General features: G+C 40.8%; 1 protein-coding gene across 1 annotated transcript; it reads right to left on the reverse strand.

The window, feature by feature from the left end:
- Positions 1-41,455: 41,455 nt before the first annotated feature.
- On the reverse strand, positions 41,456-90,073 carry LOC119804383 (E3 ubiquitin-protein ligase RLIM-like). Its single transcript, XM_038315815.2, has 3 exons — positions 88,750-90,073; positions 61,602-61,822; positions 41,456-41,527 (listed from the first exon to the last, which is right to left on the reverse strand). Exons 1-3 carry the CDS (start codon positions 90,071-90,073, stop codon positions 41,456-41,458), a joined length of 1,617 nt encoding a protein of 538 aa, XP_038171743.2.
- Positions 90,074-124,794: the final 34,721 nt, after the last annotated feature.

Here is a 124,794-nt window from a genome sequence, read left to right on the forward strand (position 1 = left end):
TTAGTGGAGATCTTTTCCCATTCTGTAGGCTGTCTTTTTTTCTTATTGACCATGGCCTTTGCTTTACAGAAGCTTTTCAGTTTCAGGAGGTCCCATTTATTAATTTTTTCTCTCAGTGTCTGTGCTGCTGGGGTTATATTTAGGAAGTGGTTCCCTGAGGAAATGTGTTCAAGTGTAATTTTGACTTTCTCTCCTATAAGGTTCAATGTGGATGGCTTTATGTTGATGTCTTCGATCCATTTGGTCTTGAGTTTTGTGCATGGTGATAGATGTGTGGGTCTATTTTTATTTTTCTACATGTTGAAATCCAGTTATGCCAACACCACTTTTTCCATTTGATATTTTTTGCTTCTTTATCAAAGATCAGGTGTTCGAAGATGTGTGGATTGATATCCGGGTCTACTATTTGGTTCCATTGGTCCTCCTGCCTGTTCTTATGCCTGTACCAGGCTGTTTTCAGTACTGTGGCTTTGTAGTAATGTTTGAAGTCAGGGATTGTGATGCCTCCCCCGCCCCCCGAAGTTCTTTTATTATACAGGATTGTTTTGGCTATCCTGGGTTTTTCCTTTTCCAAATGAAGTTGAGTACAGTTCTTTCAATTTCTTTGCAGAATTTTGCGGGGATTTTGATGGGCATTGCATTGAATTTGTAGATTATTTTTGGTAAGATTGATTATTTTAAGTATGTTAATTCTGCCTACCCAAGAGCATGGGAAATCTTTCCACTTTTTGGTGTCTTCTTCAATTTCTTTCTTCAAAGATTTTAAGTTCTTGTCCTACAAGTCTTCCACTTGTTTGGTTAGAGTTACTCCAAGATATTTTATTCTATTTGTGCATATTGTGAAGGGTGTTGATTCTCTGATTTCTTCCCCAGCACTTTTATTACAGAAGGGCTATTGATTTTTTTTTGTTAAATTTGTATCCTGCTACATTGCTGAAAGTGTTTATGAGTTATAGAAGTTCCTGGTAGAATTTTTGGGATCACTTATGTAAACTATCATATCATCAGCAAACAGTGAGAGTTTGACTCCTTCTCCAATTTGTATCCCCTTGATCTCCCTTTGGTGTCTTGTTGCTCTAGCAAGGACCTCAAGTACTATATTGAATAGATATGTACAGAGTGCACAACCTTGTCGTTTTCCTGATTTCAGTGGAATGGCTGGGAGTTTCTCTCCATTTAGTTTGATGTTGGCTGTTAGCTTTTGTATATTGCCATAATTATGCTTAGGTATCCTTGTATCTCTGCTCCCTACAAAACCTTTATCATGAAGGGATTTTGTATTTTGTCAAATGCTCTTTTGGCATCTAATGAGATGATCATGTGGGTTTTTTATTTTTGAGCTTGTTTATATCATGGATTACATTGACAGATTTTCGTATGTTGAACCATCTCTGCATCTGTGGGATGAAGCTGACTTGGTCATGGTGAATGATGGTTCTGATGTGTTCTTGGATTTGATTTGCTAGTATGTTATTTAGTATTTTTGCATCAATATTCATGAGTGAGTTTGATCTGTCATTCTCTTTCTTAGTATTGTCTTTCTGTGGTTTGGGTATCAGGGTAATTGTAGCCTCATAAAAGGAGTTTGGCATTGTTTCTTCTGTTTCTATTGTGTGGGATAATTTAAGAAGAATTGGTATTAGTTCTTCTTTGAAAGTCTTGTAGAATTCTGAGCTGAAACTATCTGATCCTGGGCTTTTTTTGTTGGGAGACTTTTGATGACTGTTTCTATTTCTTCAGCAGTTATAGGTTTGTTTAATTTGGTTATCTGGTCTTGATTTAATTTTGGTAAGTGATATTTATCCAGAAAGTTGTCCATTTCCTTTCAGTTTTCCAATTTTGTGGAGTACAGGTTTTCAAAATATGACCTCCTTTGTATTTCCTCCATGTCTATTGTTATGTCCCCCTTTTTATTTCTGATTTTATTAATTTGGATATTCTCTCTTTGTCTTTTGGTTAGTTTGGATAAAGGTTTGTCTATTTTGTTGATTTTCTCAAAGAACCAATTCCCCGTCTCATTGATTTTTTATTTATTATGTATACAACATTCCTTCCCTGTATGCTTGCATGCCAGAAGAGGGCACCAGATCTCATTATAGATGGTTGTGAGCCACCATGTGGTTGCTGGGAATTGAACTCAGGACCTCTGGAAGAGCAGTCAGTGCTCTTAACCTCTGAGCCATCTCTCCAGGCCCTCATTGATTTTTTTGTATTGTTTTCTTTGATACCATTTTGTTGATTTCAGCTCTCAATTTGATTATTTCCTGTCGTCTAGTTCTCTTAGGTGAGTTTGCTTCTTTTTGTTCTAAAGTTTTCAAATATTCTGTTAATTCACTAGTATGGAATTTTTTCAGCTTCTTTATGTAGGCATTTCGTGCTATGAACTTTCCTTTTAACACTGCTTTCATTGTGTCCCATAAATTTGGGTATGTTGTGTGGTCACCTTCATTGAATTTTAGGAATTCTTTAATTTCCCCCTTTATTTCCTTCTTGACCCAATCTTACAGGTGTAAGATGGAATCTCAGAGTTGTTTTGATTTTCATTTATCTGATGACTAAGGATGTTGAACATATCCTTAAGTTTCTTTCAGCCGTTTTTGATTTCTCTGTTGAGTGTTCTATGTTTAGGTCTGTACTCCATTTTTTATTGGATTCTGTATTCTTTTGGTGTACAATTTCTTGAGTTTTTTTGTATATTTTGTAGATTAGACCTCTGTCTGATGTGGGCTGGTGAAGACCTTTTCTCATTCTGTAAGCTATCGTTTTGTCTTGTTGACCATGGCCTTTGTTTTACAGAAGCTTTTCAGTTTCAGGATGTCTCATTTATTAATTTTTTCTCTCAGTGTTTGTGCTGCTGGGGTCATATTTAGGAATAGTCTCCTGTGACAATGCATTCAAGTGTATTTCCTACTTTCTCTTCTATAAAGTTCAGTGTGGCTGGCTTTATGTTAATGTCTTCGATCCATTTGGACTTGAGTTTTGTGCATGGTGATAGATATGGGTTTATTTTCATTCTTCTACATGCTGAAATCCAGTTATGCCATCACCACTTTTTAAATATGCTTTGTTTTTTCCATTTGATATTTTTTTGCTTCTTTGTCAAAAATCAGGTGTTCAAAGATGTGTGGATTTATATCTGTATCTTCTATTCTGTTTCCATTGGGTCCTCCTGTCTGTTCTATTGCCAATACCAGGCTGTTTTCAGTACTGTAGCTTGGTAGTAGTGTTTGAAGTCAGCGATTGTGATGCTTCCAGGAATTCTTTTATTGTACAGGATTGTTTTGGCTATTCTGGGGTTTTTTTTTTTTTGATTTTCCATATGAAGTTGAGTATTGTTCTTTCAAGGTCTATGAAGAATTTTGCTGAAATTTTGCAGGGCATTGCATCGAATCTGTAAATCACAAAGTTTTAATAGCAGCTGCAAATGATTAATTGCAGTTAAATTAAAAAGCCTTATAACTTCTTACTGGTGATTCATGCAAAGTGTACAGCAAAATCCCAGGTGAAGTTGAAATGGGCTGTGCTACTCTAGATTTCCAAAGCCGAGGTATTGTTTCTATTGGTCATTTCTCTCAATTGTCAATGCAGCTATATTTGGCTTGTTGGTTTATATATATCAAAATCATGGGGATAAATAAAAGCCCAAACCTCTTAAGATGTTTACCCCACGTGCTTGTTATTCTAGTCCCGTTGTGATTGAGAACCCAAGCTCCAATTTCTTTCCACTTACATCGTAAGTAATTTTCCTTTTCCTTAGTTTCCTTGTCTCTTAGATGAAGTAGAATTTGTGGGAGATTTCAGTGCCTTTAACTGTGTAAGCACTCATTTATTTAGCCATTTACTAATGAGTATTTGTTTACTATCTTCCTTGTATAAAACAGGAAGATTTTAGGCACCACATAGCAATACAACAGAATAACATGGGTTACTTCTTTGATAAAAAAATATGGAGAAGCAAAGATGTATTTCTTCAATCTTTGACAAAATATGTATTAAACAAATACAACTAACAATACAGGATTGAAAAAGTTCAAGGAAGGAAAGCTTGGAGCTGTTCATATGTTTGTCTGGTTTGGGCTTTTTGTTGTTATTTTTTCCAGTTCTGAACATCAAACACAGGGCCTTGAACTATATTCCCAAGGCCTTGGTTTTTGTATGTGTCATTGTTGTTTGAGACAGACTTTTATATCTCCCCCACTGACTTCTGACTCCTTGTTACCTAGCTGAGCATGACCTTGAACTTCTCATCCTTCTGTTTCTACTGGCCAAGTACTGAGATTACAGAATTTTGACACCATGTCTGGTAATTAGGCAATGCTGGGAATGAAATGGGGCTTCCTATATCGTAGGCAAGCATTCTAATAACTGAGCTATATCCCGGTCTGTAACATGAGGCTGGGCACCATTCTGTAACATGAAGGGGCCTACTTGTTGTTGGGGTTTTTGTCTTGCCTGGTACCCCACACCTGTTTAGCCCTAAAGAAAATCACACATAGGTCTCTATAAATTATAAAGGTGATTGACCCATTAGCTCTAGCCTCTTACTGGCTAACTCTCACATCCTGATTAACCCATTTTTCTGATCTATTTTAGCCAAGTGGCTCAGTACCTTTTTCAGTGGAGCAGATTACATGCTGCTGCTTCGGTGGTCTAGGCAGGAGAGGGAGGAATCAGCTTCCTTTTTCCAGAATTCTCCTGTTCTCATTGAATCATTTCTACTTCCTGTCTAGTTTTCCTGCCTATGCTTCCTGCCTGGCCAATCAGCGTTTATTTAAAACATGATGACAGAATACAGACAATTCTTCCACACCACCAGTCCCTGTCTTGTTTTGTTAGTGGTATTGTTAATTTTTTATTAATTTTGTATTTGACAATTTCATACATATAGGTAAGTATATACTGATCATTCTCACCCCTGCACTCTTAAGTTTTTTAAATCTCGCTCTTATCCATGTTAACCCTCTTCATCACTCCTACTTTCATTTCCAGAATTGTGACTTTTGGTATGATTTTGTGACCCATTTAGGTTAACCAGGGCCATATGTGTGACCACTGAATTGGTGCTATTCATTGGAGACTAGTGGGGTCATTAGTAGGTACATAACTAAAGTAACAATTCTCCATCTCCTGGTAACAGCTGGTCTATCAGTGAGAAATAGGATCGCTAGAGCTCCTCTTCCACCCATGTAGCTCAATTAATAAAATCCCAGAGACAGATATTTGTGTTCAACCTGAAGATCAGAAAAGCAAAACAGCCAGCCACTGGTTGTTACCTCTACCTCAGTCCAAATGGACTCCTGGAATCCTCAGAATGAGACTCTATCTGAGAGCTGTGTCATCCCGTCTTATAGTCCTCTTTAGGTCTGGGATTAATGGCATGCACTGCTACTGCCCGGTATCTATGGCAAACTAGTGTGTGTACTGGGATAAAAGATGTGTGCTACCACTGCCTGGTCTGTAAGGCTGGCCAGTGGGCTGTTTTACTCTCTGATCATCAGGCAAAGCTATTATTTATTCAAATACAAATGAAGCATCACTACACACGCACGAGTTCCCTGTGGATAGTTCTTATGCAGACCTACTTCAGCTAGTCACAGCTGCGTTCTTATCAACTATTCCAGTGGGCAACTCAGAGGAGTGGCATGAGTTATTTAGTTATAAGGGAGGTGCTCTGGGACTTCATTGAGCAATAGTTTATCAGAAGATGCCCTATCCTGACACTGCAGATATGGAGAGCAATCCCTGCCTTCTAGAAGCAATTCCTTCCAGGCATGTATCAAGTAAAGTACATCTCCTCAATGTTTTAAAAAATTTATCTTACTTTTAAGTGTACACACACACACACACACACACAAAGAAGAGGGAGAGAGGAAGAGGAAGAGAAGGAAAGAGAGAGGGAGCAGGTGCCCACAGACTTGAAAAGCATTTGATTTCCCTGCAGCTGAAGTTACAGGTGGTTGTGAGCCACCTGATATGGGCACTTGGAATGGAATTTGGTCCTCTGCAAGAGCAGTATACACTAAACCACTGAGTCATCTCTCCAGCCCTAAAATACTTTTTAAACTTTATAAATTTCCTATCTTTAATTTGGTTACAAGATAGTATGTTTCCATATTCTGTTTTTGTACTCCTCATTTTGGCTAACTCTTCCTTCCCATTGTTCCTTTCCTTTGTCCAAACTCTCCCTGCTTCCTTCCCTGCCTATTTACTTACCAATTGCTATAAAGTGACACCATGACTAAGTCAACTTAGAGAAGAAAGAGCTTATTGGGAGATTACAGTTTCATAGACTTAGAGTCTGTGACCATCATGGCTGGAAGCATGGCAGCGGTCGGCAGGTATGGTGCTTGTAGTTGAGAGCTCATATTCTCATCTATAGGCAGAGAGAGAGCATGATTGGACCTCCCCAAGCACCACCACCAACTGGGGAACATGTATTCACAGACATGAGCCTTCAGGACAAATATCTGATTCAAAGCACCACAGATGGTTTTCTGGAAGTAACACCTCCTAAAATATAGGGAAATAATTGGAAGTGATGTTGGAAAAGTAAGCTGAAGACAAAAAAAACAGAAGCCTTGCCTGGAGTGATTGCACATACTTTCAATCCCAGCTCTTGGGAGGCATAAGTAGGTAAAATCTCTAAGTTCACAGACAGTTTGGTCTACCGAGTGAGCTCCAGGACAGCCAGAGCTGTGCAGAAGAACACTGTCATGGAAAACCAAATCAAACCAAACTAAACAGAAGCCTGTATTTGCAGTATTAAGGTCTTGGAATTTACATATCAGGCTCCAGGAAGCCATTGAAAACTTTGCAGGAGACTTTTTGCAGATATTTGTATTAGAAGTATCCAGTAGGATCATCTAGATAGCTCAATGGTGAAAAACACTTGCTGCCAGGCCTTATTATCTGAGTTGTATCTCTGAGATCTACATGTGTTACGGGAATTTTATTTATATCGTAGTCCATTGTCCAGTTGAATAGTGTTTGGTTTGAGAGGTGGAGTTCACATTCAGCTGGCCAGAATGGATCAGAGATTCCTTGGCAGACTCAGGATGAGAGAAATAGTAGCTCCTGGGAGAAGATGCAGGGCAGAAGGTTGTGATGCAAGGTACCTTTTGGAGTCATGAGGCAAACAATGGCGGGCATATCGCAGTTGTGATGACTGTCTCAGGTTCTAATACTTGTTCTCAAGTTTTAGTTTATAATACATGTTAAAAGTGCTGTGGGAAAATGTTCTTTACCCTGTCACTTGTATTTTAAATAAGCTCTGATTGGCTAGTAGCCAGGTAAGAAATATAGGTGGGACAACCAAGCAGTAAGTAGAGGCGGGGCAATGAGAATCCTGGAAAGTTGGAATAGTCAGCCTGAAGTCATCACCCAGACATAGAGGAAGCCAGACAGGGAGCAAGCAAATGTGACTGTCTTGCTAAAAAGGTACCAATCCACACGTCTAAAATAGACAAGAATTATGTTCTAATCTAAATTATAAGAGTTAATATGAAGCCTAAACTCATAGGCCAATCAGTTTACAATTAATGTGGACCTCTGTGTGTTTTCTTTGGGACTGAACAACTACAGGACGGGGTGGAACAGAAAACTCAGTCAACAGAAAAGAAATACCATCAGACATGGTTGAAAGAGAGAACCAACTCCTGCACATTGTCCTCTGACCTCTACACATGTGCTTTGTATGTGTGTATGTGTGCATACACAGACATTCACTTAGACACACATAAGTAAGTGAGTGTAAAGAAATCAGATTAGTAGCAGGAAGAATAACTTGGAGAGGATTTTTACTTCCCAGTTTAGTATTGCAATATTCCATATGAAAGAGAGGCCTGAGTCTATGAGGTAGCAATGGGGCTGAACAAGAATAGACAGTGAGTCGTACATGAAAGGTACTTAAAAAGGTAGGTGACAAGATTTAGTAACTGATTATGAGGGGAATGTGGGAGAAAGTTTGTTACTACATTGATAGTTGGGAGTGCTATTTATTATTACAGGAACACTAGAGAAATCAGGCTTGAAGGAAAAATTATGGGACACATTTTGTAAACATACTGAACACGCAGGGCCTCCTTCAAGTTCTCTTACATAAACAGCACCTGAATGAAAGGTGATCAACTTCCAAGTAGTTTAATGAGAAACTGAATAATCTTGCCCAACTAACACAATGGTGAATTGAGTTCTTATTAATTACATCACTTCTTAGCCAGAAGTCAAATGCACCTAGAAATGGTCATTAATTTAAAAACAATTTTAGAAACCAAAGCCTTTAATAGAACTGAAATGCATATAGGAGAAAAATATATTATCGTGACGTTATTAAGTGAACAATCTAGAGCTTTTTAGTGTTGTTGCCTGGAAAGATTTAGCCAGCATGTGGCTCAGCATTCATTATAAAACCTTTTCCTTCCAAATCCTTAGAACTCCCTGTTGTTGAAAAGGACTCAGGTTTAGTTTCCAGCACCTACATGCAGCTACAGACACTGGATCCAATCTTTCTTTCTGGTCACCATGGACATCAGGCACACATGTTCTGTTTGTATATACATGCAGACAAAACACTTTTATATGTAAAGTAAAATAAGTAATCTTAGAATTTTGAATTATATAAAATGTGGCCTTTGTGGCTGGCTTATTTGTGACTGGCTTATTTCGATTACCGTTTTAGTTTTGAAATTCATCCATGCTCTATTGGAGCGTCATTCTTTCTTTGTTGTTGAATATAATGCTCTATGAATGTATATACCATATATTGTTTATCTATTTATTTTCACCTTCTTTTTCAGCTATTGTGAATAATGCTGCTCCAAACACTCACAAACAGGTTTTTTTTTGTGTCTGAAAATATATTTTTTCATTTCTCTTGAAAATATATTCAGGGTTTACATTGCCCAGTCATATTGAGTCACTTTCACTTAGGACTTGAGTCAGAGGCTACTGCATCTGAGAAACCTTCCCTAATTGTGCCTATGATAATCACCTATATCCACCTTCCGTCTCTATTGATTTATTCCTTTTTGTTTCCTGCATGTCACTAACCAATGTCAAAAATAATCATGTCTTATTTGTTAGCTTGCAGATCTGCTTCTCTCCATCACAACATAAATTCCACAAATACAGGGACCTTACCAGTCTTGGTAACTGTTACATCTTTAATCCCTAGAACACTGATTACCAGATAGTAAAAAATTCAGTATTTACTGATGACATGAAAGAAACTCTGACAAAAAAAAACAGGTTCTTTTTCCCCCCTGACTTCAACGTTTATACCAAAGTATACTAATGGCTAATTTAGTATCTTTTGTTCACCTACTTACTCTTTGGGATAAGCAAACAAGTAGCCCAGCTACAGTCAAGCAGAAAGAGGCTGTAGCAAAGGTTGTGTAGCAAAGGTTGGCTTTCACTTTTCAGCTCCCTCCCAGTGCCCCCAGGTTCACCATAGGAACTGGAATCTGCAGCCAGTCCCCTAGGAATCTGGTCACAATTCCATGTAATTGCAGTGGACAAGCATGGTAAAGGAACTAAAAACCCATTGAGGAAAATGGGACTTGTGATGCTCCCCTTTGCAGAAGTGTAAATTGAGCCTTTCTCCTGTGAAGTGCTCTTGACAGCGACTGGATTTTGTTTTGTTTTCTTTTGTTTGTCAAGAAAAGGGTTTCTCGGTGTAGCCCCGACTGTCCTGGAACTCACACTGTAGACCAGGCTGGACTTAAACTCAGAGATGCACCTGCCTCTGCCCCTCGAGTGCTGGGATTAAAGGTATGTGCCACTGCCTGGCTGTGGATTTTCAATATTTGATTACATGCTCACATATTTCTAGCCTGGACACTTCATAAGTCATTATACCTCTTTTTGAAATGATACACAAATGTGCGATAGCTTGGTTTTGGCTCTGAAAAGAATGGTCATTTAAGTGAAGTTCACATGTTGAGATAAAGGAGCGGGGCATGGGTCGGAGAGGTTTTGCCTGTTCAGTAATAAAAGAATGTGATTGAAGCTTGTGTGCACAGTGTTGTCTTAACTCCTGGCATCAATTTGTCTTCATGCGTCCCTCTTTGAGAGGAGAGGCTTAAAATAAAGTAACAACAAGAAAAACAAATAAACAAAGGGGGACAGAGAAAGAAACCTGGATCTGATAGAGCTTATTCACATTTCATATGCATTATATTTTTCCTGATAACTGCATTCCATGGATGCCTTTCAAAACCTGTTATTGGGAATTGCTGGTTGACCATCTTAAGACTGTAAAACAACATTTTCTTCGTAGAGTCTTGGATGAATAGTAGAAGCTTGACAGGGGGAATTGGTGGGGACTTGAGATTCCTGTAGGTTGGCAACTCTCCCTATTCTAATGACCTCTTCTAAAACGCCAAGGAAATAGTTTCAAAACTCAACAGGAAAATTAATTTCTGGTATAAATACGTAGGAGAGTAGATAGAATGCTCATAGTCACTTATGTTCTGGTGTATGCCATGTTTCTAGCTTAAAATACAAAAGACCTTGGAGCAAAACATAACCATTTATCAGACATTGAAGAGCAGTACATGCTATTAATGGATACACAGGAATGAAAGTACAAAAATGTGCGTGGAATCTCAGAGGACCCCAGAGAGGTGTGGTTAGGAGAACATAGAGAAGTTTTCCTTTCTTATGTCAGTGTTTTGAGAGATGCTATGGACACATAACACATGCACCCACCATAAGAACAATTAAAAATGCATCTACATTGCTGGCACTGGTGCTGTAGAATTTGGAATTTTTTAATAAGTTGAGTGTTAGTTATAGCATCCCTACTTTTTAGATGCCAGTTATATTTAATTACAAATGTTAAATTACCAATCTTTTCAATTCTCTTCTCATTGGAAAAACCTCTGAGAATCTTATCAAACTAGAATTCTTGCACAAAATAAGTTACAATATGCTATTTGGCATTTAATATCATTTAAAAATGAATACAGTTTTATTTAGTGTGAGTGTGACTGTACGTGTGTGAGTATGAGTGTGTGTGAATGAATGTGAGTGAGTGAGTAACTGTGAGTGTACACGTACCACATGGATGTCAGAGGACAAAGTGGGATCCTTTTCCCATTCTCTCTTTCCACCATGTAGGTTCTGGGGATGAAAATCGAGTGCGTAGGCCTGGAAACAGGTGCTTTGATCTGCTCAGCTCTTTTGCTGGCCCTGGGTCATTTTAAAATTATTTGTACATAAAGAATGATGTTGCTTGGATCCCATTAAATGGAATTGAATGTGTACGAAGAAAATTGTATGTTTTATTACTCAGCCACCTCCTAGCCCATTTTTGAATTTTTGCAAAATTAGTATGAAGTCTCATATCTGTTACTGTAACTGTTCGCTAGATTCAGGAAATAACCAGGACAGCTTAAAGATAAACAATTATATTTTTAATTGTTATAAGGGGAAACTCATGCCAGAAGAAAGCAAAGTCCAAGTTCTGCTGTGTCCCATGGGAATCACCCAGAGATAGCAAGCACCTGGTCTGTCTCCAGGTAGCCATGCCTTAACTAGCTTCCACTTCTTAAAGGTTATTGGTTAACAGAGCTTCTGCCATTACCTCCCCATTTTGTCTAAACAAGATCGATCCAAACCCAATACAACTATATACAATAGGAGCAGGTACCAAATATAAAATTACAAACAGTATAAACAATATTAAGCAAGGAACATATAACAAAAGTTTTATTAAACATTCTATTTCAAGGAGTCTAAATTTTGCATTGGAATTAAGCTTGGCTATATCATGTGGAAGGTAAATTACAAAAATCTAAACTTCAACCCCATCAAAGATCTGACCAGGGAAACAATATTACTTGAGTAAGAAGGAAGTGCAGTCAAGCAACTTCCAAAATGTCCAACAAATGACAGAGACAACTGGCTTCCTGGGAAATCACCCCAAATCTCACTTGCAATGTTGAAGCAACCAATGTTGGCTAAGGCCTAAAATGACTGACAGACCATTTTCAAAGGCAAGAAACTTTTCAAAACAATCTTACACTGTCTTGGCAGGATTTGACAGTCCTTTTTTATCCATTTACAGATAGTATGTACCTTTGTCATTGGTTGAGGTATGGGCATTTGTTTGCCCAAAAGCCAGTTTTGCCAAGAAGAAAACCAGCTCAAGGTGGAATGTCTTCAGTGCTCAACATTGTCTTGGGGAAAGATCGGTGCTGCCAGGAGCAATTTTGTCTCATTTCAACAGAACTCAAAGTCATTTAAATGCCATTTTCTATAGTTCTTCGAAGTGACTGAAGATTATCTGTCTATGCAAAATATAATCTCTAGGTATCTAAAGAACCACATTAGTCTAACTATAAGTATGACAAACATAGATGACTATTGATCTTAATACCTACATAACTTAAAGACTAAGACAATAAACAACTGTGCAATAAATGAGGACAATCATCTCCAAAAGGGAACAATGTATAAGTATCTTGATCAGAGGTAGAAATGTACACTGCTATAGTGTAAATATATATCAATATATAAAAATGTTTTAAACAGGTAGAATAATGCATGCATGCAATATTCAATAATATTTAACTTTGTATCAATATACAAGATTCTATACCAATGTAAATGTCTATAAATAATAATTAACAAACCAATCTATTATCTGATCATCCAGTTTTCCCCACTTTTTTTTTACAAAATGATACCTAAGTATATAAAATTTTCCCCAACCCTCAAATGTATACCAATTATAATCAAACCCTAAATGATGTCCCTAACCCTAAGGACAACTTTGCTGTGAGAGGAAACCTTGTCTTCTAGAATTACAATTGGCACCTTCAACGTGGTCAACTAACTGAATGTAAAATCTGAGAGGACTTGAAAAGGAATTCTAGACAGAAATATAGAGTTTAGCACAGCTTTTTTTTTTGCTGTTTGCTGGCAGGGTGATACAGAGAGAATTTCCTGACTCAGCAGCTGCAGCAGGAAAAAGTGGCCATTTTAAAATGCCGACTTTCTGTGCTATGCTACTAGTGCCACTTCTGTGTCTTGTGGGAAACTGCATTTGGATGGGGATTGTGAGTAGATTTCTTCAGCTTGCTCCATGGCAACACTGAGCAGCTTTCTGCCTAGAGAAGTGGGGCAGTGTGCTTGGCTCTCAGAGGCTCTAGCAGCTCTGCCATGCTGGACTGTGCAGATAGCAGGCAGGAACTACCCTATTTACAATAATAACAGGACAGCTTAAGTTTTAGACTGGGCTGGCAAACAGATGTTACCATGTTACCCCTACTAATGGCACAACTTAAGTTTTTCTGAAGCACTTAGCATTTTAAGAAGTGCTCCTGGACAGTAAAGAATTATAGATTCACAAGAAATATATATAATAAGTAATCATCTATAATAGTCAAGTTTGTAGTCATGATTTTCTAGATGTGCATAGGTATATTTCAGATAGATAGGTATTCTTCATATCTTTGAAAGACTATAGAATATGGCATTTAAAATGTTTTAATAATTAGGGCTTTTCATGACAATGAGACACATCTGCTCCGGGCAGCATCGAGCTACTTCCTGAGGAAGATGGGCATCAAAGAGTCTCCTTATGAAGTTGGTTAGCTATTTGGGTAAGAAACTGCTCTTCCATGGACTGTTGCACAAACTGGACATGAAGAACCCACAGATAGATGACTTCTGAACTTACCTAAAGGTGAAATGTTTCTTCATGGTTCCTTCTTTATGAAAGAGTCTGCGAGATATACTGCAGGATACAGAAAAAAGTGACTGAACTGTCTTTGAATTTTCCTACATCACGGGAAAGTTTGCTGGATACTATGGGCCTGTAGACTGAAAATGGTTGTCCCAACGGTACAGAAGAATTTTAAATGACTGTCTAGGAAGCAAGATGTCTTTGTCAATTCAGAGTTTTGGAAGTTGCTTACAATGAATTTCCTGTTTACTTAGGTAATACTATATCTTTCTGGATTTTTTGGTGGAGTTGAAGAATTTATAATTATAGTTCTCCTTAGTTATGGTAAAAGATAAAGTAGATATAAATATTGTTACTGTAATTCTTGTTTGATAACTTTTTTATATGTAATTTTACTATGTTAAAGTTAAAGCCTTCCTTTTTGTTTAAACAGAAAAGGGAAAATGGTATAGGAGGTTCTTCAGTTAATGTGTTGCTTTCCTTTGTTAAATGAATAAAGAAACTGCTTTGGGCCTGATAGGGAAGAATTTAGGTAGGCAGAGAAGACAGAAATGAATGCTGGGAAGAAGGGCAGAGTGAGAGACACCATGGATATTCTGCCTGACACAGACACTGGTAAGAAGCTTACTGGTAAGCCACAGTTACGTGGCGATACACAGATTAATAGAAATGGGTTAAATTAAGATGTAAGAATTAGCCAAAAAGATACTAGAGCTAATGGACCTAGCAGTGTTTTAATGAATACAGTTTCTGTGTGATTGTTTCATGTGTTAGCTAGCTGGGTGGCCGGGACAAACAAGGGACCCTCTAGTTATAACATGTTACCACAGAATCCTGTCCCCTACTGATGGAGATGATGTCCAGATTAGGTTCTTTCATTGTTATGCATGCTGCCCTCTATTGGTGGACATCTCAATCTGCAAGTGGTCTGCTGCTCTGCTGCATTTGGTTCCTCTATCAATCTAAGTCATGCCCATTTATAAATAAGGTGTGCATGTGGAAATCCATTGTTCAAGCTTGTGTGCATTTTCTCATAAACATAACTACTGTTTCTTGTGGTGCTTTGGGTCCATGCATCAACATTCACAAAACCTACCCATATTTTATAGAAATTGCTATCAATTTTAATTGAGTAATTGACTCTAGGTGAAGGCACAGCAAAGACTAGCAATATCAGCCACAAGTGACTTCACTTTTCAGAAAGTCACTTGTGTGAGGAGTTCAGCTGTTATTGTGAATGACCATTAAATGCCATCTGCAGAAGATCATGCTGGAAAGACCTAGGACCACAACAAGGAAGCCGGCCTTGCCAGGGAGAGCTTTGACAAAGCTATTGAATAAGAGATGAACAGTGGCAGGGAGGTGAGATGGATAATGGCAGGGAATGGGACAGAGTGATTTGACGATAAACAACAGCTGAAGAAAGCAGAGATGTCAGAATGTGTTGTCATCTAGCAATGGTGTCTCTCCTTCCTGCTGGACAGGAGTCAAACTTTGAAATATCCCTCCTTGACATCCGAAACAGAGACAACTTGTTGGTAGTGCTTAGAACTGAACCATGCCTCTTCTAATTCAAATGGTGCAAGGTGAGTGTAAATATAGGGAGCCCAGTGTACTAAGGTTATAAATCACTGAGGAGACATTGCTGAGATATCAAATTGTCTGTGTATTGGTAGAGTCCCTGATGGGGACTTGGAAATAAGTGGGAAATTGGGACCATAGCCATCTTTCATTATCTCCCATTGTGCCCACTCTTCCCTTCTCTACCCCTGGCCAGCTGAAGTAAGAAGCTAGCATTGTAAAAGCTGGAGTGACGAGGGGGCACTCCAGAAGTGTCAGGATAGGCAAAGCAGACTAGCATCCTGTTTCTTCTTTCTCCCTCTTGGCCTGAGTACCTACACCAGGAAGGACGCTGGCAGTGATGATAAGTAGCCTTGGAAAGCAGTGGCTGAAAGAGAATTCCTTGCTGCTTTCTCAGACCTTACCAAGCTGCCTTTGTCATTCCTGGTACTGTTTAGCCCTGGGCCTACCATGAGAAACAAATGATAGGAAGTGTATATTATGCAGACCTACATACAGGATGATGGTTTCTAGGTGGTGGGCAGATGTGCTTATTCATGTACACATCAGTGAGTTAATCTGTCTAATTCTTTTCCATAGAGGGGGAGAAAAGTTGTCATCATTTGTAATATTCCCTATATGAATGCAGAGAGAACAACCCAGTGTTACCAGAGATGCCCACAAGGCATGAATTTCCAATTGAATTTGACAGTAACAATGTTAAGGATGAGATAGCCAGTTTTCACTGAGGAAATGTTTTATGGGAGGCACTGGACATTCTCTTCCTTCTGACTTTTCAGAACATCACAGATGCAATCTCTGAGGTCAAGCTGGCTGTCCCCTGAGGCTTGGCACCACACAACACGGAGTAGAAGCTCAACACATGCCGAAAATACACTTGAGGTGTTATGCTTCCTGCCTGCCCTGGGCTCATCTATGAAGTATTTGGTCCCTAACTGGTGCTACTTTAGGAAGTCTTATTCGGAAACTTCAGCGAATTGGGCCTAGTTTGGGGATATAGACCAGTGGGAATATTATTTTTAAGATTGGACTTGGTACCCAGTTCTCTTGCTTATTCGCTGTGCTTCCTGTGTGTTCAGCCCCTCCACTGATGTGGAAGAGTCTTCTGTTTGTGTTGATATCATTCGTTAATAAAGAAACTGCCTTGGCCCATTTAATAGGCCAGCCCTTAGGTGGGTGGAGTAGACAGAACAGGAAGAAGGAAGTGAGGTAGATGGCTCAGACAATTGCCCTGCCTCTCCTCTCTGGGACAGATGCGATGGAGCCAGCCACCAGGTCAGACATGCTGAATCTTTCCCGGTAAGACACCACTTGTGGTGTTACACAGATTATTAGATATGGGTAAGTCAAGATGTGAGTAAGAGGCTGAAACTAATGGGCCAGGCAGTGTTTAAATGAATACAGCTTGTGTGTTGTTATTTCGGGTGTAATGCTAGCCGTGTGGGAGCCACGTGGCAGGAACGCAGCCCGTCTGCTCCTCACTACACTCCCCATGCTCTGTCTCACCATAGGCCTGGAATCAAAGGACTCAAAGTCAAAACCAGAAGCTAAATCCACCTTTCCTCCTACCATAGTTCCTGCCAGATGTGCTGGTCACAGCAATACAAAAACCAACCCGTTAATTCATTGACCACTTGAGTGGCATTAGTAACTAACATTAATAAATGTCATTATATTCATACAATCCTTCCAACCATGCCCTATTATTATCTTTATCTCAGAAATAATGGAAATTGAGGTCCTGAAAGACTAAGGAATTTATGTAGCTTTTCCGAGCTTCTAAGACTCAGAACCTGAACTCAAAACCAATTGGCAATACCAGGTTTCTGTTTGGGAAGATAACAAACTCTAAAGGACAAAAGTGGTGACAGTTAAATGACATTGTGAATACACAATTCCACCAGACTATACCTCTCATATGGCTCAGATGATCAGTTTTATATGATGTACATGCTCCACACCATCCCCCACCTCCTCACCACACACAGCCTGAACTGTCAGAATCTGGCATTTCCACCATTGGGACCATAATAACTGATAATCAGATGTTGCTGCCCCTTTGTTTGTAAGCCCGTGAGCCTACAAGGAGCAGGGCTGGAGTCAAAGGACTCCAGATAGTACATCTCTTTCTTACCACTTCTGTTATCAGTTGGGTGTCTGGAATTTCTTGGGCTAAAAGGGGAACCTAGTCTCAGACAAACTCTGCCCAAGGGTTTGCATTACTTACAGACATAGGGCCTTATGATATTGATGTCTGACTTTGGGAGATGGTGGGCATAGGTTTGTTTGAGTCTCTCTCTGATGAAGAGGGCTGGAGAGTACTGGGTGGTTTCCTCATTCATAGTTGATCACTGAAGTAATACAGCTCCTGGTGGGGTGAGGACTTCTAAGAGGAAGCGAGACAGCTACCCTTAAAGGAACTTGAACAGGCCCCTGTGGAAAGGGGAAGGAAGATAAACCATATTGAGATAAACCATTTTGAGGAGATTGGCCGGTGTTTTCAACATCACAGAAAAGAAAAGCCCACCAAAATGAGCTTCATTGTGAAACCATTCACTCTTTACCCAAGTTTTTTTTTTTTTCAGGGGAAAGCAGGAAGTACCCACCAGCCTTTTTAGTCCTTCTACGACTTTTCATGATACTCAATTGGGGAAGAGAATTTAGCAAAAGCCAAGTCCCCAGATATTCCTTGACACTGTGACAAAAGTTGAAATAGGAGCAACACAAAAACTAACCCATTAATAATTGGCAAATTGATTGACATTAATAATGAACATGAATGAATCTCACTGTATACCTGCAATCCTTCCAGACAGGACATACACCCATTTTCCAGCCCATAGCCCTCTCCCCTTAAGTTCCCTCAACTTCTCAGTAGCCTTGTTCCAGAAGAGAGAAGTATGCCCAGCAAATGCTGCCCTCTGTTGGAAAAACAGGCCTCGTGTGAGGTGTGCAGCCATGCTAGTTTTCCGCTGAACCTTAGTACTATATAAAGCTGGTGTTAGATAATAATAAAATGGTGCAGGGTGCCAGGATGCCCTCCACAGTACATTTATTCTTACTAGGATTACAGAGCATCTCAGATATACAACACAGCACTGTAACTCAGAACTGAGACCATCTTTCAGGCTAGAGGAGCACAGAGTGCCATGCTGCTCTTCCCCTCACCATGGCTCTATAAATTGGCCTCAGACTCTGCAGAGAAACCCAAGTACAAAAGAACCCAGCTGGGGGTCCTGGATGCCCACGTCCCTGATCTCCCTCCCTCAGTTTTGCTTAAGGATCTTATTACCTTTCCCTTATGTCCTTTGACTCCTAACTGTCTCCACACATGGGCACAGGACTCCAGCCCCATCTCAGTCTACTGCTATAAACTAGGGCTGCACATCACCATGCAGAAATTAGCAAACCCAAATGCCACTCTGTTTGTTCAGGTAGTCACACATGGTCACCTTTTGCCCTTCTCCTTGGTTTTGGGCTGATGGCTCCATAGGGCTGAGAAGCCCAGAGACCCCGTTACTCATCCTGAAGCAATGCCTGGTGCATTGGAGATAAGCACGCAGACTACAAATATATTTCTTCAATCATCAACTCGACCTGTATCCTCACCTCCATCTTGGCTGCCTCCTATGAGATTAATAAAAGTACTCATCAAATTTAAATTGCTCAGATATAATTGAAACTGGAAACACTGAGTTCCACTCTGTCCTCTTGCTGGCATAACCTCAATACAGGGCTCCCTTTTGGAATCAAGACCATGGTACAATTATCCTGGAGCGATACAGACTTTGAGGGAGTTGTTTTGTTTTCTCCTAAAATGCTTTGTGAAATATTCTACTGGGTTTGGAGAGCTGGCTCAGCAACTAATAGTGCCTACTGCTTTTGCAAAGGAACCGAATTCAGTTCCAAGCACCCATGTCAGGCAGATCACAACCATTTGTAATTTTGGTTCCAGGGGATTTGAAGCCTTCTGGCCTCCAAGGACATCTGTACTCACCTGTAGTCAGAGGCATTAAAGCCTCTGGATTCCATGGGCACCGGCACTCCCATGCAAGCGCTTGCATGTGCACATGCGCATGCACACACACACACGCACACACACACACACACAAACACACACATACACACACACTTTTAAAAAACATATTTTTTTAAAAAAGGATAGACATGAGATATATATTAATCAAAGTCGAAAGAAACTGGGTTATTTTTGCCAGTAGAATGGCCTGATGACTGAGTGCTTCAACGGCCTGTGGGACTCAAGAGCAGCGATTCCCAGGTTCCCCAAGGCCAAGAGTCTCCTAGAAACTAACAAATTTCTCTGGAAGCCCAGAGCTGGCTCTTATCGCCAGGCCTCAGCATCAGCTACTCCAAAAACTCCAGAAGGCAGAATTTATGTAGTCGACTGCCCCCTGGTGTCCACAGCGCAGCAATGACAGGCAGGGCCTTAGCTATCTGTAAGCATTGCAGCAGCACTCAAGGATTTGAGGCCTGCAAAGATGTTTGGTTGACCTTGACATTCAGTCTGTGCTCTGCTCACCAGAATGCCACCACCTGGAAGTTGACTTTTTTTTCTAATTTATCTGAGAAAGTTTTCTAATTTTATTTTGGGGCCTTTTCGTAGCTTGAGATTTCTACTTTCTTGGTTTTTATTGTTAATTTTTTAAATTAGCATGCAAAGCATTAGGTTTCATTATAGTGTTTTCAAATATAATTTGTTTTTGTTGATACTCTTCCCGGCCTCCACTGTCCCATCCTCCACCCTCTTGTACCCTTTCACTTCCAAAAGCCTCCTTTCTGTGCTCACAGCACCTGTGTTCTATTGCCCTCTCCTCTTCGGCAATGTTGTGCCCAGATCAAGTTACCCCCAGAGAGAGAGACCACCAGAGAGGCCCAGACTGTGATAAGCAAGGTTTAATCAGCATAATACAAATATGTTTGGAACCCTTGTCTACTGACCCCCTTACAGTGAGGTAGAGGGAAGAGTTGTATCTCCTCTGTGGGGTAAAATTTTAAAGGCATAACTACAAAGAGGTTTTTTGAAGCTGCTTTGGCACAGGTGCAAGGTCTTTTGCTCTCTCCCATCCTGCTGTGTCAGCTAGTTTTTTGTTCTTAGAGCAAGGCCACTGTTCCAGAGTCAGGCCATCTTGATCAGCCTGTACCAGGTGGATGGCTGAGCTGAGCCAAGTGTGCTTGTGCTCAGAATCTCCCGGGTGGGAGAGGGGAAGGCCACTATCTTCCTGGGAAAACATTCTGCTAGGAAATTTCTTCTCACCCCTTTGAGAATAAGGGGTGAGGGTCCTACATTTCACACAATTCTTGGTCCTAAGGGTCAGGTCAATCATGAGCTGGCTTTGCTATCTTGGAACAAATTGTCGCTTACAATTACAGAGGCTTTTTGTGTTTCTTTTGACTTAGCAATTTAGCCAGGGATTATTGGACAATTTTAACTGCTTCCAGCTGACTTTGGGGCATCGTTGAAAAGGGTTAATGAAGGTGAAATGCTAGTCAAAAAGAGAAAATTTCAGGAACATTTGGTTTGTGGACTTTGTTGAAGACCCAGGGAGTATTCACATAGGCTAGACTGGTTCACATCAGTTTTTAGCAAATCCATAGTCCATAGTCATTTGGAACAGGTTGTAGCCAGCAATTAATGTTAGTTTGTGTTTGACAATCAAGAGCAAACCTTTCAAGACAAATTTAAACTAGGAACAGAAGTTAATACACTTGAAACTTTTAGGCCCATATTAAAATCCATATTATAGAAATAGAAAATACTAGATATCTATAAAACAGTAAAAATATACTCATACCTTTGAGTCACAGCAAAACCACAGAAAATCCTGAACTTGTAACCCAAACAATATGTAGCCATTGTTTTATTGTTTATTAGTACTATCTTAAATTACTTTGTAGACCCTTAATGTTTTTGAACTTTTATATCCTCAGACCTTTACATATAATGAGCTAAAAACCTGGCTATAGCTTTGTGGAAGGATCTGGATATTCTTTTTGCTCTTAAACTGATATTATAGCTGGCCTAGCCATTAATACAATCAGAGATCTTGGAAGGATAAATAAATTATACTTTAGTAGAGATAAAACAGAAAAATGAAGCTGGGCGGTGGTGGTGCACACCTGCCTCCCAGCACTTGGGAGGCAGAGGCAGGCGGATCTCTGTGAATTCGACGCCAGCCTGGTCTACTAAAGCTAGCTCTAGGACAGGCTCCAAAGCTACAGAGAAACCCTGTCTCGAAAAACCAAAAAAAAAAAAAAAACCAGAAAAATGACAAAGACCAGCCCATATACAGTCATACCCAGGTCACTATAGCATTGGAGGCAGAAGGATCAGAACAGCAGGCATTACAGACACATAAGGTGATTGGTTTCTATGGAAGAGGGACATGGAAAAGACTTGCCTTATTTTGTCTAGGCAAAAGTTATGCAATCAATTCTCCAAGGTCCTACTGTTTGTCCACAGTCTGGACCAGGCCCTGGTATCAGGTGTTGCACTGGGGTTCATCTCGCCCAGTGGTCAGCATCATCATTAACCAGGTGGAGACATCACGGTGTCCCATAGTCTTCTTTGGAGACCTTGGGTCACTGTTGGGATCTGGGGTTCTCTGTCTGATATAAACTTTTTAAACATTAGTTTAAGTGCCATTTTCTATTGATCTTTGAAGTGTTTAGGGTTGTCCAGGTATCTATGATTAGATAGACTTTATTATTTGTTTTTAAGCTTTAAAACATATACAGGGGACTAAATAAGGTTTATCCCTGTACTTATATCAGTACTTTGAGGATGACTGATTATTAATTTGTATTTTTAATTGGCCAAAACTATATACCATATTTTTGTCAGATTGAACCTTTAAAGTAATTATTTTAGCAAAGACAATGAGGCTAAAATCTAAACATTAAAAATATAACTGATGCTTCTGGTGACTTTTACCTGGCATTGCTGTTTTTGTTCTTGCAATTGTTTTTTCCCCTTTGGGGGTCTAGTCTCAGCTGTTTCCTGTGGTAACTGACATTCTTGTATATCAATAAAGAACAGAATAAAACAGTTTTAACATTATCTATATCAACAAGATATCCACATTTTGCAAACCCGAATCTAATGACCAGAGCTCAGAGAAAAATTACAAGCACAAAACTTATAATTACCAAAGGCTAATTTTTAAACAAAACTAGCATACATAATTTTCTTTTTTCTTATTTCTTTTTATTATTATTTATTAAAAATTTCCTCCTCCTCCCCTCCTCCCATTTCCCTCCCACTACCCCCAATCCTTCTCCCCCTTCTTCTCCAGTCCTAAGAGCAGTCAGGTTTTCCTGCCCTGTGGAAAGTCCAAGGTCCTCCCCCCTAAATCCAGGTCTAGGAAGGTGAGCATCCAAACAGACTAGGCTCCCACAAGGCCAGTACATGCAATAGAATCAAAACTCTGTGCCATTGTCCTTGGCTTCTCAGTCAGCCCTCATTGTCAGCCATGTTCAGAGAGTCCAGTTTGATCACATGCTCCATCAGTCCCAGTCCAGCTGAACTCAGTGAGCTTCCATTAGATCAGTCCCATTGTCTCACTGGGTGGATGCAACCCTTGCGGTCCTGACTTCCTTGCTCATGTTCTCCCTCATTCTGCTCCTCATTTGGACCTTGGTAGCTCAGTCTAGTGCTCCAATGTGGGTCTCTGTCTCTATCTCCATCCATCGCCAGATGAAGGTTCTATGGTGATATGAAAGATATTCATCAGTGTGGCTATAGGATAAGGCCAGTTCAGGCACCCTCTCCTCTGCTGTCCATGGAACTAGTTGGGGAAATCCCGTTGGACAACTGGGAACCCCTCTAGAGCCAAGAATCTAGCCAATCCTAAAGTGGCTCCCTTGGTTAGGATAACTTCTTCCCTGCTCCCATTTCCACCCTTCCTCCATCTCAATTATCCCATTCTCCCAAGATCTCCCCAATCCTCCCCTTTTCCCTTCTCTCTCCCCATCTCCCCTTCCCTGCAATTTACCCCCACTCTCCTGCTCCCAACTTTTGCCCGACGATCTTTTCAACTTCCAATATCCAGGAGGATAAACATATGATTTTCTTTGGGTTCGCCTTCATATTTATCTTCTCTAGGATCACGAATTATAGGCTCAATGTCCTTTGTTTATGGCTAGAAACTGCTTATGAGTGAGTACATACCATATTCCTCTTTTTGGGTCTGGGTTATCTCAGTAGAGTGTTTTCTATTTCCATCCATTTGCATGCAAAGTTCAACATATCATTCCTTTTTACCACTGAGTAGAACTCTAAAGTATATATGTGCCACACATTCTTTATCCATTCTTCTATTGAGGGGCACCTAGGTTGTTTCCAGGTTCTGGCTATTACAAATAGTGCTGCTATGAACATAGTTGAACAAATGCTTTTGTAGTATGATTGGGCATCTCTTAGGTATATTCCCAGAGTGAAATTGCTGGATTCTGAGGTAGGTTGACTCCCAGTTTCCTGAGAAACCACCACACTGATTTCCAAAGTGGTTGTACCAGTTTGCATTCCCACCAACAATAGATGAGTGTTCATCTTACTCCACAACCTCTCCAGAATAGGCTATCATTGGTGTTTTGATTTTGGCCATTCTGACGAGGGTAAGATGGTATTTCAAAGTTGTTTCGACTTGCATTTCCCTCATTATTAAGGAGGTTGAGCATGACCTTAAGTGTCTTTTGGCCATTTGAAATTCTTCTGTTGAGAATTCTCTGTTCAGTTCAGTACACAATTTTTTAATTGGGTTAATTAGAGTTCTAATGTCTAGTTTCTTGAGTTCTTTAAATATTTTGGAGATCAGACCTTTGTTGCGGCGTTGGTGAAGATCTTCTCCCAATCAGTAGGTTGCCCTTTTGTCTTAATGACAGTGTCCTTTGCTTTACAGAAGCTTCTCAGTTTCAGGAGGTCCCATTTATTCATTGTTGCTCTTATTGTCTGTGCTACTGGGGTTCTATGTAAGAATTGGTCTCCTGTGCCTATGTATTGCAGACTACTTCCCACTTTCTCTTTTACTTTTGAAACAAAACAAGCATACATAATTTTCTTAAGAAATAAACATGACCCTTTAAACATTTAGGCACAAAAAATTACAAACAATTTTTTTGGCATTTTACAACTTTAAGTCTGGCTCTCTCTCCATTTTTGCTTCATTGGTTTAGCCAGACACTTTTAGACAACCTTTTTTTTTTTATTTTAGTCTCCCGCCTTTTCTTGTTTTTTAGAAAATATAACAACATCCATCAAAACTTTTTTCTTTTCTCATTTTTTAGGCAATATGCAAACTTCCATCAAAGTCTTTTTTTGTGATTTTAATGCATCTTTGATATTTACTTTAAAATCAATTGTTTTTAAAGTTACAGGTTGGTATGATTTAAAACTTTTTATAAGTATTATCAAGACAGGAAAGTGTTAAGACAGGAACCTGCTGGCCAGCAGAAGAGACCTTGAGTGTTATCACAGTGAAGAACTTGGCTCAGAAAAGAAAAGAGGCACAGAGAGTGTCCTTGGCTGCCAATGTTTCTAAAAAAATTTTTTTGTTAACTTACTCTGACCAAGATCTCAGATTCTCTGTTTTACATTTGCCCAGTTTTTCAATTGCAAACAGTCATTTTCTGGCCACCTGCATGCAGGTCCCTCTCTCCTGCCTAAGGCAAAGACCCTCAAGATATAGAGACAGAACAAGGGAGAGGGGGCTGCCCTGTTTTGCTGCAGCCAGCCCCTCTCAGTCCTTAGCTCCACTGCCTGCCTTCTGAAGAGGTATCCCTCTGCTCCCAGTCAGTTACATGACACTTTGCCACCGGCTCCATCTCTGGCTTAGATACACCCAGGCAGTGTATTCTCTGCTACCAGACCTTGTTGGGGCAGCTGGCCCAATCCCTGCGTTCAGAGGCGTGGCTGCCCCAGGGGAGAAGGGTACCTTTAAAAAGAACCGGGTCCGGGAGGGAGGCCCTATTTTTTCCCGTATCACCCTCTGCTTCGCTGGACCCTTGGCTCTGTAAGTTCCCTTGTTCTCCTTTTATTAAAACTGATTTATTCTAAAAGGACTATTTTTGGTTATTTCCAAAATCCTCTGACTGCCGCTACACTTGGCGCCCTGCACGTGGGGCAGAATCCCAGGGGCAGTAGCCGCTGGGGACCACTCTTACCCCACAGTCTGCTGTGGTTGGCAGATTTCTACTCGCAATTCGCAGGCGGGCTGAACCAGCTTAATTCTAATTCAGGGGATTGAGCCTGGCCACGCACCTTTTTTTTTATTTCCATGTCTCCATACGGAGACCGCCCGTGGCCGAACCGCAGCCTCCTCTGCTGCCGCCTGCCAGGCCTGCCGCTTTGCTCCGCCCAGGAGCTGTTTGCCCGCCTTTGCTTAGGCTGAGAACGCAAGCCCGTTCAGAGCCCTGCCCCGTGGTATCATCACGTGCTGGTCCAGCGCCCTGTCCAGCCGCTTTCCCCTCCCCAACCCAGGGCGCCCTGATCTAGCGCTCAGCTGGGTCGCCTGCCAAACTGCTTGTGCAGCTCTTACAGAGATTCAACGTTGATTTTAAGCTAGCGGATCGTCCTGCCCGACCCTCCCTGTTGACGCCGTTTCTCCAGCTGCTGCGAGCTCTGCGCGCCCTGGTCCAGGACGCCATCTTTGGTTTCCTAAAAACACGTGAACCTAGGTGCACTGCGCCGTCTACTTGCAGACAATGGTAATTAAAGGTAATTTTTCATTTGATTGAAATTAAGTATTCAGATTGAAAATGTCTGATAATATCACTATTAAAGGATTCTATAATTTGTTTAATTACACGATGACTGAATTTTTGAGCGATACAGATGTGGTTTCCTTTGGCTGGATATTTATAGGGCTTGGTATCTTCTTTATTTTTATTTTTTTCATTACAACGTGGTTGGAAGATAGAAAAGTGATAGAGTCCTTACAGGCAGGAGTTAAAAAACAAACAAGGACATAACTGGTTTGGAAAACACCAATAAACAGTTTGGAGAGACGATTGCAGCTCTCAAGGAAAGGAATAGTAGAGTTTCCTCTGAGATGGCTTTGTCAATTGAGAAAAATATGCAAGAGTTTTGTAAACAGCTTGAAGCTCTCGAGGAGAAGTTTGAATCTCGTGAGGAAAGGAATAACAGATCTTTCCCTGAGATGGCTTTATCACTTGAGAGGAAAATGCAAGATATGGAGGCAGGAACAGCTGATTTGAATCATAAATTGCAATCCCTGTCGGTAGGAACTGAAACATTATCTGAGAAGATTCAAACCGTTGAATGTATTAACAAGACTTTATCAAAGGGCTATGAAAGATTACTGGACAGAATTTTGATACAAGATGGCACCATTCATGCCATAAAAATTCTGTCCAAGGATGAGACATTATCGGTGTTGGACAAACTTCATACCTTTGAATCCTCTATGAAAGCCTTGGAACATAATACTGGGCAAGAGATTGAGGCATTGCAGAAGGCAATGGTAAATAGATTTGAACAGATTGAGGAAATTATGGACTCTCATGAACAGGAGCAAATAGTACAAAAGAAAGTCCCAACCCCATCGATAAATAGAACTCTCCAGGATAGCTTTAACAGAACTCTGCCTATTTTCCCAGTGATAACCACAGAAAAGGTGACTGGTTCTAAAAACCCTAAGGTCACCAAGGAATATACATGGGAACCCATCCGTATGAATGATCTGAAAGAAATTAAACAAGCAGTTATGAATTTTGGGATACATAGCTCCTTTGTTAAGGAGATGCTAAAGTCTTGGTCCATAACCATGAACCCCACACCTAGAGACTGGCTGGACCTAGTGTCGGTGGTTCAAGAGAGCAGATCTCAATTAAGCTGGAAGTGTATGTTCAGACAAGAGGCTAGGCTTTTAGAACAGCAGGAAAGATCAAAGGGAGTTGACATCACCCTAGATCAAATTCTGGGTGAAGGACTTTATTCTGATCCTCTAGAACAAGCTAATTATGATGAACACACTTTATCCATATGTACTACCGCAGACTTGAAGGCTTGGGACAGGGTTCAAGACCCAAGACAGAGAACGGAATCATATATCAGAGTTAAACAGGGTCCGAGAGAACCATTTGTTGACTTTTTACATAGACTAACTAAAGCTGTACAAATAGGAATATCTGACCCAGAAGCAAGGCAGGTAATAATTGAGTCCTTGGCTTATGAGAATGCCAATGTAGAGTGCAAAAGGATTTTGACGCCTCTAAAGATCAGATCAGCACCTTTGGAGGAATGGGTCTTACAAACAATGAATATTGAATCGGCTGAGTTTCACACGGAGACCTGGGTAGAAGAAGCCATTGCCAACAGTAAAAGGAGACATCAAAATACCAAATGTTTTGATTGTGGCAGAATGGGACATATGAAACGGAATTGCAGGCAAAGGATTTACAGAAATAATAATAATAATGCCTCTTCCAGGAATAACAGGAATAGGAGGTGTAGTGAGAAGCGGCGGGGCTGTGTCCCGCCACCCGGCAGCCGGCTAGCTTTACACCCGAAATAATTACACGGAAACTGTATTCTTTTAAACACTGCCTGGCCCATTATCTGTAGCCTCTTATTGGCTAATTCTCACATCTTTCTTTAACCCATATTTAGTATTCTGGGTAGTACCACGAGGTGTGGCTTACCAGGAGAGATCTTAACCTGCGTCCATCTCGGAGAGGAGCAGCATGGAGACTCCAATGGCGACTGCCTGAAGCGTCTCCCCCACTCTACTTCCTTGTTCCCACAATTCTGTTCTGTCTACTCCACCTACCTAATTTTCTCTTAAAGGGCCAAGGCAGTTTTCTTTATTAATAATGAAAGTAACACATAAACACTCCTCCATCATTTCCCCTTTTTCTGTTTAAACAAAAAAGAAAGGCTTTAACTTTAACATAGTAAAATTACATGTAACAAAACAGTTATCAAGCAAGTATTACAGTTACAATATTTAAATCTATTTTATCTTTTATCATAACTAAGGAAAGCTATAACTATCTATTTATTCTTCAACTCCATCAAAGACTCCAGAAGGATATAATGCTACCTAAGTAAACAAGAAATAAGTAACTTATAAAACTCTAGAAGTGACAGAGACAACTCGCTGCCTGGACAGTCACCCAAAGTTCCTCTGTACTGTTGGGGCATCCATCTTCAGCCTACAGGCCCATAAGTATCCAGCAGACTTTTTCATGAAGCAGGAAATTCCAAAGACAGTTCAGTCACTTTCTGCTGTGTCCTGCAGAACGTCTCGCAGACTCTTTCATGAATCTGAACCCCGAAAGACCATCTCACCTTTAGGCAAGTTCAGCAGTCCTCTCTCTGTGGGTTCTTTGTGTCCAGTTTATGGAACAGTCCAGCCAAGAGCAGTTTCTTGCCCAAATGGCTAACAAACTCCATAAGTAGCCTCTTCGATGCCCATCTTCCTCTCGAAATAGATTGGTGCTGCCAGGAGCAGACGTGTCTCATTGTCATGAAAAACCCTAAGTTATTAAAACATTAAATGCCATATTCTGCAGTCTTTGAAAGATATGAAGAATGTTTATCTAACTGAAATATATCTCTACATATCTTGAATATCTAATAACTTGACTACAAGCTTAACTATTATCAATGATTATCCATTAACAACCTATATTTCCTAATTATACATTACAGTTTTTAAAATGAACTACAATCACAATAGCTTAATCAAGATCAGAAATACATATACATATAACAAAATTGACCTTAAAATCTATACCAATGCAAATTCATATCTATATCATCTCCCCCTTTAAATGTAAAAGAACATTTATAAGCAATATTTGGGAAAATGGGCGCAGTTATTTCTCTCCAAACTGCTTCCTGCTGAATGGGGGCGCTGTTATTTAGGTCTTTTATGGTATAACCTGTGTGCTAGGTTCCTCTCAGTTGGCAGTTGAGTGAAGTAATTTTTTGAAGATGTTCACAGCAACCTTTCAGGAGGGCGTGGTCTATCATACCATATTGGGATAGAAGCAATCCACAGAGTCTCGTCCTCTGTGAAAACAAAAGAAGAAACTCTTTTCCAAAGCATCATGTTCTTAGATCCAAATCCTGAAGTCATACCATTAAAATGTCCATTCTGGTCTAGACTGGCAGCCCATATAATGAAATGTCTCTCTGTACTTAGCTCCTTTACAGTCAAAAAAATCAAAGAAAACACAACAAAATACATAATCCAGACTCTCTGTGAATTTTCCATTTTTATGCGGCTTATTTTCATTCTATCACTTTACTTTATTCTGTCTCTTTAAAGACTTTAGCCTTTTTTTAGGCATTAACTTTATTTTTTATATTTTCTTCTCTCTCTCTCAAGCCTACATACATTCATCCAACACTGTGACTCATTTAAAAGTCTTTCATGTCTGAATCTGTCCTATTGTGAATCTGTAATTTTTTTACTGTCGAGAAACTTGTTTGATTTGAGCCTTTACATTGCTAGCGCTTAAGACTCTAAGCTGTGACAATTCCTAGGTCAAAAAACAGGTACTGTGAGCTTGCCACGCCCAGTCCAACTAGCTGAGCCGCTTGTGACTCTGAATCGGTTGCAGCTCTGAGCTGCAGAGCTGCGGGGCTGCTCTGGAGGTTGGCTCCACCTCTCTCCAATTTCAAATGGAGGATGGTACCATTTTCTACTAGCTCTGGGGCCGCCAGGTAGGAGCAGCACTCAGCACTTTAACTCTGAGACCTGAGCGTGCAGCACAAAAACTCTTTCATCCAAGTTACAGCCAAATCTGACATGCAGAGCACTGCGCAGTCTGAAAACACCTCTCTCTCTATGGCAGCAGGAATCCGCAAATGCTGTCCCGCTCGCCTAAGCCTATTCCGCCATCTGCCCAGGTGCAGGCAGGGAGCAGTGAGCCATTGGCATGGTCTCAGAGTAACTTTCTTCCGATACCAAGCGGGCAGGTTTTAAGTGGATTTAGTGACCACGTTGGGAGCGCCAATCTGTAGTGCGAAGCGGCGGGGCTGGTTCCCGCCCACCCGGCAGCCGGCTAGCTTTATTACCCCGAAATAATTACACGGAAACTGTAGTCTTTTAACAACTGCCTGGCCCATTATCGTAGCCTCTTATTGGCTAATTCTCACATCTTTCTTTAACCCATATTTAGTATTCTGGGTAGCACCACGAGGGTGTGGCTTACCAGGAGAGATCTTAACCTGCGTCCATCTCGAGAGGGAGCAGCATGGAGACTCCAATGGCGACTGCCTGAAGCGTCTCCCCACTCTACTTCCTTGTTCCCACAATTCTGTTCTGTCTACTCCACCTACCCCTAATGTCTCTTAAAGGGCCAAGGCAGTTTTCTTTATTAATAATGAAAGTAACACATAAACACTCCTCCATCAAGGAGGCCTTAGCCTTCAGGTTTATGTAGGAGATGTGGAAAAGGTAGACATTGGGACAGTGAATGCAGATCGTCAAGAGATAGGCAAGGAAATCCGCTGCAAGCGGGAAACGCCATGGGGGGCCTCTCGCAGGCCCCCATGGCGAATGTGGTCCAGTCATTTCCCATTACAATGGAGAACATGCCTTGTCAGGACAATTAGAAATCCCCATGTCTGATGTTAGAAGCAAAAATAGCCTGAAAGATGAATTACGTGTATTTTGGCAAACTTCTATAAGTGATCAAAGACCGAAGTTAAGAGTGTGTGTAAATGGCATTTTCATTACTGGCCTGCTGGACACAGGAGCGGATGTTAGTATCATTACTCCAGAATCTTGGCATCCGTATTGGCCACTACAGGATGTAAATGTTCAGCTCTTGGGAATTGGGACCCTATCTCGAGTAAGACAAAGCACGAGATGGGTTAAATGCATAGGACCAGAAGGACAAATAGGAAAATTAAGGCCATATGTAGCTAATATTGCAGTAAATTTATGGGGTCGTGACCTATTGCAGCAATGGAATACTCAAATTAACATTCCTGTTGCCTCTAGAGCATATATTTCTGAGGAAAACATCAAAAGGTATTACCGATGGCAAAAACCAGCCATTCGGGCTGTACAAGAACACAAACCAAAGGATGCCCCTCCAGAATCACCAACGGCCCTACCTCTAAAATGGTTGACTGAGAAACCGATATGGACAAAACAATGGCCTTTATCTGAGGAAAAGTTGCAAGCTTTAGAACAGCTAGTACAAGAGCAATTGAATGCTCAGCATATAGAAGAATCTACCAGCCCTTGGAATTCTCCTGTATTCGTGGTTAAGAAAAAATCTGGTAAATGGAGAATGGAGACAGATCTCAGAGCTATTAACAAGGTTATTCAGCCTATGGGCTCTCTGCAATCTGGACTTCCTCTGCCTTCTTTATTACCAAAAGGATGGCCTCTCATAGTTATTGATTTGAAGGACTGTTTCTTCACCATACCTTTACAAGAAAAAGATAGAGAAAAGTTTGCCTTCACCGTGCCTACTTATAATAACTCTCAACCTACCAAGAGATACCAGTGGACCGTCTTCCCACAGGGCATGTTGACCTCTCCCACCCTGTGCCAATACTTTGTAAATCAACCATTGCAAATAATACGCAAGATGTTTCCCAAGTCTATTATCTATCATTATATGGATGATATTTTATTGTCTGATTCAAACGTGGATACCTTAGAAAGACTGTTTGAAGAGGTGAAAATAGTTCTACCTAAATGGGGATTACAGATTACTCCTGAAAAAATTCAGAGAGGAGATTCTGTTGATTATCTAGGTTATAGAATAGGCTTGCAAAAAATTAAGACACAAAAGGCACAAATTAGGAGAGATCAACTACGGATTCTTAATGACTTTCAAAGGTTGTTGGGAGACATTTCCAGCCTTTGACCAGCTGTTGGGATAACACCTGATATGATAATTCACTTAAACAAAACCTTAGATGGGGAAAGAGACCTAAACAGTCCCAGAGAATTAACAGCTGAAGCAGAAAAAGAACTGACAATGGTTGAAGAAAGATTGCAGGAAGCACATGTGGATAGGGTGAATCCAGAACTCAGTTGTATTCTCGTCATATTGCCTTCAAATATTTCTCCTACAGGAATTTTAATGCAAAGAGATGATATTATCTTAGAGTGGATCTTTCTACCTCATAAGCCAAGTAAGAAAATAAAAACCTATGTGGAAAAGGTTTCTGAACTAATCATAAAAGGCAAATTGAGACTTCGTCAACTAGCAGGCATGGACCCAGCAGAAATCATAGTGCCTTTCACCACTGATGAGATACGAAAATTATGGGAAGATAATGAACCATGGCAAAGAGCTTGTGCTAACTTTTTAGGAGAAATTAATAACAACTATCCAAAAAGCAAAAGGCTTAACTTTATAAAGAGAACTTCTTGGATTCTTCCTCGAATAGTCCGTGATACTCCAATAACTGGAGCCCGCATGTTTTATACTGATGCTAATAAATCAGGGAAGGCAGGCTACAAATCAGAAGACTTGAGTAAGGTGGAACAAAGTCCTTATGATTCTGTCCAAAATGCAGAGTTATTTGCCATTCTTATGGTGCTAAGGGATTTTAAGGAACCTCTTAACATTATTACTGACTCACAATATGCAGAAAGAGTTATCTTACATATTGAAACTGCTGAATTCATACCTGATGATACTGAACTAACCTTATTGTTTATCCAGGTACAAGAAATGATCAGGAACAGACTTTGCCCTATGTATATAACACACGTCCGATCCCATACGGGTCTGCCAGGTCCTTTAGCACAAGGTAATGCAGATATTGATCAGTTATTGATTGGTAGTGTGCTGCAGGCTTCCGAATTTCATGAAAAGCATCATGTCAATAGCAAAGGCTTGAAGAAAGAGTTTTCTATTACATGGCAACAAGCTAAGGAGATTGTAAAGAAATGCCCTACTTGCTCTTTCTATAACCAAGCACCACTGCCTGTAGGGACTAACCCAACGGGCACTAAAAGGAATGAAATCTGGCAGATGGATGTGTTCCACTTCGCAGAATTTGGAAAATTAAAATATGTACACCATACCATTGACACTTATTCAGGATTCCAATGGGCAACTGCTTTAAGCTCAGAAAAGGCCGATTCAGTAATCACTCACTTGTTAGAAGTTATGGCCATCATGGGTATACCTGCACAAATAAAGACGGATAATGGTCCAGCTTATGTCTCTAGGAAAATGAAACGGTTTTTTGCTTATTACAACATTAAGCATGTTACAGGTATACCCTACAATCCTACAGGTCAAGCAGTCATTGAAAGATCAAATAGGACTATAAAGGATATGTTAAACAAACAAAAGGGGGTGGAAAATACCCCCCAGAAATAGATTACATAATGCTTTACTAACCTTGAATTTTCTCAACGCTAATGAGAAGGGGACTACGGCTGCAGAAAGACATTGGATAATGGAAAAGTCTGCTGAATTAAATCAACCAGTTTATTTCAAGGATGTGCTGACCTCACAATGGAAGCCAGGGGATGTGCTGCGTTGGGGAAGGGGTTTTGCTCTTGTCTCCACAGGAGAAGAAAAATCGTGGATACCATCAAAGTTAATAAAGGTTCGGTTTGAAGAGGAAAAGCCCCTTGGAAAAGAAAAATAACAATTCATGCACAAGGATGGTGAACATACTGATGGTAAGAGACCTATAGTTCGGGGGCAGGGTTCTTTTCTTATCTCCACAGGAAGACGCTCACCTTCAAAGGATCTGAGGGACCCTGGATATCTTGAATACTGATGGATGGAAACCAATTGCAACCCATCCATTAACATTGGGTAAGCTCCGTGATTATGAAAAACAATTTTTTGTATGTGTGTCAATATGCATTTCTTTATAAATATTTCGAGCTGGTTTCTTGGAGTTGGACTCTAGCCCAGTTCCCTCTTCCAAGTCCAAGCTTGGTTTATAAAAGATTGCTCAGGAGTTGCTGTCTCAGGTCAGGAGTCAATGTATTGAGACAGAATAATAATAACAATCAATGTTAATAATGGTACCAATATATGTTGCCTTCGTTGCCTTCCTCAGATCTATGGCTGTCTTTAATGCACCTTTCATTGAAAGATATGCAAGTAAAATGTCCTGTATGTGTCTTGTAGATATGCTTGCATTCTTCTTACTCGCAACAAACACCAATTGTTTCTTCACTAAGCTTTGCAGTTTCCAGATTGAAGACGGGGCCCCGCACAACATCAAACTCCAACTTGTTATTATGAAAGTCATGTTTTGTAGCGCTAATATTTGGCCTTTTTTTTGGTACAATTGCACAGAACACTTTTGAATAGTGCACATTTTTGACAACATTCTGGCCGGATTTTCCTCAAAATATTCAGAGCTAGACACATTTTCCTAGATGAAATGTTCCACCCTGGGTATTTTAACCATCATTTGCTTCTCACAGACCCCCTGAGAAGAAAAAGTTGCCCCTATGTCAGCTGGAAGCAATCTTAGATGACGACGCCCCCACTCCCAACAAGTTTACCCTCAGGTTTAGGGACACTAATTGGGTGGCTGGTATAGGGTTAAGGGGTTGTGGAAGGGCTTTATATGGACTCAAAGGTATAAACTATGTATATGTATATTTAATCTCAAAAAAGGGGGGAGGGATTAACTGGTATCTGAAGGAATAATTGATTTTTGTGAGTTATTGTTTTTTGAAAACTATATGAGTGTTGATTCTTGTATATTGATATATTGAACATTGTATGAGATGTATGATACTACCTCTGTTTGAAACAATTGTTATATTGACATTGTATACCATATGCAAATGTACATCTCTACCTCTGATATTATTTATGTAATGACATTGTTTACTATATTGGCAATGTACATTTCTACCTCAGATATTATTTATGTATGACCCTGTTTTACATTTGGAAATCATTGTCTTCATTTATTGCACAGTTGTCTATTCTATGAGTCATACAGTTAGATAAGTGTTGAGAATTATATGTTTGTCATATTTATATGTTAGGATATCAGGTTTTTTAGACACCATAGAGGTTGTATTTTATAGATAGCATATCTTCGACCTCTTTGAAGAGCTGTAGAACATGGCCTTTAATCTAACTTAGAGTTTTGTATTATGAGACACAATCACTCCTGGCAACAATGCTCTACTCCCGAGAGAACGTTGAGCACCAAAGACACTTCCACTGGGAGGTTTGTCTTCTTCTTGGCAGAACTGGCCTTTGGGAAAAGAAAAGCCCATACCTCCACTACTGACTAAGCTACAAAATATCCGTAAGTGGATAAAACAGAATTGTCTTATCTTGCCAAGACAGGATAGGATAGTTCTACTAAAGGTTCCTTGCCATTGTATAATGGTATGTCAGGTTATATCAGGCCTCAGCCAAAGTTGGTTGCCTCAACATTGCTAACAAGATTTCGTGTGTTTGCCCAGGTAGTCAATTGTCTCTGTCTTCTGTTGCACATTTTGGAAGTTTCTCGTTTGTGCTTCCTGGTTGCTTTGGTAATATTACTTCCCTTCTCAGATCTTTGATGGGGTTGAAGATTAGATAATTGTAGCTGCCTTCTACATTATTTAGATTTCCTAAAGTAGAATGATTAGTAAAATTTTTGTTATATGTTCCTCGCCTAATACTGTTTACTTCTTGTAATTTTATATGATCTATTCCCATTGTATATAGTTGTATTTGGTTTCTGAATCTGCCTTATTTAGACAAAAGGGGGAGATGTTGGGGCAGCTGGCCCAATCCCTGCATTCAGGGGCGTGGCTGCCCCCAGGGGAGAAGGGTACCTTTAAAAAGAACAGGGTCCGGGAGGGAGGCCCTGTTTTTTCCCAGCGTCACCCTCTGCTTCGCTGGACCCTTGGCTCTATAAGTTCCCTTATTCTCCTTTTATTAAAACTGATTTATTCTAAAAAGACTATTTTTGGTTATTTCCAAATTCCTCTGACCGCCGCTACAAGACCTGACTCAGGACCAGGGATACAGACCCTAGATGGGCCGCTCTCAAGTCATCTGCATTTCCACATTTAAGTTTTCTCCCATTTTTTCTCAGTCCTCATAAGTCCAGTCTCAAACATGATAAACAAAGAGACATGCTGCCTGTCATTTGTCATGAGCACTTATTCTCTCTTCTTGGGATCTTCTGAGTTTGTTTTTTATGTAGCCCAGGTTAGTCTCAAACCTCTTATCTGATTGCTTTGCTGGGATTATAGGCATGCAAGCTGTTTGAATATGCTTAACTCCACTTCAGCAGCTTATGTATTCCTTACCCTTCAGGTAGTACTTTAAATCTTACTTCATCTGGGAAGCTTCTTCTGATGTAGCTAGAGTAAATATTAACTCTTTATTTCAACAATTCCTTAACTGTACAACACATCAGTGGCAGAAATTAACCTAGCTTCCTTCATTTTCTTATTGAGCAAAGAAGAACATCACATTTCTCAGGTTCTACCACCATCGGATTGGCTTTTGGTCACTTTCAAGTCTTGGCTGTAATCTTCCTATGTAGTTTTCCATGAACTGCTCTTGCATGATAGTCCACAGAGTAGAGTGGGTCCAATTCAGGACTCTAAAGAGGTCATGGGATGGTGAATACATATGAGAGAAGAGCCTGTATCCTGAGTCATTGCTTGGATATCTTCCCAGAGGAGCTCCTTGACATCCATTGGCTTGTAGCATAATTAATGAGCACATTTATTTATGTGTATTTAGCCACTGATATTCAAGGATAGTTTCATCACAAATGCTAGAATTAATTACCTTGACTAACATTATTTGCTGTGTGTCATAGCAGTTAGTGATAGTGACTAAAATTGCCTATTTGCTTGTCTTAACTTATCACTAGAATGAAAACTCCATTAGAGTTGGGGATTTTGCCAGGATTATTGTTTCCTATATCTTCAGCATTGTATTACTTTCCTATTATGGTGATAAAAGACCATGACCAAGGAAACTTATAAGGAAAAGAATGTAATTGGGCTTGTGGTTTCAGAGGGTTAGAATCCATGATAGCAGAACAAAGTTGTAATGGCAGAACAGTGGAGAATTCACATCTTGATCCAAAAGTAGGAGGGAGACCCCTGAGAATGGCCTGAGTCTTTTGAAACCTCAATCCTCCCTCAGGTACATACCTCTTTCAAAAAGGCTGCACTTCTAAATTCTTCTCAAAGAGTTCCACCAACTGGAGACCAAGTATTCAACTGCCTGAGAATTATGGGGGATATCTCATTCAAGCAACCATATTCCACTCCCTGGCTGCCACAGCCTCATGGCATATCACAACATCAAAATGCATTCAGTACAACTTCCAAGTATCCATAGTCTTTCATTCTCAACACTGTTTAAAAGTTCAAAGTTTTATGAGATTCCAGATATTCTCTTATGTGTGACTGCCTGTGACACCATAACAGAAATTATAAACTTCCAGCATACAATGTCACAGCACATACATTTCCATTCCAACAGGGAGGAATCAGAACATAGTGCAGAAATACCAGAACAAAGCAAGACCAATACCCAGCAGAGCAAACTGCAAAATCTATAGCTCTGTATCTGGTGCCAAAGGGCTTAGATGTCTCCGGCCTTCCAGTTTTGCTGCCTACAACATACTTCTTTCTCTTGGGCTGTGTCCTAGTTAGGGTTATCATTGCTCGGATGAAACACCATGACCAAAAGCAAGTTGGAGAGGAAATGGTTTATTTGATTTATTCTTCCACAGCACTGTTCTAATATCATCAAAGGCAGTCAAGACAGAAACTCAAACAGGGCAGAAACCTGCATTCAAGAGCTATTGCAGAGGTAATGAATTTGTTGCATATTGGCTTGCTCCCTATGACTTTCTTAGCCTACTTTCTTTTCTTTTTTTCATAGGTTTTTATTGAGCTCTACATTTTTTTCTGCCCACCTTCCTGCCTCTCCCCTCCCCTTCAATCCTTCCCCAAGGTCCCCATGCACCCAATTTATTCAGGAGATCTTGTCCTTTTCTACTTCCCATGTAGATTAGATCTATGTATGTCTCTCTTAGTGTCCTCATTGTTGTCTAAGTTCTCTGGGGTTGTAATATGTGGGCTGATTTTCTTTGCTTTATGTTTAAAAGACACATAGGAGTGAGTATTTGTAATAATTGTCTTTCTGGAACTGGGTTACCTCACTTAAAATAATGTTTTCTAGCTCCATCCATTTTCCTGCAAAATTTAAGCTGTCACTCTTTTTTTCTGCTGTGTAGTACTCCATTGTGTAAATGTACCATAGTTTACTTATCCATTCCTCAGTTGAAGGGCATTTAGGTTGTTTCCAGGTTCTGTTTATGATAAACAAAGCTGCTATGAACATAGTTGAGCACATGTCCTTGTGGCACAATTGAGCATCCTTTGTATATATATATATATATCCAAAAGTGGTATTACTGGGTCTTGAGGAAGGTTGTTTCCTAATTTTCTGAGAAATTGCTACACTTACATCCAAAGGGTCTGTATCAGGTTGCATTCCCACCACCAATGCATAAGTGTTCCCTTTCCCCCACAACCTCTCCAGCATAAGTTGTAATCAGTGTTTTTGATCTTGGCCATTCTTACAGGCGTAGGATGGAATCTCAGAGTTGTTTTGATTTGCATTTCTCTAATGACTAAGTATTAAATCTAATGACTAAGTATAAACATTTCCTTAAGTTTCTTTCAGCTATTTTAGATTTCTCTGCTGAGAGTTCTCTGTTTAGGTCTGTACTCCATTTTTTATTGGATTATTTGTTATTTTGATGACAAATTTCTTTGTATATTTTGGAGATCATACCTCTAGCTGATGTGGGGTTAGTGAAGATCTTTTCCCATTCTGTATTAGCCTACTTTCTTATAGAATCTAGGACCAACAGCCCAGGGATGACAACATCCACAATGGACTGGGCCCTCCCCTATCAATCACTAATTAACAGAATGTTCTATAGGCTTGACCGCAGCTCAACCTTCTGGAGTTAATTTCCCAATTGATTTCCCCTCCTGTAACATGAGGGGCTATTTTTGGGCTCCATTCTGTAAAATGAAGGTTGGCTTGCTTTGTTGGGTTTTCTGTCCTGCCCAGTTCCCACAGCTGGCAAGTCCCCAAAAAATCACACAGAGGTCTCCATAACTTATAAACTGATTGGCCCATTAGCTCAGGCTTCTTATTAGCTCTTGTAGCTTATATTAACCCATTATTCTTATCTATGTTAGCCACATGGCTTGGTACCTCTTTAAGCGGGGCAGGTCACATCCTGCTTCTTCGGTGATCTGGGCAGGACTCAGAGAAACTGGGTTTCCTCCTTCCTAGAATTCTCTTGTACTCATTGTCCTGCCTCTGCTTCCTGTCTGGTTGACCCACCTATACTTCATGCCTGGCCAATCAGCGTTTATTTAAAACATGATTGACAGAATACAGACAAATCTCCCGTACCACTTCCCCCTCATATTTTTTTCTCAACAAAGGAAAATAGAGTCCGTAAGTGAGCCCTCCCTCTGGCAGGCCTCTGGCTTGGGGTGCCCTCCTTCCCTATGGCTGGAATATAGGAATGAGAAACTGGTGTAAGAGAAGTCAATGGGCTGGAGAGATTTAGGGCAGGATAAGGAATGCTGAGAGGAGTCACATCAGGTGACTTGCCATCAGGTACTTGCTGAAAGAGCCTAGGTCAGCATGTGCTTTAGTATATTAATGGGCAGCACATTTGTCCTGAGTTCCTTTTGTCAGGTCCAAAGCAAGTTTCATTGACATTTATGGCCCCAACTGTGAAGTCATCGTGAGTGGGAGCCAGGGAAAGAGGACAGTGGTATTTAGGAAGAACCTGACAACTGATTTAAATGTGGGAGCAGTGTTGCAACTGTCCTCTGAGTCATGGAACTGATATCTTGGATAGTTCAGCTGTACCCACCTGTCAAAATGATCATCTGAGCTGGGCCTGTTGACTATAACACTCCCTGATCAAGGGGTGGGGGTGGAGTCACAAGAGCCACACTTGAGTATCCAACTCCTTATCACTTGTGTACTCTGCCTTAATCAGACATGACTTCAAAGGGCAGCTAGAGTATATGGGAAGTGGTGGGGGCTCCATTTATGAGTCTATGGGAAAGCCTATATCTCCTGGGTAATGGTTTTCTAGGTGCAGTCTGTAATGGGGGCACCCACTCCTCTGTAAGTGAACCCTCACCTATGCTCTGTAAGGAAGCCTGATAAACTCATTGGTTCCCCTATAATACACTATGGTGGAAATGTACTTCTATTTGTCCATGGGACCTTAGGAGAAGGGGTAGACTTTTTTGATTATCTCTCCCCTCTGGGAAGGAATTTTAGTAACAGATGGAGTGGTGGATGGGAACTGGCCATACTGCAATGAGATAGAAGGGAAAGCATAGCCTGCTGTGCACGGTTGTTCCTTGTGGCTGGACATTGAAGAACATTAAGTCCACAGAAAGTAGTGCCGCAGAGGGATGCTGTGGAGGATGGCAAACTTCCCACTGTGACTCCATGGTGATTTACTGTGGGGATGCCTGCAATTGCTGAGGCATAGCTGAGAGTTGCTCAGAAATTGAGCATCCTGAAAGCCCAAGGTTTCTGGAGGCTTGGGGCAGGGAAAGCACGGAGCCAAAGCCTCTCACTTATGGTTACTACTCAAATCTTTGATCTCATCCTTAAAAATCTTACAGATTCACATTTAAGTCTTCAAGAAGTCCTTTCATTTGAATGCCCTCTGTGAGTCTCTTACACTCAACACTTGATGCGTGGGATTTTGTTCCTTTCTGCTCCTCTTTCACATGCAGGCAATGCCATAGCTAAGGGCCAGAGCTGAGGATCTTGGAAGAGCTGCCCCATGTTCTTATGGCCTACTTTTGCTTCTTTTGATTACCTGGTAGGCAATCTTCCAGCCTGCCTGCACACAGCCAGCTCTCTTTTCCTGCCCATTTGGCAAAGGATTCCTGCTCCCCAGTGAGTCACCACCCACTAAGAAACACCACATGTCTCTCTCTGTCAGCAGTCCTAACACAGTTTTATTTTAGAGGTGGGGAGATGGAAGAGGAGATGGGCATAAGGAATGGAACAAAGTGAGCACACCACAAATCAGAAAGGGTAGCTCTGATCTTCTATTTCCTGTTTGCCTGCACGAGTCTGTGATGTGTTAGGCAGCCTCCCATTTGGTGCTCAGTTTCATTTCCCTTGCTCTTTAATTTTTACTCAATCCCTTGTAGATTCAGCAGTTTGGGGTTTCTTATAATGGTTTGGTTCCATGGAGACTCCCAGAGCCACCTAAAAAGAGATACAAGACAGGGTTGTGAAAGTTCTCAGAGATGTAAGTAAGTGGAGTCTAAGCATAGGGTGTTAAAGATAATGTTGAAACAATATACAGGCCACTGAAGTTCCAAGGCAATATACAAAACACACAACACTTATGAGATAGAATGTGCAAAATCCATGACACTTATGAGACAAGACATTTTAGAACCTCGGTGATGTGGGATTCCCCTCTGTATTCTGGGTGGCCTGGAGACACATGAGCCACCTCCACTTATACCTGGGTCCTGATGAAGAGGAGGAGGATAACGTGGAGGTGGCAAGATGCTCGGCAGTTAAGACCATTTGTTGCTCTTACAGTGTCTTAGGGTTTCTATTGCTGCGATGAAGCATAATGACCAAAACCATTTTTTAGGAGTTAAGGGTTTTATTTGGCTTAACTTCAATGGCATTGTTCATCATTGAGTGAAGTCAGGATAGGAACTCATACAGGTCAGAAACCTGGAGGAGCACCTGATGCAGTGATCATGGAGGAGTGCTGTGTGCTGACTTGCTCCTCATGGCTTACTCAGTCTGCTTGCCTATAGAACTCAGGACGACCTGCCAGGGGTGGCGGCCCCACCCACAATGGTCCTGCCCCATCAGTCACTAACTAAGAAAATGTCTAAAAGCTTCCTACAGCCCAGACTTATGGAGTTTTCTCGTTTGTGCCTCCCTCCTCTCCTGTGACTCTAGCTTGTGTCAAGTTGGCATAAAAAGAGGCAGCACACAGACGACCCCAATTCATTTCCCAGCACCTGCATTGGGCAGCTCGCAACCAGCTGTGGCTCCAGTTCCAGGGAATCTGGCCCTCTCTTCTGGCTTCTGCAGACTCCAGGAATGGACAAAGTGCACTTATGTACAAGCAGGCAGACACTCATACACATGAAAAAATCATTGAAATAATAGTGAAGAAGGTATTATTAAGATTTATTAATTTATTCAAAAATTATTTCCATTTTTAGTGATTGTGAGTGTGTGTGTGTGTGTGTGTGTGTGTGTGTGTGTGTGTGTGTGTGTGTTGTATTCACATCAGTGAAGGTGCTTGCAGAGGCCTGGGATGTTGGATCCCACTGGAGCTGAAATTCCAGGTAGTTGTGTGTAACCTGATATGGGTGCTGGAACTTGAACTCAGAGCCTCTGGAAGAATGGTACAGTCTCTTAATGTCTGAGCCATTTGTCCAGCCACGAAATCATTCTTAAAACACTGATTTATCTGGGCAATGTTGGCACATGTCTTTAATTCCAGCACTCTAGTAGCAGAGGCAGGAGGATCTCTGTGAGTTCAAAACCAGTCTTTTCTACAAAGTGAGTTCCTGGATAACCAAAGCTTCACAGAGAAAGCCTGTCTCAAAAAACCAATAAACCAACCATCCATCCAAAGCAACTAACAAACAAAAAAGCTCACTGTCTTAAGATGCATGTACATATATGTGTTTAGTAAAATCCTCATCAGAACACAAGGAGGTATAGAGTGTTTTTAATGCCAAATCACAGAAGAAGAAAAAACACAAGGGTTTCTGGTAAAGTACTTGCCCCCAAAAGATCTATGCCAAGGGGATACAGAGCCAAAATTTGAGTCTAGGTATTTGAAATGGGGGTTCATGCTCTTAAACACTGTACTCCCCCTCAGAAAATGTATTCCTGTTTAAAAGATGTGTGGCCATTTTGATGTTCAATTGGAGAAAGTCTTTTGATGAGCAATCATTCTAACACAAGAAAGGAAAAATTAGGCAGGAAAGTATGAGATGTTGTCCATTGTCCTTACCTCTTAAATTTAAATGTAGGCACATGCCAAGCCTCGGCTATAACTGGCATAATCTGGTCTCCAGAAATCTTATCAGCTGGTCTCAGAGCTTTCAGAAAGTGCTTTGAGTGAAACCTCCAAGCTGCCTGCGTGTTTCTTTGTGTCTAAGGCTTAGACATATCACTTCAAGTTTCCTGGCCACCTGCCATTCTCTCTCACATAACAAGGTTTATGGGGCCATTTATGCTCTTGGAAGAAAGTTTACAAACTGTGAGCTTAGGAATGATGTGGCTTTGGGGGGAAGCGACAACAAATGTGGAAGAGACTCACAAATGAAAAGTGTAAGTGGTCAGAGCATTCTGTCTGGGCCATTTGACCCCTGACAGAGTAAGGAAGCGAGGAGTCTGTTGTCAAGCTCTTCTTCATGAACAAAAGCAGTCTAAGGTAGCTAGTCAGCCCGCCCCTGAAATGAGGCTTCCCGTTAGAAATCCTCCAAAATTGATTCCTGGATAAAATGACATGTGTACTCAGAATCATGGTGTAGACACAGAATATAATGAATCGCATGGACTTTGCTAGACCAGTCCAAGAAGTGTATTATGAAGTATTCTAATGGGCCAGGCAGTGTTTAAATCAATACAATTTGCGTGTTGTTTTTCCAGGTGTAAAGCTAGCTGTGCTGGACGAAAAGCAGGCCTGCTCACCTCATCACTACAGATGGTGCCCAACGTGGTAACTAACTCCATGTAAAACCTGAGAGACCTTAATTTTAAACACAGAAAAAAACAGAGTTTAAGACAGGCTTTTTTCTGTTTCCTAGGGCATGCTGTAGAGAGATTTCCTGATTCAGCAAAAGCAACAGGAAAAAACACCCCGCACCATTTTAAAACACGGCTTCTTGTGCCTTGCTGCTGGTGCAAACTCTGGCTATGGTGCATTTCTGGGCCCAGATGTTTGTGTGCCCACTCGGGGTCTGGAATAAAGTAGCTGAGACCATGCCCATGGCTCAGCTCTTTTTGCCTGTGTAGGCAGTGGGATCAGGTCTACTAGAAAGTGGCAGTTTTGAAATACATGTTTCTGGGCCGTGCCACCATCACCATCTCTGTCTGGCTCCTGCGGGAGAAAGTGCTTTTGAATGGAGCATTTGGAGTAAAGTGCTATGATTTGTTTGATGTCAACTAGACTAGCTGTGCGCCTAAAAAGGGGTCATTGTGTGCTGCGGCTCAGAGGCAGAAGCAGCTCTGCTATGCTAGCGGTGCAATGTGCAAGACTCAGAGGCACGAGTGGCTCCACCATGTTGGACTGTGTGGGGCAAGCCTGCAGTACCTGTTTTTGACCTAGGAATGTCACAGCTTCGATTCTTAAGCACTTGGCGATTTAAAAGCACAAAGCAAAAACAGACAATGCAATAGGACAGATTCAGACATAAAAGACCTCTCAATGGGTCATAGTGTTAGATAGATTTATATGTAGGCTTGGGAGAGAGAAGAAAAAGAATATAGAGAATGAAGTTAATGCCATAAAAAAGAGGGTGAAGTCTTTAAAGAGACAGAGTACAGATAATTATAGATTAAAAGAAATAAAGAAAAATAAGCCATGTAAAAATGGAAAATTCACAGAGAGTTTGGATTCTGTATATTGTGTTTTCTTGGAAGTTTTTTTTTACTGTGAATGAGCTAAATACAGAGAGACATTTCATTGTGTAGCCTGCTAAGCTGATCCAACATGTATGTTCTAAAGCCATCATGACTTCCAAATTTAGGTCTAAGGATATGATGCTTTGGAGAGGGTCTTCTTTTGTTTTCACAGAGGATGAGACCCTGTTGATTGCTTCTATCCCAATATGACAGATAGACCATGCCCTCCTGAAAGAGCGCCATGAACATCTTCAGAAAATTACTTCACTCAGCTGCCAACTGAGATGAAACTAGCAGACAGGTTATACCATGAAAGACCTAAATAACAGTGCCCCCATTCAGCACAAAGCAGTTTGAAGAGAAAAAACTGTGGCCATATTCCCAAATATTGTGTATAAATGTTCTTTTACATTTAAAGGGGGATATGATATAGATATGAATAATTTTCATTGGTATAAATCTTGACTTATTGATACAAATTTAAGGTCAATTTTGCTATATGTATATGTATTTCTGATATTGATTAAGGTTTTTGTGATTTTGTAGTTCATTTTAAAAATGTAATGTATAATTAGGAAATATAGGTTATTAATGTATAGCCATCAATAATAATCAAGCTTTTAGTCATGTTAGTTAGATTTTCTAGATATATAGAGATATATTTCAGTTAGATAGGCATTTTTCATATCTTTCAAAGACTACAGAATGTGGCATTTTATGTTTTAATAATTTAGGGCTTTTCATGACAATGAGACACGGCTGCTCCTGGCAGCACCAATCTACTTCCTGAGGAAGATGGGCATAGAAGAGGCTACTTATGGAGTTGGTTAGCCATTTGGGCAAGTAACTGCACTTGCCTGGACTGATGCATAAACTGGACATAAAGGAGCCACAGAGAGAGGACTGCTGAACTTGCCTTAAGGTGAGATGTTCCTTTGGGGTTCCTGATTTATGAAAGAGTCTGCGAGACATTCTGCAGGACACAGCAGAAAGTGATTAAACTGTCTTTGAAATTTCCTGCTTCATGGAAAAGTCTGCTGGATACTATAGGCCTGAAGGCCGAAGATGGATGCCCCAATGGTACAGAAAAACTTTGGGTGACTGTCCAGGCAGTAAGATGTCTCTGACATTTCTAGAGTTTGGAAGTTGCTTATTTCTTATTTGCTTAGGTAATATTATATCCTTTTGGAGTCTTTGATGGAGTTGAAGAATGGATAGTTAGTTTTCCTTAGTTACGATAAAAGATAAAATAGATATAAATATTGTAACTATAATTCTTGCTTGATAACTGCTTTGTTATATGTAATTTTACTATGTTAAAGTTAAAGCTTTACATTTTGGTTTAAACAGAAAAAGGGGGAATGGTGTAGGTAGGTCATCTGCATATGGAGAGCAGCCAGTGCTCTCAGTTGCCAAGCCATCTCTCCAAGTCCAATGTTTTACATTTTTATTGTTTTGTTTGTTTGTTTCATTGCTTTACAAATAATACCATTCAAAATTTCTACTTCCTCCCCTCCTCCCACTCCCCCACTCACCCTCACCCCTCTCCTTCCTACAACAATTGCTAATTGTTGTTTTACATTTTTAATTGTCTGGCTAGAGAGATTGCAGGTAATGGCATATGCTACTAAGTCTGAAAAGCTCCATTCATTTCCTGGGAGCTACTTGGTGGAAGTTGTCCTCAGACCTCCTCAAACTCAGAGTAGCAAGTGAATGTGTATACACACACAAAGAAAGAAGTGAATATGTGCACACACACAAAGAAAAAAGTGGAAAATATAATAAAATTTTAATTGTCTTCTTTTTGGTTGTTCAAGACAGGGTTTCTGTGTGTAGCTTTGCAGTCTGTCCTGGAACTTGCTCTGTAGAAGAGGCTGGCCTCAAACTCACAGAGATCTGCCTGCCTCTGCCTCCTGAGTGCTGGGATTAAAAGCATGTGCCACCATCGTCCCGCTTCATTATAATTGCAGGTACCTTTAACAAATATTTAGCTTAAAAGTTAGGTTTATTCCTAGGCAGTTAATTTTTAATTTATTTTGTTTGTCTAATTATGTATAATTATGTGTGTTTGTGTATAGCTGTGTTTATGAGAGTGCTCTGAATGGCCAGAAGATAGCTCTGGATCTCAGAAAGCTGGTGTTGCAGGAATTTGTGAGCTGCCCTAACTCTAATTTTCTGGAAGAGTAGCATGGTCTCTTATCACTGGTCCATCTCACTAGTCCAATCACCTAGGTGTTTTTATTTTGCAATTGCTAAAGAATTGTTTTATTTTCTCTTAGTAAGCTCAGGATTTATATAGAGAAAAAGTTAATTCTATAGGTTTATTTGCTTTTCTGCTACTGTGCTGAAAATGCTTATGAGATCTAAGAATCCTTTGAATCTTTCAAGTATAGTATCAGTGAGGTAATTTGACTACTTCTGTTTTCATTTGGCTTCTGTCTCTTGTCTTATTGCTTTGACTAAGATTTCAGCACTGCATTGAATAAGAGTGAAGAAAATGGATTTTTCAGCTTCTTATTCAAAATGAAATGCTTTCTATTTCCTCCCATTTAGTATAATGCTGGTGACAAGGTTGTCATACATGGTCTTCATTATGTTTCTGTGGTTGATCTTTATTGTCACCACAACTGGATTTGGTGCAGTCGAGTAGGGCATTTCTAGAGAGACAGCTCTCAGCGAATACACCTGGGGAATGTCGGTGGCACCAGTCAATGGGCTGGGCTCCCCGACTGAGCAAAGAGTTCAAAAGGAAAAAGCAAACTGAGCAGAGCATCATCCTTCTCTGCCTCGTTGCCACTGGCACAGTGTAAAAAGTTGTCTCAACAGCCTGCCACAAGAGCTGGAGCCACTGTCCCTACCATGCTATCCCAATATGACTGGCTGTATCTGCTCCAAAGCCTGCACAAAATATGCCCTTGTCTTCTGAAGGTACTTTGGTCTGGTATTTGGTCAGGACAATAAGAAAAGTAATAAATCCAGAAACTTGGTACCAGGGTTGGAATCAATAATGTTATAAACATGACCTTGCAGTCCATAGGCTTTGGAATTAAGTCATGGGAGGAAGGTAGAAGAGTTCCGAGTTGCAGGCTGGAGAAGTCCCAGTGTATATAAAGCTTAATGGGTAGGACATGGGAAGACCAACATGCCAATAGAAACGTTGACAGTGAAGTCTGTGCTCATGGGGTTCCAAGAGGGGAACAAGGACTCTACTGGGAACTAGTTTAGATGCCATTTGTCTTATATCCTCTCAGAGAATCTGGCTGCATTCTGTCTATATCCTGAGGAGCTGCAGGGACCTGAAATCAGAAGTGATGGACTAAGTCTGGCATAGGATCTCAACAAATTATACCAATTCCTCTGTTTAACAAATTTTTAAATCACATTTGTGTGTTATTTTTTTCTGGATCTCCCAACATTGGAGTCTGCTAGGAGCAAAGAGTGGTGTGTTTAAATAGAGTCCTCTTGCCTTGTTTACCATTTATGTTGCTGCTGATCCTGGACTGGATCACACACACCAACAGTGTGCAGGACATGGAAGCCACGCTTGCGGAGCACTTAGGGTCTTTAGACGGTTCTGATTGTTGCTCTCCAAAGTATTCTCTCTAAACCTTTGTAACAGGCAGAGAGCTCACATGTGAGGGTGTCTGCTTTTCCCCTTCAGTACAGTTCACTATGTTTATGATCAGTAACAGTGTTGTAATTGAGTTACCTAGTAAATGGTTCTTTTCAGAAAACTGTTTTTAAATGTACATTGCTGTATCATGCTTCACTTGGCAAGGTCAGAGGAAAGAGTATTTCTTAGTTACAGTTTAAATAAATAAAAACAGCTGTGACCTCAAAGAAAAACAGATAACTTACCTTGATACTTAGATCCATTGTCAAAGTTAATATCATTTGTTTCAGTGACTAAAGCTAAATAAGCTGTTTCCAGCAATGCCTGTATAGCAGTTTTGAGAACAACCAGGATACATATTAAGAATTCCAGGAGGCCAAGCTGTTTCTGGCTCGTGGATACATCTTGGAAAAACATTGTTCCTCTTTTCAGACCAAGTAACTTTCTAGTTACTCAGGAAGATTAAGAAGACATGGGACCTTTGTTGTATTACTTTAATCCTTTTTCCATTTCTCACTTTAAGACTCTGTACTGTGTTTCTCTAAATGTTCTCTCTGCATATTTGAAGGAACAAGTAGGCTGAGAGAATTCCTGGGGGGAAGCCATTACAGCTGCTGCCTCCTTCTGACCCTGACATTTCTTTCCAGGAAGGCATCCTCATGAATGGTCCCCTGAGAATTCTTGAAGCCAGCTTGCTTCCACACCTTGTATTACCATAAACTATGCATGTACCAGAAAATGCATTTCTTCAAACTTTATGCCTTCATGTCTGTGGACATTTATATATTAACCTGTTTAATCCAAAATTCATACCTCCAAAAAGCATCATGAAGAAGAGTCTACTGTCTCAGTCCTGATTAGGCCTGATCTTGCTTACTTTCTGGGATCAGGCATGTTTAATGTGATATGGATTAAATGAGAAAATTTCTAAATAGCTATACACTTGTCATTCCAAGACAACTATACATTATGATTTTCATTTTCATCTGTTCAAAAGGCCTGATGTGTTTCTTTCTCCTATGGGGCTGCAAGCTCATTGATGCTGTCTCCGATCCATAATACTGTAGAATTCGAGATGTTCCAACAAGTCCATTTTGGCTGCTGTTGTTATGTATTTCGGTTCAGAGACTCTAATGTTGAATAAGAAGCTGGTCTCAAATTTGCAGCAGTCCTCCAGACTCAGTCTCTCACAACCTGGAATTCAAGTTGTGGGCCATTCCCTCTAACTCCCTGTTCTGGTTCCTAAGGCTTAGCTCTGATTTCCAACTTTAATTTCCTGTTTGATTCACAACTGTCCTCCTCCTTATTCTCTCTCTGTGCTCTTTATATTACACACTTGGTGGTCTTTAGCATTGTGGCCTTGAAATCAAAGGACAAAAGAGCAAAACCAGTGGGGTAGTTTCCACCTCTTATCAAATTTGTAATGGAGCTGGCTACAGAGGGACACAGTGGAGAAAAATACCTCAAAATGTGGCCTGTCCCTTGTATTTCTCTGCTGCTTATTCCTCTGATGTCTGTGATTCTTTGTCTTCGACTCTGTGCCTTTTCTATTTGGTAGGTGGGGTAGGAGTGGAAAACCAAAGGTCCCTATCTCCACCAAGACTCTGGTTTCTATATCTTTTAGATAAGAATCTCAAGGAGCTGGCTGGAGAGATGGCTCATTGGTTAAGAGCACTGCCTGCTTTCCTAAAGGTCCTGAGTTCAATTCCCAGGAACCACATGGTGGCTCACAACCATCTGTAAGGAGATCTTGTGATCTTTTCTGGCCTGTCGGCATGCATGCAGGCAGAATACTACATGCACAGTAAATAAATCTTTAAAAAAATTAAAAAGAGGCCCTGCCACCACGTCTGCCCTAGTGTCTGAGGTGGCCTTGGAATACCAGGTATCTCTGTTTCAGTGCTGAGGAGTTTCATCCAGACTGGTGAGTTTGTGCTATCCCGGGGCAGACTGTCCCAGAAGAGAGCACAGCCCTCCACCCCAGCTCCTGCTGTAGGATTTCTGTGTTCCACTTGATCCGGCCCTGCCCCCAAGTCTGCCCTTGTGTCTGATGTAGCCTTGGAATACCAGGTATCCCTGTTTCAGTGCTGAGGAGTTTCATCCAGACAGGTGAGTGTGTGCTATCCCGGGGCAGACTGTCCCAGAAGAGAGCACAACCCCCCTACCCCAGCTCTTGCTGCAGGATTTCTGTTTTCTACTTGACCCTACCCTGCCCCCATGTCAGTCCTTGTGTCTGAGGTGCCCTTGGAATACCAGGTATCCCTGTTTCAGTGCTGAGGAGTTTCATCCAGACAGACAGGAACAGTTCCTGCTCCTGCACTGAGGAGATCCACCCAGAGAGTCAGTCACAGCAGACTGGACCAAGACACCAAGACTCTCCTGGCTCCATTTGAAGGAAGAGATGGGCAGATGCCAATGCAAGAATTCCTCCAACAACCTAAAAGGCAACACGAAATCAACAGAAACCAGGGATCACAAAACAAGAAGAATTGAACACCCTACTCCAGAAGAAGTAGAAGAAATGGACTTTAAATGGAACATTATGAAAATATTAGAGGACCTTAAACAAGAGGTGAAAAACTGCAATAAAGAAATAGAGATGACAAACAAAAAGGTTGAGGAAATGGATAAATATCTCAAAGATACCCAAGAAAAACAAGAAAAAGCAATCAGACAGGTAGGGAAAACAGCTCAAGACTTGAAAAATGAAATGGGGGTAATGAAGAAAACACAAACAGAGGGAAGGCTGGATATGGAAAATCTGGGTAAATGAACAGGAACTGCAGAGACAAGTATTACCAACAGAATATAAGAGATAGAAGAAAGAATCTCAGACATTGAAGATACTACAGAGGAAATAAACTAACTGATTAAAAAACAAAACAAATCCAACAAATTCTTAACACAAAACATCCAGGAAATATGGGACACTGTGAAAAGACCAAACCTAAGAATAATAGGAGTAGAAGAAGGAAAAGAGTTAAACTCAAAGGCCCAGAAAATATATTCAACAAAATTATAGAAGAAAACTTTCCCAACCTAAAGAAGGATATTCCTTTGAAGGTACAAGAAGCATACAGAACACCAAATAGACTGGATAAAAAAAAAACCAGCATCCCCTCGCCATATAATAATGAAAATACAAAACATACAGAATAAAGAACAAATATTAAGAGCTGCAAGGGGAAAAGGTCAAGTAACATATAAAGGGAAACCTATCACAATTACACCTGACTTCACAATGGAAACCATGAAAGCCAGAAGGTCTTGGATAGATGTACTGCAGACACTAAGAGACCATGGATGCAAGCCCAGACTACTATATCCAGCAAAGCTTGCATTCACCATCGATGGAGAATACAAGATATTCCAGGACAAAAGCAGATTTAAATAATACGTTGCCACAAACCCAGCCTTACAGAAAATACTAGAAGGAAAAATCACAAACCAAGGAAGCCAACAACACCCATAATAACATAAGCATCTGACAACCCTCCACCAGCACAACTCTAAGAAGGGAAACACACAAACTCTACCACAAGAAAAAAATAACAGGAGTTAACAACCACTGGACTTTAATATCGCTTAATATCAATGGACTCAATTCACCTATAAAAAGGCACAGGTTAAGAGAATGGATACAAAATCAGGACCCAGCATTCTGCTGTTTACAAGAAACACACCTCAAACTTAAGACAGACACTACCTCAGAGTAAAGGGTTGAGAAATGATGCGGCGGAGATTTGAAATAACCAAAAATAGTCCTTTAGAATAAATCAGTTTTAATAAAGGGAGAAAAATGGGATAAACTTACAGGAACCAAGAAGAAAAGGGAAAAGAGGGAGGGCCTACCCCAAACCCGGTTCTTTTAAAGGTATCCTCTGCCCCTGGGGCGGCCACACCCCTCAAACAAGGGAGTGGTCAGCCGCCCCAACAGAGTAAAGGTTTTCCAATCAAATGGACCAAAGAAACAAGTGGGTGTGGCTATACTAATATCTAATAAAATTGATTTCAAACAAAAATCAATCAGAAGAGATGGAGAAGGACACTTCATATTCATAACAGGAACAGTTCATCAGGAGGAAGTCTCTATCCTGAATATCTATGCCCCTAATATAAAAGTGCCCACTTATGTAAAAGAAACATTACTAGAACTCAAAGCATACATCAAACCACACACTCCAATAGTAGTGGATTTCAACACCCCACTCTCAATGGATAGGTCAACCAGAGAGAAACTTAACAGAGAAATAAGAGAACTATCAGATGTAATGAACCAAGTGGACATAACAGACATCTATAAAACATTCCACCCAAACAAAAAAATATACCTTCTTCTCAGCATCGCATGGAACCTTCTCAAAAATTGATCACATAATTGGTAACAAAGCAAACATCCATAGATACAAATAAATTGTAGTAACCACCTCCGTACTATCGGATCACCATAAAATAAAGCTAGAATTCAACAACAATTCTAACCCCAGAAAGCCTACAAACTCATGGAAACTGAACAGTCAACTACTGAACCACCCCTGGGTCAAGGAAGAAATAAAGGAAGAAATTAAAGTTTTCCTTGAATTCAATGAAAACAAAGACACATCATACCCAAACCTATGGGACACTATGAATGCAGTGCTAAGAGGAAAGTTCATAGCATTAAGTGCCCACATAAAGAAAATGGAGAAAGCACACATTAGAGAGTTAACAGCACACCTGAAATCTCTAGAAAAAAAAGAAGTAGATTCACCCAGGAGGAAATAATCAAACTGAGGGCTGAAACCAACAAAATAGAAACACAGAAAACAATCCACAGAATCAATGAAACAAAAAGCTGGTTCCTGGAGAAAATCAACAAGATTGACAAACCCCTAGCCAAACTAATCAAATGGCAGAGAGAACATACACAAATTAACAAGATCAGAAATGAAAAGGGGGACATAACCACAGACACAGAGGAAATTCAGAGAATTATTAGATCTTACTACAAAAGCCTGTATGCCACAAAATTGGAAAATCTGCAAAAAAATGGACACTTTTTAAGATAAGTACAATATACCAAAATTAAATCAAGACCAGGTGAACAGTTTAAATAGACATGTAAGTCGCGAGGAATTAGAAGCTGTCATCAGAAACCTCCCTACCAAAAAAAGCCCTGAACCAGATGGTTTCAATGCAGAATTCTAACAGAACTTCCAACGGGAGCTAATACCTATACTCCTTAATGTGTTTCACAAAATAGAAACAGAAGAGTCATTGCCAAATTCCTTTTATGAAGCTACAGTCACCCTGATACCAAAACCACACAAAGATTTAACTAAGAAAGAGAATTACAGACCAATCTCACTCATGAACATCGATGCAAAAATTCTCAATAAAATACTGGCAAAACGAATCCAAGAACACGTCAAAAATCATACATTATGATCAAGTATGCTTCATCCCAGAGGAGCAGGGCTGGTTCAACATACAAAAATCTATCAATGTAATCCATCATATAAATAAACTGAAGGAAAAAACCACATGATCATTTCATTAGATGCTGAAAAAGCATTTGACAGAATTCAACACCTCTTTATGTTAAAGGTCTTGGAGAGATTAAGGATACAAGGTTCATTCCTAAATATAATAAAAGCAATATACAGCAAGCCCACAGCTAACATTAAATTAAATGGAGAGAAACTCAAAGCCATCCCACTAAAATCAGGAACAAGACAAGGCTGTTCACTCTCTCCATACCTCTTCAATGTAGTGCTTGAAGTTCTAGCAATAGCAATAAGACAGCATAAGGGGATCAAGGAGTTTCAAATTGGAAAGGAAGAAGTCAAACTTTTGTTATTTGCAGATGACATGATAGTATACATAAGCGACCCCAAAAACTCTACCAAAGAACTCCTACAGCTGATAAACACCTTTAACAATGTGGCAGGATACAAGATCAACTCCAAAAAATCAGTTGCCCTCCTATACACAAAGGATAAAGAAGCAGAGAGAGAAATCAGAGAAACATCACCTTTCACGATAGCCACAAATAGTATAAAGTATCTTGGGGTAACTCTAACCAAGGAAGTGAAAGATCTATTTGACAAGAACTTTAAGTCTTTGAAGAAAGAAATTGAAGAGGATACCAGAAAATGGAAGGATCTCCCTTGCTCTTGGATTGGGAGGATCAATATAGTAAAAATGGCAATTCTACCAAAAGCAATCTATAGATTCAATGCAATCCCTATCAAAATCCCAACAAAATTCTCCACAGACCTTGAAAGAACAGTAATCAACTTTATATGAAAAAATGTAGTGATGGAGCTGCGAGTAGGCCTGCTTTTCATCCCACCCGGATCCCACATGGCTAGCTTTACCCGAAATAACAACACACAAATTGTATTCATTTAAACACTGCCTGGCCCATTAGTTTCAAACTCTTACATCTTGACTAACCCATATCTAATAATCTGTATAGCACCACGAAGTGGGGCCTTACCAGGAAGATTCTAGCGTACGTCCATCTTGGGCCGGAGCTTCACTGCGTCTGTCCCAGAGAGCAGAGGCATGGCGATTTATTAACTTCCCTTCCCAGCATTCTGTTCTGTCTACTCCACCCACCTAAGGGCTGGCCAATCAAATGGGCCAAGGCAGTTTCTTTATTAACCAATGAAATCAACACAAACAGAAAGACTCTCCCACATCAAAAAAACAAAAAACTCAGGATAGCCAAAATGACCCTGTACAACAAAAGTACTTCCAGAGGCATTACTATCCCTGACTTCAAACTCTATTACAGAGCTACAGTATTGAAAACAACTGGGTATTGGCACAAAAACAGGGATGTTGACCAATGGAATCAAATCAAAAACCCACAAACCTATGAACACCTTATTTTCATCAAAGGAGCTAAAAGTATACAGTGGAAGAAAGAAAGCATCTTTAACAAATGGTGCTGACAGCTGGGCGGTGGTGGCGCACGCCTTTAATCCCAGCACTCGGGAGGCAGAGGCAGGCAGATCTCTGTGAGTTCGAGACCAGCCTGGTCTACAAGAGCTAGTTCCAGGACAGGCTCCAAAGCCACAGAGAAACCCTGTCTCGAAAAACTAAAAAAACAAAAATGGTGCTGACATAACTGGATGTCAATCTGTAGAAGAATGAAAGTAGATCCATTTATATCACCATACACAAAACTCAAGTCCAAATGTATTAAAGACCTCAATATTAATCTGACCAAACTGAATCTGATGGAAGAGAAAAGGGAAGTAGTCTACAACACATGGGCACAGGAGACCACTTCTTACATAGAACCCCACTCCCAAAGACAATAAGAGCAACAATGAATAAATGGGACCTCCTGAAACTGAGAAGCTTCTGTAAAGCAAAGGACACTGTCATTAAGACAAAATGGCAACCTACTGACTGGGAAAAGATCTTCACCAACCCCACATAAGACAAAGTTCTAATCTTCAAAATATATAAAGAACTCAAGAAACTAGACTTTAAAATGCTAATTAACCCTATTAAAAAATGGGGCATTGAACTGAACAGAGAATTATCAACAGAAGAAGTTTTAATGGCCAAAGGACACTTAAGGTCATGCTCAACCTCCTTAGCTATTAGGGAAATGCAAATCAAAACAACTCTAAGATATCATCTTACACCTGTCAGAATGGCTAAATTCAAAAGTAACAATGATAGCTTATGCTAGAGAGGATGTGGAGTAAGGGGAACATTCATCCATTGTTGGTGGGAATGCAAACTTGTGCAACCACTTTGGAAATCAGTGTGGTGTTTTCTCAGGAAACTGGGAGTCAACCTACCTCAGGACCCAGCAATCCCACTCTTGGGAATATACCTAAGAGATGCCCATCATACTACAAAAGCATTTGTTCAACTATGTTCATAGCAGCACTATTTGTAATAGCCAGAACCTGGAAACAACCTAGGTGCCCCTCAATATAAGACTGGATAAAGAAGGTGTGGCACATATACACTTTAGAGTTCTACTCAGTGGTAAAAAACAATGACATCTTGAATTTTGCATGCAAATGGATGGAAATAGAAAACACTTTACTGAGTGAGGTAACCCAGACCCAAAAAGAGGAATATGGTATATACTTACTCATAAGTGTATTCTAGCCATAATTAAAGGACATAGAGCCTATAATTCATGGTCCTAGAGAAGCTAAATAAGAAGGTGAACCCAAAGAAAAACATATTGTTATGATCCTGGATATTGAAAATTCGCAATATTGCCAGGCAGCGGTTGGGAGCACTGGAGTGAGGGTGAGGTGGGGATAAGGAGAGATGGGGGGACAAAAGGGAGAAGGAGAGGATGGGGAGAACTTGAGGGAATGGGATGGTTAGGAAGGAGGAGGGGTGGGTGTAGGAGCAGGGAAGTATATATCTTAATTACAGGAGCCATTTTAGGGTTGGCAAGAGACTTGACTCTAGAAGGGTTCCTAGGTGTCCAAGGAGATGTCCCCAGCTTGTTCCTTGGGCAGCAGAGGAAAGGGTGCCTCAACTGGCCTTGTTCTATAGCAACACTGATGATTATCTTGCATATTACCATAGAACCTTCATCTGGTGATGGATGGAGATAGAGACAGAGACCCACATTGGAGCACTGGATTGAGCTCCCAAGGTCCTAATGAGGAGCAGAAGGAGGGCGAACATGAGCAAGGAAGTCAGGACCCCGAGGGGTGCGTTCACTCACTGAGACAGTGGGACAGATCTAATGGGAGATCACCAAGGCCAGTTGGAATGGGACTGATGGGGCATGTGATCAAACCAGACTCTTTGAATGTGGCTGATGGTGGAGGCTGACTAAGAAGCTAAGGACAATGGCACGGGACTTTGATTCTACTGCATGGACAGGCTCTGTGGGAGCCTTGTCAGTTTAGATGCTCACCTTCCTGAACCTGGGGGGAGTTGGGAGGACCTTGGACTTCCCATAGTGTAGGGAAACCTGACTGCTCTTTGGCCTGGAGAAGGAAGGAGTGGGGGGTGTGGGTGGAGGGGAGGGGAGGCAAGTGGGAGGAGGGGAGGGGAGGCAAGTGGGAGGAGGGGAGGAGATGGAAATTTTTAATAAAAATAAATAAATATTAATTAAAAAATAAAAATAAACTCAAGAATCATTTGCTTCTTTATCTGACAATCCCATCATTCCCTCCTTTCTAGAGTTCTCCACCCCCAAAGGGTAAATGGCCATTCTGCAGCACAGAACTCATGGCTGAGCATGTCTCTAATCACTGCACTGCTCCAACAGGGTGTCTGAGCTGCATTTCTCACTCCTGTCCTTTTCTAGGGCCTCTTTTCCAGTGGTGCCCTGAAGTAAACTCACCACAACTCATGGAAGCCACTTGAGAACATGTGAGAAAATACATTAGCATAATGTCACAATGGGTGTTTCAAACTGGCCACAGTGGACATGCTTTTACAACTGAGGTACTTCCGTTGAGTTGTTAGACAATTGCTAGGGCATCATGGCCTTCCTTTGGCAAAGAGAAGGGAGGTGGGGATAGAGATATTCTATTTTCCCCACCATTCCAATTCTCAATGGGCATCCTCTATTCTATTTTAATCCAATTTTGGTGTGTGGTTGGAGTAGAGGTGAAGGTAAGATCAGTTCAGTTGAAATGGAAATTCATGTAGCCCTTGGGGAGGTGTCCACATTGAGTAACCAGAGCTGTTAGACTGTTAATAATAACTATGTACTATTTTAGTGTGACAATATACCATGGGATTTATAATTAATGTTTCATTTTGGTCATATAGAGTGTTTTAAACTTTTCCCATGTTAAACAATGTTGTAAAGAACAAACTTATACATGCATGCTTGTGTTTGGTGAAGTAACTCCTCAATGAATGTTGAGAATAATAGTGATAAATATTATGATGCTGACTAGCTGATGACTAGGGTGATTCTTCAATATACCCTTTGACAGCCTCCTTGCCTATCAAGTTTAATGAAAGTAGGTAGACATGTATCCTTAAGACAAAGAATTGGAAGATTCCCATCTGGGGAACTTGATTGGCTTAGGAAAAATGACCTATAGATATTAAATTTTAGAGTCTTCCAAAGAAATGGCTAAGTAAGACGCACCAGTCAATAACTGCCCCAACACACACACACACACACACACACAGAGAGAGAGGAGAGAGAGAGAGAGAGAGAGAGAGTTTTCACTTTGAAATACAAATAAATTATTAAGAATAGTGATGCATTGGACAAAAACCTTTAGCAAAATAGATGAACACAGAAACAAGGAACTTGTAAGAAATAGAAATGAGACATGAATAACTTAGAGATCAATGTTCATAGCGAGACACATAGATATACTATTTCCATGAAATATATGCTGATCCTGGAAACAAAAATGATCATTCTACAAACAAGACCTTGTTCTGCAAAATTCAAACTATAAGAAAAAAGGATTTGTTTATTTGTTTGTTTTGCTTTATTTAAATTAGTAGAGGAAACATTTATATCAAATTCTCAGAATACAGTACAAAAAGGAGGAGAAGATATCAATATACGAGAGTTAGAAAGCCAAAAATGACCTATGAATTTCCATAATTAAAACATGATAAAACACAGGGAAATAATCAATGAGATAAAAAAGATTTCTCTCATAAAGGAAATGCTTCTACTTTGGCAGAACAGAGGACAAAGTTAAATTAAGGGAAAAAAATTAGGACCATGGAATTTAGGGGGATGTATCTGACCTGTTTATGATGGAGTCTTTAATTTGACTCCCTGGAACTCATAAGAATTTTTTGGGTTTGTGAAAACAGAAGTTTTAGACACATATATTGTATAATGACTATGATATATTTTTGTACAATACAGAAGTTTTAGACACATATATTGTATAATGACTGTGATATATTTTTGTACAATGAAAAGTAATTTTAAGGCCATGAAAGGCAGCATGAGAGAGAAATTTGATCTGAAATTTGTTTGGTGAGGTTGTTCTTTTAAACTGACAAAACCTCTCAGCTGTCAAACTGCATCAGAGATCTTTGAGAAGGATAAAATTTTACTTGAGTTACTGATTTAAAAATGACAGAGGACTTACTCTGTTGGTACCCAGAGCTACTCTTCAGGGTTCTCCATGGTCGCCAAAGGTCGAATTTACCTTTTGCTGTTTAGTGCTGGGCCTGGAAGGTTCCAGAAGATCCTGTGGGCTAAGAAATCTGTAGGAAGACAAACCTACCTTGACCTGAGCAGCTAGGCTATCAATTCTAGCAATTCTGTCCATGTCTGGAGATCTTTAGTTTAGATGAAAGGCAGTTTTTTCCAATGGTCAGTGCTTGGCAGTTGAAGTGATTTGCAGATGGACATTGTAGTTTGCCCATTTGTCTTCTGTCTTCTTTGAAGGAAGTAGAGTGCCACTGCTAGGAGCCTTCCTCTCTCTTTTTGTTATGAATTTTTTTAATAATTAAATATTTAAGTGTTGTATTCCCTAGATCTCTGAGCAGTTGAGGGCTTTTTATCAGATATAACTACATTACAGAATCTGCCTGGAGAGCTGGGTCTTAGATTGACTGTACTGGCTCTTAACAGGTAAGATTTACACTCATAAAAAGACAGAAAGAAGAAGAAAACTGTTTGCAATAGAAGGTTAATGACAGAACTGACAATAGTAGAGAACAGCTTAATTTATCTTAAATGAGAGTTAGATTAAATATAAAGTATTTTTGTAAGAGACTTAAAAGTACATACCAGTTAAAACATGAGATTTATTGTTTTTGTAGTCTAAAATGAGATGTAATGAACAATTATAACATTAAGCATAGGTGCATTTAAGTTACATGTATGTTCACACACAGAGAGAGTAAACAGGAATTGGGCAAAGTGGATGCTCTTGGTGGGCCCTACCAAAGGCATTCCACTGTGCAAAACACATGCAACAGAGTCAACAAGAGGAATTTAGTTAAAAAAATCATAAGTAAACCAGGGGACAAGACAGGGCATGCTTCAGTAAAGATGGGAGAACTTGGTCACCTGATCTGGCTCTCAGCCTAGATGGTGGAGGAGTCATCTGACCCCAGTCAAAATGGCAGCAGCCACATGTTGTATGGAAAAGCCACTCAGTTAAGATGGCGGTGAAGTCACCTGACTTCAATTAAGATGGTGGTAAGGTAACATGACCTTTGTCAAAATGGCAGCAGTTACATGTTGTATGAAAAAAGCCACAATTTTTGAGCTGTAGGAGTTTTAAGCTCAATAAGAGATGGAAAAGCCACAATTTTTTAGCTGCAGTGATTTTAAGCTTAATAGTAAGAGAGACCTAGAGCTGTGATCAGCCCTGTCACTGAGCCGCCATGCCACAAGTCACCATGCCAAAAGCCATGGCAGGGAGCAAAAGGCTGGGATTGAAAAAAGCTGCCTGGTGGATCTGACCAATCTTGTTGGCAGCGGTAATCATGGCAGGGTCCATTTGCCTGTGCACTGACAGTAGTTAGAAAGTTCCTACAGACAGTAGTCAGAAAGCTCCCATAAAAGTGGAGCTGGTGGAACACCAGCAGAGTGAGGGTAAGAGCTAAGGCCTAGGGTTTTGGGACCTCTAAAAGTCTTCTACCTCAGGCAGGACAGACCTGGATGGCTTGCTACTCACAGCTGAAATTGTGAACAGCAGCACAATGGTGACACCACAAGGCCTATAACGGGGACGTCTTCCCCTATAGGTGGGGTACAAATCAGTGCAAACACTGCAGGACCCGTGAGCCAGGCGTCACCTGACCACGGGTGGGTGCTATGGCCTGGATGAATCTGGTCAGAGTGACTCAAAAGCCAGAGAGGCCAGAGGCCACTCCAAGTAGCCTTTTATGGCAAGGGAAAAAAAGAAAAGAAAAGAAGTGAAAAGAGAGAGAAAGAAGGATCTGAGGGACCCTGGGCCCTCAGTCATGGGTGGATTGGACCCGGGGCCATTCCAAACACAATTTAAGCTGATGGAAGCAAAATGGGGGAAACTTACCGATTGAAGCTGGTTGTATGAGTATAAATCACATTGTAGAAATTTCGCTCAGGTATATGGAACACATGGTTGTGGAAAAAAATACCTGGTTCAGGATCCCGACCCTGGGAGAGAGGTTCAGGGCAGGAGAGTCTATCTGAATCATTGTACCAAATGTAATGGATTTGCAGCTGCCTGGCATGCAGGGGGCAGTGGGTCCCAAGAGCAGAGGGGGCAGCAGGTCCTGAGAGCAGCTAGTCCCGGGCAGGACAAATATAGAGAAATGACAGAATTTTCCTCCTAATGCCATCATGTAGAAGCAAAGTACTAGCATGAATATAAGCAAATTCATTTTTACTTGGCAAAACACAAGAATCTCAAACATCACAATAGAAAAGAAGTTTTTTCTATTGTATTATACCTCATACAAATTGTGTTTGACATTTTAATAAACATTCATCCTTCAAACAAAACACATTGGTAAGTCATATTTAAATGTACTTGACAAAATTATATTTGTTGTACATGCTCTTAACAGCATGCATTATTCAATGAGTGGACCAATGTGACTAGCCACCTACTGATCCTGTGAATGTGAGTTCCTTGTCATGATGGGCCATAGTTCCTGAGTGGACCAATGTGACTAGCCACCTACTGATCCCGTGACTGTGATTTCACTGCCATGATATGCTGTAGTTCCTGAGTAGACCAATGTGACTAGCTACCTGCTGATCCTGTGACTGTGATTTCCCTTCCATTCTAGAGGACAATGTCCCGTCTCCCAGTAAAGTTTGTCCTTGGGTTTAGGGACATTATTTAAGGGTTGATTATAATTATTATACAGTTGAGGGTTGGGGGGTTGGGAGAGGAATTTTATAAGCTCAGGGATCTTTTTGAAAAAAAAGAGGGATAAATGGATGATGCGATAATAGATTTGAAATTGTGAGTTACTGTTTTTAGACAAATATATTGGTATCGATTCTTGTATATTGACACAAAGTTAAATTATATTGACTATTGTATACATGCATGTTTCTACCTCTGTTTAAAACATTTTTATGTATTGATATATATTGTATTGATATATATATATATATATATATATATTTACCATATTGCAGTATACGTTTCTACCTCTGATTAAGATACTTAAATATTGTTTATGTATTGATATATATTTACAATATTGCATTGTATATTTGTTCATTGTTTATATTTGGAGATCATATTGTCCTCATTTATTGCACAGTTGTTTATTGTCTTAGTCTTTAAGTTAGGTACGTATTGAGAATTATATAGATCAATAGTCATCTAAGTTTGTCATTTATAATTAGACTAATCAGGTTCTTTAGATACATAGAGATTATATTCAGTATAGATAGATAATCTTCAACCTCTTCAAAGAGCTGTAGAAAACGACCTTTAATCTAACTCAGTTTCATGGTAGTGAGACACAATTGCTCCTGGAAACACCGATCTATTCCTGAAAGAATGTTGAGCACCAAAGACACTCCACCTGGAGCCTTTCTTCTTGGCAGAATTGGCCTTTGAGCAAAGAAATGCCCATACCTCATCCACTGACAGAGATACAGAGTATCCATAAATTGATAAAACAGGACTGTCATATCCTGCCAAGACAGGGTAAGACAGTTTTGAAAGTTTCTTGCCTTTAAAAATGGTATTTCAGTTATGTTAGGCCTTAGCCAAAGTTGGTTGCTTCAATGCTGCAAATGTGACTTTGGGTGATTGCCCAGGTAGCTAGTTGTCTCTGTGATTTGTTGCATGTTTTGGAAGTTGTTAAACTGCACTTCCTAATTACTCAGGTAACATTATTTCCCTTCTCAGATCTATGGGGATGAAGACTATATAAATGTAGCTACTTTCTTCTCATGACTTGGCCAAGTTATTTATTATACAAGACTTAAGCTAGTTGGACTAGGATATTTGTACTTATTGTATATAATTTCATAGTAGGTTTAGAACTCTCTTACTTAAACAAAAGGGGGAGGTGTTGCAGGAGCTCTTTCCCTCCTTCAGCCAATAGCCACTGAGATACCAGCCCAATGGGGCGTGGTCTCTCTTTATAAAAGCGGCCACTTCCCTCAGCTCACTCTCTGGCTTCTGGCTCCACTTCTGGCGACTGGGCTCTCTTCCTGATTGCTGTTGGCTGGGACGGTGATCTGTAAGTTTTTCTCCTTTAAATAAATAACTATTCTATTAATCATAATTCCAAACTGGTGTGAGATTGTTTGTGACTTACGCCTTCAGAGGTGTGTTTCTTATAAGCAGCAGAATGCTGGATCCTGCTTTCATATCCATTCTCTTAACCTGTGCCTTTTTATAGGTGAATTGAGACCATTGATATTAAGTGATATTAATGACTGGTGGTTGTTAACTCCTGTTATTATTTTTTTGGTGGTAGAGTTTGTGTGTTTCCCTTTTTTGGGTTGTGCTTGTGGAGGGTTATTAGATGTCTAAGTTACTGTGGGTGTTGTTGGGTTCCTTGGGTTGTGATTTTCCTTCTATTACTTTCTGTAAAGCTGGGTTTGTAACTATGTATTGTTTAAATTTATTTTTATCCTGGAATACCTTGTTTTCTCCATTGATGGCACACACTCACCAGTCTGGATTGATCTCAGCACAGGAACGGGGACCCTTGGTAGTCCAAGGATCGCACAGACAGAAGGGCAAACTTGGGAGGAGGGCAGGGTCATCTGGAAGAAAGAAGCTCACTTGAAGCTCTGTCTAAGGTTAAGTTCCTCAGACTGTTATGTTCTAATGGGTTCAGAGATACCAGAACTCAGCATACAGCTTCACTTTCTAATCTTCTGGAAAGTTTCACATTCTTTTCCATTTTGTAGGCTGTCATTTTGTCTTGTTGACCGTGTCTTTTGCTTTACAGAACATTTTCAGTTTCAAAGGTTCCATTTTATTAATTGATTCTCTCAGTGTCTGTGCTGCTGGGGTTATATTTAGGAAGTGGTTCCCTGTGCCAATGCATTCATGTGTACTTCCCACTTTCTCTTCTATAAGGTTCAGTGTGGATGGCTTTATGTTGAGGAGTTTGATCCATTTAGACTTGAGTTTTGTGCATGGTGATAGATATGGGAATATTTTCATTATTCTACATGTTGACATCCACTTATGCCAGCACCACTTGTTAAATATGCTTTCTCTTTTCCATTTGATATTTTTTGCTTCTTTATCAAAGATCAGGTGTTTGAAGGTGTGTGAATGGATATCTGGGTCTTCTATTTAGTTCCATTGGTTTTCCTGTTTGTTCTTATGCCAATACCAGGCTGTTTTCAGTACTGTAGCTCAGCAATAGAGTTTGAGGTCAGGGATTGTGATGCTTCCAAAATTTCTTTTATTGTACAGGATTTTTTTGTCTATCCTGGGTTTTTTGTTTTTCTATATGAAGTTTAGTGCCATTTTTTCTCAGTCTTCGAAGAATTTTGTGGGGATTTTGATGGGCATTGCATTGAATCTGTAGATTTCTTTTGGTAGGATTGCCATTTTTTACTATGTTAATTTTGCCTACCCAAGAACATGGGACAACTTTCCATTTTCTGGTGTCTTCTTCAATTTCTTTCTTCAAAGATTTAAAGTTCTTGTCATACAAGTCTTACACTTGTTTTGTTAGAGTTTCTCCAAGATATTTTATGCTATTTGTGACTATTGTGAAGGGTGTTGATTCTCTGATTTCTTCAACAGCCCTATTATCATCTTGTACAGGAGGGCTACTGATTTTTTTTAGTTAATCTTGTATCCTGCTACATTAATGAAAGTGTTTATGAGTTGTAGGAGTTCCTTGGTAGAATTTTTGGGATCACTTATGTAAAGTATCATATTATCAGCAAACAGAGTTTGACATCTTCTTCTCCAATTTGTATCCCTTGATTTCCTTTTGGTGTCTTATTGCTCTAGCTAGGACCTCAAGAATTATATTCAATAGATATGAAGAGAATGGACAGCCTTGTCTTGTTCCTGATTTCAGTGGAATCTTTAGGAGTTTTTTTCCATTTAGTTTGATGTTGCTTGTTGGCTTGCTGTATATATTGCCTTAATTATGTTTAGGTATGTTCTTTGTATCCCTGTTCTCTCCATGACCTTTATCATGAAGGGATGCTGTTTTGTTTAGTTTTGTTTTTGTCAAAACCTTTTTTGGCATCTACTGAGATAATCATGTGATTTTAAGTTTTCAGTTTGTTTATATGGTAGATTACGTTGACAGATTTTCCTATGTTGAACCATCCTTGCATCTCTGGGACGAAGTCAAGTTTATCATGGTGGATGATGGTTCTGATGTGTTCTTGGATTCAATTTGCCAGTATTTAAATAAATTTTTTGCATCAATGTTCATGTGTAAGATAGGTCTGTAATTCTCTTTCTTAGTAATATCTTTCTTTGTTTTGTGTATCAGGGTAATGGTAGCCTCATAAAAAGAGTTTGGTAATGTTCCTTCTGTTCCTATTCTGTGAAATAATTTGAGGAGTATTGGTATTAGTTCTTTTTTGAAAGTCTTGTAGAATTCTAAGATGAAACTATCTGGTCCTGGGCTTTCATTAGTTGGGATATTTTTGATGACTGTTTCTATTACTTTAGCAGTTATAGATCTGTTTAATTTGCTTTTCTGGTCTTGATTTAATTTTGGTAAGTGATATTTATCCAGAAAGTGGTCCATTTCCTTTAAGATATCCAATTTTGTGGAGTACAGGTTTTTAAAATATGACCTGATGATCCTCTGTATTTCTGCCATGTCTGTCTAAACAGTCACAAACTCCCATTTCTGGGTGAACATATTATGATAAATGGGGTGAAAGGTATGGATTAAAGGTGCCCTATGTGTTTCTCTGTGAGAAGTCAGCAGAAGTTGAACACCAGGCCTGATTGCTAACTGGCTCAGAGGATTGTGGCAAGCTTTTGTTTGGATATTAAAGCCAGTGGCATCCCAGAACTCTGTCTGTATTGGCTTTGCTCTTCTGGGCTCATGGCCTCACCATTTGGATATTTGGTGACTTTGAAAATATATGCCCAGGACATTAGCACTTCTGGAAAGAGTGGCACACCATAGCTGAAACAAGAAGAACATTGTCAGGAGCAGGCCAAAGGCATGAAAGAAGGGCAGCAAGGATTAGCAGCTGAAGCTCTCAGTAGCAGCAGCCTTCCAGGGTCGGATGAACAGTGGGCAGGTGGACAAAAGGGTTAGTAGAATGAATAGTCAAGGAGAGTCAGTGCTTTCACGGAACATGGAGAGGTTAAATGCTTGGTAAAGGTCATCTTAGCTAGAAACTGGGATATCCATTAGGATATCTGTGAGATTATGAAGGGGCAGATTGTGGCATGCCAGTTGGATTTGAATACTGACTCCAAACAATTATGCAAGCAAGTCAACAAATCACACAGCCAACCCGTGACCAGACAGGCCTGTAAACAAAAGTCCTATTGAATTTCACATTTCTGTATCTTTTCTTCAGCTGAACATTTCTATGAAACCTTGCCAAGATTTCTTCTTTTTGCCTAATTGTCATGTGACACATGTAACATTTTAAAAAATGTAGCTGCTATATTGGCCTGGAAACAAACGGGCAAAGAAGTTAAGAAAGCTCCTCCACCCATGAGGACAACCTTTGAGGCAAGTTGTGGGCTAGGCTCTAGAAAGTCTAGGACAATACTAGGCAAGATGTGGAAAATGCTTTAGTTCTTTGATCTTTAGCTCTGCGGTGCTGGGGATCAAACCCAGGGCCTTGTATGTACTAATCGAACACTCCCTTACAGAGATACAGCCACAACTCTGGTCCTTGGATTTCTATGCGGCCGTTTTGTGACATGTTCTCACAACTGGCTCTCGATGGTCTGTAGAGCAGGTTGACCTCAAGCTTTCAACAGTTCACCTGCCTCTGTCTCTCAAGTGCAGGGACTACACTCCTGTGCCTCTATGCCCAGTTTGGATCACAAATTTTTAATAGCAGCTTCAGGTTACTAACTGCAGTTGAATTATAAGGCCTTATAACCCTAACTGCTGATCCGTGCAAAGTAGACAGCAAAATCCCAAGGTGAAGATGAAATGATTGTGCTACTCTAGATTTCCAAAGCCGAGGAATTGCTTCTATTGGTCATTTCTCATGATTGTCAATTCAGCTCTATTTGACTTCTTCGGTCTATATAAGTCAAAATCAGGGATAAATAAAAGCCTAAACTTCTTAAGATGTTTACCCCAAGTGCTTGTTATTCTAGTCCCGTTGAGAGCCAGAACCCAAATTCCATCTTTTTTCTATTAACATAGTAAGTAATCTTTCTTTTCCTTAGTTTCCTTCTCTGTTAAATGAAGTAGAATTTGCAGGAGATTTCGGTGCCTTTAATTGTGTAACCATTCATTTATTTATCTATGCACTAATGAGTATTTGTTTACTATCTTCTGTGTATGAACAAAAGAAGGATTTAGGTACCACATGGCAATACAACAGAATAACAGGGGTTACTACTTTGATAAAAAATATGGAGAAGCAAAGATATATTTCTTCAATCTTTGACAAAATCTTCATTAAACAAGTACAACGAACAATACATGATTAAAAAGGTCAGGTAAGGAAAACTTTGAGTACATCCCATGTTCATCTTTTTGGGTCTGGGTTACCTCACTCAGAATAGTGTTTTCTATTTCCATCCATTTGCATGCAAAATTCAAGATGTCATTGTTTTTTACCACATTTATGCTAAAATGTATATATTCCATAATTTCTTCATCCATTCTTCCACTGAAGGGGATCTAGGTTGTTTCCAGGTTCTGGCTATTATAAATAATTCTGCTATGAACATAGTTGAACAAATGCTTTTATAGTATGATTCGGCATCTTTTGGGTATATTCCCAAGAGTGGAATTGCTGGGTCCTGGGGTAGGTTGATCCCTAATTTCCTGAGAAACCACCATACAGTTTTCCAAAGTGGTTGCACAAGTTTGCATTCCCACCAGCAATGGATGAGTGTACCCCTTACTCCACAACCTCTCCAGCAAAGGCTATCATTGGTGTTTTTGATTTTAGCCAATCTGAGAGGTGTAAGATGGTATCTCAAAGTTGTTTTGATTTGCATTTCCCTGGTCACTAAGGAGGTTGAGCATGACCTTAAGTTTCTTTTGGCCATTTGAACTTCTTCTGTTGAGACTTCTCTGTTCAGTTCAGTGCCCCATTTTTTTAATTGAGTTAATTAGCATTTTAAAGTCTAGTCTCTTGAGTTCCTTATATATTTTGGAGATCAGACCTTTTCTGTTGCGGGGTTGGTGAAGATCTTTTCCCAGTCAGTAGGCTGCCTTTTTGTCCTAGTGATAGTGTCCTTTGCTTTACAGAAGCTGCTCAACTTCAGGAGGTCTTCTTCTGGCTAATCCCTTATGGATCTTCTTTTACAAGTTCAATTCTCCCTGCTGGCCAGGTAGCTTGCAGACAAAGGGACTTCCTTGCTGCAGGCAGGATATTGAAACAATGGAACTCCCACCTGCCTGGGTGCACTCACTACCTGGTCCCAGTGCCCAAACAGGCTGAACTGGGGGATTTTATGGCCCCGAAGACTGTAAGATAAAGGGGGGTTCTGGGTGCAAGCTGGGAAGGGACAGGAAGAGAGAGGCAGTATCGGGGAGAATCGCCCTGAAGGAAGACCAGGAAGCGTGGGGGGTTGAAGAATGTCTCTTCTTATATCTTAATTTAACCCATTTATATTAATTTGTTTTGCCACATGACTGAGCTTATTGGCAAGATTCTAACCAGCGTCCATCTCAAGCAAAAGATCCATGGCTTCTCTCACTCTGCCCTTCTTCCCAGCATTAAGTTCTGTCTTCTCCACCTATCGAAGTTCTGCCCTATCAGCCCCAAAGCAGTTTCTTTATTCATTTAACCAATGAAAGCAACACATGAACAGAAGAACCTCCTACACCAATATAGGATATGAGCTATTGTGACTTTCCTCTTTAAGTACTAGTAGTTATGGAAGATCCTAAACTTTTTCTACTAAGCTCCTGGTTGATTGTTCAAACAAACCACATTCAAGGAGTTCTTAAGGTCTTGTCCAGTGGGGAAAGACTATTAGGTAAGTGACCCTGTGAAGGGGAAGCCCAGCCAATCACCTTGTTTGTAAGACATGTCCCCCTTAGGCTAATGTTTACTTATAAAATCTTGCAGGCTTGCAGCCCACCTGCTCTTTCTTTCCTGTACTCCTTGCTGGAACCTTGGATTTGTAAGTTCCCTTTTCTTTCCTTTATTAAAGCTGAATATTATATATATTAAAGTAGTCTGGTTAATCATAAAGGCAGATCAACCATGCAACTTCATTTTGGCATCCAACTTGGGGCATTTGGGAGCCTTTAGTTCCTGTGCTGCATGGCAGGGATTCGGCCTTGGGCTTTTGATTGCTTCAGCAGGTTGCCCCACATGCAATTTTGCCCTGCAGTTGCCTGCACGCTCCTGCACTCTATCTCTGTGCAGTTTCCCAGCCTAGCCTGCCCCAGCCCTGCTTATACAGAGCACAGGACGTGTGCCTGTGACTCAGCCCGAGCATGCTAACCCCTCAGGTGGCGCCTGTCCTGGCTGAGTTCAGCCTCTGCCCTGACCTGCCGGAGACAAGCAGTTACTGCCTGCGTCCAGGCGTTTGAGCTTGTGCAGCCGCCGCTGAACGAGTTTGACCCCTCTGCCATTACAGTGCATGCCTGACCAGCTTCCCGGCTTCCTCCTGCAGTACTGAGCACTATGCTTGGCACTCCCGCCAAGCAGTTACTGCCCACGCTGCAATCGTGGAAGTAAGGTGTGAGCAACCAAGCCAGAGCATGAGCGGGCAACGGGACCACCTGAGCGAGCGTGCTCCCGCAGCCACCTTATCCCCTCAGGTGGCGCCCTCCACCACCCAGCTATAACACAGACAGTGCATGGTTTGTGAGTTTCTATTTTTTAGAATTTCCTTTCCGGTTCTGACTTTTTCGGCCACGTGGATCCAGGTGTACCCTGGCGCCTACTGGTAGGCAATGGTCATTACAGGTAAAATTTCTTTCGATTAAAAAAATGTCTGACCATATCACCATTGAAGGCTTCTGCAGCCTATTTAATTATACTATGGTAGATATATTGCAGGATACATATGATATTCCCATAACTTGGATATTTAAAGGGCTTGCAGTTTTTCTCTTATTTGGTTTCTTCCTTACATAGTTTGATAATAGAGAAATGATAAAGTCCTTACAGAATGAAACCAGGATTCTTAGGGCAGAGGGTGAATGCTTAAGAGCAGAGGTTGAATTCTTAAGAGAGGGCACAACTGTTTTGAGTGACAACTTTAAGTCAGTTAAGGTATTTGCAAAAACAATTCAGATTGACACCAACCTCCTCAAGACAGAGTTTGAAGTTCTCAAGGAAGGGAATAGGTCTTTGTCTGATGTGACTCTGTCAATTGAGCAAAATTTAGAAAAGGTACAGTCTGATATTAAGGAGAGATTCACTGCTGCAGAGGAGGGAACAGCTGATTTGGATCATAAACTTCAGTCCCTGTCTGTAGGAATTGAAACATTATCAGAGAGAATTAAAACTGCTGAATGTGAAAATTGGATTTAGTCTAAAGGATATTACAGATTGGCTGACAGATTGTCAATACAAGAAGGCACAATTCATGCCATGAAAATTCTATCCAAGGATAAGATATTAACTCTACTGGACAAACTTCATATTTTGGAATCCTCCATGAAGGCCTTGGAGCATAATTCTGGACAGGAGATCCAGGCCTTACAGAAGGCAATGGTAAGCAGATTTGAAAAGATTGAGGAAATTATAGACTCTGATGAACAGGAGCAAACGGTAGAAAGGTGTAATTTCACTTCGTCAATGAGTAAAACTCTCTGGGATAATTTCCATAAAGTTCTACCTGTCTTTCCAATAATATCAGAAAAGGTGACTGGTTCCAAAAACCCTAGGGTTATCAAGGAATATACATTGGAACCCGTCCATATGAATTATCTCAAAGAAATTAAACAAGCCATTATGAATTTTGGGCTACATTCGTCCTTTGTTAGAGAGATGCTAAAAACTTGGTCTATAAGCAACAAGATTATGTCCCATGATTGGGTACAATTAGTATCAGCTGTTCTAGAGAGTGGATCGCAATTAAATTGGAAATGCATGTTCAGACAAAAGGATAGACTTTTAGAACAGCAGGAAAGAGCAAAGGGAATTGAGATTTCCCTAGATCAAATTATAGGTTAAGGACTTTTTTCTGATCTTCTAGAACAAGCTAATTATGATGAACACATCTTATCCATATGTACTACAGCAGCCTTAAAGGCTTGGGACAGGGTTCAAGACCCAAGACAGAGAATGGAATCATATATCAGAGTTAAACAGGATCAGAGAGAACCCTTTAGTGATTTTTTTTTACAAAGACTAACTAAAGCTGTACAAATAGGGATATCTGACCCAGATGCAAGGCATATAATAATTGAGTCTTTGGCTTATGAGAATGCCAATGTGGAGTGAAAAAGGATCCTGGGGCCTTTAAAGATCAGATCAGTGCCCTTGGATGAATGGGTCTTGCATACAATGAATGTTGATATGTTTGACTATGTCACTGAAGCATGGGTAGAAGAAGCAATTTCGAATGCAAAAAGGAGGCATCAAGTTACCAAAAGTTTTAATTGTGGCAAAATGGGACATATGAAAAGAAAGTGCAGACAACAGATTTCCAGAAATGATAATGATAATGATGATAATGATAATAATAATAATAATAATAATGCCTATTCTAGAAATAACAGACATAGGAGGTCTCAGCCTTCAGGTTTATGTAGGAGATGTAGAAAAGGCAGACACTGGACAAATGAGTGTAGGTCAACAAGAGATAGACAAGGCAACCCGTTCCCATTGAGAAACGCAATGGGGGGGGGCTCTCGCAGGTCCCCATGGCGAATTTGGTCCAGTCATTTCCGGTTACTGCAGAGAATATGCCTCATCAGGAAAATTAAAAAGCCCCATGCCTGCTGTTAAAAGCAAAAATGGCCTGAAAGATGAGTTACGTGTATTTTGACAGACTTCTATAAATGAACAAAGATCAAAGTTAAGAGTGTGTGTAAATGGTGTTTTTATTACTGGCCTACTGGACACAGGTGTGGATGTAAGTATCATTACTCCAGAATCTTGGCATCTGTATTGGCCTCTTCAGGACGTAAATGTTCAGTTCCTTGGAATTAGAACTCTCTCTTGAGTAAGGAAGAGCACAAGATGAGTTGAATGCATAGGGCCAGAAGGACAAATAGGAAAATTAAGGCCATATGAAGCCAATATTGTTGTGAAATTATGGGTCCTTGACCTATTGCAGCAATAGAATACCCAAATTAATATTCCTGCTGCTTCTAGAGCCTCTATTTCTGAGGAAAATATTAAAAGATATTACAGATGATGAAAACCAGCTGTTCGGGCTGTACAAAACACAAAGCAATTGATGCCCTTTCAGAGATACCAACAGCCCTGCCTCTAAAATGGTTGACTGAGAAACCAATATGGACAAAGCAATGGCCTTTAGCTGAGGAAAAGTTGCAGGCTTTAGAACAGCTGGTATAAAAGCAATAAGATGCTCAACATATAGAAAAATCTACCAGCCCTTGGAATTCTCCTGTATTGTGGTTAAGAAAAAAAATCTGGTAAATGGAGAATGGTGACAGATCTCAGGGCTGTCCACAAGGTTATTCAGCCTATGGGCTCTCTGCAATCTGGAATTCCTCTGCTCTCTTTATCATCAAAAGTTTGGCCTCTCATAGTTATTGACTTAAAGGATTGTTTCTTCACTATACCTTTACAAGAAAAAGAAAGAGAAAAGTTTGCCTTCACAGTGCCTACTTATAATAGCTCTCAACCTAGGGGTTCCCAGGATTCCAGGGAGATGCCCCCAGTTAGTTCCTTGGGCAGCTGAGGAGAGGGAGGCTGAAAAGGCCAGTTCCTATAGCCATACTGATGAATTTCTTGCATATCACCATAGAACCTCCACCTGACGATAGATGAAGAAAATGACAGAGCCCCACATTGGAGCACCGGACTGAGCTCCCAAGGTCCTGATGAGGAGCAGAAGGAGAGAGAACATGAGAAAGAAAGTCAGGACCATGAGGGAACCTCCAGCTGGCGACAGATGGGGAAGGTGACTGAGCCCCACATTGGAGCACTGGACTGAGCTCCCAAGGTCCTGATGAGGAGCATAAGGAGCGAGAACATGAGAGAGAAAGTCAGGAACGAGAGGGGTGCGTTCACTCATGGAGACGGTGGGACAGAACTAATGGGAGATCACCAACTCCAGTTGGAATGGGACTGATGGATCATGCGACCAAACCCGTCTCTCTGAATGTGGCCAACAGCGGGGGCTGACTGAGAAGCAAAGGACAATGGCTCTGGGCTCTGATTGTTCTTCATGGACGGGCTCTGTGGGAGCCTTCTCAGCTTGGTCGATCACCTTCCTGGACCTGGGGGGAGTTGGGAGGACCTTGGTCTTAGCATAGAGTGGGGAACCCTGATGGCTCCTTGGCCTTGAGAGGGAGGGAGGGGAGGTATGGGTGTAGGGGAGGGGAGGGAAGGGGGAGAAGGAGAGGAGGGAAGGGGGAGGAGGAGGGGAGGGAGGGGGGAGGAGAAGGGAAGGAGATGGAAATTTTTAAATATAAAAAAAATAAACCATGAGGAAAAAAAATAGCTCTCAACCTACAAGGAGATACCAGTGGACAGTCCTCTCACAGGGCATGTTGAATATTCCCTCCCTGTGCCAATACTTTGTAAATCCAAACATTGCAAATAATACGCAAGCAATTTCCCAAGTCTATAATTTATCATTACATGGATGATATTCTGTTATCTGATTCAAACATGGATACCTTAGAAAGACTGTTTGAAGAAGTAAAAATAGTTTTACCTAAATGGGGATTGCATATTGCTCCTGAAAAAATTCAGAGAGGAGATTCTGTTGGTTATCTAGGTTATAAAATAGGTTTGCAAAAAATTAAGACACAAAAGGCACAATTTAGGAGAGATCGGCTACAGACTCTCAATGACTTTCAAAGGTTGTTAGGAGACATTCCAGCTTACGACTGGCTGTTGGGATAACACCTGATATGATAATTCATTTAAATAAAACCTTGGATGCCGAAAAAGACTTAAACAGTCCCAGAGAATTACCAGCTGAAGCAGAAAAAGAACTGACAATGGTTGAAGAAAAATTACAGGAGGCATATGTGGATAGGGTGAATCCAGAACTCAGTTGTATTCTCGTCATATTGCCTTCAAAAATTTCTCCTACAGGAATTTTAATGCAAAGAGATGATATTATTTTAGAATGGATCTTTCTACCACATAAACCAAGTAAGAAAATAAAAACTTATGTGGAAAAAGTTTCTGAATGAATTATAAAAGGCAAATTGGCACTTCATCAACTAGCAGGCATAGACCCAGCAGAAATTATAGTGCTTTTCACTGCTGATGAGATAAAATATTATGGGAAGATAATGAACCAAAGGCAAAGAGCTTGTGCTAACTTTTTGGGAGAAATTAATAACAACTATCCAAAAAGCAAGAGGCTTAACTTTATAAAGAGAACTTCTTAGATTCTTCCTAGAATCATTTGTGATGCTCTAACAACGGGAGCCCATACATTTTATACTGATGCTAATAAATCAGGGAAGGCAGGTTTCAAATCAGAAGATTTGAGTAAGGTGGAACAAAGTCCTTGCGATTCTGTCCAGAAGACAGAATTATATGCCATTCTTATGGTACAAAGTGATTTTAAAGAAACTTTTCATTTAGTTACTGACTCACAATATGCAGAAAGAATTATCTTATGTATTCAAACTGCTGAATTTATACCTGATGATACAGAACTAACCTCATTGTTTATCCAGGTATAAGACATGCTCAGGAACAGGCTTTGCCCTATGTATATAACACACATCTGATCCCATATGGGTCTGCCAGGTTGTCTAGCACAAGGTAATGCAGATATTGATCAATTGTTGATTGGTAGTGTGCTGCAGGCTTCTGAATTTCATAAAAAAACATCATGTCAATAGCAAAGGCTTGAAGAAAGAGTTTTCTATTACATGGCAACAAGCGAAGGAGATTGTAAAGAGATGCCTTACTTGCTCTTTCTATAACCAAACACCACTGCCTGCAGGGGCTAATCCAAAGGGCACTCAAAGGAATGAAATCTGGCAGATGGATGTGTTCCACTTGGCAGAATTTGGCAAATTAAAATATGTACACCATACGATTGACACTTATTCAGGTTTCCAATGGGCAACTGCTTTAAGTTCAGAAAAGGCCGATTCAGTAATCACTCATTTATTAGAAATTATGCCCATCATGGGTATACCTACACAAATAAAGATGGATAATGGTCCAGCTTACGTCTCTAGGGAAATGAAACGGTTTTTTGCTTATTACAATATTAAGAATGTTACAGGTATACCATACAGTCCTACAGGTCAAGCAGTCATAGAAAGATCAAATAGAACTATAAAGGATATGTTATACAAACAGAAATGGGTGGAATATACCCCCAGAAATAGATTACATAATGCTTTATTAACCTTGAATTTTCTCAGTGCTAATGAGAAGGGGACAATGGCTGCAGAAAGACATTGGATAATGGAAAAGTCTGCTGAATTAAATCAACCAGTTTATTTCAAAGATGTGCTGACTTTGCAATGGAAGCCATGAGATGTGCTGCCTTGGGGAAGGGGTTTTGCTCTTGTCTCCACAGGAGAAGAAAAAATGTGGATACCGTCAAAATTAATAAAGGTTCGGTTTGAAGAGGAAAAGCCCCTTGGAAAAGGAAAATAACAATTCATACACAAGGATGATGATCATACTGATGGTAAGAAAAGCATATAGGTTGGGGGCAGGGTTCTTTTTTATCTCCACAGGAAAATACTCATCTTCAAAGAATTTAAGGAACCCTGGATATTTAAATACTCATGGATGGAAACTAGTTACGACCCACTAAGGATCAGCAATAACACTAAATAAGTTCCATGAGTATGAAAAACAATTTGTGTGTGTGTGTGTGTGTGTATGTGTGTGTGTCCATGTACATTTCTTTATAAATATTTAGAGCTGGTTTTGCAGTTGGACTCTGGCCCAGTCCCTCTTCTATTACAAGCCTGTTGATAAGAGGTATCTCAGAGTTTATGTCTCAGGTCAGGAGTCATGTTATGGGACAGAATAATAATAATGATAATAATAATATACTTGATAAACTTTCTTTGCCTTCCCTCATATCTGTGTCTGTCTTTAATACACCTTTCATTGAATATGTGTATATGTCTGGATATGTCTTTGTTGATAATGTTTACCTTTTCTGTAACAAACAACAAATTTTCCTTCAGTAATCTTTGAAGTTTCCAGGATGAAGATAGGGCCCCGCAACTTCAACTCCCCCTAGTTACTATGACATCATGTTTTAATAGCACTAAAATTAGATCTGTTTTTTGGTAGCAACTGCACAAGACACTTTTGAATGGTGCACATTTTTGACAACATTCTGGCCGGATCTCCTCAAAACATTCAGAGACTAGATACAATTTTCTTAGATCAAATGTTAACCTTGGTATTTTACCATCATTTGCTTTCACAGGACCCCCTGAGAAGAACATCACACCCATGTCAGCTGGAAGCAATCTTAGAGGATGATGCCCCCTCTCACAACAGAGTTTGCCCTCAGGTTTACAGATGCTAATTGGTGGTTGGTATAGGGTCGAGGGGATGGGGGAGGTATTATATCGACTCAGGGGTGTATATATTGAAAAAAGGAGGGATTAACTGGTTTGATTGGATGATTGATATTTGTGAGTTATTGTTTTTAGAAAACTGTATTGGTGCTGATTCTTGTATATTGATATATTGAACATTGTATGTGAGTTTAAAACAATTGTTATATTGAGATATTTACCATATTGCAATGCACATTTCTACCTCTGATATTATTTATGTAATGATATTGTTTACATTTGGAAATCATTGTCCTCATTTACTGCACAGTTGTTTATTCTCTTAGTCTTCAAGTTAGATAGGTATTGAGAATTATATGTTTGCCATATTTATATTTAGGATAATCAGGTTTTTAGATAAATAGAGGTTATATTTAGTATAGATAGTATAATCTTAGACCTCTTCGAAGAGCTGTAGAAAATGGCCTTTAATATAACCTAGAGCTTTGTACTTATGAGACACAATCACTCCTGGCAACACTGCTCTACTCCCTAGAGAATGTTGAGCACCAAAGGCACTCAACTTGGAGCTTGTCTTCTTCTTGTCAGAACTGGCCTTTGGGCAAAGAAAAGCCCATACCTCAACTACTGACAAAGATGCAGAATAACCATAAGTGGATAAAACAGGACTGTCTTATCTTGCCAAGACAGGGTAGGATAATTCTACTAAAGGTTACTTTCCTTTGAAAAATGGAATGTTGGTTCTGTTAGGCCTTAACCAAAGTTGTTTGCCTCAACATTGCAAATGAGACTTTGGGTGATTGCCCAGGTAGTCAGTTGTCTCTGTCATCTGTTACACATTTTGGAAGTTTCTCGTTTGTACTTCCTGGTTGCTTAAGTAATATTACTTCCCTTCTCAAATTTTTGATGGGGTTGAATATTAGATAATTGTAGCTACCCTTTACATTATTTAGACTCCTTGAAATAGAATGCTTAGTAAACTTTTGTTATACGTTCCTTGCTTAATATTGTTTGCTGCTTGTAATTTTATATTAATTATCTGTTCCCATTGTATATAGTTGTATTTGGTTTTGAATCTGTCTTATTTAGACAAAAGGGGGAGATGTTGGGGAAGCTGACCAATTTCTTGTCTGAGGGGCGTGACCCCTCCTGGGCACAAAATACCTTTAAAAGATCCGTGTTTTGTTTGTTTGCTCTCTTTGTTTTCCTGGGCTCCTCGCTGGAACCTTGGCTTTTGTAAGTTCCCTTTTCTTTCTTTTATTAAAGCTGAATATTATATATAAAGCTAGTCTGGCCAATCATAATTACCCTCAAAACCTTATTCCAGTAACATACTTAATCCATCAGCAAAGCCACACATCCCAAGTCTCCTAAAATGGTGCCATTAACTGGGACCAAATTATTCAAATGTCTGAGCCTATTGTGGACATCCCATTCTAATCACCAGAATACAATAGCTTCCTAAGGAAGACAATTTTTAATAAAATAAAATAAAATAAAATAAAACTTCTAAAAGTAAGTCCAGATTTCCAAACAAATAAATTTTTTGTTTGATTTGACTTTTTGCCTGTAGCCCCTTAAATTTTCTCAGTTGCATTTTGGGAGATCTATGATTTCTACCTTTTTTAGCACTCTTTTTTAAAGTTATGATAGGCAGAGGGAAATCACATTTCAGAAGGTAGAAATTTTAAATAGCAAAACCTATCTCCCAAATTATCGTAACAGAATTACTAAGCTCACAAGCTAAGGCTTTCTCAGATAGCCCCTACAACCAAAATATTTTTTCTTTGCAGTGCCCCACTAAAACCATCCATCTTCTTCTGTGCTGAGCACTTGATGGGTTCAGGGCATTACTTACTGGGACAATATACCATTGTGTTTACTTGTCAGATATGCTGAAGATCATGTTATTTGAGGTCTTGGGCAATGTGGCAGGTGTAGCGGAGATAGCGTAGGCAGAATTGTCCAACAAAGAGAAAGCAAAATCAGGCATGCCTGGGAGTATATCACAGAGCCAAACCAAGAAAGGTGAGGGCCTTTCTAGCAGCTCTGCAACCATAGAAACTGGTGTTATTTAGTCACATTTTCTTAAATACACTATTTAGTGATGATGTTAGTTAAAAGGCTGTGGGGAGGGAGACTCTCTGGAAGCCCAAGATCTGACTCCCTACCCTATGAGATAAGGCTGAATTGGTTTGAAAATATGGAGAAATGGAGTGGCCCTCAGTAAACTCACAGTTACTAAGAAGGAAAATTGAAAACGGAAGAAGTACAGAAATACATGAAGCAATATAAAGTAACAAAAAGTTTGATTATTCTTTCTGATTAATATTTAATAGAAGGTTTATTCCAACAATTACTTAAGCCACCAAGATGACAAATGTTCTTTCCATTTCCCGAGACCAGATGGTGCCTAGTGATACAAATGAGATTTGTGATTATCTTTCAATTAAAATGTATTTGCCTTGCTCTTTATAAAATCTTGCTCGAGCAGGCATTTAGAGTCACTCGAATTGTCTTTGCTTTAAAAGAAAACATGAACACAATTTGCTGCCTAATTAATATAGCTTTGAAGGACTTTCAACAGAAAATCACACTAGAAAATATTTTCTGGATCAAAGTAGGTACTGAAGCACCAGTGCCAATTGGCAGCTCAAGTGTTTTCAGCTTTGCTTGGTTCCTAATTGATCTGGCTTTGCCTTCTCTAAGATAATAAGCTCTGGGGCATTGTTGACTTGCTAAAAGGAGAGACTCCTGTGCTGTTATCTAGACAATAAACCTAATACAGCCACTATTTTCTCTCAGGGCTTTAAGAACCCCTCCATTTTGTGTGTGTGTGTGTGTGTGTGTGTGTGTGTGTGTGTGTGTGTGCCCATGCGAACATATGCCATCTGACCAGAGTTTTAAGGACAAGTGCAGCTAAAAGAAACCCTGAACCACAGTTTAGTGGACTGTCTCTTGCTTCAGATTTAGAACGTGCATACTTCATTATAGTTTTCAAAACCTCAGAAAGAAATGTGAGCAGAGTTAATATGTTTTGCCACCAGCAGGCACCAGATATACACGGAGAAACTGCAAGTATATCCAATCTATCCCAGGATAGTCATGAATATTGTCCACAAAGTTAGAGATGACATCATGTACAATGTTTGTACATGTATATATACTAATGTATGTATATATCATGAGTTTAATAATACATATTAACATGTGTACATTTGTATATTACCATATCAATATACACACTCATAAATATATATTATTAATTTGTACAATACACATGTATAAATGTATACACATGTTTGTATGTACATATATATTATATATATACACGCACACAGATAAAATTAAGGAATTTAAAAAAGCAGCTTTCCTTTTGCAAGTGTGATAAAAATACTAATATTTATTAATGTTGGGCTTCTTTTTATATTTTGTATTTTCTGGTTTGGATTATAACAAAGAGTTTGAATTTTATTGGGCATTTTTATACTAGTACCTCAGGTAGGAAGGAACTACTTTACTTCATAGAGAAGTAAGAAGAATAAGGACAACGATTCATCGCTCTCCTATGTTTACTGTGCACCAGACACTGTGCAATGTGACAAATTCCACGTCTCATTTAGCCCTCAGACAATATTTTTAGAAGGTCCCCACTATTTTTCTTTTACCATTTAACCAATAAAAATACTCAGACATAGCGGTTAGGTAGTGTGCCAAAGGAGATTGTAAGCGAGAGAAGAGACACCCCAAATAAGCATTATTTGTACAGAGTCTGGAGTTAAATGGGCTACCACATCACATTATAAAATTTCCCCATCCTACAAATTCTCTACTGCACTCAAGAATTAGAAAGATACAGGCGGTGGTGGTGCACACCTTTAGTCTCAGCACTTGGGAGAGAGGCGGGCAGATGTCTGTGACTTTGAGGCCAGCCTGGTCTACAGAGTGAGTGCTAGGACAGCCAAGAAACCCTGTCTTGAAACAACAACAACAACAAAACAAACAACAGAAAACAAAAGTGAAGAATCAGAAAGATGGCCTGGACTGTGCATGACTAGGCTTTAGATTACAATCAGACTGGTCCTATGCACGATTCTTGTTTGTAACTGCAGCTTGCAATTAAATGGGACAAAAAAAATCCAAATGAAGTAATAAAGCAGGACTTAAACTCTGGGTGGTTGATGATAGTGTATATTGGGAGTGTGTCTCTTTCCAGAGGTGTAAAAGTATACAGGAGGGGTGGCTTAAACTGTCTAAATTAGTCAGGGTTCTCTAGAGGAGAACTGAGAGAATGTACGTAGTACTGACTTACAGGCTATGGTTTAGCTAGTCCAACAAGTGCTGTCTTCTGACAGAAGTTCCAAGAGTCTAATAGTTGAGCCTACGAGGATAAATGTCTCAGCTGGTCTTTAGTATACATCAACATACCAAATAATTATGCTCCAATATCAGTGAAGGAAAGGCTCGGCAGCAGGATAGATAGGCTTGCTCGTGAGTGTGAGGGCCAGCAAGCAAAGGGCAAATGTTTCCTTCCCCCACGACCCTTATATATAGGCTGCCACCACATGGTGTGGCCCAGATTTAGGGTGGGTCTTCCTACCGCAAATATTCTGATTTAGAAAAATCACTCACAGGTGTGCGCAGCTGCTTGGGTTTTTAGTTCTTTCCAGATGGAAACAAGTTGAAATACAAGAATAGCTGTCACACTGTCATTTAGATTCTGATCAACAGTTCAGAAATACAGTCCCTCTGCCATCCGGGACATTCAGTCTTTAGTACTGGAAACAGAAGTATTGGCACCTTAGCAGAGCAGAAGACTCCATCCAGTGTGAGACACCAGGAACTTATGTACACCAAAACAAACAGACAAATAAAAACAAACCCATACCTTAGGGCCTGTTTCAATGATGGATTGAAATATCAGAGGGGAAAAGACAGGGACAGATGTCTTTCTTGACTACTAATGACAAAGGCTTACAAGAATAAAGGAAGTGACAATAAAACTCTGTTCTTAGTGTGACTGAAGATTGAAAGTGATTGTAATAACCCATAGTACCCAGGAGTTCTATACTGAAAAAAAGCAACTATCAACAACCCCCTTCCCTCAATCTTTAAGTCTTTTAAGTCACCATCATTATATTTTTGATTGTTTTTGTTTTTGCACTTAACCCTAAACTCCCAAAGTAGAGTTTATCTTGCTTGTTGTTACTTTACTGATTTACTTATTTTTGGTTTTTCTTTCTTTAAAATATTTATTTATTATGTATACAATATTCTGTCTGCATGCAAATGAATGGAAATAGAAAACCCTATACTGAGTGAGATAACCCAGACACAAAAAGACGAACATGGTATGTACTCAATCATTGAAAACATTTTTAATGTATTATATTTATTATAAAAGATCTGAAATAAATGTTAGATATACCTACATTGCATATTTTTTCATAGGAAGCACATGAAGCTTTTGAACAATAATCCTTTGAGAATGACTTGTCTAGGCCATTAGTTACTGCCACCATATCTGTAGCCATCACCATCCAGGCTGGTTACAAGTTCCTTGAATATTCCAAATAAGTGAGAACCCATCTTCTGGATTTCTGTGGGAGTTAAGGTAGAAGGCACATTTTTCCTACCTTTCCTGAGGAAGTTGTTTATGGACATTGTTATGGTTGTATTTTGCCTACTTATGCATTAAAATGGCCTTCAGAACTGATTTTATTTTTTTTATAAATACTTTATCTATTCTTTAACTATTTTCTACATTTGTAATGCATAACTTGATCTTTTGCATTCAACAATATCTTACTCCAGATCAACCTAATATCTTTTATATCTATGAATTCCATATTTTCTGTTTTCAGATTTTGATAATATTAATACTCTGATACTAATGCCCATATGTGCATGACTGGAGATCATTGATTGAATCAAAGTAAATGGATATTCCCAGGAGAGATTGAAACTCATTCCCTCACCACCTATTAAGTAGCAAAAGTTTCTTCACAATGTGTGGGCCTTGGGAGGAAAACTGCTCCACCCATGCTTTAACTCTAGCTGATTAGATGTTGTGTACATCTCATGCAGGCCACCACAGCTGCTGTTAGGTAATGTTAGGGAATTCAAATCTGAATAGACAGAGGACAGAAGATACAGGAAGTAGGGAATTCAAATCTGAACTTGCTCTTGGTGAAATGAGCACAAGGGGGAGTGCTTTCATTTTTTTCTTACTGCGACACTGATGCATCATTGGTAACTTGGAGCTAATCACTAATGTTCATAATCCATGAATCCAGCCTCTCATGTTAGAAGCTCTGTTTCCTAGGTCCTCTAACCACTCCTTTGTCTAATGGAGCAAAGACTCCACTGACTTCTCTGCTATTCTAAAGTTTTGTGATAATGTGCCTCCACATGTCACATAGTCAATGTACTGGGTAATGAGTGGACTCCAAGTGGAAGCATTGTTTTGTGAGAAAACTCTTTTTTATCTCATTGATTATTCCCATGTATTTTATCATGTTCTACTTTTGGAAATTCATAGGTCATTTTGGCTCTCTAATTGTCATATTTTGATCTCTTTTCCTCCCTTTTGTACTGTATTCTGAGAACTTGATATAAATGTATCCTCTACTGAATTTAAATAAAGCAAAACAAACAAACAATACAACAAATCCTTCTTCTCTTGTAGTTTGAATTTTGCAGAACAAGTTCTTGTTTTTAGAATCATCATTTTTGTTTCCAGGATAAGCATATATTTCATGGAAATAGTACATCTATGTTTCTCACTATGAACATTGATCTCTAAGTTATTCATGTCTAATTTCTGTTTCTTCCAAGTCCCTTTTTTCTGTGTTTATCTCTTTTGCTAAAGGCTTTTGTCCAATGCATCACAATTCTTAATAATTTATTTGTGTTTCAAAGTGAAAACTCTGTGTGTGTGTGTGTGTGTGTGTGTGTGTGTGTGTGTGTGTGTGTGGCTGTGTGTGTGTGGCTGTGTGTGTGTGTGTGTGTGTGTTGGGGCAGTTATTGACTGGTGTGTCTTACTTAGCCATTTCTTTGGTTTACTCTAAAATTTAGTATCTATATGTTTTTTCTAAGCCAATCAAGTTCCCCTGATGGGAATCTTCCAATTCTTTGTCCTAGGGATCCATGTCTACCTACTAGCATTAAAGCTGATAGGCAAGGTGACTGTCACAGGGTGTATTGATTCACCCTAGTCATCAGCTAGTCAGCATCATAATATTCATCATCATTCTCAACATTCATTGAGGAGTTACTTCATCAAACACAAACATGCACGTATAAGTATGTTCTTTACATCATTTTTTAACATGGGAAAAGTTTAAAACACTCTATATCTTCAAAATGAAACATTAATTATAAAGCCCCTGGTATATTGTCACTCTAAAACAGTACATAGGTATCATTAACAGTCTAACGGCTCTGGTTACTGGAGTTGGACACCTCCCCAAGAGTTACATGACTTTCCATTTCAACTGAACTGATCTTACTGTCACCTCCACTCCAACCACACACCAAAGTTGGATTAAAATAGAATAGAGGATGCCCATTGAGAATTGTAATGATGGGGAAGATAGAAGATCTCTATCCCCACCTCCTTTCTCTTTGCCAAAGGAAGGCCATGATGCTCTAGCAACTGACTAACAACCCAACTGAAATACCTCTGTTGTAAAAGCATGTCCACTGTGGCCAGTTTGAAACCTCCATTGTGACATTATGCTAATGTATTTTCTGACATGTTCTCAAGTGGCTTCCATGAGTTGTGGTGAGTTTATTTCAGTGTGCCACTGGAAAAGAGGCCCTAGAATAGGACAGGAGTGAGTCATGCAGCTCAGCCACCCTGTTGGAACACTGCAGTGATTAAGCACATGCTCAGCCACTAGTTCTGTGCTGCAGAATGGCCATTTACCCTTTGGGGGTAGAGAACTCTAGAAAGGAGGGAATGATGGGATTGTCAGCTAAAGAAGAAGCAGATGATTCTTGAATTTCTTTTTATTTTTTTAATGATTTATTTACTGTGCATATAGTATTCTGCCTGAATGCATGCCTACACACCAGAAGAGATCACAGATCTCATTACAGATGGTTGTGAGCCACCATGTGGTTGCTGGGAATTGAACTCAGGACCTTTAGGAAAGCAGGCAGTATTCTTAACCAATGAGTCTTCTCTCCAGCCTCCTCCTTGAGATTCTTACCTAAAAGATATAGAAAGCAGAGTCCTGGTGGAGATGGTTTTCCACTCCTACCCCACCTAGTGTACAGAAAAGGCACAGAGTTGAAGACAAAGAATCACAGCCATCAGAGGAATAAGCAGCAGGGAAATACAAGGGACAGGCTACATTTTGAAGTGTTTTTCTCCACTGTATCCCTCTGTAGCCGGCTCCATTGCAAATTTGATAAGAGGTGGAAACTACCCCACTGGTTTTGCTCTTTTGTCCTTCGATTTCAAGGCCACAATGCTAAAGACCATCAAAGAACACAGAGAGAGAATAAGGAGGAGGACAGTTTTGAATCAAACAGGAAATTAAAGTTGGAAATCAGAGCTAAGCCTTAGGAACCAGAACAGGGAGTTAGAGGGAATGGCCCACAACTTGAATTCCAGGTTGTGAGAGACTGAGTCTGGAGGACTGCTGCAAATTTGAGGCCAGCTTCTTATTCAACATTAGAGTCTCTGAACCGAAATACATAACAACAGCAGCCAAAATGGACTTGTTGGAACATCTCGAATTTTACAGTATTATGGATCGGAGATAGCATCAATGAGCTTGCAGCCCCATAGGAGAAAGAAACACATCAGGCCTTTTGAACAGATGAAAATGAAAATCATAATGTATAGTTGTCTTGGAATGACAAGTGTATAGCTCTTTAGAAATTTTCTCATTTAATTCATATCACTCTGAACATGCCTGATCCCAGAACGCAAGCAAGATCAGGCCAGATCAGGACTGAGATGGTTGACTCTTCTTCATTATGCTTTTGGGAGGTATGATTTTTGGATTAAAGAGATTAATACATAAATGTCCACTTTACTGAAGCAGACAAAGGTGATATAAGCAACAGACATGAAGACATAAAGTTTGAAGAAATGAATTTTCTGGTACATGCATAGTTTATGGTAATACAAGGTGTGAAAGCAAGCTGGCTTCAAGAATTCTCAGGGGACCATTCATGAGGATGCCTTCCTGGAAAGAGAAATGTCAGGGTTGGAAAGAGGCAGCAGCTGTAATGGCTTTACCTCAGGAATTCTCTCAGCCTACTTGTTCCTTTGAATGTGAGGAGAGAACATTTGGAGAAACATAGTACAGAGTCTTAAAGTGAGACATGGAAAAGGGATTGAAGTAATACAACAAAGGACCCATGTCTTCTTAATCTTCTTGAGTAACTAGAAAGTTACTTGGTCTGAAAAGAGGAACAATGATTTTCCATGATGTATTCACGAGCAGAAACAGCTTTGTGTTCCTGGAATTCTTAATATAAATCCCATTTTTTCTCAACACTGATATACAAGCATTGCTGGAAACAGCTTATTTAGCTTCAGTCACTGAAACAAATGATATTACCTTTGACAATGGATCTAAGTATCAAGGTAAATTTTCTGTTTTTCTTTGAGGTCACAGCTGTTTTTATTTGCTTAAACTGTGACTTAGAAATACTCTTTCCTCAGACCTTGCCAAGTGAAGCATGATACAGCAATGTACATTTAAAAACTGTTTTCTGAAAAGAACCATTTACTAGGTAACTCAATGCCAGCACTCTTATTGATCATAAACATAGTGAACTGTACTGAAAGGGAAAAGCAGACACCCTCACATGTGAGCTCTCTGCCTGTTACAAAGGTTTAGAGAGAATACTTTGGAGAGCAGCAAGCAGAACCATCTAAAGACCCTAAGTGCTCCGCAAGCTTGGCTTCCATGTCCTGCACACTGTTGGTAAGAGTGTGACAAGGAAGCCAGTCAGGAAAAACATTTTTTAAAAAAAATCAAATAAGGCAGATTACAAATGATTTTATTTCACAAAAAAATTAAAAACATCTCCTCCATCTGTTGAAAGAACAAGGTCAACTTCAAGGGGCCAATGCCTTCTAACAAACAGTTAGAAATGGCCTTTAACAGTCATTTGCAACACTGACTTTTTATCATGAAGATTTGAAGCACTGACCTAAAGTCATAGAAGCAGGTGGCTAAATATAAAATGTGTAAATGTTAATCCTTCATGAATATAAGACATTGACAAAAGCAGAGAATACTGTGCACAGAAATAAAGTTTTTGCAGGAGAAAAAAAAAACATTGCTTAAGGTAACAGAGCTAAGCATTTTCCTACCTTGGATGGATTCTGATAATCATGTCCCTAAAGACTGAGGATCTCCTGGCACATTTTCTTATCAATTGTACGATCACCTGTCCCAACACTAACATGTGAGCCTCCTCCCTCTCCCCAACGCCTTATCATAGTGGTGCAACTAACATGTTCTTTTCAGGGAAAATGTTCCAATTTCCCACCACAGCTCTATTCAGTGTTACTGCAAATAGCCTGCCATTTTTTAACTTGTTCAACTTGGTTTCAGTACTAATAAATCTCAACATTTTAAACTTCAAAAAATAAAACACTGAAAACCTTCACACTAGTAAGCAGATTTAAAAAGAATTGAAATATTCAAGGAAAATCAAGATTTAGTACTTCCTCCTAGGCATTGAACAACGTAATCTCCCAACACTATTACTGCATGAAGTTCAAAGTAGGCCTTAAAGAGAAAATCTTTCTGTAATAAAGAAAAAGTGCAAAGATACAAAATGAAATGTAAAGTCTTTTGCAAGAATAGGTGTTTGGACACTGGTGAGGAAAAAGATTTTCATTCTTCATTGTACACCTGACACCTATACGAACAACCTTATCTTTAAGGTCTGCAACACTAGTAATATATAATAGTCATGGACTTGGTAAAATGAAAAAGCAACTCCCACTAAAAGTACTTGTATTCATCCTACAGAACCCAGGATATAGAAGTGCTATTTGAAAGGGTCCACTTGCACGTGGTGTCTGAAATATTCTTTCTATCCTGAAAGAGAAACTAGAGAAAAGACACGATTCTCTCAGAAAACAATGACTCGATTCAGGTTGTGACTTTATATTTAAGCACCGTTCAAATACATGGAGATAAAGCAAGCAATTTCCCCTTGCCCATCACTATTCCAGCAATACAGATTGGAGAGTTCTGTTCTCATTACACGACTCTTTCTCTGTTCCCAGAAGATAAGACGGACCTGCGACAAATGGGACAGGTGATATTCTCCCATAACCATTGGTAGATGCAGTCGACGTGGTACTCATGGGAGCAAGGTAGCTTACGAAGTTTGTCGCCTTCTGTATATTCTGTAATGCAAATACTACATGTCGTCAATGCATCGTTTTCACCGAAACTTCTCATTGCTAAGTTATCAATGTATTCTTTGGTGAGTCCACTAGGTAGGAGGTCGTCACGAAAGGGGTAAAGTCGGGTTGCTTCAGTACCTCCTCCTTCAAACATCGCTGAGAGAGTTTCTGAACTGTAACCATCGGAAGGTCTTCCACTCCATGGAAGCTCACCCAAACTTGTCGATCTCTGCCTTAGCCTGGTTTGAATCGGAACAGTTGTAGTTTCCCTTGATCCAGGATCGAAGATTGTAAGAGTGGAAAACCCGTCTCTACTCACATAGGTTCTCCCAGCTGCACGTCCCAAAAGTGTAAAGGTGCGTATAAAACCTCCATCTTCTCTTTCAGAAGTGACTGTGTTGTTTGGGGTCTGAGACCTTGACCGAGTTCTGCTAGCTATGCTCTCTCTCTGCGGGTATTCTCCCAGCAGACCCCTTCTGACTTGAAGGTCTCTGGTTGGAGGTCTTTGACCAGATCCTGCCGCTTCACCATTGGTATCCGTGTCTGAATAACTTGTCCCTTGAGCTGCAGAATTTCTTGACCCAGAAGCCGCACAAGGACCTCTACCTAGCAACTCAGGTCCAGTTATGTGCTGTCTCAAAGTCCCAAGGCAAGGGGCCCTAGAACTTCCCTCGATCTCGTTTACCAAAGGGTGCTCAAAAGTCTGAGATGAGATGCTATGATGAGATCTTCGTGGAATTGCATTTGCTGGGTGCAGAGAGGACCTACTTCTCTCAGCTCTGGCTCTGGTTCTTCTCTGGTGTTCGGGTTTCCGGCTTCTTTCCCTCCTCCGACCTCTGGTGGATGGCACTTCTGTTAATGCTTCAGCAGAACTGCATTCTGAACTAGGTATTCTGGCAGATGATGTGTCAGATGCTGAATTTACCATTTGCCTTTGACTGCTACTGTCCATGTTTTCTACATTAAGACGAGTAGCAGATGTTTTATTTTCATTCTCTGGGGTTTGGCTTCCATTATTACGGTTGACATTTGTCTCTAAACTGAATCTGAAATCACCACTGTTTGGGTTAGTCTGGCTCACTGCCCTCCAGGACTGATTTCCTCTCTGACCACTTCTTGTTGTATTGCCAGTCTGGCTGACAGAGTTAGGCCAATCTGTTATGGACTCACCATTGGACAGGTCATCTGAAGAGACTCCACGTCTATTTTCTTCTGAGCTCTGTGGCAGGGGTGGTGGTGGTGGCCCCTCTTTAATTTGCTGTAGTCCTCTGAGAAGCTCCTCCTCAGTACTTTGACTTGCGGTGCTTGGCAAATTGTTGTCTCTCATAAGTCGATAGTCTTCTCCGCTCAGATTATTTACAAATCGATAGAAAGCTTCTTCCCGATCCAATGGATCCATTTGCCTTCTGCGCTGTGCTGCAGATTGGTCATTTCCTTGATCGCTAGAATCTGAGTTTTCCATCTTGATGAAAAAGTGGAGGATTATCTGTCTGTTATGACATAGTACTGAAATCCAATAACCTGGACTTTCAGTTTTCTTCACTAGGCTTTGGTGGTCCGGCCAGGAGAGGACTGGCTGGGCTCTGCCGCCTCTGCTGCCCTGAGGCCGCCTGAGCGAGGCCTAGTGCCTGCCTCCTGCTCTCTAGCCTGCCTCGGAATGCCTGGGAGAGACCCCGGCTGTAGCCCAGCACCCGCCCATTCTGACACGTAGCTCATTATCTTCCCCATTGTTACCTAGCAGTGACAGAAATCCACTCAAGGTAACTTTTCTTAAAGTCACCCCAAATTACCTATTGAATATATTTCAGGTCCCCTTTCTCAGCTACTCCACATGACTCAAGAAGTCCTACTTAGAAAGCAGATGATTCCGTTTGACTGTGTCAGCAGCCCTAGATTTGAATTTAAATCCTAGATCTATCTCTAGTAGTTATGTGGACTTAAGCAAGTCACTTAGCTTATCTGAACATATTTTGCAGATGGCAAGATTGATAGTACCTTTTTGGTATACATTTGTAAGCAATAGAGAGAGATACTGTGTATTAACACAAAATACTCAGATAATGTCTTTAATATGTTATATGAGTGGAAGAAAGGTGCAGCATGAACGTGGTGCATCAACACTTAAAGCAATTTAGAGCTCTCACCAAATCATTCCCAGGAGAGAAGATGATTTGCCCTGGCCTCAAGAATCAGCAGGACTTTTGTGTTCTTCTGCTTTGGTTTGGTGCTTTTGTTTTGTTGCCTTTGCTTTTTTGAGAACAGGTCTTATGTAACCCAGGATTGCCTCAAACTTGCTGTGTAACCAAAACTGGCCTTGAATTTTTGATTCTCCTAAATGCTAGGAATCCAGGCATGCACCACCACGTTTGACTTGATGGACCTATTTCGAGTCTTAGGTCTTTCACTTGCAAGCAAGATGGTCCTGGACAACCAGTCTACCTCTTGGCGTCTCATGCCTTTCTTATATAAAAGGGGCCAAGAAAGAATCCTAATACTGAGCTTACCGAGTTGGTAAACATATTTAATGAGGTGATGTATGTATGTACAGCAATAAATACTTTGTTTCAAACTTGCTACATATCCAATAAAAACCAATCTATGTCAGCTAGTGAGATGGTTTCCTAGTGAAGCACTTGCTGTACAATCCTGACAGCCTGAGTTGGGATCCTGAAACCCATGGAAAAGTGGAAAGAGAAAGCCAATTCCACAAGGCTGGCTTCTGCCTTTCACATGCCCACTGTGGTATACATATAGGTACACATGAATATCATGCACAAATATTAATCATCCTTTTTGATATTTATTAAGCTCTACATTTTTCTCTGCTTCCCTGCCTGCCTTTCCCCTCCCCCCTTCACCCCTCCCACAAGGTCACCATGCTCCCCGTTTACTCAGGAGATCTTGTCTTTTTATACTTCCCATGTAGATTAGATCTATGTAAGTCTCTCTTAGTGTCCTCATTGTTGTCTATGGTCTCTGGGACTGTGGTTTGTAGGCTGGTTTTCTTTGCTTTATGTTTAAAAACCACCTATGCATGAGTACATGTGATAATTGTCTTTCAGTGTCTGGGTTACCTCATTAAAATCATGTTTTCTAGCTCAATCCATTTTCCTACAAAATTCAAGGTGTCATTATTTTTTTCTGCTGTGTAGTACTCTATTGTGTAAATGTATGAATTTTTTCTTATCCATTCTTCGGTTGAGGGACATTTAGGTTGTTTCTAGGTTCTGGCTATGAAAAAGACACATCTGCTATGAACATAGTTAAGCACATGTCCTTGTGGCACGATTGAGCATCCTTTGGATATATACCCCAAAGTGGTATTACTGAGTCTTGAGGAAAGTTGTTTCCTAATTTTCTGAGAAATTACCACACTGATATCGAAAGGGGTTGTATCAGCTTGCATTTTCACCAGCAATGCAGAAGTGTTCCCTTTTCCCCACAACCTCTCCAGCATAAGTTGTCATCAGTGTTTTTGAACTTGGCCAGTCTTACAGGTATAGGATGGCATCTCAGAGTTGTTTTTATTTGCAATTTTCTGATGACTAAGGATGTTGAACATTTCCTTTTGTGTCTTTCAGCCATTTTAAATTCCTCTGTTGAGAGTTCTCTGTTTATGTCTGTACCCCATTTTTATATAGGATTATGTGTTCTTCTCTTGACCAATTTCTTGAGTTGTTTGTATATTTTGGAGATCAGAACTCTGATGTCGAGTTAGTGAAGACCTTTTCCCATTGTGTAGGCTGTCCTTTCATCTTGTTGGCCATGTCCTTTCTTTACAGAAGATTTTCAGTTTCAGGAGGTCCCATTTATTAATTGTTTCGCTCTGCGTCTGTGCTGCTGGGGTTATATTTAGGAAGTGGTCTCCTGTGCCAATGAGTTCAAGTGTATTTTTCACTTTCTGTTCTATAAGGTTCAGTGTGGCTGACTTTATGTTGAGGTCTTTGACCCATGTGGACTTGAGTTTTGTGCATGGTGATAGATATGGGTCTATGTAACATTAGGTCCTGCTTGTTGAGGTTTCTTTCCTGACTGGTTCCTATAGCCGGTAAATCCCAAAGAAAATACACAGAAATCTATATTAATCATATACTCATTGGCCCATTAGCAGAGCCTTCTCGCTAACTCTTATAACTTATATCAACCCATTATTCTTATCTATGTTAGCCACATGGCTCAGTACCTTTTTCAGTGGGGTGGGGTCACATGCTGCTTCTTAGGTGCTATGGGCAGGACTCCCTAGGGAGCTTCCTTCTTCCCAGAATACTCGTGTTCTCATTCCCCCGCCTCTACTTGCTGACTGGCTACTGGCCAATCAGCATTTATTTAAAACATAATTGACAGAATACAGTATTGTCCCCCACCACGTCTATTTTCATTCTTCTCCATGTTAAAATCCAGTTATGTCAGCACTAATTGTTAAATATGCTTTTTCTTTTTCATTTGATATTTTTTGTTTCTGTCAAAAATCAGGTGTTGGAAAATGTGTGGATTTATATTTGGGTTTTTTTTATTTAGTTGTATTGTCCCCCTCCTCCCCCCCATCTGTTTGTATGCCAATACCAGGATGTTTTCAGTACTGAAGCTCTGTAGTAGAGTTTCAAGTCAGGGATTATGATGCCTCCAGAAGTTCTTTTATTTTACAGGATTATTTTGGCTATGCTGTTTTTTTTTTTGTTTGTTTTTTTTGTTTTGCTTTTCCGTATGAAGTTGAGTACTGTTCTTTCGAGGTCTGTGCAGAATTTTGCTGGAATTTTGATGGGCATTGTGTTGAATCTGTAGATTACTTTTGATAAGATTGCCATTTTTACTATTTTAATTCTGCCTACCGAAGAGCATGGGAGATCTTTCTACTTTCTGGTGTTTTCTTCAATTTCTTTCTTCAAAGATTTAAAGTTCTTGTCTTGCAAGTCTTACACTTGTTTGGTTAGAGTTACTTTGAGATATTTTATGCTGTTTGTGGCTACTGTGAAGGGTGTTGTTTCTCTGATTTCTTCCTCTGCCCTTCTATCATCTGTGTAGAGGATGGCTACTGATTTTTTGAGTTAATCTTTTACCCTGCTACAATACTAAAAGTGTTTATGAGTTGTAGGAGTTCCTTGGTAGAATTTTGGGGATCACTTATGTTAACCATCATATCATCAGCAGACAGTGAGAGTTTGACTTCTTCTTTTCCAATTTGTAGCCCCTTGATCTCCTCTTGGTGTCTTATTGATTTAGCTAGGACCTCAAGAACTATATTGAATAGATATGGACAGAGTGAACAACCGTTTTTTGTTCCCGATTTCAGTGGAATCACTCCATTTAGTTTGATGTTGGCTGTTGGTTTTCTGTATATTGCCTTTATTATGTTTAGGTATGTTCCTTGCATCCCTGTTCTCTCCAAGACCTTTATCATGAAGGGGTGTTGAATTTTGTCAAAATCTTTTTCGGCATCTAATGAGATGATCATGTGGTTTTTTATTTTTCAGCTTGTTTATATGGTGGATCATGATGACAGATTGTTGTATGTTGAACCATCCCTGCATCTGTGGGCTGAAACCGAGTTGACCATGTTGGATGATGGTTCTGATGTGTTCTTGGATTTGATATGCCCGTATTTTATTTAGTATTTTTACATCAATATTCATGAGTGGGATTGGTCTGTAATTCTCTTTCTTAGTAATATCTTTATGTGTATTGGGTATCAAGGTAATTGTAGCCTCATAAAAAGTGTTTGGCAATGTTCCTTCTGTTCCTATTGTGTGGAATAATTTAAGGAGTATTGGTATTAATTCTTTGAAAGTCTTGTAGAATTCTGAGCTGAAACCATCTGGTCCTGGGCTTTTTTGGTTGGGATACTTTAGATGACTGTTTCTGTTTCTTTAGCAGTTATAGATCTGTTTAATTTGCTTATCTGGTCTTGATTTAATTTTGGTAAGTGATATTTATCCAGAAAGTTGTTCATTTCATTTAAGATATCCAATTTTGTGGAGCACAGGTTTTCAATATTTGATCTAAACATCCTCTCTATTTCCTCCATGTCCGTTGTTTTGTCCTCCTTTTTATTTTTGATTTGTTAATTTGCATTTTCTATCTCTGCCTTTTGGTTAGTTTGGATAACGGTTTGGCTATTGTGTTGGAGTTTTTCGAAGAACCAACTCTTTGTCTCACTGATTCTTTGTATTGTTTTCTTTGTTTCTATTTTGTTGATTTCAGCTCTCACTTTGATTATGTCCTGCCATCTGATTCTCTTAGGTGAGTTTGCTTCGTTTTGTTCTAAAGTTTTCAAATGTTCTGTTAATTCACTAGTGTGGGATTTTTCTAGATTCTTATGTAGGCCAATTACTGCTATGAACTTTCCTCTTAACACTGCATTCATTATGTCCCCAAAATTGGGTATTTTGTGTGGTCATTTTCCTTGAATTTTAGAAAGTCTTTAATTTCTGCCTTTATTTTTTCCTTGACACATTGATGATTCAGGTGAGCATTGTTTAAATTCTATGTGTTTGTGGATTTTCTGGAATTAGTATTGCTGTTCACTTCTCTATTTAAACCATGGTGATCTGATAAAGTACATTGATTATTCCAATTTTTTTGTATTTGTAGTGGTTTGTTCTGTTACAGAATATTTGGTCAATTTTTGAGAAGTTTCTATGCTATGCTGAGAAGAATGTATATACTTTTCTGTTTGGATGGAATATTCTATAGATGTCTGTTAAGTCCATTTGAGTCATAACATCTGTTAAGTTTTCTTATTCCTCTGTTCATTTTTTTTGTCTGACTGACCTGTCCAATGGTGAGAGGGGAGTGTTGAAGTCTCCCACTATTAGTGTGTGTGTGTGTGTGTGTGTGTGTGTGTGTGGTTTAATGTATGATTTAAGCTTTAGAAGCATCTCTTTCACATATGAGGGTGCCTTTGATGTTGGAGCATAGATGTTCAGTATTAAGATGTCTCCTTGACAGATTTTTCCTATGACTAATATGAAGTGACCTTCATTGTCTCTTTTGACTTATTTTTGCTTGGAGTCTATTTTGTTAGATATTAGGATGGCTACACCCACTTTTTTCTTAGGTCCATTTGACTGGTATGTTTTTTCCCAACCCTTTACTATGAGACAATGTCTGCCTTTGAGGTTAAGATATGTTTCTTGTATGCAGAAGAAGGATGCATTCTGTTTTTGTATCCAATCTGTTAGCCTGTGCCTTTTTATAGGTGAGTTGAGTCCATTTACATTAAGGGATATTAAGGACCAGTGATTGCTATCTTCCGTTAATTTAGGTTTCATTATTGGTGATGATATTTTGTGTGTTTACCCTCCTTTGGCATTTGCTCTGAGACCATCAATTGTCTTTGTTTTTGTTGGTGAAGCTAGGTTACTTGGCTTGGAGTTTTCCTTCTAGTATCTTGTGTAGCACTGGGCTTGTATCTAGGTATTGGTGAAGTCTAGTTTTGTCATGGAATATATTGTTTTATCTTTCTATGGTTATTGAGAGTTTTGCTGGGTAGAGTAGTCTGTGTTAGCATCCATGGTCTCCTAATGTCTGCATAGTGCTTGACCACAACCTTCTGGCTTTCATTGTCTTCAGTGAGAAGTCAGGTGTAATTCTGATAGGTCTACCTTTATATGTTACTTGGTTTTTTTCCTTTGCAGCTCTTAATAGTCTTTCTTTATTCTGTATGTTTAGTGTTTTGATTATTATGTGGCAAGAGTAGTTTTTTGGAGCCATTCTATTTGGTATTCTGTAAGCTTCTTGTATCTTCATAAGCATATCTTTCTTTAGGTTGGGAAAGTTTTCTTCTATCATGTTGCTAAATAAATTTTCTGTGACTTTGAGTTGATCTATTCCTTCTTCTATACTTATTATTCAAAGATTTTGCCATTTCATGGTGTTTCATATTTCATGGATATTTTGGGTTAAGCTTTTGTTGGATTTAATGTTTTCTTTAACTGATGAGTCTCTTTCCTCTATTGTATCTTCAGCGCTTGAAATTCTCTCTTCCATCTAGTGTATTCGGCTGTTCATGCTGGCATTTGTGGTTCCTGATTTTTTCTCATGATTTCTGTTTCTATAATTACCTCAGCTTGCGTTTCCTTTATTGTTTCTATTTCAATTTTCAAGTCTTGAATAGTTTCTTTCATACATTGTATTTCTTTTTCTTGGTTTTCTTTTAAGTGATTTCCTGATATTTTCCAATTTTTGTTTGTCTTTTCCATGATTTCCTTAAGTGAATTTCTCATTTCGTCTTCAGAATTTTAAACATTCTCTTCAAGCTATTTTTAGGTCATTTTCTTCTGGTTCATCCATATTTCATTGTTTACGTCTTGCTGTTGTAGGTTCTTTGGGTTTTACTGGTATTGTGTTGCTCTTTGTGGTGTAGCACATGATCTTACGTTTTCTATCATCTTTGCCTCTAATAGATGTTGTTGGGGCTGTCTGAGATTCTGTTGGATAATCTTCTAGGTGTCAGCGAATTAAAGCTCAGTTGTTCATTGTGGTACAGTCAGTGTCACAGTTCTAGTTACCCCGTTGGTTACTCCGTGTTTTTGGAGATAGCTCAGCACTCCTGTGCTTTGCTCAGCTCCCTTGGAGTTTGCTGTCTCATGCCTACTTTGGCCTATCATGCCGGGTTTGACCTGTTTCTGTAAATCCTGGTCTGGATCCCTTCCTGCAGAAGTGCCTGGCTTGGAGTTGGACTTGTTCTGGTGGGGATTGCTGATTCTCTATTTATTCTATATGTCTTTTTTCTTACTCTGCAGCTCGCTGTGTGACTAGGTGACTGGACCCTGGCTTCCTCCTCTCCCTCTCCTCTTCTTGCTCTTTGCTCTTTTCTCACTTGAGCCTAGATTTTTCCTCCGATTTATTCTCTCTGCACACACACATGCACAGACATCATTTACAGATAAATAATAAATTAATATTTTAAAATTAAACATCCAGTTAGAAAATGGGTATCTTTTCATGTGCTTATTCCATGACTGTATATTTTCTTTGGCAAAATTTCTACAGCCCCAGAACTCAGGAGGTTGGAGGAGCATGAGTTCAAGGTTATCCTCAGCTCATAGTAAGTTTGTACCCATCCTGGGATACAGGAGACTCTGTATTTGTGATACATCTAATAGATGTTCAAGAGTGGTAAGAACATCTAATAGATGTTCAAGTGTGGTAAGAAGCACATCGATGTGGTAACAGAAGGCAGATTTTCCAGGGACTACTGACCCAAACAAGAGGTTAGAAATTCATTCTAAAGCCATTGAAGAGGGTCAAATGTACTGGCTTATAGTTTAGTTAAATCATTTTAGTTGATATATGGCAAGCCAAGAGTGGCAACGGGGAGACCAGCAAAGAGATCATGGTAGTCGACTAACATTTCTTTAGCTGTTGCTATCACTACAGTAAGAAATTCTGGAGCTTGCATAGGAAGTGAGTGAAGATGGAGAGACGTGAGTGGATACAGAATGTATTTGGAGGTAGAGCTAACAGAAACTCATAGGTAGACATATGACTGTGGAATTCTTAGTTCAGAGAATTTTCTGAAATGGAGTCAAGTCTACACACACACACACACACACACACACACATCACACAAACTAAGAGAGAGAAAGAGACACATGCACCCCACATACAGCAACAGACACACCTGCACCCCACATAGAGACACTCACACACACAAAGAGAGGAAGGGAGACAGACAGACAGACACACACACACACACACACACACACACTTCCCCATATTGAGACACTCACACACACACACATGCCACAAAACTATTTTTATGATTAATTTTATTGAGCTCTACATTTTTCTCTATTCCCCTTCCTGCCTCTCCTCTCCCCTTCAACCCTCTCCCATGATCCCCATGCTCTCAATTTACTCAGGAGATCTTGTCCTTTTCCACTTTCTATGTAGATTAGATCCATTGTCTCTCTTAGTGTCCTCCTTGTTGTCTCGATCTCTGCGATTGTGATCTGTAGGGTAGTTTTTTTGTTTCATGTTTAAAAATTACGTATAAGTGAGTATGTTTGATAATTGTCTTTCTGGGTCTGGGTTACCTCACTCAATATGATATTTTCTAGCTCCATCCATTTTCCTGCGAATTTCAAGATGTCATTTTTTTCTCCTGTGTAGTACTCCATTGTATAAATGTACCACATTTTTCTTATTCATTCTTTGGTGAAGGGGCATTTAAGTTGTTTACAGGTTCTGGCTATGACAAGCAATGCTGCCATGAACATAGTTGAGCACATGTCCTTGTGGCATGATTGAGCATCCTTTGGATATATACCCAAAAGTGATATTTCCGGGTCTTGAAGAAGATTGTTTCCTAATTTTCTGAGAAATTGCCATACTGACATCCAAAGGAGCTGTACCAGCTTGTACTCCCTCTAGCGATGCAGGAGTGTTCCCTTTACCCCAAAGCTCTCCAGCATAAAGTGTCATCAGTGTTTTTGATCTTGTCCATTCTCACAGGTGTAAATGGAATCTCAGATCAGTTTTGATTTTCATTTCTCTGATGACTAAGGATGTTGAGCATTTCCTTAAGTGTCTTTCAGCCATTTTAGGTTCTTCTGTTGAGTGTCCTCTGTTTAGGTCTGTACTCCATTTTTATTTTATTATTTGTTCTTTTGATGAGCAATTTCTTGAGTTCTTTGTATATTTTGGAGATCAGACCTCTGTTTGATGTGGGGTTGGTGAAGATCTTTTCCCATTTTGTAGACTGTCATTTTGTCTTGTTGACCATGTCCTTTGCTTTACAGAAGCTTGTCAGTTTCAGAAAGTACCATTTATTAATTATTTCTATCAGAGTCTGTACTACTAGGGTTATATTTAGGAAGTGATCTCCTATGCCAATGCATTCATTTGTATTTTCCACTTTCTCTAAGATGTTGAGGTCTTTGATATATTTTGACTAGTGTTTTGTGAATGGTGATAGATGCATTTCTTTCTTCTACATGTTGATATTAGTTAGGACAGTACCATTTGTTAAATATGCTTTCTTTTTACCTTTTGATATTTTTTGTCTGAAGCTATTTTCATAGACTCATGGGAGTACAAATCAGCAGTAGACATAGGCTGGGTGCATAGCTTGATGGTAGAACACTTGCTTAGCATGTGACAGGTCCTGAGTTCAAACTTTAGTACCAAAACCAAAACCAACCAAACAAACAAACAAAAAACACAACCAAAACTAATGAATCATACAAGCCTAGATGGTGTCCATATAATTTGGTTGCTTGTCCACTCTATGGACTATCATACAAGTCTGGCAGTAGTGTGTTACCCCACCTTTAGAAAACAGAAATCTTGTGTTGAGTATAGGACCCTACCCCTTATTCTCAAAGGAGTGAGAAGAAATTTCGTAGCAGAATGTTTTCCCAGGAAGATAGTGGCGTTCCCCTCTCCCACCCAGGAGATTCTGAGCACAAGGACACTTGGTTCAGCCCAGCCAGCTACCTGGTACAGACTGATAAAGATGGCCTGACTCAAGAACAGTGCCTTGCTCTAAGAACAAAAAACTAGCTGACACAGCAGGATGAGATAGAGCAAAAGTCCTTGCACCTGTGACAAAGCAGCTTCAGAAAGCCTTTGTAGTTCTGCCTTTAAAAGCTTACCACAGAGAGATACAACAGAGATACACAGAGGAGATACAACTCTTCTCTCTACCTCACTGTAAGGGGCTCAGTAGACAAGGGTTCCAAACATGTTTGTATTATGCTGATTAAACCTTGCTTATTACAGTCTGGGCCTCTCTGGTGGGCTTTCTCTGGTGTCAAAATCTGGGTACAAAATTTGGTTCATTGCTGGGAACCCCAGAGATTCCACAAGGAGGAGAGTCCAGAGGTTTATTAGAATCTACCATTTGGTGAGTGTAGAACTCTAGGACAACTCTGAGGCCATTTCTGAGGCCTCTCAGCCTTAGTGCTTTCCGCCCTCCTCTGGGAACCTAACAACTACACATGCACGTGCTGGAATATTGGGTAGTCCCATCTCCCTGTGTCCTTGTGGATGTTCTCCAGTAGAGATCCATTCCTGGAATTGGGACAAGATAACCCACATATGGCCACAAGTGTTTTGACTCCGTCCCTGGAAAGGGGGTCTAAATAACCTTAAGATGTTCCCTCTTACCTCACCTGATCTGGCAACCGCTCTCCAGCTCTGGCTCAGACCAATTATTGTTAGTAGCCCTTTGAATAAGCCAATCCTAATAGTTAAAGAAAACAAACCCTGAGTACCCCCCTCCCCCTTGTTTCTGTGGCTTTTTGCTTTAAAAGTAGCTTGTGATAGTCATTCTGGGTCTTTTAGCTTCTTGAATGCTGAAGGACCCTGTCACGACACAGAATTAAATCCTCTTGCTTTTACATCAACTGCGGTGTGAGGGTGGTCTCTTGGGGCAACTCCTTCTTGGTAATTGGTCTTTAGGGTCCAACAGTGAGTGAGTGCTCGTTGTCGCTTGTCTCTTTATCTCAGTCATTTTGTCTTGTCTAACTATGGCTTTGTACCAGTCAGCCAGTTTGAGATTTTGGTATTTGGCAGGTGTTCTCTGAAGTGGACACGCTTGTACAGAGACCCTGCAGAAATGAGGGACACCTCATTTAGACAAAGATGGGAGTTCTCCCAGTCCTGGGTCATTTGTAGACAGGATGGGATTTCTCTCAGTCCTGGGTCATTAGGTAGGGAATTTTGCTCCCTGGTCATCTCTGGACATTTCAGAGGCAACTGTTTGGGTTTCTCCCACCATGGGAGAAAGCTTCATTATGTGTCTGGTCCCAGGAATTTGTTAAAGTCTTTTGTGTTTTTTTCTCCCATCCTCCACTTCACACTTTTCTCTCCCCATCCCCCATCCCCCATCCCACCCCCCCCCAAGTTCCCATTTTTTTGTCCGGCAATCTTGTCTACTTTCAATATCCAGGAGGATAACTATATGTTTTTCTTTGGATTCACCTTCTTATATATCTTCTCTAGGATTTTTTTTTTTTTACGAATTATAGGCTCGATGTCCTTTATTTATGGCTAGAAACCAATTATGAGTGAGTACATCCCATGTTCATCTTTTTTTTTTTAGTTTTTTTTTCCTCATGGTTTATTTTTTTTTATATTTAGAAATTTCCATCTCCTTCCCTCCTCCTCCCCCCTCCCTCCGCTCCTCCTCCCCCTTCCCTCCCCTCCTTCTCCCCCTTCCCTCCCCTTCCCTCCACCCATACCTCCCTTCCCTCCCTCTCAAGGCGAAGGAGCCATCAGGGTTCCCCACTCTATGCTAAGTCCAAGGTCCTCCCAACTCCCCCCAGGTCCAGGAAGGTGATCGACCAAGCTGAGAAGGCTCCCACAGAGCCCGTCCATGCAGAAGAATCAGAGCCCAGCGCCATTGTCCTTTGCTTCTCAGTCAGCCCCCGCTGTTGGCCACATTCAGAGAGACGGGTTTGGTCGCATGATCCATCAGTCCCATTCCAACTGGAGTTGGTGATCTCCCATTAGTTCTGTCCCACCGTCTCCATGAGTGAACGCACCCCTCACGCTCCTGACTTTCTCCCTCATGTTCTCGCTCCTTCTGCTCCTCATCAGGACTTTGGGAGCTCAGTCCAGTGCTCCAATGTGGGGCTCAGTCACCTTCCCCATCTGTCGCCAGCTGGAGGTTCCCTCATGGTCCTGACTTTCTTTCTCATGTTCTCTCTCCTTCTGCTCCTCATCAGGATCTTGGGAGCTCAGTCCGGTGCTCCAATGTGGGGCTCTGTCATTTTCTTCATCTATCGTCAGGTGGAGGTTCTATGGTGATATGCAAGAAATTCATCAGTATGGCTATAGGAATTGGCCTTTTCAGGCTCCCTCTCCTCAGCTGCCCAAGGAACTAACTGGGGGCGTCTCCCTGGAAACCTGGGAACTCCTCTAGGGTCAAGTCTCTTGACAACCCTCAGGTAGCTCCTTAAATTAAGATATATGCTTCCCCTGCTCCCATATCCACCCTTCCTATATCCCAAGCACCCCATTCCTCCGAGCTCCCCCCGCTCTCCCCTTCACACTTTTCTCTCCCCATCTTCCCTTGGCCCAGTCTCTCCCAACCCTCAAGTTCCCAATTTTTGCCTGGCGATCGTGTCTACTTCCAATATCCAGGAGGATTACTATATCTTTTTTTGGGAGTTCACCTTCTTATTTTCTTCTCAAGGATCCCAAATTTATAGGCTCGATGTCCTTTAATTATGGCTAGAAACCGATTATGAGTGAGTACATCCCATGTTCATCTTTTTGGGTCTGGGTTACCTCACTCAGAATAGTGTTTTCTATTTCCATCCATTTGCATGCAAAATTCAAGATGTCATTGTTTTTTACCGCAGAGTAGTACTCTAATATGTATATATTCCACACTTTCTTCATCCATGCTTCCACTGAAGGGCATCTAGGTTGTTTCCAGGTTCTGGCTATTACAAATAATGCTGCTATAAACATAGTTGAACAAATGCTTTTGTAATATGATTGGGCCTCTCTTGGGTAAATTCCCAAGAGTGGGATTGCTGGGTCCTGGGGTAGGTTGATTCCAAATTTCCTGAGAAACCTCGACATTGCATTCCAAAATGGTTGCACAAGTTTGCATTCCCACCAGCAATGGATGAGTGTACCCCTTACTCCACATCCTCTCCAGCAAAGGCTATCATTGGTGTTTTTGATTTTAGCCAATCTGACAGGTGTAAGATGGTATCTCAATGTTGTTTTGATTTGCATTTCCCTGATTGCTAAGGAGGTTGAGCAGAGAAGTCGACCAATGGAATCGAATAGAAGACCAGGATTTTAACCCACATCCTATAAACACCTGATTTTCAATAAAGGAGCTAAAAGTACACAATGGAAGAAAGAAAGCATCTTCAACAAATGGTGCTGGCATAACTGGATGTCAACCTGTAGAAGAATGAAAATAGATCCATATCTATCACCATGCACAAAACTCAAGTCCAAATGGATTAAAGACCTCAATATCAATCTGAACACACTGAACCTGATAGAAGAGAATGATGGTGGAGCTGAGCAATCCCTGTCTGAGGGGCGTGACCCCTCCAAGGCTCTAAATACCTTTAAAAGATCTGTGTTTATTTGTTTTTTCGCTCATTTTTCCCATGTATTTATGTCTGTATATATCTTTGTAGATAATGCTTACCTTTTCCACATCAAACAAATTTTCCTTCAGTAATCTTTGAAGTTTCCAGGATGAAGATGGGGCCCCACAACATCAACTCCACCTGGTTACTATGATGTCATATTTTTAATAGCGTGAAAATTAGACCTGATTTTTGGTACCAACCGCACAGGACAGTTTTGAATGGTGCACATTTTTGAGAACATTCTGGCTGGACCTCCTCAAAACACTCAGAGGCTAATTACAATTTTCTCAAACCAAATGTCAACCTGGGTATTTTACCATCATTTGCTTTCACAGGACCCCCTGAGAAGAACGTCGCCCCCATGTCAGATGGAAGCAATCTTAGAGGACCTCACCCCCTCTCCCAACAGAGTTTGCCCTCAGGTTTAGGGATACCAATTGGTGGTTGGTATAGGGTTGAGGGCATGGGGGAGGTATTAAATGGACTCAGGGTGTATACTGAAAAAGGGGGGGGGGATTAACTGGTTTCATGGGATGATTGATATTTGTGAGTTATTGTTTTTAGAAAACTGTATTGGTGCTGATTCTTTTTTTTTTTTTCTCATGGTTTATTTTTTTTTATATTTAAAAATTTCCATCTCCTTCCCTCCTCCTCCCCCCTCCCTCCCCTCCTTCTCCCCTTTCTCTCCCCTCCTTCTCCCCCTTCCCTCCCCTCCCCTCCACCCATACCTCCCCTCCCTCCCTCTCAAGGCCAAGGAGCCATCAGGGTTCCCCACTCTATGCTAAGACCAAGGTCCTCCCAACTCCCCCCAGGTCCAGGAAGGTGATCGACCAAGCTGAGAAGGCTCCCACAGAGCCCGTCCATGAAGAACAATCAGAGCCCAGAGCCATTGTCCTTTGCTTCTCAGTCAGCCCCCGCTGTTGGCCACACTCAGAGAGACGGGTTTGGTCGCATGATCCATCAGTCCCATTCCAACTGGAGTTGGTGATCTCCCATTAGTTCTGTCCCACCGTCTCCATGAGTGAACGCACCCCTCTCGTTCCTGACTTTCTCCCTCATGTTCTCGCTCCTTCTGCTCCTCATCGGGACCTTGGGAGCTCAGTCCAGTGCTCCAATGTGGGGCTCAGTCACCTTCCCCATCTGTCGCCAGCTGGAGGTTCCCTCACGGTCCTGACTTTCTTTCTCATGTTCTCTCTCCTTCTGCTCCTCATCAGGACCTTGGGAGCTCAGTCCGGTGCTCCAAGGTGGGGCTCTGTCATTTTCTTCATCTATCGTCAGGTGGAGGTTCTATGGTGATATGCAAGAAATTCATCAGTATGGCTATAGGAACTGGCCTTTTCAGGCTCCCTCTCCTCAGCTGCCCAAGGAACTAACTGGGGGCGTCTCCCTGGAAACCTGGGAACCCCTCTAGGGTCAAGTCTCTTGACAACCCTCAGGTAGCTCCTTAAATTCAGATATATGCTTCCCTGCTCTCATATCCACCCTTCCTATATCCCAAGCACCCCATTCCTCCGAGCTCCCCCCGCTCTCCCCTTCACACTTTTCTCTCCCCATCTTCCCTTGGCCCAGTCTTGCCCAACCCTCAAGTTCCCAATTTTGCCTGGCGATCGTGTCTACTTCCAATATCCAGGAGGATTACTATATCTTTTTTGGGAGTTCACCTTCTTATTATCTTCTCAAGGATCCCAAACTTATAGGCTCGATGTCCTTTAATTATGGCTAGAAACCGAATATGAGTGAGTACATCCCATGTTCATCTTTATGGGTCTGGGTTACCTCACTCAGAATAGTGTTTTCTATTTCCATCCATTTGCCTGCAAAATTCAAGATGTCATTGTTTTTTACCGCTGAGTAGTATTCTAGCATGTATATATTCCACAGTTTCTTCATCCATTCTTCCACTGAAGGGCATCTAGGCTGTCTCCAGGATCTGGCTATTACAAATAATGCTGCTATGAACATAGATGAGCATATGCTTTTGTTGTATGATTGGGCATCTCTTGGGTAGATTCCCAATAGTGGAATTGATGGGTCCTGGGGTAGGTTGATCCCGAATTTCCTGAGAAAACGCCACACTGCTTTCCAAAGTGGTTGCACAAGTTTGCATTCCCACCAGCAATGGATGAGTGTGCCCCTTATCCCACAACCTCTCCAGCAAAGGTTATTATTGGTGTTTTGGATTTTAGCCAATCTGACAGGTGTAAGATGATATCTCAAAGTTGTTTTGATTTGCATTTCCCTGATAGCTAGGGAGGTTGAGCATGACCTTAAGTGTCTTTTGGCCATTCGAACTTCTTCTGTTGAGAATTCTCTGTTCAGTTCATCGCCCCATTTTTTAATTGGGTTAATTGGCATTTTACCGTCTAGTCTCTTGAGTTCCTTATATATTTTAGAGATCAGACCTTTGTCAGTTGCAGGGTTGGTGAAGATCTTTTCCCAGTCAGTAGGCTGCCTTTGTGTCTTAGTGACAATGTCCTTTGCTTTACAGAAGCTGCTCAACTTCAGGAGGTCCCATTTATTCAATGTTGCCCTTAAAGTCTGTGCAGCTGGGGTTATGCATAGGAAACGGTTCCCTGTGCCCATTTGTTGTAGAGTACTTCCCACTTTCTCCTCTATCAATCTCAATGTGTTCAAATGAATATTTAGGTCTTTAATCCATTTGGACTTGAGTTTTGTGCATGGTGATAGATATGGATCTACTTTCATTCTTCTACAGGTTGACATCCAGTTATGCCAGCACCATTTGTTGAAGATGCCCTCTTTTTTCCATTGTGTACTTTTGGCTCCTTTATCAAAAATCAGGTGTTCATAGGTTTGTGGTTTAAGATCCGGGTCTTCTATACGATTCCATTGGTCAACTTCTCTGTTCTTATGCCAATACCAAGCCGTTTTCAATACTGTAGCTCTGTAATAGAGTTTGAAGTCAGGGATGGTAATGCCTCCAGAAGTACCTTTATTGTATAAGATTTTTTTGGCTATCCTGGGTTTCTTGTTTTTCCATATAAAGTTGATTATTGTCCTCTCAATCTCTGTGAAGAATTTTAATGGGACCTTGATTGGGATTTCATTGAATCTATAGATTGCTTTTGGTAGAATTGCCATTTTTACTATGTTGATCCTCCCAATCCACGAGCAGGGGAGATCCTTCCATTTTCTGGTATCCTCTTCAATTTCTTTCTTCAAAGACTTAAAGTTCTTGTCAAATAAATCCTTCACTTCCTTGGTTAGCGATACTCCCAGATATCTTATGCTATTTGTGGCTATTGTGAAAGGTGATACTTCTCTGATTTCCCTCTCTGCTTCCTTATCCTTTGTGTATAGGAGGGCGACTGATTTTTTGGAGTTGATCTTGTATCCTGCCACGTTACTGAAGGAGTTTATCAGCTGTAGGAGTTCTTTGGTGGAGTTTTTGGGGTCGCTTATGTATACTATCATATCATCTGCAAATAATGAAAGTTTAACTTCTTCCTTTCCAAATTGAATCCCCTTGATTCCCTTATGTTGTCTTATTGCTATTGCTAGAACTTCAAGCACTATATTGAAGAGATAAGGAGAGAGTGGACAGCCTTGTCGTGTTCCTGAATTTAGTGGGATAGCCTTGAGTTTCTCTCCGTTTAATTTGATGTTAGCTGTCGGCTTGCTGTAAATAGCTTTTATTATATTTAGGAATGACCCTTGTATCCCTAATCTCTCCAAGACCTTTATCATAAAAGGGTGCTGAATTTTGTCAAATGCTTTTTCAGCATCTAATGAGATGACCATATGGTTTTTTTCCTTCAGTTTGTTTATATGATGGATTACATTAATAGATTTTCGTATGTTGAACCAGCCCTGCATCTCTGGGATGAAGCCTACTTGATCGTAATGGATAATTTTTCTAATGTGTTCTTGGATTCGGTTTGCCAGTATTTTATTGAGAATTTTTGCGTCCATGTTCATGAGATTGGCCTGTAATTCTCTTTCTTGGTTGAGTCTTTGTGTGGTTTAGGTATCAGGGTAACTGTAGCTTCATAGAAGGAATTTGGCAGTGACTCTTGTGTTTCTATATTATGAAATACCTTAAGGAGTATAGGTATTAGGTCTTCTTGGAAGTTCTGGTAGAATTCCGCATTGAAACCATCTGGTCCTGGGCTCTTTTTGGTAGGGAGGTTTCTGATAACAGTTTCTAATTCTTCGCGACTAACAGGACGATTTAGAGCATTTACCTGGTCCTGGTTTAACTTTGGTATATGGTATTTATCTAAAAAACTGTCCATTTCTTTTACATTTTCCAATTTTGTGGCATACAGGCTTTTGTAGTAAGATCTAATGATTTTCTGAATTTCCTCTGTGTCTGTGGTTATGTCCCCCTTTTCATTTCTGATCTTGTTAATTTGCGTGTTCTCCCTCTGCCGTTTGATTAGTTTGGCTAAGGGTTTGTCAATCTTGTTGATTTTCTCCAAGAACCAGCTTCTTGTTTCATTGATTCTTTGGATTGTTTTCTGTGTTTCTATTTTGTTGATTTCTGCCCTCAGTTTGATTATTTCCAGTCTTCTACTTCTCCTAGGTGAGTCTGCTTCTTTTTTTTCCAGAGCTTTCAGGTGTGCTGTTAAGTCACCAATGAGTGCTTTCTCCGTTTTCTTTAAGTGGGCACTTAGTGCTATGAACTTTCCTCTTAGCACTGCTTTCATTGTGTCCCATAGGTTTGAGTATGTTGTGTCTTTGTTTTCATTAAATTCAAGAAAGACTTTAATTTCTTTCTTTATTTCTTCCTTGACCCAGGTGTGGGTCAGTAGTTGACTGTTCAGTTTCCATGAGTTTGTGGGCCTTCTGGGGGTAGCATTGTTGTTGAATTCTAATTTTAATCCATGGTGATCCGATAAGACACAGGTGGTTACTAATATTTTTTTGTAACTGTGGAAGTTTGCTTTGTTACCAAGTATATGGTCAATTTTCGAAAAGGTTCCATGAGCCGCAGAGAAGAAGGTATATTCTTTCCTATTTGGGTGGAATGTTCTATAGATGTCTGTTAAGTCCATTTGGTTCATTACCTCCATTAAGTCTTTCAATTCTCTGTTAGGTTTCTGTCTGATTGACCTGTCCATTGGTGAGAGAGGAGTGTTGAAGTCTCCAACTATTAGTGTGTGTGGTTTGATGGCTGCCTTGAGTTCTAGAAGTGTTTCTTTTACATAAGTGGGAGCTTTAATATTAGGGGCATAGATATTGAGGATTGAGACTTCATTCTGAAGGATTTTTCCTGTTATGAGTATAAAGTGTCCCTTTCCATCTCTTCTGATTGATTTTAGTTTGAAGTCAACTTTGTTGGAAATTAGTATGGCCACACCGGCTTGTTTCTTAGGTCCATTTGCTTGATAAACCTTTTCCCAACCCTTTACTCTGAGTAGGTGCCTGTCTTTGTGGTTGAGGTGTGTTTCTTGTAAACAGCAAAATGTTGGATTCTGTTTTCGTATCCAGTCTCTTAGCCTGTGCCTTTTTATAGGTGAATTGAGTCCATTGATATTAAGTGATATTAATGACCAGTGGTTGTTAACTTCAGTCATTTTTAGTAGTAGAGTTTGTGTGTTTCCCTTCTTCTAGTTGTGTTGGTGAAGGGTCGCTAGATGCCTGAGTTATTGTCGGCGTTGTTGGACTCCTTGGTTTGTGATTTTCCTTCTATTACTTTCTGCAAGGCTGGATTTGTGGCTGCGTATTGTTTAAATCTGTTTTTGTCCTGGAATATCTTGTTTTCTCCATCAATGGTGAATGCAAGCTTTGCTGGGTATAATAGTCTAGGCTTGCATCCATGTTCCCTAAGTGTCTGTAGCACATCTATCCAAGCTCTTCTGGCTTTCATGGTTTCCATTGAGAAATCAGGTGTAATTCTGATAGGTTTCCCTTTATATGTTACTTGACCTTTTCCTTTGCAGCTCTTAATATCTGTTCTTTATTCTGTATGTTTTGTGTTTTGATTATTATATGGCGTGGGGATGCTTTCTTTTGATCCAGTCTATTTGGTGTTCTGTAGGCTTCTTGTACCTTCATAGGAACATCCTTCTTTAGGTTGGGGAAGTTTTCTTCTATAATTTTGTTGAATATGTTTTCTGGGCCTTTGAGTTGTAATTCTTCTCCTTCTTCTACCCCAATTATTCTTAGGTTTGGTCTTTTCATGGTGTCCCAGATTTCCTGAATGTTTTGTGTTAAGAATTTGTTAGATTTGTTTAGTTCTTTAATCTGTGAGTTTATTTCCTCTATAGTATCTTCAGAGTCCGAGATTCTTTCTTCCATCTCTTGTATTCGGTTGGAAATACTTGTCTCTGAAGTTTCTGTTCGTTTACTCAGAGTTTCCATTTCCAGTCGTCCCTCAGATTGTGTTTTCTTCAATACCTCCATTTCATTTATCAGGTCTTGTACTGTTTCCCTTACCTGTTTGATTGCTTTTTCTTGTTTTTCTTGTTTTTCTTGGGTATCTTTGAGAGATTTATTTATTTCGTCTACCTTTTTGTTTGTCATCTCCATTTCTTTATGGCAGTTTTTTACCTCCTGTTTAAGGTCCTCTATTATTTTTATAAAGTACTGTTAAATGTCGGTTTCTTCTATATCTTCTGGGGTAGGGTGTTCAATTCTTGTTGTTTCGGGATGTCTGGCTTGTGGTGATGTCATGTTGCCTTTCATGTTGTTGGAGGAGCTCCTGCATTGGCGCCTGCCCATCTCTTCCTTCAAAAGGAGCGCGGAGGTGTTCGGTGTCCCCAAAGAATGATGGATCCTCCTGCAGACTGTGAGGTCCCCTTGCAGGCCAAGCAGCTCTCAGACAAAGGCCTACCTTGCTCCGGGCAGTCAAATGAAGGAGGGGACCTCCCACCGGCCTGGGTGCACTCAATTCCAGGTCCCCAGAGCCCAAACAGGCTGAGCTGTGGGATTTTGTGGCCCCAAAGACGGGAGGATGAGGAAGGGGGAGGGGGGGAGGATTCTGGGTGCAAGCTGGGAAGGGACAGGGAGAGAGAGGCGGTATCCGGGGAGAATAACCCCTGCAGGAAGAGCAGGAAGTGTGCTGGTGGCAGGGGGAGTTGTGGAGAGTCGGTGGTCCCTCTCCGGGCAGCTGCCGCAGTTCGGGCACTCACTCCTCACTCACCCCAAAGAACGATGGATCCTCCTGCAGACTTTCAGGTCCCCTTGCAGGCCAAGCAGCTCTCAGACAAAGGCCTACCTTGCTCCGGGCAGTCAAATGAAGGAGGGGACCTCCCACCGGCCTGGGTGCACTCAATTCCAGGTCCCCAGAGCCCAAACAGGCTGAGCTGTGGGATTTTGTGGCCCCAAAGACGGGAGGATGAGGCAGGGGGAGGGGGGGAGGATTCTGGGTGCAAGCTGGGAAGGGACAGGAAGAGAGAGGCAGTATCCGGGGAGAATAACCCCTGCAGGAAGAGCAGGAAGTGTGCTGGTGGCAGGGGGAGTTGTGGAGAGTCGGTGGTCCCTCTCCGGGCAGCTGCCGCGGTTCGGGCACTCACTCCTCACTCACCCAAAGAATGATGGATCCTTCTGCAGACTGTGAGGTCCCCTTGCAGGCCAAGCAGCTCTCAGACAAAGGCCTACCTTGCTCCGGGCAGTCAAATGAAGGAGGGGACCTCCCACCGGCCTGGGTGCACTCAATTCTGGGTCCCCAGAGCCCAAACAGTCTGAGCTGTGGGATTTTGTGGCCCCAAAGACGGGAGGATGAGGAAGGGGGAGGGGGGGAGGATTCTGGGTGCAAGCTGGGAAGGGACAGGGAGAGAGAGGCGGTATCCGGGGAGAATAACCCCTGCAGGAAGAGCAGGAAGTGTGCTGGTGGCAGGGGGAGTTGTGGAGAGTCGGTGGTCCCTCTCCGGGCAGCTGCCGCGGTTCGGGCACTCACTCCTCACTCACCCCAAAGAATGATGGATCCTTCTGCAGACTGTGAGGTCCCCTTGCAGGCCAAGCAGCTCTCAGACAAAGGCCTACCTTGCTCCGGGCAGTCAAATGAAGGAGGGGACCTCCCACCGGCCTGGGTGCACTCAATTCTGGGTCCCCAGAGCCCAAACAGGCTGAGCTGTGGGATTTTGTGGCCCCAAAGACGGGAGGATGAGGAAGGGGGAGGGGGGGAGGATTCTGGGTGCAAGCTGGGAAGGGACAGGGAGAGAGAGGCGGTATCCGGGGAGAATAACCCCTGCAGGAAGAGCAGGAAGTGTGCTGGTGGCAGGGGGAGTTGTGGAGAGTCGGTGGTCCCTCTCCGGGCAGCTGCCGCAGTTCGGGGCACTCACTCCTCACTCACCCCAAAGAACGATGGATCCTCCTGCAGACTTTCAGGTCCCCTTGCAGGCCAAGCAGCTCTCAGACAAAGGCCTACCTTGCTCCGGGCAGTCAAATGAAGGAGGGGACCTCCCACCGGCCTGGGTGCACTCAATTCCAGGTCCCCAGAGCCCAAACAGGCTGAGCTGTGGGATTTTGTGGCCCCAAAGACGGGAGGATGAGGAAGGGGGAGGGGGGGAGGATTCTGGGTGCAAGCTGGGAAGGGACAGGGAGAGAGAGGCGGTATCCGGGGAGAATAACCCCTGCAGGAAGAGCAGGAAGTGTGCTGGTGGCAGGGGGAGTTGTGGAGAGTCGGTGGTCCCTCTCCGGGCAGCTGCCGCGGTTCGGGCACTCACTCCTCACTCACCCCAAAGAACGATGGATCCTTCTGCAGACTGTGAGGTCCCCTTGCAGGCCAAGCAGCTCTCAGACAAAGGCCTACCTTGCTCCGGGCAGTCAAATGAAGGAGGGGACCTCCCACCGGCCTGGGTGCACTCAATTCCAGGTCCCCAGAGCCCAAACAGGCTGAGCTGTGGGATTTTGTGGCCCCAAAGACGGGAGGATGAGGCAGGGGGAGGGGGGGGAGGATTCTGGGTGCAAGCTGGGAAGGGACAGGAAGAGAGAGGCAGTATCCGGGGAGAATAACCCCTGCAGGAAGAGCAGGAAGTGTGCTGGTGGCAGGGGGAGTTGTGGAGAGTCGGTGGTCCCTCTCCGGGCAGCTGCCGCGGTTCGGGCACTCACTCCTCACTCACCCCAAAGAACGATGGATCCTTCTGCAGACTGTGAGGTCCCCTTGCAGGCCAAGCAGCTCTCAGACAAAGGCCTACCTTGCTCCGGGCAGTCAAATGAAGGAGGGGACCTCCCACCGGCCTGGGTGCACTCAATTCTGGGTCCCCAGAGCCCAAACAGGCTGAGCTGTGGGATTTTGTGGCCCCAAAGACGGGAGGATGAGGAAGGGGGAGGGGGGGAGGATTCTGGGTGCAAGCTGGGAAGGGACAGGGAGAGAGAGGCGGTATCCGGGGAGAATAACCCCTGCAGGAAGAGCAGGAAGTGTGCTGGTGGCAGGGGGAGTTGTGGAGAGTCGGTGGTCCCTCTCCGGGCAGCTGCCGCGGTTCGGGCACTCACTCCTCACTCACCCCAAAGAATGATGGATCCTTCTGCAGACTGTGAGGTCCCCTTGCAGGCCAAGCAGCTCTCAGACAAAGGCCTACCTTGCTCCGGGCAGTCAAATGAAGGAGGGGACCTCCCACCGGCCTGGGTGCACTCAATTCCGGGTCCCCAGAGCCCAAACAGGCTGAGCTGTGGGATTTTGTGGCCCCAAAGACGGGAGGATGAGGAAGGGGGAGGGGGGGAGGATTCTGGGTGCAAGCTGGGAAGGGACAGGGAGAGAGAGGCGGTATCCGGGGAGAATAACCCCTGCAGGAAGAGCAGGAAGTGTGCTGGTGGCAGGGGGAGTTGTGGAGAGTCGGTGGTCCCTCTCCGGGCAGCTGCCGCGGTTCGGGCACTCACTCCTCACTCACCCCAAAGAACGATGGATCCTCCTGCAGACTTTCAGGTCCCCTTGCAGGCCAAGCAGCTCTCAGACAAAGGCCTACCTTGCTCCGGGCAGTCAAATGAAGGAGGGGACCTCCCACCGGCCTGGGTGCACTCAATTCCGGGTCCCCAGAGCCCAAACAGGCTGAGCTGTGGGATTTTGTGGCCCCAAAGACGGGAGGATGAGGAAGGGGGAGGGGGGGAGGATTCTGGGTGCAAGCTGGGAAGGGACAGGGAGAGAGAGGCGGTATCCGGGGAGAATAACCCCTGCAGGAAGAGCAGGAAGTGTGCTGGTGGCAGGGGGAGTTGTGGAGAGTCGGTGGTCCCTCTCCGGGCAGCTGCCGCGGTTCGGGCACTCACTCCTCACTCACCCCAAAGAACGATGGATCCTCCTGCAGACTTTCAGGTCCCCTTGCAGGCCAAGCAGCTCTCAGACAAAGGCCTACCTTGCTCCGGGCAGTCAAATGAAGGAGGGGACCTCCCACCGGCCTGGGTGCACTCAATTCCAGGTCCCCAGAGCCCAAACAGGCTGAGCTGTGGGATTTTGTGGCCCCAAAGACGGGAGGATGAGGCAGGGGGAGGGGGGGGAGGATTCTGGGTGCAAGCTGGGAAGGGACAGGTTGCTGATTCTTGTATATTGATATATTGAACATTGTATGTAAGTATGCTTCTACCACTGTTCAAAACAATTGTTATATTGAAATATTAACCATATTGTAATGTACATTTCTATCTCTGATATTATTTATGTAATGACATTGTTTACATTTGGAGATCATTGTCCTCATCTATTGCACAGTTGTTTATTCTCTTAGTCTTCAAGTTAGATAGGTATATGTTTGTCATATTTATATTTAGGATATTCAGGTTTTTTAGATACATAGAAATTATATTTAGTGTAGATAGTATAATCTTCGACCTCTTCGAAGAACTGTAGAAAATGGCCTTTAATCTAACCTAGAGTTTTGTACTTTTGAGACACAATCACTCCTGGCAACACCGCTCTACTCCCGAGAGACTGTTGAGCACCAAAGACACGCCACTGGGAGCTTGTCTTCTTGGCAGAACTGGCCGTTGGGCAAAGAAAAGCCCATACCTCGACTACTGACAAAGATACAGAATATCCATAAGTGGATAAAACAGGATTGTCTTATCGTGCCAAGACAGGGTAGGATAGTTCTACAAAAAGTTCCTTGCCTTTAAAAAATGGTATGTCAGTTGTGTTAGGCCTTAGCTGTAGTGAGGGGCTGCGGGCAGACCTGCTTTTCATCCTGCCCAGCTCCCGGCTGCCTGCTAGCTTATGCCCCGAAATCACAACTCACAAATTGTATTCTTTTAAATACAGCCTGGCCCATTATTTTCAGCCTCTTACTCACATCTTGACTAACCCATATCTAATAATCTGTATAGCACCACAAAGTGGTGCCTTACCAGGTAGATTCTAGAGTATGTCCATCTTGGGCTGGAGCTTCATCGCGTCTCTCTCTCTTAGGAGAGGTATGGCAGTCTGCCTCAGAGAGGAGAGGCCTAGCATCTGACTGAGCCATCTACCTCACTTCCTTCTTCCTGTTCTGTCTACTCCGCCCACCTAAGGGCTGGCCAATCAAATGGGCCAGGCAGTTTCTTTATTAGCTAATGGGAAGCCTCCATCATTTCCCCTTTTTCTGTTTAAACAAAAAAGAAAAGCTTTAAGTTTAACATAGTAAAATTACATATAACAAAACAGTTATCATGCAAAAATTACAGTTACAATATTTATATCTACTTTATCTTTTATCATAACAAAGGAAAACAAGTATAACTAATCTATCTATTCTTCTTCAGCTCCATCAAAGACTCCAGAAGGACACAGTATTACCTAAGTAAATAAGAAATATGCAATTTCCAAACTCTAGAAATGATAGAGACATCTCGCTGCCTGGACAGTCACCCAAAGTTCTTTTGTACTGTTGGGGCATCCATCTTCAGCCTTCAGGCCCATAGTATCCAGAGACATTTCCACGAAGCAGGAAATTTCAAAGGCAGTTCAGTCAGTATCTGCTGTGTCCTGCAGAATGTCTCGCAGACTCTTTCATGAGTCAGGAACCCCAAAGAATCATCTCACATTTAGGCAAGTTCAGCATTCCTCTCTGTGTCCAGTTTATGCAAGAGTCCAAGCAAGAGCAGTTTCTTGCCCAATGGCTATCAAACTCCATAAGTAGCCTCTTAGATGCCCATCTTCCTCTTGAAGTAGCTTGTGCTGCCAGGAGCAGATGTGTCTCATTGTCATGAAAAGTCCTAAGTTATTAAGACATTTAAGTGGAATATTCTGTAGTCTTTGAAAGATATGAAGAATGTCTATCTAACTGAAATATATCTCTATATATCTAGAAAATCTAACTAACATGACTATAAGCTTTACTATTATTGATGATTATCCATTAACAACCTATATTTCTTAATTATACATTACATTTTTAAAATGAACTACACAATCACAATACCTTAATCAGTATCAAAAATACATATACATATAACAAAATTGACCTTAAATGTCTATCAATAAAGCAAAATCTATACCAATGCAAATTATTCATATCTATATCATATCCCCCCTTTAAATGTAAAAGAACACTTACAAACAATATTTGGGAACATGGGCGCAGTTATTTCTCTCCAAACTGCTTCCTGCTGAATGGGGACTCTGTTAATCAGATCTTTCATGGTGTAACCTGTGTGCCAGGTTCATCTCAGTCATCAGTTGGGTGAAGTAATTTTCTGAAGGTGTTCACAGCAACCTTTCAGGAGGGCATGGTCTACCATACCATATTGGGATAGAAGCAATCCAACGGGTCTCATTTTCTGTAAAAACAAAAGAAACTCCTTTCCAAAGCATCATGTCCTTAGATCCAAATTGTAAAGTCAAGGTATTTTCAAAATATCTATTCTGGAATAGTTTAGCAGCATTTGTAAACAAATATCTTTTAGCAGCTGTTGCTCCTTCCTCAGCATTCAAACAATTCAAAGAGAGCATAATAGTATACAGCATCAAGATTCTTTGTCTATTTTCCATCTTTGTATGGCTTTATTTTAACCTCTATTTCGTTTATTTTTACTTTTTTTATTTTTTGACAAGTTCTCTGTATATCTTTGTCCTCGAATAACTCTGCAGACCAGGCTGTCCTTGAACTCTCAGAGATCCACTTGCCTTTGCATCCCAAGTGCTGGGATTAAATGAGTATGATACCACACCTAGAACTCACAGAGATCTGCTTGTCTCTGCCTCCCAGGCATTGGGATTAAAGGTGTGTGCTGCCACACCTTGAAGTCACAGAGGTCAATCTACCTCTGCCTCCCAAGTGTTGGGATTAAAGGTGTGTACCACCACAACAAACTACTTCCTTTTTTTCTTTTCCTTTTTCTTTTTTTTTTACTTTTAAGAACTTTAATTTTTAGCCTGCATATATTTTTAACACAGTGTAAACCACTTAGACATTTTCTTCGACTTTGAATTTTTCTTTTACTGTATATCTCTCTTTCTGACTACATGAGTCTTTACTTTACCAAACAATACCAGTAGGACTAAAGCCCTGACTTTGGCGGCTAGATCCAGCCCACTCCCTAGCTTTCCAGCCTCATGGCAGAGGTACCACAACTCTTTGGTGGTTCAAGGTCCCTGCCAGCAAGCAAGCTGCAACAGTGTTAAACAACAATCAGAAGCTCCATAGTCAGGACCGCCTGCTTGAAAGAGAGTTGGTCCTGGCAGTACAGACCAGAATGCCAGCATTTTAAAACAGCACAACTTTTTTCCTACTACAGCTGAAAACTGAAAAGCATGCATTCAGCTTTTCATCAACACCATTTAAGTGTTTTGTGGCAGGACCTCTTAATGAGCTGCACTTAGCTAAAGTTGGTTACTTCAACATTGCCAAACGAGATTTTGGGTGATTGTCCAGGAGGTCAGTTGTCTCTGTCATTTGTTGCACATTTTGGAAGTTTCTCGTTTGTACTTCCTGGTTGCTTAAGTAATATTACTTCCCTTCTCAGATCTTTGATGGGGTTGAAGATTAGATAATTGTAGCTACTCACTACATTATTTAGACTCCTTGAAGTAGAATGCTTAGTAAAATTTTTGTTATATGTTTCTTGCTTAATATTGTTTGCTGTTTGTAATTTTACATTTATTATCTATTCCCATTGTATATAGTTGTATTTGATTTGAATCTGTCTTATTTAGACAAAAGGGGGAGATGATGGGGTAGCTGACCAATCCCTTGTTTGAGGGGCGTGACCCCTCCTCTGGGGCTCTAAATACCTTTAAAAGATCCCTGTTTGTTTGTTTTTACGCTCTTTGTTTCCATGCGCTCCTGGCTGGAACCTTGGCTTTTGTAAGTTCCCTTTTCTTTCCTTTATTAAAGCTGAATATTATATATTAAAGCTAGTCTGGTTAATCATAATTGCCGATCGACCACGACCCTTCAAGAGAAAGTGGGAAGTACTCTACAACATATGGGCACAGGAACCCACTTCCTATGTATAACCCAGCAGCACAGACATTAAGGGCAACGTTGAATAAATGGGACCTCCTGAAACTGAGAAGCTTCTGTAAAGCAAAGTACACTGTCAGTAAGACAAATAGGTAACCTACTGACTGGGGGAAGATCTTCACCAACCCCGCAACAGACAAAGGTCTGATCTCCAAAATACATAAAGAACTCAAGAAACTAGACTTTAAAATGCTAATTAACCCAATTAAAAAATGGGGTACTAAACTGAACAGAGAATTCTCAACTTCCTTAGCGATCAGGGAAATGCAAATCAAAACAACGTTGAGATACCATCTTACAGCTGTCAGATTGCCTAAAATCAAAAACACCAATGATAGCCTTTGCTGGAGAGGATGTGGAGTAAGGGGAACACTCATCCATTGCTGGTAGGAATACAAACTGGTGCAACCACTTTGGAAAGCAGTGTGGCCGTTTCTCAGGAAATTTGGGATCAATCTACCCCAGGACCCAGCAATACCACTCTTGTTAATATATCCAAGAGATGCCCTATCATACTACAAAGCATTTGCTCAACTATGTTTATAGCAGCATTATTTGTAATAGCCAGAACCTGGAAACAACCTAGATGCCCTTCAATTGAAGAATGGATGAAGAAAGTGTGGAACATATACATATTAGAGTACTACTCTGCGGTAAAAAACAATGACATCTTGAATTTTGCATGCAAATGGATGGAAATAGAAAACACTATTCTGAGTGAGGCAACCCAGACCCAATAAGATGAACATGGGATGTACTCATTCATAATTGGTTTCTAGCCACAGCTAAAGGACATTGAGCCTATTACTCATGATCCTAGAGAAGCTAAATAAGAAGGTGAACCCAAAGAAAAACATATAGTTATCTTCCTTGATATTGGAAGGAGACAAGATTGCCGGGCAAAAATTGGGAACTTGGGGGTGGGGTGGGATGGGGCTAAGGAGAGATGGAGAGAGAAAAATGTGAAGGGGAGGATGGGGTGAGCGTGGGGGAATGGGATGGTTTGGATAAAGGAAGGGTGGACATGGGAGCAAGGAAGTATATATCTTAATTAAGGGAGCCATTCTAGGGTTGGCAAGAGTCTTGATTCTAGAGGGGTTCCCAGGTGTCCAGGGAGATATCCCCAGCTAAGTCCTTGGGCAGCTGAGGAGAGGGAGACTGAAATGGCCCGATCCTATAGCCATACTGATGAATATCTTGCATATCACCATAGAACCTTCATCTGGCGATGGATGGAGATAGGGACAGAGCCCCACATTGGAGCACCGTACTGAGCTCTCAAGGTCCAAAGGATGAGCAGAAGGAGGGAGAACATGAGCAAGGAAGTCAGAACTGCGAGGAGTGCACCCACCCACTGAGATGGTGGGGCTGATCAGCTGGACTGGTACTGAAAAAGCATGGGATAAAACTGGACTCCCAGAACATGGCGGACAATGAGGGCTGCTGAGAAGCCAAGGACAATGGTACTGTGTTTTAATGCTATTGGAGGGGCCTAGCCTGTGTGGATGCTCACCTTCCTAGACCTGGATGGAGGGGGGAGGACCATGAACTTCCTGCAGGGAACCATTACTGCTCTTCGGGCTGGAGGAGGGGAGGGGAGAGGGAGAGAGGGAGGGAAATGGGAGGCGGAGAAGAGGTAGAAATTTTTAATAAAAAAAATAAAAAATTAAATAAAAAGAAGTAACAGCCACATAATTGTTGGAGGGAGTGAGCTGCTTAGCCCCGAAAATAATCACACAGAAACTGTATTAACTAAACCACTGCTTGTTCCATTAGCTTTAGCTTCTTATTGGCTAACTCTTACTTATTAATTTAACCTATTTCTATTAATCTGTGTATCACCACATTTCAGTGGCTTACTGGGTAATGTTCCCAGCATCTGTTTCCAGTGGCTCCATGGCTTCTCTCTCACTCTGCTTCTCTTTTCCCAGCATTCAGCCTAGCTTTCCCTGCCTACCTAAGTTCTGCCTTGCTATAGGTCCAAAGCAGTTTCATTATTCATTAATGGTAATTACAGCACACAGAGGGGACTCCCACATCACATAATCAGACAATGGATAATGTTCTATAGATGGAAAATAGTCTTGCAGCATGTGGCAGAGATTTCACAAATTTCACAAAAGCATGACTAAATCTTCACTAAGTCTTCAAGTACTATATCCAACAGATATGGAGATTGTGGAAACCTTTTCCTATTCCAGATGTTATTGGAATCGCTTTGTGGTTCTCTTAATTTGATGTTGGCTGTTTCCTTGCTGTATATTGCCTTTCTTATGTTTAGATATGGCCCTTGTATCCTTGATCCTGCCATTTTCTGGGTCTCTATATTTCTTTTGTTTGTGGGCCAAGATGTTAACTGCTTTCAGCTGTTCCTAGTGCCAAGTCTTTTCTCAGATATCATGGACTGTAACCCTCTGAATGTGTGAGTCCAACACATTGTAAAAACTTTCTTTTTTAATTTGCTTTGTTTGTGGTGTTTTATCTCAGCGGTAAAAGAGGAACTAAGACACCCAGGTCTTTCCTGCCAGAAAAATGATGGCTTGTCACATTCGGGTCCCTCATTCACTCATACTCTCTAGGCTTAAGTCACTTTGCCTTGTCAGGAACTTCCGGGCAAGGGGAAGCAACTACGAGATACAAAAGGCCTGTCTGACAAAGCTTCCTTTGATTGAGATAAGAGAGGCCCATCCTCATTGAGGTCAGCTTTGTTTTTTATTAAATCACTGTTGGTCTTTTTGAGTTATGATTGTAAAAATACTTACTACTGTTTACTTCCTGTAAGCAAAGATGATAAAGCATGTGCTAACTTAATTGGTAACTGTTGGACTCTCCTTGGTGCCCTGCCTGCCTTGAGCAAAAGGACTGTCAATCAAACAGCTAGGCAGACTACTCAAGTCATCACTAACAGTCTTGAACTCTCCACAGATACCTTGAGACAACTCCCCTAAGACCACAATTGATTTGTGCTAGTCAGAGGGTATGCTCCTAGCCTGGATGATTTGAAACTCTTTGCATCAGATTTACTGCTGTCGCAGGCCTCAGTACAACTGAGAAGGGTCTGGAATAGTTTACCATAAGCCAGAGGGGAGCCCATTTCGTGATGGCCTAAAGGAGTTGTTGTAGTGTCTGTTGCTAAGATACAGGGCTGTGACTGCTTTAAACGCAAAGTCTCCATGACTGTGATTGGTTGGTCCCAAGGCTGCCCTGGGACAAAGCACAAACCTGAGTGATACTGGTTAAATAGTGATACTGGTTGATACTGTGATTGTTTCTACCCGATGGTTGGAATTGGTCCTCAAATCCATTTTATCCTGTATCATCAGGTTGTTCAGGCTTGGCTGAAGGGATAAGATCAAAAACAGTGATGACATTTTATGCTGGAGAGGATGTGGGGTAAGGGGAATGGTCCTCCATTGCTGGTGGGAGTGCAAACTTTTACAGCTGCTTTGGAAATCAGTATGGAGATTTCTCAGAAAATTAGTAAACAACCTTCCTCAAGACCCAGCAAAACCACTTTTGGGTATATACCCAAAGGATGCTCAATCATACCACAAGGACATGTGCTCAATTATGTTCATAGCAGCATTATTTGTTATAGCCAGAACCTGGAAACTACCTAGATGCCCCTCAACCAAAGAATGGAAAACAAGAATGTGGTACATGTAAAAAATGGAGTACTACTTAGGTGTTAAAAAGAATGCCATCTTGAAATTTGCAGACAAATGGATGGATCTAGAAAAAAAACATAGCGAGTGAGGTAACCCAGACCCAGAAAGAGAAATATAGTATGTACACACTCATAAATGGGTTTTATACATAAAGGAAAGAAAAACCAGCCTACAACTCAAAATCCCAGAGACAACTAAGAGAACCCTAAGAGAGATATACATGGACCTTCATAGGAAGGTGAAAAAGATGAGAGCTCTTAAAAAAAACAAAAAACAAAACCTGGGAGCATACGGGTCAAAGCACAGGGTAGAAGGGGAGAGAGGAGGAAGAGAGGGGAATAGAGAAAATATAGAGGTCAATAAAAACAAAAAAGAGAAAAAAGATGAAGTGCTCTTAATCTCTGAGCATTCTCTCTAGTTGCTGGATGACGATGTCGGTAGACTTTAAGAGAGAAACCCTCATGCCTTTAGAGCACTAATTTTTGCAGAGAACTTGGGTGAGGTTCCCAGCATCCACCAGGAGGCTCACAACCATTCCAGTTCCTGGGGATCAGATACATTTTCTGACCTGCTTGGATAGCAGGCACTCGCATGGTACACAGACATCAATGCAGGCAAAATACTCCAATGCATAAAAAAAACGTAGAAGGGAATCCCTGATCCTGAGCCCTAAACTTTCATCTGGACTGGTGAGTGAGTGCAGACCCTGGGGCAACCTGCCCTGGAAGAGAGCACAGACCCCCTTCCCCCAGCTCCCTCTGCAGGCTTGTCTTTGTTTCTCAGGTCCCTGCCTCTCCCAAGCCTTCCCTAGTGTTTTCAGGTGTCCTGCTCCTGTACTAAGGCCATCCACCCAAAGGGGTCAGACTCTGGCCTCCAGGCAGGTCTGAGGATTCCTGCAAGGGAGTGTGGGCTTCTTTAGATTGTGACGTAAGGAATAGGTCCTCCTCTGGCACTGGGGAGATCCAGCCAGTTTCAGTCACAGCAAATATTGGTCTAGGACACCAAGCGCCTCCAGGCTCCTTTTGAAGGAAGAGATGGGCAGGCAAAAATGCAGGATCTCCTCCAACAACATGAAAGGCAACATGCCATCACCACAATCCAGACATCCTGAAACAACAAGAATTGAACACCCTACCCCAGAAGATATAGAAGAAACCGGCCTTAAACAGTACTTTATGAAAATAATAGAGGACCTTAAACAGGAGGTAAAAAACTACCATAAAGAAATGGAGATGACAAACAAAGGTAGACGAAATAAATAAATCTCTCAAAGATACCCAAGAAAAACAAGAAAAACAAGAAAAAGCAATCAAACAGGTAAGGGAAACAGTACAAGACCTGATAAATGAAATGGAGGTAATGAAGAAAACACAAGCAGAGGGAAGACTGGAAATGGAAACTCTGAGTAAACGAACAGAAACTTCAGAGACAAGTATTTCCAACCGAATACAAGAGATGGAAGAAAGAATCTCGGACTCTGAAGATACTATAGAGGAAATAAATTCACAGATTAAAGAACTAAACAAATCTAACAAATTCTTAACACGAAACATCCAGGAAATCTGGGACACTATGAAAAGACCAAACCTAAGAATAATTGGGGTAGAAGAAGGAGAAGAATTACAACTCAAAGGCCCAGAAAACATATTCAACAAAATTATAGAAGAAAACTTCCCCAACCTAAAGAAGGAGGTTCCTATGAAGGTACAAGAAGCCTACAGAACACCAAATAGACTGGATCAAAAGAAAGCATCCCCACGCCATATAATAATCAAAACACAAAACATACAGAATAAAGAACAGATATTAAGAGCTGCAAAGGAAAAAGGTCAAGTAACATACAAAGGGAAACCTATCAGAATTACACCTGATTTCTCAATGGAAACCATGAAAGCCAGAAGAGCTTGGATAGATGTGCTACAGACACTTAGGGAACATGGATGCAAGCCTAGACTACTATACCCAGGAAAGCTTGCATTCACCATTGATGGAGAAAACAAGATATTCCAGGACAAAAACAGATTTAAAGAATACATAGCCACAAATCCAGCCTTACAGAAAGTAATAGAAGGAAATTCACAAACAAAGGAGTCCAGCATTGCCCAAAATAACTCAGACATCTAGCGACCCTTCACCAGCACATCTCAAAGAAAGGAAATACACAATCTCTACTACCAAATAAAAAATGACAACCGGAGTTAACATCCACTGGTCATTAATATCACTTAATATCAATGGACTCAATTCACCTATAAAAAGGCACAGGCTAAGAGATTGGATACGAAAACAGGATCCAACATTCTGCTGTTTACAAGAAACACACCTCAAACACAAAGACAGACACCTACTCAGAGTAAAGGGTTGGGAAAAGGTTTATCAAGCAAATGGACCTAAGAAACAAGCCGGTGTGGCCATACTAATTTCCAACAAAGTTGACTTCAAACTAAAATCAATCAGAAGAGATGGAAAGGGACACTTTATACTCATAACAGGAAAAATCCTTCAGAATGAAGTCTCAATCCTGAATATCTATGCCCCTAATATAAAAGCTCCCACTTATGTAAAAGAAACACTTCTAGAACTCAAGGCAGCCATCAAACCACACACACTAATAGTTGGAGACTTCAACACTCCTCTCTCACCAATGGACATGTCAATCAGACAGAAACCTAACAGAGAATTGAAAGACTTAATGGAGGTAATGAACCAAATGGACTTAGCAGACATTTATAGAACACTCCACCTAAATAGGAAAGAATATACCTTCTTCTCTGCGGCTCATGGAACCTTTTCAAAAATTGACCATATACTTGGTAACAAAGCAAACTTCCACAGTTACAAAAAAATATTAGTAACCACCTGTGTCTTATCGGATCACCATGGATTAAAATTAGAAATCAACAACAATGCTACCCCCAGAAAGCCCACAAACTCATGGAAACCGAACAGTCAACTACTGAACCACACCTGGGTCAAGGAAGAAATAAAGAAAGAAATTAAAGTCTTTCTTGAATTTAATGAAAACAAAGACACAACATACTCAAACCTATGGGACACAATGAAAGCAGTGCTAAGAGGAAAGTTCATAGCACTAAGTGCCCACTTAAA

This window comes from Arvicola amphibius, chromosome X, assembly GCF_903992535.2.
Source record: "Arvicola amphibius chromosome X, mArvAmp1.2, whole genome shotgun sequence".
Taxonomy (NCBI): Eukaryota; Metazoa; Chordata; class Mammalia; order Rodentia; family Cricetidae; genus Arvicola; species Arvicola amphibius.

Coding starts and splice junctions, on each gene's coding strand:
- LOC119804383 (XM_038315815.2), bottom strand. CDS start 90,073: ATGGAAAACTCAGATTCTAGCGATCAAGGAAATGACCAATCTGCAGCA. Junction 61,823..88,749: donor AGCGATGTTTGAAGGAGGAG/GTACTGAAGCAA, acceptor TATTCATGCTAG/TACTTTGCTTCTACATGATG. Junction 41,528..61,601: donor GGGTCGGGATCCTGAACCAG/GTATTTTTTTCC, acceptor ATCTCTTTTTAG/GTGGCTCTGGGAGTCTCCAT.